We start from the raw sequence: 135,837 nt of genomic DNA, 5'->3' as shown, positions 1-135,837 counted from the left end.
GGCCAAGTCTCTATCTGTTACCCGGGTCCCGATTTGAGCTGGGCATGGGAAGTTAAGTAGCCATGGGGGCAGGAGACTTACCTCAGAAGGGGTGAGGGTTCAGGCCCCTGCAAAGTTGGGGGGGGGGTGAGGGTCTGTGCCCCATCTCTGTTGACCCGCAAGTTCTCTCCTGATGGCCCCTCTGCGACTATGCCTGTCTTAGGTTGTTCCTTCCCTGAGGAATCTTACCCATCTCTGGCTAACCAGCCATCCTCCGGGGCCAAGCAGGGTGATGTGAGGTTCAGTTCTGTCTCCTTTGTACCCTATGTCCCCATGGCCTCCATGCCCAGCACCTGCCTTGGGATCCCCTCACCTGCTGGCGGGGCCCCAGCACTGATCACATATCTTGGGGAGGAAGGCTACTTTCGATAAGAGCTGGGTTTTTTGTATGTTTGCTTGTTTGTTTTGGATACCTTGAAATAAATAAAAGCAAATAATAAGTCTATCCCCCACACAAGACATTAATCTTCTTCTGAATTTCATAGGTGAATAAGGCACAGTACCCAATCAGAAAACTCACAACCTAGGGAGAGAAGAAGGTAATTATAATAGAATATGGTATTTACAGAGACAAGGAGTAAAAGGTATTGGAGCAAAGATAAATATGTTTATGTTAAGAAACTTTTATTTTTTTCTTATAATGAGGTAATCATTATTGTCTGATCCACCTTGATTCTAGGCTCTCTTTCCATGAGCTGAGGCAAAAAACTACAATCTGTCCATAAATTGAGAGTATATTTTTGGTTGTTCTCTGTCATTATTACCCTTAAGGACCACCTTGGGACAGAGAGAAAAGATGACTGTGACCAAGATTTCTACCTGTTATTAGAGCATGGTATTATTTCTGCAGGGGGAAGCTCTCCATAAGCAGGTATATTTGTGCTTGCCTCTTTATGGCCCTTTCTGTTGACGTATTGATTGCCTTAGGCCATTTATTCTGCCACTTACTTTCCTCTGCCACTGCTCCTTTCTTACGGACACCTAACTCTGAACAAAGTCCCTACATGGCCTGTCTGGGCAGAACTTGCACTACATCAGGATTTAGAATTTGGCTCTCTAAGTCCTGCTTCTATGTAGTGTTTGCATAATTTTGTAATTGTTTTACTCTGCCTTGTACATTTTGAATAAACTTAGCAAAATACTGTTTGACAAACTTTAATCACTTAAGTCCTCTGAACTAACCAGAAAAAAAAATATGGCAACATCTGGCTCCAGAAGTTGAGGAGATGCTGGGGTCCGAGAGGCTGGAGGTGGGGGTCGGTGTGAATTGAAAAAGTTAGAGCCTGAAAATCAGAAAGAGGCTAGCAATAGCTAGACCTTGAGGCTAAGAGCAGCATGGGTTGTACCTCTGATGCCTCCATGAACATGATTACTCTTTCTGTGGAGTTAATCCATTCCTGGCTCTCACTTGGGAATGAGGGCCTCTGGAATACACAAACTACCAAATCCTGAAGAGGCTACATACCATTCACTCTCTCTCTTCAGGTTCTTCAGGACTGGCAAAGTCTGGAATATTCTTGGAATCACTAAAGTCAACCAACCTTATCATCTGGGAGCTCAGGACAACCTCCAGGGCCAATATTATACATAATTGTAATCGTATCTTGTGTGTGTGTTTGGGGAAGGAGGGAATAGCAAAGAGATAATTCTGGGCACCCTGGGAGCCCTTACTTAGGTTACTTAAAGGGCCACTCCATGGATTCTGGGTACCTAAAACCAAGGAAAAGAGAGATGCCAGGCCACTAGTGTGCTCTCCAAGAGCCACATGAATATTTGCTAAGATATACCTACACACATGTGGACACACCTACACACCCACTTTTGAATGTGTCTGATACCAGTTTCCCTCTCTCACATCACCTCACTCACATTCAGGTAAGTGGTTCTAGGTCGGGGTGGGCTTTGTATTCACATTCTGATAGCATATTCTCTGAGGTTCAGGAGCTCAAAATCCCACCACCTGCTTAATTTCAGTCATCATTGCACAGTTCACAATAAAAAGGTCTTCACAAGTCCCCTATCTTCTCTGAATGTATATTATTTAATTTGTGGATGAACAATTTTATTATAAACATTTTAGGTTTTCTTATTTTATGAAAACTCTTGAGCTTTTAGATCTTTGGCTGCTGAGAGGCATATGTAATATTTTGTCAATTTCTCTGTATTTTTATCTGTTTTTGTTTTATATACTTTGTTATATTCTTTAAGAGGATACACTTTCATTTATTAATATATACTTATATATGTAATGTTTATATTGTTCATGAATAATGAATCTGTTTGTCTTCAATAAAACAATATCAAAATACATTGTCTCAGATATTAATGTTGTAATAGCATGTTTTACTACTATGATACTGCAGTATAATGCTATCATGATTTCAGAATTATTTTTATGTACGTTAATATTCCAATTCTTGTTTTCCACTTTGAAAATCTTCATTTTTGCTTAAACTGATACTTATGCAGTTTCTTCATTGTCCCTCTCAGGTTCTTCACCAGGGTTCTACCATGACTATTTGCAATGCCTCCCAGGGCCATCCTTCTTTCTTCATTCTGCAAGGTATTCCTGGGATGGAGGACAAACACAGATGGATATCTATCCCCTTCTCATCCATGTACTTTCTCACCATCCTTGGAAACTGCACCATCCTCTTCACCATCTCCACAGAGCGCTCCCTGCACAAGCCCATGTTCCTGCTCCTCTGCATGTTGGCCCTCACAGACCTAGGCATGTCCACAACCACCATTCCCAAGGTGCTCTGCATCTTCTGGTTTGGCCTGAGCAAGATCAGTTATGAGGGCTGTCTGGCCCAGCTGTTTTTCATCCACTCCATCTCTGCTTTGCAGTCTGCCATCCTAATGAGCATGGCCTTTGACCGCTATGTGGCCATCTGTGAGCCCCTGCGCTATGCCACCATCCTGTCCAATAGTCGCATTGGGCTCATTGGCCTAGTAAGTTTAGTCAGAGCCATCCTGTTCATTATGCCAATGCCCATCCTCCTTCAGAAAATGCCCTTTCATGTCAATCGTGTCATCCCCACCACCTACTGTGAGCACATGGCTGTAGTGAAGATGGTGTGTGTGGACACAACAGTCAACAGGATATATGGTCTAGTGGTGGCCTTGTTGGTTGCTGGGCTAGACATCTCGGCTATTGCCTCATCTTACGTGCTAATCATCCGGGCTGTACTGCGGCTGTCTTCTAAGGAAGCCCACCACAAAGCAGTAAACACCTGCACCACACACATCTGTGTCATGCTTATTTCTTACACTCCCTCGCTTTTCTCTTTTCTCACTCACCGCTTTGGTCGGGGCATTCCACCCCACATCCACACCATTCTAGGCAACCTCTACTTCCTCGTACCTCCAATGCTCAATCCTATTATTTATGGAGTGAAAACCAAGGAGTTTCAGGAAAAAGTGATCAAACACATATGCCGGAGGAAGGAGCCTATAACCATTACCCATGGTCAGAATCCTGACTGATCATCGAGCATGGTAGGTATGAGAGAAACAGGTTAAGTAGATGCAATTCCTGGGATACTTTGCTAGTAGTAGAAATTGTCATATTGACAGATTAGCTGTCTGAATCATTTAAATATAAAGCTAAGACACAAAAGACTACTTGCTCTCACTGATTCCAATGCCAGGCAATTATGAAAGGAAAATAATAACATCTGTTCTCCATACCTGACACAGTAGTTGGAAAAATTGTCTATGTGAAAATGTATGTGAAAGCACTTTAAACAACACACACCAAAAACATGTAAAATGTTGTCTTACAGACAATTCATAAGAACAAACAATAACTTGCCCACTACTTAGCACAGGCAAGTCCAGTTGTGTGTCTGTTTGGGTGTGTATTTGTATTTGTGGGCTTAAGAGGAGGTGGGAAGTGAAGATTATTTATGGGGAGTGAGAAGGTACATGGAAAGTACAAAACTGTATCTAAACTCTTTTTTTTTTTTATTATCCCTGCTGTCAGAGTCTTGAATTTGGGCAACACATCTTGTTGCTTCCTTGTAAACTAGAATATAGACAAGAAACATAATCTCTAATTTCCAGAAGAAAAATAAAAATGGAAAGCTCCTAAGCTTGTAAGATTAATATGCATTTTAAACTAATTTCCCACTTGTAAAAACTCCTAGGGTCAACTGTCCTGCTTGTCTTGACTAATTCCAGTGTTTGAGAGAATCTCTTACAGAGACAATTCTGAGAATGTTCTGTTAGTGGTTATACTTATAAAAGTCATATTTATACTGAAAATCTTTGGCTACAGACCTCTGCAAGGCAATTTTTCTGGGAGTCCAGAAAGAAGTAAAAGTACTTGGAACAGCTTGTGCAACTCAGATCCTGTGCCCTATATGGGATTTCATTAAATTCAGAAGATATTGTTTATCACTTCTTGACACTGATTAGAGATTTAGTGGCCAATATTTTAAGATGCATGAAGTTTGAAAACAGAAAGAGTCTCAGGTTATTCATCATATTGTAGAACTAATGTATGAAGGTAGAATTTAGTGAAAAAGATACCTCTACTTAAGGCTACATAACCACTATTTTAAAAAGACTTAAAAATTTAAACTACAGTAAATAAACAAAACTTCTCTAAGGTGTGGTGCCTGATATGATATATAATAAGAAAGGCTCACGTTCATGGAATAATTCAATAACAAGGGCAGAGAAAGCTGGGATATTTCATGTGCTGCCTATCTGAAATGAATACCAAGAATAGATACTTAACCCACCATAAACATGTAATAACAAAAAACTCACTCAGCTAAATGTTTTATGATGAACCATTTAATTGACCAATAAGTATCAGATTGTGAAAGAGATTGTGCTGAGATCTTAAAATGATTTTTAAAGATTTGATTCAAATGGGATTGATGTAGAGAAGCAGAGTTCATATGCCAGAAAATATTATCCACCTTTCATAATTATTGAATTTTCCTTTTTTTTTGGTTAGATAGTTTTAAAAATGATCTATTTGCACATAAACACAATATGTGTTGTTGGAATTGTGCCGGGAAAACCGGAAGGAGCAATGAATTCTGGGAAAATTGAGGGAACTAAAGAAAATCAAAGAAAAATGCAAGAAGAAAGATTAACTGTGCCTGTCCTTTCTGACTTGGACTTTTTTTCCTTCTTCAAAGGTGTTATTAATCTATGGTTGATTGTTTCTTTTGAGGGATGAGCTTGATTCCTCTCTTGTGGGCTTGCTGGAAATGTGACAGATGACACTAATATTAAGTATTTTTCTTTCCATGTCTATAGAGTTGTTCCTAGCCATGCAAAAGCTAGAAAAATGTTCACATGTTTCATATTTTGGTCAAGTTTAATCACTTGCACTTGTCTGTTGGGTATTTCAAAGTTGAATTATGACAGAGTCTACTTCACTGTTATTATCTCCATTATCTATGTATAATTTTAAATGGTCTCAAGCACCCCAAATGGAGTATAAATAATTATATAATGCTAGTTATATAAATATCTTCTAATAAATGATCAGGGAGGTGACAGCTCTGACCAGAGTATAGGGTTTGGGGCAGGTTTTTCAGCCTTGGAGGCTCAAAAACAGAGTTTCCCCCAATACAGGGCTGAAGACAAAAACTTGCTTATTGGCAGTTTATTTAAAAATGTGATCACAGAGAGTGGTAGTGAAAAATAGGCAGAGTGAAGCTGTGAAGGAAGAAAAGTCAATGCAAGGAATTGTAATCCAGTTTTACGCTATTAGTGGAGACTGGTGTCCAACCCTGCCAGGACCCTCAGAGAAACCTTATGAAATATTTCACAATTGTCCTTCCCAGGGGATGAAAGGATCATACTCAATTTATTATGTGGGGCTCATGGACTGCCTACCAAGTGTTGACTTCCCCATACTTCTGGGTTGTGTATGCATGAGAGCAGAGCTGGTTGCTAGGGGTGTCCTGTGCCATGGAGTTAGGGCAGCTCCATGGGAAGAAGCTCTAGGTTCTATACATGACCTGATTGCACCTTCATGGAACTGGTCACTGTAACAGTGGCTGAATAAGGTGTGACCAAGCAAGAGGATTTTGAAGTGGTGTGCCAGGATTGTCTAATGTAACAAGCTACAGCTTGGGGACCACTATAAATTTGGTGGCAGAATATTTTAATTTTTAGCTAATTACTAAGCGAACATAAGAAAAATTCAACCTTAAGATAAGATAGGTGCTTTACATGTCTTTTATGGAAAAAGGTACAAGGTGAGAATTAAACAAGAAACAACTTCTCTGGGCAAAATTAAATGATACTTTGTTAATTTTACAAAGAAGAGCAAATTATTATAATTTTGTGTTTTGTTAATTTATTTAGTAACATCTCTTAGCAACTGTTCCACATGAGCATAAACAGACCTATTTTATTATTTTTCATGCCTCCTTAGCATTTCTTTGTATGTTTGTTAAATTTATTTCAGCTGTCACCTATTAATGGACAGGTGGTTGTTCCATGCTTTTGTTGTTTAAAAAGGTCATTTGAACATCTTGTTACATTGACCCTTTTTTCTGCAGATGGCAAGTATTATTGAAGTGTAAATATGTAAATATGGAATTATAGGGAAGGAAATATATTGTCCTTTTACTTTCTTATTGTTGTTCTTTTTGCCTGATCACCAAAATACACCTCGTGAAATGTAAGCATTAAAATGTAAAGGGTATAGCCCTAGCCAGTTTTGCTCAGTGGATAGAGCATTGGTCTGTGGACTGAAGGGTCGCAGATTAAATTCTGGTCAAAGGCATGTGCCTTCGTTGCAGGTTCCCCGGCCCTGGTCGGGGTGCGTGAAGGAGGCAACCAATCGATGTGTTTCTCTCACATCAATGTTTCTCTGTCTCTCCCTCTCCCTTTCACTATCTCTAAAAATCAATGGAAAAATATCCTCAGGTGAGGATTAATAAAAAAATAGAAATAAAATAAAATAAAATATGAAGGGTATAAAATAAATATTCCACTCAGCTAATGACGGGTAATAGTTGACATTGTATTAAGTTTCTTAGAGTTAATGTAAGAAACTATCACAAACTAGGTAGCTTAAAACATTTTTTTTTCTCTCATGGTTCTGGACGCTGCAAGTTGTCAAGTTGTCAGCAGGATCACACTCCCTCGGAAAGTTTTGGGGAAGGGGAAAACTTTCTTTGCCTCTCTCCTGGCTTCTGATGGTTGATGACAATTCTTCCTGTTCCTCAGCCTGAAGACACAATTCTCCAACCTCTGTCTCTGTCATTATGTGGCATGTTCTGTGTATATCTCTTCACATCATTCTTCCTGCACAAATTTTCTTCTTCTTATAAAGACTCCAGGCACTGTGTTAGATTCCAACCTAATTCTGGAAAACCTTATCTGAACTCAGGAATTAAGCAAAGGGAAAACAAAACAAAACACAACCTCATAGACACAGACAACAGTATGGTGTTTACCAGAGGAAAAGGGGGGTTGGGGGAGGTAGAAGAGGGGGTAAAGGAGGATAAATGATGATAAAAAGAGACTTGACTTAGGGTGGTGAACACACAATATAATATACAGATGATGTATTATAGAATTGTATATCTGAAACCTATATAATTTTATTACCAATGTCACCTCAATAAATTCAATAAAAGATAGAAAAAACCCTCCATTATACATGAAAATATATTATTTCCAAATAAGTTCACATTCTGAAATTCTGGACATGTATTCAGAGTTATTCCTTATGCAAACAAATTCTGTTAGTATTATTACTACAAAATAAAATCATGTTCATTGTACTGTTTTGTAATTTATTATTTAACCTAATATTATTAACTGCCACCCATGATACTACATATAGATTCATCCCTCTCCCCCTTTTTAAAAACTGTTTTATAGTTCTGTATTGGTAGACATTTGGATTTATTTTTATTTTAAAAAATTCTGTGGGTGGCCTTAGAGCAGGGGTTGGAAACTACGGTAAATGGGCTAAATTCAACTTATTGCTTGTTTTGGTAAATAGAATTTTATTGGAACACAGCCACCATTTCTTTATCTATTATCTATGGCTGCTACTAACACCACAGTGATAGTGTTGATTAGTTGAGGCAAAGACCAGGTTACCCACAAAGCCAAAAATGTTTACTATCTGACACTTTACAGAAAGAGTTTTCTGACCCTGCCTCAAAAGAGTCCAAGGGTCAGAGAGAGAAAGTATGTTACTTGGAATTTCCTTTCAGATTGCCCTCCAAATTCTATTGGTGTTCTATGATGACCATATGAATGTGCCTTATACACCTCCTACTATAGGGAGTCAATTGACTGAAGGACCAAAACCACTGCAATTTGAAATTCATCATTGCATTTGCATCAAAGTGATGTCTCACATAGAATTCTCCTAACCAATGACTGTGTGTGGCAAGGATGCTAAGGAAGACCACTTCCTGGGGTCATGGGACATCTTGGTAGGCTCCTTGGTCAGCTGATTTGTCTTTGTATGGCAATATAAGATACTTTCACTCAGCCTTTTCTCTCTTTTTAACTTGGAGTTAGACTTGTATTGTGGTCTGACTGTTCTCTCAATCCATACTGATAGTCTTCTTTATTTTCTTTCACACGGATATTACTTCAAATAATATTCTTACCTGTTAAATTCCATCTTGGCATCTGCTTTGCAGAGAACCGAGGCTATTACAAATTGACACTGAGAGTGGTACAAGTGGTAAGATAGAAAATTGGGACTAGTTTACTTCCTGCCTGGTAGGCAGAGAATGCTCTTCTGATTGGTAGGTGGGGCAGGATAGTACCTGGGGAAAGGTAAATATTTTCATTGCTAAATATTTTACCAATGGTGGGAAATTTTGTATTAAGTACAATTTGAAAAATATTGAGGAAGTAGTGCCAACAATGACAGGAATGTACTAGTTACTGGGAACTTGTCTTTATGTTCTATACTAGTAGAAGGATGACAGAGTCAGTAACAAGTATTTAGTAGCTAAAAGGGAGAACCAGATAGCCTTAGTGGTAGTAGTATATAAAGAGACCTTCCTCACTAATAATGAAAGGAAAGATATAATTGAATGGCAGGCTGGAGTCTCAGAGCTCCAAGGATGTTTTAATATTCAGCTAAGACAGGTCTGTTATGTATAGATCAGGATCTTTGTAGAGAAAACATGGAAACTTGAAAACTGAAACAGAGCATTAACATCCAGATAAATGTTATTGAAGGTGACTCAGTAATCTTTTTTTGACCTTCTGGACAGGCAGAGATCCATGCAAAGTTCCAAGACTACTTCTGTGACAAAAGATGCTATAGAAGCATCTGCCCCCAATGACAACAGATGTCCCCATCCCATGACATACCTCCTCTCCTCTTCCTTTTTCTCAGGCTAATACATAGGGCTAAATCACTGCATAACACAGCTAGGTACATTCTAGAATTCCTACAAGAAGAAAAAATACATAACCCTGAATAATTACAGGACGTAGCTGGTATGTATTGGTGGGAGACAGGGATAATCTCTGAAATTAAATTTTGAGTATGCTTGATCAAAGGTGTTAGAATATAAGGCTAGATGATCAGGAATTAATTCACTTTTTTTTAGGAATGGAACTGAATACACATATTAGTTTTCTATTGCTCAATAATGAACTACCGCAAATCGAGCAAGCAAACTCTAGCTGGAGTTCACTGAAGTAGGTTTTATGTCCTAGAAATATTCCTTCATGGCTCCTGACTCTACTCTGTGGGCTCTTGGTTCTAGCTTCTGGGTTCATGGTTACACCTTCTTAGCCATCCTTACTTTTTCAGGAATAGCAGCATGTGCTTGTAGTTGAGTAGTTTATCAGTCTGTTTGTTGCCAATATAATTTTGGAGGCATGTGACCCTAATCAACAGAAGGATGTAGGGAGGCTTTCAAAGTGTCAGTAAGAGGGAATCATGTAAAACTAGGTGACTTACTTGGGTACTTACTGGTATTTCTTTGCCCACTATAAATAAAGATGTAGAGTAATTCCGAACTGAGAATATGACTATCAAGAGTTTAGACATTTCAGGAATGAAGTTTGGGGTTATACAACCAGGTAAACCATGGTACCTGCCTTGGTGATAGTGAATGGTGAGGGAAATTTAGAGTGGATAGTGGAGGAGGACAAAATGAATATTGGTTGCAGTCCTGTGATCAACTGCACATGCAATGACTAGAGTTCATCCCACTAACCCCTTTCTTCTGAGTTTTCCAACTGGGAAAAAGGCCTTTAAAAATCATATGCAAGTCAAATTCTGAACCCAGGTAGAGAAATAGATTTGTGCTGTACAAAGGGTGGATTGCAGACTTTGTACTAGAGACTTAGTACAAAGTAGCTCACAGACTTTGTACTAGACGGGAGTGTAACTGTAATTGCCTGAGGGTTCCCACTGCTTGCCAGGGTCATGCCCAGCAGGGGCTACTTCCAGGCAGTAACTGACAATATCCCTACAGTTACTAGGAGTTAGACCCACACTTGAGAGATTTTTTTTTTAAGTCTGCTTATTTTAGTTCAAAGACTCTCCAATGATTTTGCTCCAAGAAATCTAGATCACCTCCACCCAACTTTCTCTTTCTTATTCACTCAGGGTCAAACTTGGACTGTAGTCTGATGGTTTTCCTAGCCTACCCTGACAGTCTCCCTAGTTTCTTTCACATAGGTATTTCCACTAGTAAAATTATTTTATCTTTAATTATTCTTCGCATTACTTGCTTTGAGGACCCAGACTGACATAGCTCCCTTGGGCAAACCAAATACTGGAGATTGGGCAATGTATCCTATCAAAGCCAACTCCTAGAGGCCAACATGTGTCTCAGAAGAGTGGAGATTAGATGGGAGTGGAGTGGGTCATTGAAAACAGAATAACTAGAAAAGGTAGATATTTTCAGTTCTCCAAATAGTAGTAACTTTTTAGGTATAAACCTAGAGACACCTTTAATTAATTATTGGTATTAAGAATGAGGTAAGCACAAAATAGCTGCCATGGTTTTATGATTAAAGCCATTTCTGTTAAATGTTCTTCCTAGTCTTGATGTACAACTTCTTCATTCTTGGTTGTCTTTAGAGAGGCAATATGTAGAGTGGAAAGGTATTTTATAATCAGAAAGATTATTATTTAAATTCAGGCTTAACCAATTACTAACTGTGTGACTATGGGAAAGGTACAAAGAAATTGAGCTTTTGTAACTTGAATTGCAAAATGAATGTTATTACATAAATTGAGTTAAAATTGAAATGATTCTATGGTCTATTATATATAAAAACTAGAGGCCCAGTGCACAGATTCATGCACATTGAAAGAAATATTTTAGAGGTTGGGGAGGGACCATGGGAGATTGGCTCCAGGGCATGTCCAGCCCATCTCGCCCAGTCCCAATTGGCTGGACCCCAGCAGCAAGCTAACCTACAGTCAGAGTGTCTGCCCCCTGGTGGTCAGTATGCATCACAGTGACTGGTTGAATGGTCAAAAGAATGGTTGGAGGGACAATTAGCATATTAGGCTTTTATATATAGATAGATACCTAGAATAACTAGATACCTAGCACAGAGCCACCTCAACAGATGGTATTTCTTCTGAACCTAATAAAATGGGAAGAATATAAGATAGAAGTCTTACATTCCCTCCTCCCCCAGGACAGAGCTACCCCAACCTTAGTTATTGCCCTGAACTTTTCTAATGGTTTTTATTATCCAGTGTCATCATTTGCTTATCCAAGGTTTGAATGCTATATCTTCTCTGTAATTGAGATTATAGATTGATGAAAATAGGATATTCAGTATTTTTTAAATTAGTTGTTCTCTAAACTCTGACATGCTGATCATGAATGTTAGGCATAAAGTCTCTCTGCATATTCTCACCTTCAATGTGAAATATGGCAAAGGCATCACCAGCTGCCCTCACTGTTTGTTGTGTGGACCCACAGACGATGCAAGTTCTCTGCACAGGCATTTGACCATTTTGTCTCGTATTTCCTTCATATTTATACCGTAGATGATGGGATTGAGCATTGAGGGTAGAAGAAGGTAAAGATTTGCAAGGAGAATGTGGGCTTGAGGTGGGATATTGAGACCAATGAGGTGAATAAGGGAGGAAAAGAGTGCAGGCACATAAGTGACAATGATGACAAAGAAGTGGGCCGAGCAGGTGTTGAGAGCTTTGAAGATAGCACTTCGAGACTTGAGGCGTACCACAGCCTGCAAGATGAGACCATAAGAGAAGCCAATAAGCAGCAAATCAAGTCCCACCACAAGCAGTATCACAAAGAGCCCGTAGATACGATTAGGTCTGGTGTGGTCACAGGCCATTTTTACCACAGCCATGTGGTCACAGTAGGTGTGAGGAATGATCACATGGCAGAAGGTCAACCTTTGAAGTAGAAGAGGCATGGGAAAGACAATAATCACACCCTTCACTAGAGCTATGAGTCCCAGGCGTACAACTAAGGTATGGCTCAGAATTGTGTTGTAGTGCAATGGATCACACACAGCCACGAAGCGGTCAAAGGCCATTGCAACAAGTAGGGCTGATCGTACCACCGATGCTCCATGAATGAAAAACATCTGGGTGAAACAGGCATTGGAAGTTATGTCATGATCATTGAACCAGAAGAGGCAGAGGAGCTTGGGCATCAGAGCCAGAGTAGATATGAGGTCAGCTACCATCAGCAGGGTCAGGAGCAGGTACATTGGTGTATGAAGTGTGGATTCTGTGGCCACCAGGAAGAGGATTGCACCATTGCCAAGGAGGATAGCCAAAAACATGGAGGAGAATGGAAGAGCTAGCCACAAGTGCTGTGACTCTAAGCCAGGGATGCCCATCAAAGTAAAGGTCAGGTAGCTGGAATGGTTGAAGAATAGCATAGTGGAAACTGTTGCTAGTTGTTAAATTTAGACACCTGCCAATGAGACATAGGTATTGGGTTGTTTTTATCAGTTTGGCATTTAATGAGTTGCTAAGATGGGGCTCAGAGAAAGATGGAAGAATACCTCTCTGATGTCATAGAGTGTGCAATTGGGCTTTAGGTCTATATCAAAACACTATATTATTTTCACCGTCACTTTTGAATGATGTTCAGGCTTTTCCCTCTGTATGTGGGATGTTTACTCTTTCCTCTCCCAGTTCAGCAATTCTACACTTAAAATTTTTTTTCTAGAGTTCTGAGTAAGAATAGGACAAAATATTTTTTTTTTATTATTGGTTAAAGAATAGAAGAACCCCATAGAAAAACCAGTATTTTTTCACTGGGAAGCTTCCTAGATAAAGAGGAAATATGATTCCTCATCCCTGTTGCATTTGTGCTGAGCTATTAGGGAAAATCTTTGAGTTTCTTCCTTTTTATGGGTTGTCCCTATTTCATGAATCCACTCTCTGGTCATAATTCTATTTCTCCCTGGGGCTCTCTCTTTTTGGACAAAGTATAAAAGATGTATTGCCCAAATAAAAATATCACTACCTATCAAGCTAAGCATCTATGCACTTGGCCAGTTCTCTGAAGTTTTATACATGACACGTGCACCTTTCTATTACAACTGGCCCTAATGTGTAAATTAATTCCCTTAGTCATGAAGGGTTTACCTCAAATCAGTCCACTGGGCTACCTAAGAGTAGTCATCATGAATTAAAGAGATTTTTTTTCTCTTTCATATATATCCTATATAATAAAAGCTAATATGCAAATTGTCCCCTCGACCAGGAGTTCGACCGGGAGTTTGAGTTTGACCAAGGGGTGGGGCTGGCCAGCCAACCACCCATGGCCCCTCCCCTCGGCTGACCCCACCTGATTGACCCCAATAGAGGCAGGCCAGCTGGACCCGACCCGTGCACGAATTTGTGCACTGGGCTTCTAGTATGTGTGTGTGTGTGTATATATATATATATATATATATATATATATATATATATATAATCTTTCCTGTCTGTTACCATCTTAGCTCCTTACCAGGAAAGAAAGCATCTATAATAATAAAAGGGTAATATGCTAATTAGACCAGAAGACCTTCCAGACGACGCTGGGGCTGCAGCTCTGGGATTAAGGAAGCCGCTGTGGCTGCGAAGGCCTACCCTTGCACAAATTTCATGCATCGGGCCTCTAGTGTTTTATCATTACAATCACTTTCTTGTGTTTTTTCTCCACTTCTTTGTTCTCTTTCCCTTAATTGTATTACTATAGTAAAGGAACAAATCCTGTTTAACCTAAATCTGTCTACTTTATATCTAGACAGGAGCAGCTGAACATGACTTCCAAGAAACACGCAACATAATCATTGATTCTAGTTTTACCACAGTCCCTAAGTGAGTTCTCATCATAGCCAGGCAAACATAAGATAACATTTTTATTCACACACTAGTAGACATGCTACTATCTTTCTTCTTCATCTCCTAGCATGCCCATCTCTCTCCTCAAATCAGAAGGTGATCTTCCTTTCTTTTTCATTTAAAACACACACACACAGAAGAAACTAAAAGATACGTTTCTTACTTCTCCATCATCAAAATAGCACTGATTGCATTAGTACCCATAAACTATACCTTCCTATTAAAAAGAATATCCTGCCTCATTTTTATTTAAAGTTTACTGATCTGCTTCTGAACCGAATCATATTTCCTTTCCCTACACAAAACTTTTTTCAGCAATTATACTACTGTCCCCTGCCTTATTGCCTTTTCCTTTTCTTGTGGTACTTTCAACTCTTCTCATTTACACCTCCAATTCTATCCAGGGCACCTTTAGTTTTCACTTGGAATACTGAAATAACCTCCTGACTGCTCTTTCTGCTTTTCCTTTGCCTACACATGGCTTATTGTCTACGGAGTGTCCCTATTATCTTAAAAAATAAAAGCAATGGCATACAATTCTTAATAGTTTCCTATTATATTCTCTGTAAACTTGTTCAACTTTCAGAAGTGAGGTAGTACTTTTAGGTATCTGGGGTAGAGGTGGCAGGGTGGCTAGCAAATAAATACCAGTTAAACAGAATTTGTGGGGGCTACAGACAGACTTCATTTAGAGAACAATCTTATTAAAAGAATGGGAGGTGTGGGTATTTTAAATTATTTATATTGGAACTTACCTGGAAATGTTCTATTATGTTCTTCCTACCAGCCTCCCTTCTGCTGATAATCAGAACCTTGTTCAGAAGTTACAACTTGAATCTACCTATCGCATGTTTCACGGAACACTGTTTATTTTGATTGTTGTTGTCATTGTTGAGCTGATGTTAGTTCCTGGGAAGGGGCTTACTGCCCACTCTGGCTTCTCCTCCTGTATTTTGTCTTGAGACACAACATATAAGGCTTCTTGTTAGAGTGGACCAAGGCTCTCCCACTATATAAGGGAAAATTTAAACTCTGTTTTTATTACCCAAGAACTCTGAGCACAACCATGACTCTCCAGAGGGCAAGGAAAGAGGGTGGTGAAAAAAATAGCTCATTAGGGGATCCCGTTGGGCTTTGTATTCAAAGAGAATGAGACCTGAAAAGCCGTTCTCAGAGGAAAAGGGATAATTTTGGCCATTTCCAGTTTTCATGTAATGACGGTGTTACGTGATTTCCCTCCATTCAGTGATGCCTGTATAGATATAGCTTTAATCCTTTAACAGAGACTTTTGAATAAGGTCATTTTCAAATAAATAATAGTCTATAGTCTTTTTGCAAAACAATTAATGTTACTTGTGAGGAAACTCAGGCACCTCTGTGCCATTATAATAAGAGAAGGACTGATTCAACAAATGATAACTTCCTATCAAATAAGAATAGAATTCTCTAAATGGACACTAATTTTAAAAGACAAAAAGACAATACTTTTGCATCCTAATGCCCCCATAATGGATTTATTTATACAACCACTGTTCAAAAAAATGAAGTGGCTATTATCAAACTTTAGGGGGCTTTTAAAAGCACAGATTGCTACATAAAAAACCCGAAAGACTCCATCAAAACACTAATAGACTTAATAAATGAATTCGGCAATGTAGCAGGATACAAAATTAACACCAAGAAATCTAGGGCCTTTATATACACCAACAGTGAACTTACAGAAAGAGAGACTAAAAAAGCAATCCCATTTACCATCACACCAAAAAAATTAAGATATCTAGGAATAAACTTAACTAAGGAGGTAAAAGACATATATGCGGAAAACTACACAACACTGAAAAAAGAGATAGAGGAAGATGTAAACAGATGGAAGAACATACCATGTTCATGGATTGGTAGAATCAACATTATTAAGATGTCCATACTACCCAAAGCAATCTATAGATTCAATGCACTCCTCATTAAAATACCAATGGCATACTTCACAGACCTAGAAAGAACTCTCCAAAAATTCATCTGGAATAAAAAAAGACCACGAATAGCCACAGAAATCCTGAGAAAGAAGAATAAAGTAGGAGGGATCTCAATACCAGATTTCAAGCTGTATCACAAAGCCACTGTTCTCAAAACAGCATGGTATTGGCACAAGAACAGGCATACAGACCAATGGAATAGAATAGAGAACACAGATATCGACCCAAACCACTATGCTCAATTAATATTTGACAAAGGAGGCATGAACATACAATGGAGTCAAGACAGTCTCTTCAATAAATGGTGTTGGGAAAATTGGACAGATACATGCAAAAAAATGAAACTAGATCACCAACTCACACCATACACAAAAATAAACTCAAAATGGATACAGGACTTAAACATAAGATGGGAAACCATAAAAATACTAGAGGAACCCAGAGGCAGCAAAATCTCAGACATATGCAGAAAGAACTTCTTCACTGATACTGCCCCTAGGGCAATGGAAACTAAAGAGAAAATAACAAATGGGACTACACCAAAATAAAAATCTTTTGCACAGCAAAAGAAACGATCAACAAAACAATAAGAAAACCCACTGTATGGGAGAACATATTTGCAAATGTTATCACTGATAAAGGTTTAATCTCCAACATCTACAGGCAGCTTATACAACTTAATCAAAAGAAGATAAATGACCCAATAAAAAAAATAGGCAACGGACCTAAATAGAATCTTCAAAAGAAGACAGAAGGAAGGCCAAGAGACACATGAAAACATGCTCAACGTCACTAATTATCCGAGAGATGCAAATCCAAATGACAATGCAGTACCATCTCACACCTGTCAGAATGGCTATCATCAACAAATCAACAAACGACAAGTGTTGGCGAGGATGCGGAGAAAAAGGAACCCTCGTGCACTGCTGGTGGGAATGCAGACTGGTGCAGCCACTGTGGATAACAGTATGGAGTTTCCTCAAAAAACTGAAAATGGAACTCCCATTTGACCCAGTAATCCCACTCCTAAGAATATATCCTAAGAAACTAGAAACACCAATCAGAAAGGATATATGCACCCCTATGTTCATAGCAGCACAATTTACAATAGCTAAGATTTGGAAACAGCCTAGGTGCCCATCAGCAGATGACTGGATCAGAAAACTATGGTACATCTACACAATGGAATAGTATACTGCCATAAAAAAGAAGGAATTCTTACCATTTGCAGCAACCTGGATGGAATTGGAGAACATTATGCTAAGTGAAATAAGCCAGTCAATGAAAGAAAAATTCCACACGATCTCACTCATTTATGGATAATAAAGAACATTATAAACTGATGAACAAAAAGATACCATAGATACAGAGACAGTAAAGCATCAAACAGACTGTCAAATTACCGCAGGAAGGTTAGGGAGAGGTGGGGGAGATAAGTGATCAACCGAAGGACTTGTATGCATGCTTATAAGCATAACCAATGGATGCAAAACTCTGGGGGGTGAGGGCATTTTTGGGATTGGGGTCGGGGGGCAATAGTAAGATAAGTACACATATAATACCTTAATAAAAAAAATGAAAAAAAAAATAAAAGCACAGATTGCTGATTTCCATCACCAATATTTCTGATTCAGTGGGTTTGGGGTGGGACCCAATAATTTGTTGTTTCACAAATCCTCAGGCGATGATACTGCTATTCTGAGACACCCCCACCCACCCTTGAGAAGCATGGGCAGTTGTATTTTGGGCACTGCAGGTAGGGACTATTTATAAGTTTTAACTGATAACATGTTCATGTTTAGTTGCAGCTGATCAGAGATGCTGATGCAAACTCTCAAGAATCCATATTTAAAGGATGTAAATCTTTTAACCTTTGTGCAGTTTTTTTCTTCTTCTCATTTCTGTCAAAATAGGGACAGCTTTTTGGTGATGCCTTTACCCTATAAAGACATAGAATTCTCTAGAGAATTCTAAATTTGGCCTTAAACTCTTTCTCTTTGATAAAGATTCTAATTAATATTATTCTTATTCATTTTGAGATGGTGGGGGCATGGTTTTAATTTTTGGTGAATATCTGATAGTATGGAGAAAATTTTGCTCTTTAGTGTTAATGTATGCTAAACAGAGAGTCTATCCCTCCCAAGCCCAAATTATTCTTACATAATTCTTAATTATGAAATTCCATGCCTAATTTACTTTATAAACAAAAATCTATATAATATTCTAGTTGTAGTATAGAAAATAATCAAAATAATTTGCAATAGATGTAATAATTTATATTTAACATGTGATACATGCATATATTATAAGTGTATATGTAATATACACATACATGTTTAATTAGACCAGACTATAATAAAGACAAGTAGTATGATTTCCAATATTCAATAAATCTAGTGAAGTTGGGAGTTAGTCTCTGTAAACAGGACAGTTGCAAATGCAGAGGAATAGAGATGAGTGGTATAGGGAACTCAAACAAAACATGCTACATTGCCATTAGAGATTTCACATCCCGCCCCCCCCCCCCCCCGCCAAGAATGTTTCAATTGATTTCAGAGAGAGAGAAGGAGGAGGGAGGGAGGGAGGGAGGGAGAGAGAGAGAGAGGGAAGGGGGGCATCGACATGATAGAGAAACATTGATCAGTTGCTTTCTATAGGTTCCCTGATGGGAGATTGAACCCACAACCTGGGTATGTGTCCTAACTGAGAATACAACCCACAGCCTTTTGGTGTACAGGATGATGCTCCAACCAACTGAGCCATCTAGCCAAGGCTGACTTAACATTTCTTGGTAAAGTTCTAAATAAATTAAGTTAGGACCAGTCTTTAATTCTTTATTAGGGAAACTCAGTGAATATTAAAAGCACGTATGGCAGTGTGAGTTATTTCCCAACAAATATGACTCCCCTGTCCCTCTGGGCATAATGTTCTTTCCCACTCCATCGGTGTGGAACTTGACCATAGTTTGCTTGAACATTGGGAGGCTGCAGACGTGACACAAGGAGAGGCCCTAAATGTGTTTGTACTTTTGGGCTTGGCCCTCTATGCCAGGGATCTATTCTGAGAGCATGCCCCTGGTGGCCTCTCTCGCCTTAGCCTGCACTCTAGGGTGAAAACTCTTGAAGATGACATGTGGTAAAATTCATGTAACATGACAGTTACCATTTTCATATATATTTGGAGTATGGGTGATGTAATTCATCTATGCTTAGGTTTGTATATATGAATATGCATTTTATCATTTTTAAAATTTGTTTAAAGATTTATTTGTTAACACTATTTTAGATGACCTCATTCCCCCTCCCCTTTGCCCACCTTCATCCAATCCCAGCCTCTCCTCCCCTTGGCCCTCACACACTATTGTCTGTGTCTATGGGTTATGCATATATGCTCCTTTGTGGTGTTCTTTAATCACATATGTTATGTTTATAAAATCTCTTATATTGCTCATATTTTTCATAAATTTTGTCCACCTATTTATGTTGATTTTATATCTGTCAATCTTGTTGAACTCCTGTAATAATCTAATCAATTCTCTGTAGATTCTCTACAAAAATATTAATATCATGCCCTGGCACATGTGACTTTAGTGGTTAGAGTGTCAGCCTGTGGATGGAAGGGTCATGGATTTAATTCCTGATCAGGGCATATACCTGGGTTGCAGGCTCAATTCCCTGCCCTAGTCTGGGACATGCAGGAGACATCCAATTGATGTGTCTTCCATTGATGTTTCTCTCTCTCTCTCTCTCTCTCTCTCTCTCTCTCTCTCTCTCTCTCTCTCTCCTTCTCTCTCTCTCTCTCTCTCTCCCCCTCTCTCTCTCCTTCTCTCCCTCTCTCCCTTCCGGTCTCTGAAAAATCAACAGAAAAATATCCTCAGGTGATGATAAAAAAACAAAAACTAATCAAACAAACAAAATTGCTAATATCATTCACAATTATTTCTTTATTATTTTTTTCTTAATGCATGAATTTGTCATATAGTACACTGCTCAAATATAAAAGGAGTGAAGGTGATTGTGAATTTGCTTGCCTTTTTGCTCTAAAAGCATTTAGAAAGGTTTTCAAATATTTATTATTTACTACACATTTCTAATTTTTTTCTTTATCTTTTTTTATTGTTTAAAGTATTACATATAGTAGTATATATATCTCCTTTTACACCCCCCCCCATTGACCTTCCCTCAGCCTCCCCTACCCCCTGTTGCATGCCCTCATCCCCCCTCACCAGTGTCTTGTGTCCATTGGTTGTGCTTATATGCATGCATACAAGTCCTTTGGTTGATCTCTTTTCCCCCTTCCCCAACACTCCCCAGCCTTCCCGCTGTAATTTGACAGTCTGTTCTGTGCTTTACTGTCTCTGTATCTATCTTTTTGTTCATCAGGTTATAATGTTCTTTATTTCCCATAAATGAGTGAGATCATGTGATATTTTTCTTTCATTGCCTGGCTTATTTCACTTAGCATAATGCTCTCCAGGTCCATCCATGCTGCTGCAAAAAGGTAACAATTCCTTCTTTTTTATAGCAGCACTAGAGGCCCGGTGCACAAAAATTCATGCACGGGGGCGGGGGAGGGTGTCCCTCAGCCCAGCTTGCACCCTCTCTAATCTCGAACCCCTCGAGGGATGTCCAACTGCCCATTTAGGCCCGATCCCACCAGACATCCCTCTCAAAATCCAGGACTGCTGGCTCCCAACTGCTTGCCTGCCGGCCTTCCTGATTTCCTCTAACCACTTCTGCTTGCCAGCCTGATCACCCTAACCACTCCCATGCCAGCCTGATTGATGTCTAACTGCTCCCCCGCCACCCTGTTTGCCCCCAACTTCCCTCCTCTGCCGGCATGGTCACCCCTAACTGCCCTCCTCTGCAGGATTGATCGCCTCCAACTGCCCTCCCTTGCAGGCCTGGTCCCTTTCAACTGCCTTCCCTTGCAGGCCTGGTCCCTCCCAACTGCCCTCCCCTGCTGGCCATCTTGCATGAGAGTTCCTTTTTCTCCACATCCTCACCAGCAATTGTTTGTTGATTTATTGATGATTGCCATTCTGACAGGTGTGAGATGGTACTGCATTGTCATTTTGATTTGCATCTCTCAGATAATTAGTGACTTTGAGCATGTTTTTATATGTCTCTTGGCGTTCCTTCTGTCTTCTTTAGAAAAGATTCTATTTATATCTGTTGCCTATTTTTTATTGGATCATTTATCTTCCTTTTATTAAGTTGTATTAGTTCCCTGAAGATGTTGGAGATTAAACCTTTATCAGTGATAACATTTGCAAATATGTTCTCCCATACAGTGGGTTTTCTTATTGTTTTGTTGATAGTTTCTTTTGCTGTGCAAAAGATTTTATTTCGATGTAGTCCCATTTGTTTATTTTCTCTTTAGTTTCCATTGCCCTAGGAGCAGTATCAGTGAAGAAGTTCTTTCGGCATATGTCTGAGATTTCTCTGCCTGTGGATTCCTCTAATTTTTTTATGGTTTCCTGTTTTATGTTTAAGTCCTATATCTATTTTGAGTTTTTTTTGTGTGTATGGTGTAAGTTGGTGATCTAGTTTCATTTTTTTTTTGCATATATCTGTCCAATTTTCCCAACACCATTTATTGAAGAGACTGTCTTGACTCCATTGTATGTTCATGCCTCCTTTGTCAAATATTAATTGAGCATAGTGGTTTGGGTCGATATCTGTGTTCTCTATTCTATTCCATTGGTCTGTATGCCTGTTCTTGTGCCAGTACCAGGCTGTTTTGAGAACAGTGGCCTTGTAATACAACTTGAAATCTGGTATTGAAATCCCACCTAGTTTGTTCTTCTTTCTCAGGATTGCTGTGGCTATTTGTGGTATTTTTTTATTCCAGATGAATTTTTGGAGAGTTCTTTCTAGTTCTGTGAAGTATGCCATTGATATTTTAATGGGGAGTACATTGAATCTATAGATTGCTTTGGGTAGTATGGACATCTTAATAATGTTGATTCTACCAATCCATGAACATGGTATGTTCTTCCATCTGTTTACATCTTCCTCTATCTCTTTTTCAGTGTCCTGTAGTTTTCGCGTATAGGTCTTTTACCTCTTTAGTTAAGTTTATTCCTAGGTATCTTAATGTGTAGTAAATAATAAAAATTTGAAAACCTTTCTAAATGATTTTAGAGCAAAAAGTTAAGCAAATTCACAATCATCTTTACTCCTTTTTTACCGAGCAGTGTACTATATCTGTTTTTATTGTTTCTTTTAGTTGTCCCTTTTCTTCTCTCAAACATGCCATTTTTTTCTGGTAGATATACATTAATGATACAATGAAATAAATTAAGATAATACATTAGCTTCTGTATCATTAAAGTTTCCAGCAGAAAAACATAACCAATAGGAGGCATGTGTGTGTGTGTGTGTGTGTGTGTGTGTGTGTGTGTGTGTGTGTGTGTGTTGTATCTGACATGTGAAGATTTAAAACACAAACAAAAGAAAAATAGAGATTGTTCCAAGGGAGTAGGTTACAAATATACTTTTCCTAACTTTTTAACAAAAGCCTCTACTTTCATCTTGTATTCTGGTCTGGACAAATAGAAGAGAAGAGCTTGAATGAGTGATTTCCTAGGGAACACAGAAGCTCCCTTGATGGCTCTAGCTATAAGCCCAGAGCCACCCACCAAACTCCCATGTGGGCCTGTGAGATAGGTTTCATTAGTATAATAACTCTAGTCCCAGCATTCAGATAGTTGAACATGGGAGACTAGTAGTGCTCTTTTTATCCTCTGGGTGAGATGATAAGCATACACAGATCCATAAAGAAGTTGGTGTGTATAAAGATTGGGATTCCTTATAAATTACAGGAACTGTAAGTAATGTTCACTTACATTAATCAATGTAAGTAAGTCCAGTGATTTGTAGTAATTTATGCTCAGTTCAGTTTCAAAAAAAAAAAAAAAAGCATAGAATCCAAAACCTAAATAGCAGGAAGGAACCTCAGTGAAGAATCAAGTTAAGCCTCCTGACTTTGGGTGAGTGAATTTGCGAGATGACTGAAAATTGTAGGAATGTCTGGCGTAAACAAAGTGATTGGGGTGATGTAGTGAGCATGGCTTTTCTGGTTCTTCCTCTGACTAGCTCCATTCTCTCTTGAGCTACCCAGTTGAGCATAAATAGGGCAACATTAGCTCAGAAAGCAAACCTATGTCATAAAAATCAGAACTAAGTGCATCTAGTTTGGCTGAGAGCAGACAGGGAAGCTATTTTCCTATCTCCATTAATGATTGTTAGGTGACCCTAGAGGGCATATAGGAAAAATAAAATAAAAAGAACATTGATTTTATCAGCAAGTATGCCCTACAATGGAACAATTTCATTATATACATGTTCAAGCTAAGAATAGACTCTAGTTGGCTAAGGAAACTGTGTGAGGATTCTGTATGAGATATGAAGTCACTTTCCTATGAAGGCAATGACATTTATTGAGCACCTTCAAAGGTTCTCAATGAAATAAAAGGTTATTTTCATTTCAACAACCTTACCGAGTATTATTATTACCATATTACCATATAGGTCAGAAAACTATAGGATCTTACAGTAAAATTAACTTGTCCAAGGTATCACTGTCACCAAGAGATAAACACAAACATTTGTTTCCAGTTTTATAGATTCCAATGGCTACAGTCTTTTTTTACCACCACACATTCCTGCTTTAAAAATTCCAAGATCGTATGCCTCCAAAATGTTTTGCCTCTTCAAAGAATATGTTTAAAGCAAGCATGAAATCTGTAGTATATTTTTATATGAATATTAGGTGGTCTCAAGAGCTTAAATCACATCAATAATAGTCACATTTTTGGACAAGTTAAAACTTTAACCTTGATGTGTTTCTCCTTAGGGATGGTAGGACCCTGGGTCAAATTGATCAGAACCTTAGATCTTTGCTGCATCTGCCTTCACAGATACACACTCACAGAGTAGTATGTCCAACAAGACTCTTCATACACACCTACTGGTACATACACAACTTGAGCTGTGATTAGAATAACATTTGTCACCAATCTCCTCTCCTTCTGTTAGTCCCTATGTCTATGAAGACAAAACAATAATTAATTTTGTTTACCTGCATGTTTGGGCTATCAAGTGTTGTTTGGTCTTTTAAACCCACCTACACAATAATGAACAATCTGCTGTTAAGTCCAAAAATAAAGGAACTTCTCTGGGATTTTTTCCAGTGACTATCATACACACTACCTGGACTATTGAGGGATAGGAGAGTCTCTTCTCACCTGACATATATGTACCTGGTATAAGAAAGAACTGTGGCAGAGTTGATTCCCCTTTGATAACTATTTCTCACTCCTCAAATTTCCTAGAACCTGTGGCTTTTTTTTTGTAGTGATTATTGCAGGACTGGTTACACAGCTTTGAGAATAAAGAGATTTATTGAGGAGGTTCACATTAAATATTTGTGGTTGAATAAGTGGATATGAATTTCTAGGATATGAATTTCTAGTTCATTCCCATTTTGAAAACTTCCAGTTAAAGTAATTTATCAGATATTAACTTAATGAATAGACCTTTGTTTCTATCCTATTACCATCATGGTTTCACATGTTCTGCAGAATTAATTTGGGTTTAAGTACTCCTTGCTCTGAACTGTGTCCTCCTGGAGTGGAGGCAAGTGAAAGGTGGGATAAATGAGGTAGTGGCATAAGATTTTTCCACAAGGAGAGATGAGTCATCAGTGTCCAGCCATGAGTTAAGGTAGAATTAGCAACTCACTGCCAAAACTGGTTTGGCTCAGTGGATAGAGCATTGGCCTGCAGACTCAAGGGTCCCAGGTTCGATTCCGGTCAAGGGCATGTACCTTGGTTGCGGGCACATCCCCAGTGGGGGGTGTGCAGGAGGCGGCTGATCGATGTTTCTCTCTCATCAATGTTTCTGGCTCTCTATCCCTCTCTCTTCCTCTCTGTGAAAAATCAATAAAATATATTTTAAAAAAAAGGAATTAGCAACTCACTTCCTGACATTGTGAAAGGACCAGATTGAAAAGGATTTGGCTAAATCTTATCTTTGAAATCACCAAGAACCACAGAGAGAATGTGAATAAAGGTGTAATGCAGAAGTAGACTGTAAAAGACTGGAAGTGTCTGTTTCAGAAGTAGAACCCTGTTTCAGGATTCACTCCAAATCTTAGGAAGTGGAAACTGGACATGTGAGGGTACATAAAGCATGTTCTGGAATTTCAAATGGAAGTTCATGGGAGATATTGGGATTATCTCTTGGTTAGTGAAAGCAGTGGAAACAACTATGTTAATCTTATTATCAGAAATAATTACCAAGCACTAGGTTCCAAACCAGAACTCACTGTAAGTTCAAAAACTAAACAAAATGATGTTCACCTTCATTCAGGGAACTGTTGGTAGTTTGGGTTCTGCCTAATCTCTCCCCATACTCCAGAAAAGAAAGGCAAGAAAGGGGGGTGGTGGGGGTGGGGAGAAAGAGAGTGAGAAAAAGAGAGAGGTCTAGTACTTTTGAGGACAATAGGTCTTAGAAAACAATTCTAATTAATTTTAATGCTTATTTGAGCCCTGTCTCACATTCACTAATTTTATTTAACAAATATGATATATCAGGCATGATTCAAAGCTCTTTACAAATATTAACCCATATAATTATCTTAACAATCCTATATTAATCCCATTTGATAGATGATAAAGCTTGCCTAACACTGTATAGCTAATAAGTGTTACTCTAGTCTCACTGATACCCCTGTTCTGTGTTGTCTCTTCAGGTAATGTGATACAGTGTGTGAGTTCCTGACCAGATAAGATGCTCAGAACTCTTGGCCAGACCATGGAGTTTCCTAATCACACTAATCTGGACACCTCTCTTTTTTTTCTCCTGGGCATCCCAGGTATGGAACAGTTCCACCTGTGGCTCTCACTCCCTGTGTGCTGCCTGGGCACTGCTACAATTGTGGGCAACATAACCATCCTGGTTGTTGTTGCCACCGAACCAGCCCTGCACAAGCCTGTTTACCTGTTCCTATGCATGCTCTCCACCATTGACTTGGCTGCCTCCTTTTCCACAGTTCCCAAGCTCCTGGCCATCCTCTGGTGTGGAGCTGGACATATCTCTGCCTCTGCCTGCCTGGCACAGATGTTCTTCATTCATGCCTTCTGCATGATGGAGTCCACCGTGCTGCTGGCCATGGCCTTTGATCGCTATGTGGCCATTTGCTACCCACTACGCTATGCCACTATCCTTACTGATACCATCATAGTCCGCATTGGAATGGTAGCTATGGTGCGGGGCTCCATGCTCATGCTCCCATGTCCCTTCCTCATTGGGCGTTTAAGCTTCTGTCAAAGCCATGTAATCCCACACACATACTGTGAGCACATGGCTGTAGTGAAGCTAGCCTGTGGAGATACTAGGCCTAACCGTGTGTATGGACTGACAGCAGCACTGTTGGTCATTGGGGTTGATCTGTTCTGCATTGCTCTCTCCTATGCCTTTATTGCACGAGCTGTCTTTCGCCTCTCATCTCAAGAAGCTCGGTCTAAGGCCCTAGGGACCTGTGGTTCCCATGTCTGTGTCATCCTAATCTCTTATACACCAGCCCTCTTCTCCTTTTTTACTCATCGCTTTGGCCACCATGTTCCACTCCATATTCACATTCTTTTGGCCAATGTCTACCTGCTCTTCCCACCTGCTCTTAATCCTATGGTATATGGAGTTAAGACCAAAGAGATTCGGGAAAAGGTTGTCAAGGTGTTCCAAAAGGAGCAGGGAACTGGGGTCAAGGCATCTGAGTGACCCAGGAATATAGAAGAGACTTAGTCCAAAAGAAAAGAAGCTTTTCAAGATTAAATAATCCTCAGTATTTGAAATTGGAAAGAAGTTTTAATAGGGTGATGAGGCCCTCCACAGTACCTTCTAGATCATTTTCAAGGTTGAAAAATCACAGAGGAGATCAAGTTGGTTCAGCATTTTTAACTTCCATCTAACAAAGCATAACATTGGGAGAGTCTTCCAACCTAGGTTACAAGAGTCTCTGCATAGTCAAAGAAACTTTCCTCAGAAACTTTCCTCAGTTCTTGGCCCTCTCCCAATACAGAGGCATAGATTTCTAACCTCATATTTTAGGCTATAGCTGCTATTTTTCCATCTACAAGGATCAGAAGATGGGACCATACAGCAAGAGTGAAAGAGATTAGAGCTACAAGAGACCATAAAAAGCCTGAAACAGCAATCAGAAATAATATATGCATCCCTTTGTTCATAGCAGCATTATTTACAATAGCTAAGAATTGGAAACAGCCCAAGTACCCATCAATAGATGAGTGGATGAAAAGCTGTGGTACATTTACACAATGGAATACTATACATCTGTAAAAAAGAAGGATCTCTTAACCTTTGACACAGAATGGAGGGACCTAGAGAGTTATTATGCTAAGCAAAATAAGCCAGTCTTTTGTATTATTTGATATGATGGCATTTTACTTCCCAGCTTAACACACATTCAAGAGAAATAAATTAAAAGTAAGAGTGGGAGACCACAGTACAGTATTCTTTTGTCCAAGACTAATGAAGAGTATACAGAATAAATAAACCTAATAAATGAGATATTTCCTGTAAACATATACTGAGCTTATACCCCAGTAAGAGACAAGATTCATTCTTCTCAGGCAAATATAACACTTTAACCAAAACATCATGTTCCTATTAATGAGATCACATCATACCATCAACAATCCTTATCAAGAGAAATAATATAAGCAAACTCATTAGGTAACCAACACCTTGGTTAAAGGACAAGGAGCCAACAAGTCTCAGCAAATTGTCATGCAACTATAGGAATGAAAGAAGGAGAGCTTAAAAAAATTCTATTTTATCTAATAGGATTTCATTTTGAGAAGATAATCTGATAAAATGTCATATGAAAGTTTTACATACATGTTTATTTATTATGTTTCTTTTAGAGAGATATATAAGTATAAGATTATGTTTAAATGAATTAAATGCATCTATAATATACTTTTATTTAATTCTAGTAACGCTGTTTTGGAATTATATAAGTTTAAATGAAAATACCAGTCCATGTTATAATGCATTATGATGACTTTTTATTAATACTTGTATAATAAATATATATCAATACATTTACATATATGTATTTTTAATCAAGCTAAAGATATACCAGAAGTTTCCTCTAAGTTGTAGAATTATGAATATTTTTTAGTAACCTTTAAAAAGGTTAGCCAAGCCCTAGCTAGTTTGGCTCACTGGATAGAGCGTTGGCCTGCGTACTGAAGGATCCTGGGTTCGATTCCAGTCAAGGGCACATGCCTGGGTTGTGGGCTTGATCCCCAGTAGGGAGCAAGCAGGAGGCAGCCAATCAATGATTCTCTTTCATCATTGATGTTTCTATCTCTCTCTCCCTCTCCCTTCCTCTCTGAAATCAATAAAACTATATTTAAAAATAAATAAATAAATAAAAGGATTAGCCAAAAAACATAAATACGGAACACATAGACACAGACAACAGTGTGGTGATAGCTAGAGGGAAAGAGGGATGGGGCCCATGTGGAAGTGGGCAGAGCAGGGTAAAATAGGGGTGGCAAAAGACTTTATTTGGGGTGATGGGCACAAGATGCACTGTGCAGATGATGTTTTATTAAGTTGTACACTTGAAACCTGTATGGTTTTGCAAACCAATATCATTCCAATAAATTCAATAAAATAAAATACCTATCATTCCAAATTATTTAATATATGTTGGTATTACTTTTATCTATTTTAAATAGGTAAAAAATTAGAATCAGTTACTTTCTAAAATTATTGTTGTCATCCTGATTATTATTTTAAATTTTAAATATTCATCTATTTTTTAACAATGTGGAAATGCAATAAGCCTAAGCTTTTGATGTCTTTCTTTTCTAGCCTAAACTTTTGGTGTCTTTCATAACATTCATCATATTCCTTCCTTGAAAGTAAGCCTTTTAAATCAAGGGCCATATTTATGTATTTCTTAGACTATCTTGGAGAGTGGAAAATCTCAATAAACATTCATTAAATGGAGAAATGAAACATTACATTTATTTTTAAAATAAAAAATGAATCAATGTGTGAATTTAAAATATTTCCTATTTAAATGCTTTTGATCTATTTTTTTCACAGAGCAGTGAGAAAATATAAACTTCTGATAAATATTAAATCCTAGTTTTAATAAAAATAACTGGTCATTTTCATTCTTTACCTTTCCATATATGCATGCTAACACACAAACACACACAAGCGTTTATTCTCTTATATGTGTATCATTATTTGGACATTAATAGTGGAAAGTTCTCTTTTTCTTCTTCCCACAGAGATTAGCTTAATCCCCACATGTATCTATGATATTTTGATATATCCCCTTGGGACACATAACACACATTTTCATTTAAAAGCTCAGTTCAATAGTACAGAAAATAAGGAAGTTAGAGGTTGGCAGCTACACATGCACATTTATTCTACAATTGTGATTATTTTGACCATGATCCTGAACACCTGGACCAGATAACATTCAGCTCACTGTTTTGCTATCCAGAAACTAAGGTATTTAAAGGCATACAAAAGAGCGGTTAGTTGCCACATTTTTTTTTTTCAGCAGTAAGATAAAATGGAGAGAGGATTTGAATATACATCAATTGCTTATTATTTTTTCAGAAATAAATATTTTATTTCATTCACACAATTTGAAGGCAGATGTGTAAAATTGAGTGTTCCTGGAAAAACATGTGCTTTCCAAAATACTAGTATGGCAATAAACGCAGTCTAATATACTGATCATGACTGTCTGTATTATTTCTCTATCCAAATAGAAATCTTTATTTCAGTAGTGGTAGAAATCATGACAAGGAAAAATATGAGAATAGAAAATAGTTCTTGACTATTAGAGCAATCTTCAGATTATTTTTGCTTCTTACATGTCCCTACCTTATTCCTCAAAATTATAGTGCAGTCTCCCTTGATTATTTTCTGGAGACACTGAGCTGTAACTCTAAGGTTGTAAGGCATGAAGAAAGGTCTTTGGAGAGCATGCTTACTAACATGTTCAACCTGTGTTTACTTTCTATTTCCAACTCAAATTACCTTTGGAAAATCTGAGCTGTGTTCTCTTGGTGTCACTTTATGCTGTAGAATTTTCCTTATACACTATCAGATGATGATTTTAAAATAGCCAGTTTTATTAATGAAGGGTAGAATGACCATTTCTACTGATGAAACACAGAATTCATTTAGTGACATTCAATTGCCTTCTATGATGTTAATTTTTGTAAGCAAGCCAAAATCACTGTTGGTCTGAGAGTACACAAAATTTTAATTTTAACTTAATTCAATATGTCACTTTTATGGTAGCATTTTTGTGTCCTGTTTTCAAATATTTGCCTACTCCAAATATCAAAGAGAATGTGTGTTTTGCATTTTACTTTTAACTCAATATTTTTCTAAAATTGTTTTTGTGTATGATATGATTTAGAGAACAAAATATGTTTCTTTTTCTTTCACATATATTCATTGACTCAGTAATACTTATTAAAAATAACATTTTTTCTCCACAATCTGCAGTGTTCCCTTTGTCATAAATTAAATGGTTTAATGTGTGTATCAATATTTGGTTTCTGGATCCTATATTTCTTGCAAAAGCATTTTCATCCATATTTAAAAGGATGGGCAATCTGTTTTTTAAGGAAGTCACATACATTTTCCATATGCTTATTTTAGGAATTGGAAAAATGAGGTTAAGATCCATATAGTTCATTAAAATATTACTTTTTTTTGAATTCCTGATCTTAGATCATTTGAGAGACCAAAAAACCCTCAAAGGTGTTAAGTGAATTAAAAAATCAGTTATCAAATTTAGGTGTTCTAACAAATTGATGGCATTTCCACCACATTATTTGAAAATGCTTTTATGGAAAATCAGATACACCATTTTCTGTTTCTGGAGGAGTATTGGGAAGGTGTTCAATGGAAGCCAATTGGGTTGTTTGGGAAATTTGGTCAGAGAGTTCCTTTCATGCTAATGGGCAGAAAACTTACATAAAATTTCTTGTTGCTGTGCTTTCTGAAGGATTATCTGCCATTCTAATCTGCATGAATTTCCCATGAATTCTTATTTTGCTACCTTTTGGGCAGAGACTACAATATCTCAATGTTTCTCCCTTCCCTTTTTTACCCTCACTGATGGGGGTGGGGGTGGAGGTGGAGGATATTTTCCTTGAGGGTAGAAAGAGGATTTTGACTTCACTGCTTAACACACTTGTTAAGCACCATAAAGTTAATTTATGACCCTATGGACTCTTGTGAATTATTTATTCTCTATTACCAAGAAATTTTTCATTATTTAATAATTACAAGATTATTTATGATTTAGCTCCTGACCAAATGTTTAGCTTATGACTTTCTCCCACCATACCAGTGAATTCTCACAGACTTGATTGTTTTGATTTTCATATTTTTACATGTTGGTTCTTCTCCCTGGAAATCCTTTTACAAATGAGTATCCTTATAATTTGTCTTTTTTCAAAATAGATATCAAACACTTTTTCTTTAACATAGTCAATAGTCTGGTGCTCACTTAGGGTCTTGTACAGACTTCTGCTTTAGTTCTTGTAAAATTTACTGTAATTATTTGTATGTATCTTGATCTCTACACTAAATTCTGAGCTCCTTAAAAGATGAAAATGTGTCCCCATATTGTCACATTGTAGGTGTTCAATAAATATTTCTGAGAAATAAAGAGATTAATAAAAGAATGAGATGCCATTTCTTCACCCCAAATATTTAGTTAACTTCAAAATAAGATTTTGGTGTAAGTGCAGAATTTTGGATTAATTAATTTTTCTTTTGAATGAGAAATAAATTTACTGTGTGGTTAGAAGTAAAAATATAAAATTATATTTCTATTGACTCCCACTAGAACCCAATTAAAATAGTTTCCATTGTTAAAAAGTTATAAAAATGCAAACCCAAATGGTCAGAGAGAACAAGTGAGAAAATAATAGAAATTGAAGATAACATATTATTAAATGATAACTATTACTGGAGAAACTAGCCTAATTGAGGTAAAGTATGCTGGTTTTGTTAGTAAGATATAATAATACCATGCAACTTTTTGTTTGTATGTTTTTGTATTTGCCACAGACACCAGATGATCTCAGGGAGCAATTCCTGAAGATAAAATAGAAAGATTGCTTACAAGACAGAAGGAAAGAAATAAGTTGTTACTATTGATAGATTTATTCTCTGAAGCAATGTTAGCTGCTTTCAGTTATAACTATACATTTTTTCTGAATAAAAACATAAAAAGCATTTCTATAAATCCATCGAGATAAGATATAATGAAAAAAGGAGGTCTTAAAAGTGAGAAGACTGCCCTAGGTGATTTGGTTCAGTGGATAGAGCATCAGCCTGATGACTGAAGGGTCTCAGGTTTGATTCTGGTCAAAGGCACATTTGGCAGGTTGGCAGGCTCAATCCCCAGTGTGGGGTGCACAGGAGGCAGCCGATCAATGATTCTCTCTTACCATTGATGTTTCTATTTCTCTCTCTTCCTCTCTGAAATCAAGAAAAACATATATTAAAAATAGATAAAGACTTTTTAAACAATAACAATAGTATTTTAAAAAGTGAGAAGACTGAATAAAAAATTTTACCGAATTGTGAAACACTAATCCCAATAGAAGAATAAATAATTCAATATTTTCAAATACTTAGAACAGTACCTTAGTAATCAAAAATAATTATCAACCGTTAATTATCAATAAGAATAAAATTGAAATTATCTGTTGGGTCATTGATAAGATCAAAAAATCTTTTCAAGGACATATCAATAGGAAGGTGCATATAGTTATTAATAGTTAAGTAAGGTATCTTAACAAAGATTCCTTTGTAGAAGTCATACAGAATTATACTTTGTTGTTGTTGTTAATTCTCACTGGAAGATATTTTTTACCGTTCATTTTTTTAGAAACTGGACGGGAGGGAGGAAGGGGGAGAGAAAGAGAAAAACATCGATGTTGACCTGATTAATTGCTTGGTTGCCTCCCACTAGCGCCCAGACCTGGGCAAGGGATCAAATCTGCAACCACATACATTCCCTTGACTGGAAATAGAACCCATAAGACTTTGGTGCACAGGTCACATTATAACCACTGAGATACACTGGCCTAGGCCAGAGATACACTTTAATATAACTATCTGAGAATGAGAAACTCTTTATTTATTTATTTTATTTTTTTTAATTCTTTTTTTTTCATTTTTTTAATTAAGGTATTATATGTGTACATATCTTACCATTGCTTCCTCTCACCCAACTCCCATACATGTCCTCACCCCACAGAGTTTTGCATCCATTGGTTATGCTTATATGCATGCATACAAGTCCTTCAGTTGATCTCTTATCTCCCCCACTTCTCCCTAACCTTCCTGCTGTAATTTGATAGTCTGTTTGATGCTTTACTGTTTCTGTATCTACGGTGTCTTTTTGTTCATCAGTTTATAATGTTCTTTATTATCCATAAATGAGTGAGATCATGTGGAATTTTTCCTTCATTGACTGGCTTATTTCACTTAGCATAATGTTCTCCAATTCCATCCAGGTTGCTGCAAATGGTAAGAATTCCTTATTTTTTATGGCAGCATAGTATCCCATAGTGTAGATGTACCATAGTTTTCTGATCCAGTCATCTTCTGACAGGCACCTAGGCTGTTTCCAAATCTTAGCTATTGTAAATTGTGCTGCTATGAACATAGGGGTGCATATATCTTTTCTGATTGGTGTTTCTAGTTTCTTAGGATATATTCTTAGGAGAGGGATTACTGGGTCAAATGGGAGTTCCATTTTCAGTTTTTTGAGGAAACTCCATACTGTTCTCCACAGTGGCTGCACCAGTCTGCATTCCCACCAGCAGTGCACGAGGGTTCCTTTTTCTCTGCATCCTCGCCAACACTTGTTGTTTGTTGATTTGTTGATGATAGCCATTCTGACAGGTGTGAGATGGTACCGCATTGTCATTTTGATTTGCATCTCTTGGATAATTAGTGACTTTGAGCATGTTTCCATGTGTCTCTTGGCCTTCCTTCTGTCTTCTTTTGAAAAGATTCTATTTAAGTCATTGCCCATTTTTTATTGGATCATTTATCTTCCTTTTATTAAGTTGTATAAACTGCCTGTAGATGTTGGAGATTAAACCTTTATCAGGGATAACATTTGCAAATATGTTCTCCCATACAGTGGGCTTTCTTGTTGTTTTGTTGATGGTTTCTTTTGATGTAAAAAAGCTCTTTATTTTGATGTAGTCTCATTTGTTTATTTTCTCTTTAGCTTCTATTGCCCTAGGGGCAGTATCAGTGAAGAAGTTCTTTCAGCATATGTCTGAGATTTTGCTGCCTGTGGATTGCTCTAGTATTTTTATGGTTTCCCATCTTATGCTTAAGTCCTGTATCCATTTTGAGTTTATTTTTGTGTATGGTGTAAGTTGGTGATCTAGTTTCATTTTTTTTGCATGTATCTGTCCAATTTTCCCAACACCATTTATTGAAGAGACTGTCTTGACTCCATTGTATGTTCATGCCTCCTTTGTCAAAATTAATTGAGCATAGTGGTTTAGGTCAATAACTGGATTCTCTATTCTATTCGATTGATCTATAGTTCTGTTCTTGTGTCAGTACCATGCTGTTTTGAGAACAGTGGCTTTGTAATACAGCTTGAAATCTGGTAGTGAGATCCCTTCTACTTAATTCTTCTTTCTCAGGATTGCTGCGGCTATTTGGGGTCTTTTTTTATTCCAGATGAATTTTTGGAGAGTTCTTTCTAGGTCTGTGAAATATGCCGTTGGTATTTTAATGGGGAGAGCATTGAATCTATAGATTGCTTTGGGTAGTATGGACATTTTAATGATGTTGATTCTACCAATTCATGAACATGGTATGTTCTTCCATCTGTTTACGTCTTCCTCTATCTCTTTTTTCAGTGTCCTATAGTTTTCCGCGTATAGGTCTTTTACCTCCTTAGTTAAGTTTATTCCTAGATATCTTAATTTTTTTGGTGCGATGGTAAATAGGATTGCTTTTTTAGTCTCTCTTTCTGTAAGTTCACTATTGGTGTATAGAAATGCCATAGATTTCTCGCGTTAATTTTGTATCCTGCCACATTGCTGAATTCATTTATTAAGTCTATTAGTTTTTTGATGGAGTCTTTCGGGTTTTTAATGTACAATATCATGTCATCTGCAAATAAGGACAGCTTTACTTCTTCTTTTTTAATTTGGATGCCTTTTATTTCTTCTTCTTGTCTAATTGCAATGTCTAATACTTCCAGTACTATGTCAAACAGGAGTGGTGAGAGTGGTCATGCCTGTCTTGATCCTGTTCTTAGGGGAAATGGTTTTAGTTTTTGCCCATTGAGTATGATGTTCGCTGTGGGTTTATCATATATAGCTTTTATTATGTTGAGATATGATCCTTCTATTCCCACCTTGTTGAGAATTATTATCAAGAAAGGGTGTTGGATTTTGTCAAATGCTTTTTCTGCATCAATTGATATGACTGTGTGATTTTTATCTCTCCATTTGTTTAGGTGATATATCACATTTATTGATTTGCGTATATTGTACCATCCTTACATTCCTGGGATAAATCCTACTTGGTCATGGTGTATGATCTTTCTGATGTACTGCTGGATCTGATTTGCTAGAATTTTGTTGAGGATTTTGGCATCTATGTTCATGAGGGATATTGGCCTGTAATTCTCTTTCATTATGTTGTCTTTATCTGGTTTGGTATTAGGGTGATGCTGGCTTCATAGAAGGAGCTTGGAAGTGTTCCTTTATCTTGAATTTTTTGGAATAGTCTGAGGAGGATAGGTCTTATTTTTTTATTTACTATTTATTTTTAATTTCTTTATTGATTAAGGTATCACATATTTGTCCTCATCCCCCAGTCCCAACCCACACTCCTCCCCACACATGCCCCCACCACCCTGTTGTCCTTTACTGCTGGTTAGGCTCATATGCTTGCACACAAGTCCTTTGGTTGATCTCTCACCTTTACCCCCACCCTCCGCTACCTTCCCTCTGAGGCCCAACAGTCTGATCCATGCCTGAGGAGGATAGGTTTTAGTTCTTCCTTGAATGTTTGGTAAAACTCTCCTGTGAAGCCATCTGGCCTCGGGCTTTTGTTTGCTGGAAGCTTTTTGATGACTCCTTCAATTTCTTCCATAGTTACTGGCCTATTGAGCTGTTTATATTCTTCCTGATTGAGTTTTGGAAGGTTATATTTTTCTAGGAATATGTCCATTTCCTCCAGGTTGTCCAGTTTGTTGGAATAGAGTTGTTCATAGTATTTTGTAACAATCCTTTGTATTTCGGTTAGGACTACTGTTATTTCACCTCTTTCATTTCTGATTTTGTTTATTTGGGTACTCTCTCTTTGCTTCTTGGTGAGCCTGGTTAGAGGTTCATCAATGTTGTTTATCCTTTCAAAGAATCAGCTCTTGGTTTTGTTGATCTTTTGTATTGTTTCTTTGGTCTCTATGTCATTTATATCCACTCTGATCTTTAGTATTTCCTTCCTCCTGCTTACACTGGGCTTTTCTTGTTGCTCTTTTTCTAACTTTTTGAGTTGTAGGGTTAGGTAATTTATTACCATTGTTTCTTGTTTTTTGCAATAGGCTTGTAGAGCTCTGAACTTCCCTCTCAAGACTGCTTTCACTGTGTCCTATAGATTTTTGATTGTTGTGTTTTCATGATATTTTTTATTTATTCCTTGATCTCTCTGGTAACCCAGTCATTGTTTAATGGCATGCTGTTTAGTCTCCATGTGTTTGATTTCTTTGGATTGTTTTTATTATAATTGATTTCCAGTTTTATGCCATTGTGGTCTGAGAAGATGCTTGATATGATTTCTATCTTCTTGATTTTGAAGAGACTTTGTCTATGTCCCAATATATGGTCTATCTTTGAAAATGACCCATGTGTACTTGAGAAGAACGTATATTCTGTGGCTCTGGGGTGAAATGTTCTGAAGATGTCAATTAATTCCATTTGGTCTAGTGAGTTATTTAGGATTGATGTTTCTTTGCTGATTTTTTGCTTAGAGGATTTGTCCAATGATGATAGTGGGGTATTAAAGTCTCCTACTATGATTGTATTGCTCTTAATCTCTCCTTGATGTCCTCCAGGAGTTTTTTATGTATTTGGGTGCTCCTGTATTGGGTGCGTATATGTTTACCAGAGTTATTTCTTCTTGTTGGATTACTCCCTTTAGTATTATGAAGTGGCCTTCCTTATCTCTTGAGATGTCCTTCACTTTGAGATCTAATTTGTCAGATATAAGTATTGCTACCCCAGCTTTTTTTTTTCATTTCCATTCACTTGAAAAGCCTTTTTCCATCCCTTTACCCTCAGTCTGTGTGTGTCTTTTTTTCTGAGGTGGGTTTCTTGTAGACAGCAGATATATGGGTCTTGTTTTCTTATCCAATCCATTACCCTATGTCTTTTGATTGGGGCATTTAATCCATTTACATTTAAAGTTACTATTGATAGGTACTTATTTGTCACCATTTTTATTCTATGCCCCTGTGTTCCTTCTTTGCTTCCTATTTCTTTCCTTTTTTTTTTTTTTTTTTTCACAGCAGACCCTTTAGCATTTCTTGCATTGCTGGTTTAGTGGTGATAAATTCCCTTAGTCCTTTTTTGTCTGTGAAGCTCCTGATTTCACCTTCAATTTTGATTGATAGCCTTGCTGGGTACAGTATTCTTGGATTCAGATCCTTCCTTTGCATGACTTTGTATATTTCATTCCATTCCCTTCTGGCCTGGTGAGTTTCTGTTGAGAAATCAGTTGTTAGTCTGATGGGGATTCCTTTGTATGTAACTTTCTGTCTCTCTCTGGCCACTTTTAAGACTCTTATTTTGTCATTGGTATTTGCCAATTTAATTATAATGTGCCTTGGCATCGGTCTTTTGGGGTTCATTTTGCTTGGGACTCTGTGAGCTTCTTGGATTTGTGTGTGTGTGTTTTTTTTTCCCTATATCAAGAAAGTTTTCTGTCATTATTTCTTCAAACAGGTTTTCTATTCCTTGCTCGGTTTCCTTTCCTTCTGGAACCCCTATTATGCGGATGTTGTTTTGTTTTATGTTGTCCCAAAGTTCCCTTAGGCTCTCGTCCTGCTTTTTAATTTTTTTTTTTTCTAGAAGCTGCTCTACTTGGGTATTTTTTCCCTTCTTGTCTTCTAGCTCACTGATGTGGTCCTCTGCTTCTTCTAGTCTACTCTTGATGCTTTCTATTGAGTTCTTTATAGCAGCAATGTCATTTTTCATTTCTTCTTGGTTCTTCATTTCCTCTTGGTTCTTACTCATATTGTCAAATTTGTCTTCCGTTCTTTTCAGCCACCTTATGACCATTTCTCTGAATTCTTTCTCTGATAGGTTGCTTGCCTCTAATTTGTTTACTTCCTTTTCTGGTGATGCCTGCTTTTCTTTCATATGCAGGCTGTTTCTTTGTCTCCCCATGGTCTCTCTTCTCCGGATGTCTGGTTATGTAGTTCTCTCTCTCCTGCATTGATTTTAAGGCACAAAATACAATACAACCAGGTACAACACACAAGGCACTGAACAGAAATGTATTCACGATATTAATAACCTCCAATAAAGGTGAACACCCGAGAAAGGCAAATTAGGGGATAGGAGAAAAAGAAGAAGAGTAAAAAGAAAGAAAAAGAAGAAAAAAGAGTTTCAAAATGAAATTGGGAAAAGGGAAAAAAAAGTAAGAGAGCCAAGAATGAGACTAAGAGAGAAAAGGGGAACAAACTATATATATGGGGAGAAAACTCCAAATAGAACAACCACTAATCCCAGCAAATGCCAGCAACAAATACCTGGAGATTAATACAAACTACAAGAACAACTAATATCAAGCAAGGCAAGGGAAAACAGAAGTAAAAAAAAAAACAACACAAACACAAAGCAAACAAAAAAAACGAACAAAAAAAAATAATAAGCAAAACAATCTCACAAAAAAGCATAAAAATTCGATATAATCAACATTCAAGCAAACAACAACAAAAAGACAGAGAGAAAAAGAATTTTTTTGATAGTTAAGACAGTGAAGAGAGAAGTGTGTAGGGACTTGGGGCAGGGGATTGGAAATTAGATATATAAGTAGTGTGAAATTTTAGCAAGGGGTAAACAGAAAGAATATGGAAAATCTAAAGCAGGAAAGGGTTAAGATAAACAGGACACCAAAAGGGGAAAGGTTAGGAAGAGAGTGATGGCATAAAGGTAGAGTTGAGATAGGGTAAAACAATGCTAAAGGAAAGATGAAAATATAATTTAGAACACTAATCTCAAAGTAAAATAAAGAGAAAATAAAATGACACTTAAAAAAAAAGAAGGTAAAATAGTAGTAGTAATAATGCTGATTGAAAATAAAAATGTAATAATTAAAAAGGTAAAATCAATTGAGGAAAAAAGAAAAAATTTAGTTTCTTAAGTAAAAGATGCAAAAAAATGAAAATAAAAAAATAAAAATAAAAATAATAAAAAAAATAAAATGTGCAGTAGTGAAGGTCATTCACTTCCTCTATTGTTCTGTTTGGCAAGCCTGTTTCCCAGTCCAGACAGTATTGCAGTTCCCTGCGTTCCACTGCTCCTCAGTGTTGTAAGCCAGTCCTGATTTTTAAGTAGGCTGTGTCTTAATGTTTTGTATTCTTTTATTTTTGATTCCACAAGAGTCAATTTGTGATTCAGCCTCTGGGTGGCAGTGTTTCTGGGTTGACTTCTGGGTTCTATGGCCTCTCTAACCTTCTTTCCCTGTGGCACTCAATACCGGTTTGTGGATGTGGGCTGCTCAGAGCTTGCTCTCCGATGGTCACTCCCCACTCCGATCCCCAGGTTCCAGAAAAACAACTTCCCCCTGCAGTCTCCCAGGGTGTCCCCAACTGGGTAATCCTTGCTGAGTAATCAGAAGAAAGAAAATGAAGAGGAAAAAGCCCAAGTGTGGGAACAATGGGTCTGTGCGCACGTCTAAGCAGCCTGCACACCTTTGAAATTCTTAAGCTGTCGCTCCGCGTCAGATCAAAATGGGTTGCTTTTTAGAGATCCCTTCTGTTAGCAGCTCTGAGGACCCCCTTCCACATTCATGGATCACGCCAGCCCCAACAGCCATGGACTTTTCTAGGCACAGACTTCCCCAGTTCTCCAGCTCCCGCAGCACGCACGTTTCACTCTCCTGCCGGGACCAGAGACCTCACCTTATCCCCAGGGAAATCTGACCTTTCTGTGGTGGAGTGAAGAGCTCCTTTGAATTCATGTGTTTGCGCCAAATGGGGACAGGTGTTCTGGGACTCCCAGCTGTTCGGTGTTTGCTGCAGTTGTGGATTTTCAGGCTTCCAATAAGATCCACTTTCCCTTTCAAGATGGCGCGGTTTCCACATCTGAGACCGTAGCTCCGGGAAGGGATCCAGCCACAGGGGGGGCTGCCCGGTCAGGGGAACCCCGTCCAGCAGTCCCCTACCTTCTCCTGGAATTTAGTTGTCCCTTAGGTTGCCAACAAACACTCCCCGTGCTACCCTCAGCTGCTCCTTCTTTCTGCTCCAGGACAAGGCTCAGAACACATCTGTCTACTCTGCTGCCATTTTCTCGCTCCCTCAACTCTTATTTTTTTTTTTTTTTAGAGATTAAAGAAAAAGTATTGCCTGTAATGAGAACTTGGATTACCTGATAAAAATTGGTTGAATGAACAGAAGAACTGATCAACAAATGAGCAACAAATAAACAACAACAACAAAAAAAGCTACTCTCTGGCACTTAGAAAATATGGTTGTTTGATCATTAAAATGCACTAGAAAATTTTAAAACATGTGGTGAAACTTACACAGTAACCATAAATTATATTTTCTCTTTTCTTTTTCTTACTCTAGAAAAAACCCCACATAAATTTTAAGCCTAATTGATCATGCTAATGCTGAATAAAACAGACCTACACCCAGCCTCATTTATTCTTAATGGAATCCCAGGACTTGAAGACATACAAATATGGATTTCCTTCCCATTTTTCTCAATGTATGTCGTGGCTATGATGGGGAATTTTGGGCTCCTCTACCTCATCCACTATGAAGACTCACTGCACAAGCCCATGTACTATTTCTTGGCCATGCTTTCCCTTACTGACCTTGTCATGTGCTCTAGTACAATCCCTAAAGCCCTCTGCATCTTTTGGTTTCATCTTAAGAAAATTGGCTTTGATGAATGCCTGGTCCAGATGTTCTTTACCCACACCTTCACAGGAATGGAGTCTGGGGTGCTTATGCTTATGGCCTTGGACCGCTATGTAGCCATCTGTTACCCTCTGCGCTACTCAACTATCTTCACCAACAATGTTATTGCAAAGGTTGGGCTTGTTACTTTCCTGAGAGGGGTATTGCTTATTATTCCTTTTACTTTCCTCACCAAGCGCCTTCCCTACTGCAGAGGCAATATAATATACCACACTTTCTGTGACCACATGTCTGTTGCCAAGTTATCCTGTGGCAATGTCAAGATCAATGCCATCTATGGTCTGATGGTTGCCCTTCTGATTGGAGGTTTTGACATCCTGTGCATTACAATTTCCTACACCATGATTCTCCGGGCCGTGGTCAGCCTCTCCTCAGCAGATGCTCAACAGAAGGCCTTCAGTACCTGCACGGCCCACATTTGTGCCATTGTTTTCTCCTACAGTCCAGCTTTCTTTTCCTTCTTTTCCCACCGCTTTGGGGGTCATATAATACCTCCATCTTGCCACATCATTATGTCCAATATTTATGTGCTCCTACCTCCCACTATGAATCCTGTTGTCTATGGGGTAAAAACCAAGCAGATACGAGACTGTATCATTAGGATCCTTTCAGGTTCTAAAAATATCAAATCCCATAGCATATGAAAGAGATAATTTCCAGGAGAGAGAAGGGCTCCTATTTAGACAGGAGCCAATAAAATATTTTGAGAAGTACTACTTTGACCACAGAAATGAAGCATTTTGAATGGTGCATTTCTAAGTATGTCTTGAGAATTTCAACATCACTGGACAGCCTACCAATCTTTCTGTGAATTATTTTTGTTTCTCACTCCATTGAAATATTAGTCTAATAATTAACTCACATTCCTTGGATAAACTTAATTTATTCATTAATTCTTAAAAACTAGAGGCCCGGTTCATGAAATTCATACATGGGTAGGGTCCCTAGGTCTGGCCAGCAATCAGGGTTGATCAGGGCCTTCCAGTTTCTGGCTGGGGCCTTCATTCTGGCTGCCAACCAAGGTCTCCCTTTGTTCCATGTTGCCCTCTGGTGGTCAGTGCACGTCATAACAAGCAATAGAACTTCTGGTCTCCAGATTGATCTACTGAGGAGATGCTTTGCATATTAGCCATATATATATACACACACACAATTTTGTTCTTCTTTTTTAAGTTTGTGTTGACAATTAAGAGTTCCTTGCAATTTCAGATAAATTTGTGAATCAGGATTTTCAGTTATGCAAAAACACTATCAGAATTTTGGTAGGAATGTCATTGAATCTATGGATAATTTTTAATAATATTGCCATTCATGAACATTGGAAGGCTTTCCATTTTCTTATTTTTATTTTTTAAATCTTTATTGTTGAAAGTATTATATATGTCCTCTTTGTTCCCCTCCCCCCAATTAACCCCTTCTAGTTCCCCTGCACTGCCTATTTTTAATTGGATTGTTTGTCTTCCTTAAGTTGTATGAGTTCCTTATATATTTTGGATATTAACCCTTTGTCAGATGTATCATAGGAAAAATGTTCTCCCATACAGTGGGCTCCCTTTTCATTTTGTTGATGGTTTCTTTTGTTGTGCAGTAGCTTTTTAGTTTGATGTAGTCCGATTTGTTTATTTTTCTCTTGTTTTCCTTGCCCTAAGGCCTAGAAGATATATCAGCAAACATTTGTATAAGAGATGTCTGAGATTTTTCAACAGGAAGTCTTTCCATTTAGATAGGTGTTCTTTTATATATTTATAATATTTTTTAATTATTAGTGAACAACTCCTGTATTTTCTTAGTAGAATTTATTCTTAACTATTTTCTTATTTTGATATTATTGTAAAAATAATTTTTTTCTGATATTCTTTGGGGGTTTTTCCATTGCTGGTGTATAGAAATACACTGATTTTTATGTATTGATCTAGTATCCAAAATTTTTTCTAAATTAGTGTATTAGCTCTCATGATATTTTTGTGGATTCTTTAAGATTTTCTCAATATAAATTATACCTCTGCATATGGACACATTTTTACTTCATCCTTTTTTGATTTAAATATATTTGTTACCTAATTTCCCTGGCTAGAACCAACTTTCTACCAATCTCTGCCTTTTATTTGGAGACCTAAGTCCACTTACAATTAATATAGTTACTCAATGAAAGGAATGATTTCTACCATTTTGCTATTGTTTTTCCTAATATGACATATCAATTTTAATTGGCAAATATTTGAATAGACATTTTCCAAAGAAGATGTACAAAAAATAACAAGCATAGGAGAAGTTCCTCAACATCATTAGGCAAATTCAAATCAATACCATAAGAGACCAATTCACACACCCGAATGGATATAATGATTTTTCAAATGGAAAATAACAAGTGTTAGTGAGGTTAGTAGAAGCCTGGAATATAAAATGGTACAGCCACTGTGGAAAAAGAATGGCAATTTCTCAAAGTTATGCATAAGCCCAGCCAGTATTACTCAGTGGTTGAGTGTCAACCTGTGAAACAGGAAGTCACAATTTGATTCCTGCTCAGGGCACATGCCTGGGGTTGCAGGCTAAATCCCCACTAAGGGGCATGCAGGAGTCAACCAATCAAGGATTCTTTCCCATCACTAATGTTTCTATCTCTCTCTTCCTCTCCCTTCCTCTCTGAAATTAATAAAAATATATTTTAAAAAATCAATAGAAAAGATATTTTTAAAAAGTTATGCCTATAATTCCCATATGGTCCAGGAGTTCAACTTTTAAGTATATATCCAACAAAATTTAAAAGAACTGTTAAAATAAAAACTTCTACACAAATATTACAGTAATAATGTTAGCCAAAAAGTAAAAACAACCTACATGTCCATCAATCACTGAATGAATTAACAAAATGAAGTTTATCCATAAATAGATTATTATCGATCAGCTGTCTCCTGCATGATCCCTACTGGCGATCCAGCTCCCAACTTGGGCATGTGACCTGATTGTGATTCAAACTTATGATCCTCTGCTGCATGGGATGATGCTTAACCAACTGAGCCACACCAGCCAGGCCTAATTTCAATTTTTAAAAACTCAATGAAGTTAAAAATTGTGATAAAAGTATTCTCTACATACATATATATGGTATTGTGTTATGTAAATTTAAAAAATCCTACATGTGTAAGAATAAAAAAACAATTAAATTAATTATATACATACATATGAAGAACTTTTATTCAATCATAATACTTAACAATCCTTACTAGAATGAGCTAATTATGTAATGCCAATTGAAAATAGCCAAATTTGTGCTTTAATATGGTTTGATTAAGGCTTTTGTTAAAACCATATATTGCTACTGTATGTGTATAAACACTAGCTAGATACATCTTACCTAATAATAGACAAACATGTAAATTGACCATACCGCCGCTATACCACCAGCCAATCAGGAGTGATATGCAAATTAACCCAACAAAGATGGCGGTTAATTTGCATACACAGGCAGTGGGGGGCGCTTGCATTGTCCATGGTGACAACGCAGGCATTCTGTCCCACCCCCGGTCTCTCAGGGCCTCTGGGCAGTGTGGGAAGGTGAGGCTGGGGCTGAAAGAGGCAGATTGGGGGCCTGAGTGGAAAGGGGCTGTGCCGGAATGGAAAGTCGATGCCGGCAGCCAGGGAAAGGAAAGCCTATTCTAGCACGAATCTTTGTGCATCGGGCTTCTAGTATGTATATATTTTTTAAATGTATCATAAGTTACCTCTATATCATACAATTTAAGAATGCTATTATTCTCCTTCCAAACATTTCTATTTTTTTCATTTTATTTCCAGTAATGTACAAAGGTGTTATTGAAACATTATTTATAAGAATGTATAATTGGAAACAAATGTCCAACAGCAAAAAAAAAAAGTTAAATGGGGGAACACTGGTAATAGCAGATTGTCTAAAGCAGTGCTATTTAAAGTGTGGCCCCTGGATCAGCAGTATCAGCATCACCTGGGATTCATTAGAAAGGCAGAATATCTGATTGAGACCCACTGACAAAATACACAGGCATAGTTATTATTTAATTAATGAACTTTAAAAGTTAAAATTAGAATCAGTTATTCTGTTTTATTATTGACACTATCATCATCATCATTATATGAAGGTTTAGGCATTCAAACTTAATGTGTATGCATAACAAGCCTGAACTTTTGATGACTTTCTAGAATGCCATAATATTCATCATTTACTTCAGTTGAAAATAGATTTCTTAGAAACAGGCCCATAATATATCATTCTTTTTTCATAGATCCTAGCCTATCTTGGGGAGTACTAATACTCAATTATGTATAAACAGTGTATTTAAGAGAGAAAGGGAGAGAGAGAGAGAGGGATAGAAACATCAATGGTGAGAGAAAATCATTGATTGGCTGCCTCCTGCACGCCCACACTGGGGACCCAGCCTGCAACCCGGGCATGTGCCCTGACTGGGAATCAAACCAGTAACCTGCTAGTACATAGGTTGATGATTAAGCATTAATCAATGCCAGCAGGATATGTTTTTAAATTAGGAACATGAGAATATCCTATCTAATAAAGAGGGAATATGCTAATTGACCATCACATCATCGCAAAGATGGCGGCACCCACAGCCAATAAGGGGTATATGCTAATTGCCTGCCCTACCTCAAAGATGGTGGTGCCCACAGCCAATGAGGAGGGAATATGCTAATTGACTGCCACGCCCTCAAAAATGGCGGTGCCAACATCCAGAAGATGGTGGCACCCAGTCCCCTCAGCCTCACCAGGGCAGCTGGCATGGAGTCCCCCAGTTCACTCAGCCCCCAGCAGCCCAGGGCCAGCCTGAGGTGCAGGCAAGCCTCAGTTGGCAGCTGCCCAGCTGGCCAGGGCCGGCCGAGGCTCAGGTAACCAGGGCTGGCCAAGGCTTGCACTGCTGGCAGTGGCAGCAGCAGAGGTGTGATGGGGCATCACCTTCCCCTGATCACCAGGTCACCTCCTGCCCCTGAGGGCTACCAGTCTGTGAGAGGGGGCAGGCTGGGCTGAGGGACCCCCCTCAAGTACATGACTTTTCATCCACCAGGCCTCTAGTCCTATATAATAAAAGAGTAATATGCAAATTGACCATCACTCCAACACACAAGATGGCTGCCCCCATGTGGTCAAAGATGGCTGCCCCCATGTGGAAACAAGATGGCCACCACAAGATGGCCAGCAGGGGAGGGCAGTTGAGAGGGACCAGGCCTGCAAGGGAGGGCAGTTGTGGGCGATCAGGCCAGCAGGGGAGGGCAGTTGGGAGGGACCAGGCCTGCAAGGGAGGGCAATTGGGGGCGATCAAACCTGCAGGGGAAGGCAATTAGGGGTGACCAGGTCGGTAGAGGAGGGAAGTTGGGGGTGACCAGGCCTGCAGGAAAGGGCAGTTGGGGAGGACCAGGCCTGCAGGGGAGGGCAGTTAGGGACAAACAGGCTGGCAGGGGAGCAGTTAGGCATCAATCAAGCTGTCAGGGTAGTGGTTAGGGGGTGATCAGGCTGGCAGGCAGAAGCAGTTAGGGGCAATCAGGAAGGCAGGCAGGCAAGCAGTTGGGAACCAACAGTCCTGGATTGTGAGAGGGCAGTTGGACATCCCTCGAGGGGTCCCAGATTGGAGAGGGTGCAGGCTGGTCTGAGGGATACCCCCACCCCCCATGCACGAATTTCGTGCACCAGGCCTCTAGTAAATAAATAAAAGAGGAAATGGATAGATTTGTGAAGAAATATATTGATTCTATATGTACATGTTTTCAACATGTGCCCCACAAAGCCTTACATAAAAATAAACAACTTTGCAATAAATGTTACAATCTCTAATATTTATTTTTAAAAGTTTGCTTTCATTCTTTTTAAAATTTTTATTTATTGATTTGAGAGACAAAGACAGAGGGAAATAAACATCAATTTGTTGTTCCATCTATTTATGCATTCATTGGTTGATTGTTGTTACATGTCCTGATTAGGTATAGGACCCTTAACCTTGGCGTATGAAACCAATGCTCTAAGGAAGTAAGTTATGGGGCCAGGGCATCTCCCTCATAAATGCATGCTCACACTCAAACACAAAACATTAAAATTATTTACTTATTTATTTAGTAGAGCATAGGAGTAAGACAGGGAAGTTTTCATTCTCTTAGGGTAGGAGTTAGCTTGATTCCCACAACCGTGCCTGTGTCTCTAATGTGCTGAAATATTCCCTTGAGATATATAACACACATTTTTTTATTTAAATGCTTAGTTTAATAGTACAAATATCAAGGGATTTAGAGGTTGAGGGCTGTATGTGTACATAAAAATAAACAACTCATGTAGAATCATGATGGGTTTTTTTACCAAGATCCTGAGCACCTGGAACAGAGGACCTTCTACTTATTATTTTGATAACTGGAAACCAAGGTATTAAAGGACAGAAAAGTGGAACTAGAAACAAGGTTTTTATTATTTTATAGGCAGGGCAATCAAGAGAAGAGAGTGTTTGGATGAATACTAATTGATTATTATATTCTTAGAAATACAGGTTTGATTCCATCCACCAATTTGAGGACAGTAGTGTTGTGATAGCTTGTTGTTGTTTTTTTTGGGGGGGAGGTGTTCATTTCCATGTTCAGTGTAACTTTTGATTATGATTATAAATAAGTTACTTTCCTAACCAAACTGAATCACTGGTTCTGTTGTAGTGGAAGTCAGATACAAATCACCCCCATCATTCTCCATCATGGTCAGAACACTCTTGCTGTTTACCTACTCTCCCATTGTTCTCCAAATAAGATTCTAATTTACTTGCTTCATGTCTGGAGAGACTTATCTGTGACTGTGTTTCCTCCACTTTAGAAGCAAAACTTACTTGGAGGAACTCAATGTCATATTGAGAGAAAAACATGGATAATAAAATTGAGGACTATCCAGTGAGAAAGCAAACTTATTGTCTATGGGTTTGGGGAAAGAGAATAGACAAAAGATGACAGAAATTTATATTTATGGGGACTTATGAAGTAGGTAAGTTTTTCTTCTAAAGTGGAGTTCTGTTTCATCTGGTGGTTCAAGTGTGAAATTTTATTAATTTACTCATTAATTTCTTTATTCATTCAAAAATATTTATCAGCATATACTAGTAAAATGTGTCTGGTGGCTTGCTAGATACTGGATATAACTATAAATACCATCTAAAAAATTAAGAGTTTTTTATATTAAGGGTGATTCAAGAATATCTATAATAATTAAAGCATATATGCTCATTAGACTGGACGTCCTTCAGGATGTTCTTCCAGACAAAGCCGGGGCTGCAAGGGAAGCCTGGGTCCCCTGTGCCAGAGGGAAGCCGGTGCCAGCAGCTGGGGAAAGGAAGGCCTACTCTTGCACAAATTTTGTGCACGGGGCCACTAGTGAATAAATATTTATAATCCATGATATTAAATGACAAAAGAGATTGATTATGTCAGCACTTCCCAGAAAGAGACAAATGGTGTGGGAAGGACTAGTATTGATAGATTGTATTTAACTGTCAAGAAATAATAGTAAAACATTTTACAATTGTGAAAATCAGTTAAAATTTTTTGACATCGCTACATCAGATACTAAACAAAATAAATGAAATTATTATCAAAAGGAAAAATATTAATAGGGAAGAAAATATACATGTCATTTCATGTGACTTAGCAGAGATAATACCAATATATAATAAAAATAAAACACTAGGTAATAATTTAATAAAAACAATTTAAAAGGAAAAAGGAAGTAAAAGTCTAGACAAATTATTTTAAAATAAAAAAGTCAACGCTAAGTAACTACCTGTGGGAAGGTGGAATTTGACAGTCGAATGATGGAGTTGGATTATATTTTATTTTCATTATTATCCTATAGTACTATTTCTTTCTAACACATTTCTATGACAAAATTGAAAATAAATAATTAAAATGAGGTGGTCAGAGAAGGGCTTAGTGTTGGTATTAAATGTACAACAATTCAGACATAAAGCAGCCTTATCTCCTTAGGGCCTCCATATAAGGTGCAAAACTTCCTCAAAGAGTATTTAGTATATGAATATGAATCATTAAGAGTAATAAATTAGTGATGATTGTATTTATGTCCTTTTAGTTTCAAAATAATGCAGACAATATATGTGATTGAGCCTGGGACATAGTGGATGGTAAATATGTATTTGTTTAATGAATTAGTAAATTAATGAATTAACAATAAAAACTTACTTGGTTTTAACTTGTTGAAGTAAATATTTTCTCTCATTTAAACTATTTGTTTGATATTAAAATGCAGATTTGACAGAGAGAAAAAGAGAGAGTGAGAGAAAGAACAGGACTAAAATTGTGTTTTGTTTGTTTTTTTTCTAATCCTGGAGGATCAGAAAACAAAATATAAACTAAGAAACATACAAAAACTATAAGCTGCTTAATGTTTCTAACAATCTAATCATGCTAATGCTGAATCAAACAGACATGACTCCAGCCTCATTCATTCTTAATGGAATCCCAGGACTAGAGGACATGCACCTCTGGATTTCCTTCCCATTCTGCACGATGTATGTTGTAGCTGTGGTAGGCAATTGTGGACTTCTCTGCCTCATCCGCTATGAGGACTCCCTGCACAGGACCATGTACTATTTCTTGGCCATGCTTTCCTTTACTGACCTTGTCATGTGCACTACTACAGTCCCTAAAGCCCTCTGCATCTTCTGGTTCCATCTTAAGGAAATCAGCTTTGATGAATGCTTGGTTCAGATGTTCTTTATCTACACCTCAACAGGGATGGAATCTGGGGTGCTCATGCTTATGGCCCTGGACCGCTATGTGGCCATCTGTTACCCTCTGCGCTACTCAGCTATCCTCACTAATCCTATCATTGCAAAGGCTGGCTTAGCCACTTTTCTGAGAGTGGCATTGCTTTTCATTCCTTTGATGTTCATCACCAAGAAATTACCCTACTGCAGAGGCAATATAATATACCATACCTACTGTGACCACATGTCTGTGGCCAAGTTATCTTGTGGAAATATCAAGGTCAATGTTATCTATGGTCTAATGGTTGCTCTCCTGATTGGGGGCTTTGATATCCTATGTATCACAATCTCCTACACCATGATCCTACGGACGGTGGTCAGCCTCTCCTCAGCGGATGCTCGGCAGAAGGCCTTCAGCACCTGTACTGCCCACATCTGTGCCATTGTTTTTTCCTACAGTCCAGCCTTCTTTTGTTTCTTTTCCCATCGATTTGGAGGTCACATAATTCCTGCCTCTTGCCACATCATTGTGGCTAATATTTACCTGCTCTTGCCTCCCACTATGAACCCTGTTGTCTATGGTGTGAAAACCAAACAGATACGAGACTGTGTCATACGGATCCTTTCAGGTTCTAAGATTACCAAATCCCCATAACATATGAAAGGGACATTTGTCATGGAAGGGAAGAGAAGCAAAGTGGAAGACGAGTGAAGAGGAAAAAAGAAGGAAATAGAACAAAAGGAATACTTCCTTTGGTCGTTTAGTCAGGTCTAATAATGCCTTCTTGAGAGTACTGTTTGGGCTGTGACAAGGGAGGGTTTGATTCATGCATTCCCATTGTCTTCAGAATCTCATCACTGGCATGCCCAGAGCCATTCCTGTGAGTTTTACATCTTCTCATCCTGTGAAGGACTGATCTCATCACTAACCAGTTCCCAGAAACACAAGCCTAATGGGATGCTGAGCCAATGGAGGGAAATGAAATCGACTTTGATGAATGCCTGATTGAAGGAGATTATCTACAATCAGATGCAACCTTGTCCTATTTTCAAATAGTGATTGGACTTTCCAGTTTGAAAGATACTGTTACTTTCCTTTGGAAAAAAAAAAAAAGCTAAATTTTTCTCATCAGTACCAAAATTCCTGTTTTCTCACTGTTGTCTTCCTGATGAAAACGTTATGAAATATCCATGAGGTCATTAGTTTAATGAGGTTTCAGGCTCTGGTTTTTAGAGGGTCCAAATTTGGTCTTTGTTCATTTTACTTATAATTTTTCCCATAATCAGATTTATGAAAAGTCTATCTATCTTAATATTTTCAGAGTCCATTTTTGTTTTTATTAATCTTCTTTAATTTTCATAGGTGTTTTTCTGTTTTTATTGCTTTAATTTTTACTCTTGTCAATTATTTGAATTAATTCACTTGTTCTTTACCTGGACTTCTGTATAAAATATCTGCTTTACTATTGTTAATTTGTCTTTTTCTTTTGATAGAGGTTATAAAAGCTTAAAAGAAAGGAAAACTTCTTTGGATATGTGTTTCAATTATGTCATCTTCATTTTATCATGAAGTTCTTTAAATATAATTTATTTTTATGAATTTCCCTTTTCCTCCCCAATAAGTTATTTAGTAGCATATATTTAATTTTAATTTTTAAATATTTATTGTTGAAACTATTACATATATCCCCCTTTTTCTCCAATTGACTCCTTCTAGCTCTCCTTTGTGCTCCCACCTCCCACCCGAGGCCTTCACTACCCTATTGTCAGTGTGCATGGGTTATGCATATATGCATACAAGTTCTTTGGTGGATCTCTTCCCTTCCACTCACCCTCCCCCACCTTCCCTCTGAGATTCCACAGTCTGTTTCATGTTTCTATGTCTCTGGATCTATTTTGTTCATCAGTTAATTTTGTTCATTAGATTCCACATATAAGTGAGATCCTGTAAAACTTGTTTTTCTCTGATCGGTTTATTTCACTTAGCATAATACTCTCCAGGTTCCATATATTTTAGATTCTTGCTGAATGGTTCTTTTGTTATTACGTTCTAATTTTATCCTGTTATAGTCAGATATTATACTTTATTGATGTGGATTTGGGTGATTGAGATTTTCTTTGGAACCCAATGTATGTTGATTTATGTGCACACATTTTGCGGTCTTGTTAATTGATGAGTTTTCTCATTGCTTGTGGTGAAGACAAAACAATAATTAATTTTGTTTATCTGCATGTTTGGGCTATCAAGTGTTGTTTTATCTTTTAAACCCACCTACATAGTAATGAATAATCTGCTTTAAGTACAAAAATAAAGGAACTTCTTTGATTTTTTTTTCCAGTGGCTATGCATACACAGTACCTGGACTATTGAGGAATAGGGGAGTTTACGTCTCTTCTCACCAGACATATATGTATCTGGTATAAGAAAGAGTTGTGGCAAAGTTGACTCCCCTTTGATAACTATTTCTCACTCCTCAAATTTCCTACAATCTATGGCTTTTTTTTTTTTTTTTTGTAGAGATCATTCCAGGACTGATTACCCAGCTTTGAGAATAAAGAGACTTATAGAGGAGGTTTACATTAAATATTTGTGGTTGAATAAGTGGATATGAATTTCTAGGCAGTAAAGTGCATTCCCATTTTGAAAACTTCCAGTTAAAGTGATTTATCAGATAGTATCTTAATAAATAGACCTTTGTTTCTATCCTATTACCATCATGGTTTCCCATGTTCTGCAGAATAACTTTGGGTTTAAGTACTCCTTGCTCTGAACTGTGTCCTCCTAGAGAGTGGAGGTAAGGGAAAGGTGAGATAAATGAGATAGTTGTGTAAGATTTTTCCACAAGGAGAGATGAGTCATCACTGTCCAGCCATGAGTTAAGGTAGAATTAGCAACTCACTTCCTGACATGGTGAAAAGACCAGATTGAAAAGGATTTGGCTATATCTTATCTTTGAAATCACCAAGAACCACAGATAGAATGTGAATAAAGGTATATTACAGAAGTAGACTGTAAAAGACTGGAAGTGTCTGTTTCAGAAGTAGAACCCTGTTTCAGGATTCACTCCAAATCTTAGGAAGTGGAAACTGGACACGTGAGGGTACATAAAGCATGTTCTGGAATTTCAAATGAAAGCTCATAGGGGATATTGGGATTATCTCTTGGTTAGTGAAAGCAGTGGAAACAACTATGTTAATCTTATGATCAGAAATAATTACCAAGCACTAGGTCCCAAACCAGAACCCATTCTAAGTTCAAAAACTAAACAAAATGATGTCCACCTTCATTCAGGGAACTGTTGGTAGTTTGGGTTCTGCCTAATCTCTCCCCATACTCCAGAAAAGAAAGATGAGAAAGGGGTAGGGGGAGAGAAAGAGAGTGAGAAAAAGAGAGAGGTCTAGTACTTTTTTTTTTTTTATGATCTATTCCTTTCAAGTTCTTTTTTTATTCATCTCATTTTGTTTTTGTTTTGTTTTTTCCTTTTTTATTAAGGTATTATATGTGTACATATCTTACCATTGCCCCCCCCACCCCACTCCCATACATGCTGTCACCCCCCCAGCATTTTGTGTCGATTGGTTATGCTTATATGCATGCATTCAAGTCCTTCAGTTGATCTCTTATCTCCCCCACCTCTCCCTAACCTTACTGCTGTACTTTGGCAGTCTGTTTGATGCTTTATTGCCTCTGTATTTATCTTTTTGTTCATCGGTTTATAATGTTCTTTATTATCCACAAATGAGTGAGATCATGTGGTATTTTTCTTTCATTGACTGGCTTATTTTGATTAGCATAATGTTCTCCAGTTCCATCCAGGTTGCTGCAAATGGTAAGAGTTCCTTCTTTTTTATGGCAGCATAGTATTCCATTGTGTAGATGTACCATAGTTTTCTGATCCAGTCATCTGCTGATGGGCACCTAGGCTGTTTCCAAATAACAGCTATTGTAAATTGTGCTGCTATGAACATAGGGGTGCATATATCCTTTCTCATTGGTGTTTCTAGTTTCTTAGAATATATTCCTAGGAGTGAGATTGCTAGATCAAATGGGAGTTCCATTTGAGCTCTAGTACTTGTGAGGACAATAAGTCTTAGCTAGAAAACAATTCTAATTAATTTAAATGCTTATTTGAGCCCTGTCTCACATTCATTAATTTTATTTAACTAGTATGATATATCAGGCACGATTCAAAGCTCTTTACAAATATTAACCCATATAATTCTTTTAACAATCCTAGGGGATTGTACTATATTAATCCCATTTGATAGATGATAAAGCTTGCCTAACACTGTATAGCTAATAAGTGTTACTCTAGTCTCACTGATACCCCTGTTCTGTGTTGTCTCTTCAGGTAATGTGATACAGTGTGTGTTTCTGACTAGATAAGATGCTCAGAACTCTTGGCCACACCATGGAGTTTCCTAATCACACTAATCTGGACACTTCTCTTTTTATCCTCCTGGGCATCCCAGGTATGGAACAGTTCCACCTGTGGCTCTCACTCCCTGTGTGCTGCCTGGGCACTGCTACATTTGTGGGCAACATAACCATCCTGGTTGTTGTTGCCACCGAACCAGCCCTGCACAAGCCTGTTTACCTGTTCCTATGCATGCTCTCCACCATTGACTTGGCTGCCTCCTTTTCCACAGTTCCCAAGCTCCTGGCCATCCTCTGGTGTGGAGCTGGACATATCTCTGCCTCTGCCTGCCTGGCACAGATGTTCTTCATTCATGCCTTCTGCATGATGGAGTCCACCGTGCTGCTGGCCATGGCCTTTGATCGCTATATGGCCATTTACTACCCACTCTGCCATGCCACTATCCTTACTGACAGCATCATTGTCCACATTGGAGTGGTAGCTATGGTGTGGGGCTCCATGCTCATGCCCCCATATCGCTTCCTCATTGGGAGTTTAAGCTTCTGTCAAAGCCAGGTAATCCCACACACATACTGTGAGCACATGGCTGTAGTGAAGCTAGCCTGTGGAGATACTAGGCCTAACCGTGTGTATGGACTGACAGCAGCACTGTTGGTCATTGGGGTTGATCTGTTCTGCATTGCTCTCTCCTATGCCTTTATTGCACGAGCTATCTTTCGCCTCTCATCTCAAGAAGCTCGGTCCAAGGCCCTAGGGACCTGTGGTTCCCATGTCTGTGTCATCCTAATCTCTTATACACCAGCCCTCTTCTCCTTTTTTACTCATCGCTTTGGCCACCATGTTCCACTCCATATTCACATTCTTTTGGCCGATGACTACCTGCTCTTCCCTGCCCCGGCCAGCGGGGTCTTCTAACGGGGGTACCAAGGCGGCGCACCTAAGAGAATGAGAAACAGACAAGGGACGCGAAGAATGGAGGCAAGACAAATGGGTTTCTGATCAAGCCTCCAGATTTTATTCTTACAGTGTTCCTTATATGTGGTTTCTAGAAGGGGAGATGCCTAGGAGGGGTGGGGGCTGAGTGGGTCATATGGACTTAGATAATTTGGCTAAGGTCGTAAAGGGTGTTGACTATAGATAAAGGATGGGGCAAAGGGTGCTGACTATAGATAAAGGACAGCTATGTGAAGAATGCTTTGTCCTCAGGCCTGAGGAAGTAGGCCTATGGTGAGGACCAAGTTTCCGTGAGATTCTGCTTCATTAGCTCACTGAAACAATGTTAGAATTAATTTGTGATTGACTCTTGGCTCCTGACACTTCCCACCTGCTCTTAATCCTATGGTATATGGAGTTAAGACCAAAGAGATTCGGGAAAAGGTTGTCAAGGTGTTCCAAAAGGGGCAGGGAACTGGGGTCAAGGCATGTGAGTGACCCAGGAATATAGAAGAGACTTAGTCCAAAAGAAAAGAAGCTTTTCAAGATTAAATGATCCTCAGTTTTTGAAATTGGAAAGAAGTTTTAATAGGGTGATGATGCCTTCCACAGTACCTTCTAGATCATTTCCAAGGTGAAAAATCATAGAGGAGATCAAGTTGGTTCAGCATTTTTAACTTCCATCTAACAAAGCATAACATTGGGAGAGTCTTCCAACCTAGGTTACAAGAGCCTCTGCATAGTCAAAGAAACTTTCCTCAGTTCTTGGCCCTCTCCCAATACAGAGGCATAGATTTCTAACCTCATATTTTAGGCTTTAGCTGCTATTTTTCCATCTACAAGGATCAGAAGATGGGTCCATACAGCAAGAGTGAAAGAGATTAGAGCTACAAGAGACCATAAGAAGCCTGAAACAGCAATCAGAAAGAATATATGCATCCCTTTGTTCATAGCAGCATTATTTATAATAGCTAAAAACTGGAAACAGTCCAAGTACCTATCAATAGATGAGTGGATGAAAAGCTGTGGTACATTTACACAATGGAATACTATGCATCTATAAAAATGAAGGATCTCTTAACCTTTGTCACAGGATGGAGGGACCTAGAGAGTATTATGCTAAGCAAAATAAGCCAGTCTTTTGTATTATTTTACATGATGGCATTTTACTTCCCAGCTTAACACACATGCAAGAGAAATAAATTAAAACTAAGAGTGGGAGACCAGAGTACACTATTGTTTTTTCCAAGACTAATGAAGAGTATACAGAATAAATAAGCCTAATAAATGAGATATTTCCTGTAAACATATACTGAGCTTATACCCCAGTTAGAGACAAGATTCATTCTTCTCAGGCAAATATAACACTTTAACCGAAACATCATGTTTGTATTAATGAGATCACATCATACTATCAACAAGCCTTATAAAGAGAAATAATATAAGCAAACTCATCAGGTAACCAACACCTTGGTTAAAGGACAAGGAGCCAACAAGTCTCAGCAAATTGTCATGCAACTGTTGGAATGAAAGAAGGAGAGCTTAAAAAAAATTCTATTTTATCTAATAGGATTTCATTTTGAGAAGATAATCTGATAAAAAATGTCATATAAGATTTTTTTTAATATACTTTTATTGATTTCAGAGAGGAGGGGACAGGGAGAGAGAGATAGAAACATCAATGATGAGAGAGAATCACTGATGGGCTTGCCTCCTGCACATACCCTAATGGGGATCGAGCCCACAACCTGGGCATGTGCCCTTGACCGGAATCGAACTTAGGACCCTTCAGTCCACAAGCTGATGCTCTATCCACTGAGCCAAACTGGCTAGGGCATGTCATATAAGTTTTACATACAAGTTTATTTATTATGTTTTTAAAGAGGGATATGTAAGTATAAGATTATGTTTAAATGAATTAAATGCATCTATAATATACTTTTATTTAATTCTAGTAATGCTGTTTTGGAATTATATAAGTTTAAATGAAAATACCAGTCCATGTTATAATGCATTATGATCATTTTTTGTAAATACATGTATAATAAAAACATATCAATAATTTACATATATGTATTTTTAATCAAGCTAAAGATATACCAGAAGTTTCCTCTAAGTTGTAGAATTATGAATATTTTTTAGTAAACTTTAAAAGGATTAGCCAAAAAACATATATACGGAACACATAGACACAGACAACAGTGTGGTGATAGCCAGAGGGTAAGAGGGATGGGGCCCATGTGCAGGTGGGCAGAGCAGGCTAAAATAGGGGTGGCAAAAGACTTTATTTGGGGTGATGGGCACAAGATGCACTCTGCAGATGATGTTTTATTAAGTTGTACACTTGAAACCTGTATGGTTTTGCAAACCAATATCATTCCAATAAATTCAATAAAATAAAATACCTATCATTCCAAATTATTTAATATATGTTGGTATTACTTTAATCTATTTTAAATAGGTAAAAAATTAGAATCAGTTACTTTCTAAAATTATTGTTGTCATCCTGATTATTATTTTAAGTTTTACATATTCATCTATTTTTTTAACAATGTGGAAATGCAATAAGCCTAAGCTTTTGATGTCTTTCTTTTCTAGCCTAAACTTTTGATGTCTTTCATAACATTCATCATATTCCTTCCTTGAAAGTAAGCCTTTTAAATCAGGGGCCATATTTATGTATTTCCTAGACTATCTTAGAGAGTAGAAAATCTCAATAAACATTTATTAAATGGAGAAATGAAACATTACATTTATTTTTAAAATAAAAAATGAATCAATGTGTGAATTTAAAATATTTCCTATTTAAATGCTTTTGATCTATTTTTTTTCACAGAGCAGTGGGAAAAATATAAATTTGTGATAAATATTAAATCTTAGTTTTAATAAAAATAACTGTGGTCATTTTCATTCTTTACCTTTCCATATATGCATGCTAACACACAAACACAGACTCACAAGCGTTAATTCACTTAAATATGTATCATTATTCAGATATTAATAGTGGAAAGTTCTCTTTTTCTTCTCCCCATAGAGATTAGCTTGATCCCCACATGTATCTATGATATTTTGAAATATACCCTTGGGACACATAACACACATTTTCATTTAAAGGCTCAGTTCAATAGTACAGAAAATAAGGAAGTTAGAGGTTGGCAGCTAGCTACACATGCACATTTATTCTACAATTGTGATTATTTTCACCAAGATCCTGAACACCTGGACCAGATTGCATTCAGCTCACTGTTTTGCTATCCAGAAACTAAGGTATTTAAGGCATACAAGAGAGGTTAGTTGCCACATTTTTTTCAGCAGTAAGATAAAATGGAGAGAGGATTTGAATATACATCAATTGCTTATTATTTTTTCAGAAATAAATATTTTATTTCATTCACACAATTTGAAGGCAGATGTATTGTGTAAAATTGAGTGTTCCTGGAAGACATGTGCTTTCCCAAATACTAGTATGGCAATAAATGCAATCTAATATACTGATCATGACTGTCTGTGTTATTTCTCTATCCACATAGAAATCTTTATTTCAGTAGTGGTAGAAATCATGACAAGGAGAAATATGAGAATAGAAAATAGTTCTTGACTATTAGAGCAATCTTCAGATTATTTTTGCTTCTTACCTGTCCCTACCGTATTCCTCGAAATTATAGTGCAGTCTCCCTTGATTATTTTCTGGAGAGACTGAGCTGTAACTCTAAGGTTGTAAGGCATGAAGAGAGGTCCTTGAAGAGCATGCTTACTAACATGTTCAACCCGTGTTTACTTTCTATTTCCAACCCAAATTACCTTTGGAAAATCTGAGCTGTGTTCTCTTGGTGTCACTTTAGGCTGTAGAATTTTCCTTATACACTATCAGATGATGATTTTAAAATAGTCAGTTTTATTAATGAAGGGTAGAATGACCATTTCTATTGATGGAACACAGAATTCATTTAGTGGCATTTAATTGCCTTCTATGATGTTAATTTTTGTAAGCAAGCCAAAATCACTGTTGGTCTGAGAGTACATAAAATTTTAATTTTAACTTAATTCAATATGTCACTTTTATGATAGCATTTTTGTGTCCTGTTTTCAAGTATTTGCCTATTCCAAATATCAAAGAGAATGTGTGTTTTGCATTTTACTTTTAACTCAATATTTTTCTAAAATTGTTTTTGTGTATGATATGATTTAGAGAACAAAATATGTTTCTTTTTCTTTCACATATATTCATTGACTCAGTAATACTTATTGAAAATAACATTTTTTTCTCCACAATCTGCAGTGTTCCCTTTGTCATAAATTAAATGGTTTAATGTGTGTATCAATATTTGGTTTCTGGATCCTATATTTCTTGCAAAAGCATTTTCATCCACATTTAAAAGGATGGGCAATCTGTTTTTTAAGGAAGTCACATACATTTTCCATATGCTTATTTTAGGAATTGGAAAAATGAGGTTAAGATCCATATAGTTCATTAAGATACTACTTTTTTTGAATTCCTGATCTTAGATCATTTGAGAGGCCAAAAAACCCTCAAAGGTGTTAAGTGAATTAAAAAATTAGTTATCAAATTTAGGTGTACTAACAAATTGGTGGCATTTCCACCACATTATTTGAAAATGCTTTTATGGAAAATCAGATACACCATTTTCTGTTTCTGGTAACTAACTGTAGGAGTATTGGGAAGGTGTTTAATGGAAGCCAATTGGGTTGTTTGGGAAATTTGGTCAGAGAGTTCCTTTCATGCTAGTGGGCAGAAAACTTACATAAAATTTCTTGTTGCTGTGCTTTCTAAAGGATTATCTGCCATTCTAATCTGCATGAATTTCCCATGAATTCTTATTTTGCTACCTTTTGGGCAGAGACTACAATATCTCAATGTTTCTCCCTTCCCTTTTTTACCCTCACTGATGGGGGTGGAGGTGGAGGTTGAGGATATTTTCCTTGAGGGTAGAAAGAGGATTCTGACTTCACTGTTAAGCACCATAAAGTTAATTTATGACCCTCTGGACTCTTGTGAATTATTTATTCTCTATTACCAATAAATTTTCTATTATTTGATAATTACAAGATTCTTTATGATTTAGCTCCTGGCCAAATGTTTAGCTTATGACTTTGTCCCACCACACCAGTGAATTCTCACACACTTGATTGTTTTGATTTTCATATTTTTACATGTTGATTCTTCTCCCTGGAAATCCTTTTACAAATAAGTATCCTTATAATTTGTCTTTCTTCAAAATAGGTATCAAACCCTTTTTCTTTAACATAGTCAATAGTCTGGTGCTCACTTAGGGTCTTGTACAGACTTCTGTTTTAGTTCTTGTTACATTTACTGTGATTATTTGTATGTATCTTGATTTCTACACTAAATTCTGAGCTCCTTAAAAGATGAAAATGTGTCTAGTCTTAAAAGATGAAAATGTGTCCTGATATTGTCACATTGTAGGTATTCAATAAATATTTCTGAGAAATAAAGAGATTAATAAAAGAATGAGATGCGATTTCTTCACCCCAAATATTTAGTTAACTTGAAAATAAGATTTTGGTGTAAGTGCAGAATTTTGGATTAATTGATTTTTCTTTTGGATGAGAAATAAATTTACTGTGTGGTCAGAAGTAAAATTATAAAATTACATTTCTATTGATTCCCACTAGAACCCAATTAAAATAGTTTCCATTGTTAAGAAGTTATAAAAATGTAAACCCAAAAGGTCAGAGAGAACAAGTGATAAAATAATAAAAATTGAAGATAACATATTTTTGAATGACAAATATTACTGGAGAAACTAGCCTAATTGAGGCAAAAATTGATTGAATGAACAGAAGAACTGATCAACAAATGAGCAACAAATAAACAAACAAAAAAAAGCTACTCCATGGAACTTAAAAAATATGATTGTGTGATCATTAAAATGCACTAGAAAATTTTTAAACATACGGTGAAAGTTACATAGTAACCATAAATTATATTTTCTCTTTTCTTTTTCTTACTCTAGAAAAAATCCCACATAAATTTTAAGCCTAATTGATCATGCTACAGCTGAATAAAACATACCTGCACCCAGCCTCATTTATTCTTAATGGAATCCCAGGACTTGAAGACATACAAATATGGATTTCCTTCCCATTCTGCTCAATGTATGTTGTAGCTATGTTTGGGAATTGTGGGCTCCTCTACCTCATCCGCTATGAAGACTCACTGCACAAGCCCATGTACTATTTCTTGGCCATGCTTTCCCTTACTGACCTTGTCATATGCTCTAGTACAATCCCTAAAGCCCTCTGCATCTTTTGGTTTCATCTTAAGAAAATTGGCTTTGATGAATGCCTGGTCCAGATGTTCTTTACCCACACCTTCACAGGAATGGAGTCTGGGGTGCTTATGCTTATGGCCTTGGACCGCTATGTAGCCATCTGTTACCCTCTGCGCTACTCAACTATCTTCACCAACAATGTTATTGCAAAGGTTGGGCTTGTTACTTTCCTGAGAGGGGTATTGCTTATTATTCCTTTTTCTTTCCTCACCAAGCGCCTTCCCTACTGCAGAGGCAATATAATATACCACACTTTCTGTGACCACATGTCTGTAGCCAAGTTATCCTGTGGCAATGTCAAGATCAATGCCATCTATGGTCTGATGGTTGCCCTTCTGATTGGAGGTTTTGACATCCTGTGCATTACAATTTCCTACACCATGATTCTCCGGGCCGTGGTCAGCCTCTCCTCAGCAGATGCTCAACAGAAGGCCTTCAGTACCTGCACGGCCCACATCTGTGCCATTGTTTTCTCCTACAGTCCAGCTTTCTTTTCCTTCTTTTCCCACCGCTTTGGGGGTCATACAATACCTCCATCTTGCCACATCATTATAGCCAATATTTATGTGCTCCTACCTCCCACTATGAATCCTGTTGTCTATGGGGTAAAAACCAAGCAGATACGAGACTGTATCATTAGGATCCTTTCAGGTTCTAAAAATATCAAATCCCATAGCATATTAAAGAGGTAATTTCCAGGAGAGAGAAGGGCTTCTATTTAGACAGGAGCCAATAAAATATTTTGAGAAGTACTACTTTGACCATAGAAATGAAGCATGTTGAATGGTGCTTTTCTAAATATGTCTTGAGAATTTCAACATCACTGGACAGCCTACCAACCTTTCTGTGAATTATTTTTGTTTCTCACTCCATTGAAATATTAGTCTAATAATTAACTCACATTCCTTGAACAAACTTAATTATTCATTAATTATTAAAAACTAGAGGCCCAGTTCATGAAATCCGTACACAGGTAGGATCCCTAGGCCTGGCCAGCAATCAGGGTTGATCAGGGCCTTCCAGTTTCTGGCTGGGGCCTTCATTCTGGCTGCCAACCAGGGCCTCCCTTTGTTCTGTGTCGCCCCTGGTGGTCAGTGCACATCATAGAAAGCAATAGAACTTCCAATCTACAGGTTGAGCTCCTGAGAGGATGCTTTTCATATTAGCCATATATATATTAGATAGATATACAAAGTGGAAGGAGATGATTTCATTTCCAAATAGTGATTATAATTTACAGACTGAGAGACAGTTGTTACTTTCCTCTGGAAAATATTGGCTATATATTTTTAATCAGTATCAAAATACCTTTCTTCAATGACTTCTTTCTGAAAGAGAAACAAGCAAGACTCCTACAAAGTCATTAAGTTAATCTGTTTGAAATCTCTGGGCATCTTATTATTATTATTATGCTAAATACATCTCCCCTTTCCAGATCAGGTATGTTATTTTCCTGCAAACTAATTTGATATTCAATTTCCTTCAAGAGGGTCTTTGAAAGCATATAATCTGGAGGGTGAGGTTAATAGAGGTTACATCTTCACCAAATGTAAAAACTATCTATACTAATAAAAGCATAATATGCTAATTAGATTGGAAAGCCAAATGACCTTCCAGATGTCCTTCTGGACAAACTTGCAGTGGCGGAGGCCAAGGCAGAGGCAGTTAGGGGCCATCAGGCAGGCAGTGGAGCAGTTGTGGGTGATCAGTCTGGCCAGGGAGCAAGCAGTTGTGGGCAATCAGGTCAGCAGGGAAGCAGTTAGTGGCTATCAGGCAGGCAGAAAGAGGCGTTTAAGGGTGATCAGGCCAGCAGGGGAGCAGTTAGGGTCGATCAGGTCAGCACATGGAGCAGTTAGGGGCAATCAGGCAGGCAGAGGTGGTTAGGGGCTATCAGGCAGGCAGGCAGACAGGCGAGCAGTTTGGAGCCAGCAGTCCCGGATTGCAAGAGGGATGTCCGACTGCTTGTTTAGGCCCTGGCCTCTAGCTGTATATATAAAACACATGAGTGGGGACAAATTAACAAACAAATAAAAAAAAGAACACATAATGGAGCAAAGATAGTCTATTCAATAAATTGTGCTGTAAAATTGGACAAATACATGCAAAAAAATAAACTAGACCACCTCTTACACCATACACAAGAATAAACTCAAAACGGATTAAAGACATAAATGTTAGACTCAATACCATAAAAATTCTGGAAGAAAACATAGGCAATAAAATCTCAGACATTTCTCATAGCAACATTTTTTCTGATATATCTCCTCAGGCAAGGGAAACAAAAGAAAAAATATATAAGCAAGACTACATCAAACTAAAAAGCTTTTGCACAGCCAAAATGAAAAGAGAACCCACTGAATGAGAGAACATATTCACCAATGATACATCTGATAAGGGATTAATACCCACAACTTATAGAGAACTTATAAAAGTCAACTCCAAAAAAAAAAAAATCAACAACCCAAACAATATAATTAAAAAATGGGCAAAGGGCCTAAATAGATACTTCTCCAAAGAAGATATTCAGATGGCCAATAGACACATGAAAAAATGCTCAACATCACTATTCATCAGAGAAATGCAAATTGAAACCACAATGAAATATCAACTCACACATATCAGAATGGTTATCATCAATAAATCAACAAACAGAAAGTGTTGACAAGGGTGTGAAGAAAAGGGAACCCTAGTGCACTGTTGGTGGGAACACAGATTGGTGCAGCCACTGTGAAAAGCAGTATGTAGTTACCTTAAATATTAAAAATGGAACTGCCTCATGACCCAGTGACTCCACTTCTGGGAATATATCCAAAGAAACCTGAAACACAAATTTGAAAGAATATATGCACCCCTATGTTCATTGCAGTGTTATTAGCAATAGCCAAGATTGGGAAGCAGCCCAAATGTCTATCAGTAGATGAGTGAATCAACAAGTTGTGGTATATTTACATAGTGGAATACTACTTGGTTGAAAAAAAAAAAGAAAAGAAGGAAAACTTAAATTTTGTGACAGCATGGATAACCTGGACAGCATTATGCTAAGTGAAATAAGCCAGTCAGAGAAAGACAAGTACCATATGATTTAATTTATTATTTCAAAATAAACTAACAAACAAAATAGAAACAGACTCAGACATAGAGACAAGACTGACAGCTGTCAGAAGTGGAAAGGTGCCAGGCTGGTGAAAAAAGTGAAGGGATTAAGCATAAAAACAACAACTCATAACACAGATAGCAATATGGTGATTACCAGAATGCAAGGGAGTTGTGTGTGTGGGGAGAGTAAGGGGGGTGATAGAAGAGGGTATCAAGGGGAATAAATGGTGATGGAAGGAGACTTGACTTGGGAGAGTGAACACAAAGTACAATATACAGATGATGTATTATAGAATTGTACAACTTGAAGCCTATATATTCCTAGAAGTGGCTCAAATGGAAGTTCCATTTTTAGTTTTTTGAGAAAACTCCATACTGTTCTCCACAGTGGCTGTACCAGTCTACATTCCCACCACTAGAAATAGCAATTAGAAAGGATATATGCACCCTTAAGTTCATAGCAGCACAATTCACCATAGCTAAGATTTGGAAACAGCCTAAGTGCCCATCAGCAGATGAGTGGATTAAAAAATTGTGGTACATCTACACAATGGAATACTATGCTGCAATGTAAAAGGAATTCTTACCATTTGCAACAGCATGGATGGAACTAGAGAGCATTATGCTAAGTGAACTAAGCCAGTCAGAGAAAGATAAATATCACATGATCTCACTCATTTATGGAATATAATGAACAGCATAAACTGATGAACAAAAAACAGATCCAGAGACAGAGAAACATTGATCAGACTGTCAAACCTCAGAGGGAAGGTAGGGGAGAATGGAGGTAAGGGGTAGAGATCAACCAAAGGACTTATAATAAAACAAAATAAAAAACATATATAGCCGAAACCGGTTTGGCTCAGTGGATAAAGCGTCAGCCTGCGGACTGAAAGGTCCCAGGTTCGATTCTGGTCAAGGGCATGTACCTTGGTTGCGGGCACATCCCCAGTAGGGGGTGTGCAAGAGGCAGCTGATTGATGTTTCTCTATCATCAATGTTTCTAACTCTCTATCCCTCTCTCTTCCTCTCTGTAAAAAATCAATAAAATATATTTTAAAAAAACCTATATAATTTTATTAACTAATGTCACCCTAATACATGAATACACTCAATAAAAATAAAATAAAATAATTTCATTTAAAGAAGCAGATAAATGTTTATTACTTTTGTAAAAAAATGTATTTTATTGATTTTTTTACTAGAGGAAGGGAGAGATATAGAGAGTTAGAACCATTGATGAGAGAGAAACATCAATCAGCTGCCTCCTACACATCTCCTACCGGGGATGTGCCTGCAACCAAAGTACATGCCCTTGACTGGAATCGAACCTGGGACCTTTCAGTCTGCAGGCCCAGGCTCTATCCACTGAGCCAAACCGGTTAGGACATGTTTATTACTTTTAAACAAGATGAAATGAATAAAGTTGGATGAATACCAAACTGTTTCAAAGTATCAATTCAAGTAGAACTTCAATTTTTTAAAAGAAGTGTTCATCACTGAAAAACAAATACATTTTGCCAGGAGCTGTAGCTGAAGGGCATTAAGGAATGACTGATGAATGGCTATGGGGTTTCCTTTGGAGGTAATGGAATTGTGCTAAAACTACATAGCAATGATTGTTGTACAGCATTGCAAAAATACTGAAAGACAATTGTACACTTTCAAATGGTTTAAATGGGCAATTTTTTGATGTGCATTTCACCCCCCCCAAAAAAAAAGATAAAGTAGAAAAAACACTGCTAAAGTATTTTCTACATATATATTTGTTGTATAATTTTCTGTAAAATAAAAGAATACATATGTCTAAGAATATTAAAATGTTTAAAGAAATTGTGTAGACACCCATGATGTACTTTTAATCATAGTATTATCGGACCATCTTGTTTTGAATGTGATTATGGTATAACATTAATTGAAAATGGCAGAAATTTTGTTCTAGTATGGTATTACCCAATCTTTCTAAAAAACATACTGTATAACAAAGGCATATAAAGAAGTGTACCAGCCGAAACCGGTTTGGCTCAATGGATAGAGCGTCGGTCTGCGGACTGAAAGGTCCCAGGTTCGATTCCGGTCAAGGGCATGTACATTGGCTGCGGGCACATCCCTGGTAGGGGGTGTGCAGGAGGCAGCTGGTCGATGATTCTCTCTCATCGATGTTTCTAGCTCTCTATCCCTCTCCCTTCCTCTCTGTAAAAAAAAAAATCAATAAAATATATTTAAAAAAAAAAAAAAAGAAGTGTACCAGAAGATACCTCTTCATATAGATTATGAATTCTATTTATCTCTTTCTTAATCATTTAAAATTTTCCAATTAATAAAATTATGCAGGAACTAGAGGCCCGGTGCATGAAATCATGCATGGGTAGGGTCCCTAGGCCTAGCCTGCAATCAGGGCCATCTTGTTCCCATTTGCCAGTCCCCAGTCCCTTCCCACTGCCACTCACCCCAGTTCCTCATGGTTCCCCATTCACCATCCAGTGATCGGAGCCTGCAGGCTGGGGTGGGGGAGGAACCAAGAGATGGTCAATGCACCTCATAGTGACTGGTCAATCAGTTGCTCTGGCCATTATGGTTGCTGGCTTTTTATTATATAGGATGACTCTTAGTATTTAATTAAAGTCTTATAAAATAGTATCTTATAATTATTGCAAAAATCACTATCCATTATAATCTCAAAATTGGAGCATCAAGATAATCCTGACATATATGTATGCATAATAATTTGAAGTTTTGAAAGAAAAATAAATAGGAGAACATATATGTGTGACAGTGATGGAAACTTTCTGAAACATTGTAAGTTCTTTCCACTTGTGTCCTAAACATTCTTTCAGAAGGAAACAAACTCTTTCATAAAGATTAAAATCACCAACTTTCATTATAATTTCTTGTTCATTCTTTTTCCCCACCCCCAGATATAATTCTTCACACACAAGCACACTGATATGGATGCATGCATGAAATTATTCTCTTATTTGTGGATCATAAAGTATTCAGTAAGAATTTAAAACTTCCACTCTTTTCCTCATCCCATAGTGTTTAGCTTGATTTCTAAACCAGCACCCATGTCTCTAATATTCCATAACATTCCCTGGATATCTACAACACATTTTTCTTTAAAAACTCAGCTCAATAATATGTTGTCAAGGGAGTTAGAGGTTAATGGCCGTGCAAGTATATATATGGCAGTCATGATGTTTTTTAAACAAAACCCTGAGCACCTGACCTAATTGCATTCATCCCGCTGTTTCTCTACCAAGAATCTCAGGTATTAAAGGGCACACAAAAGTGGGACTACTTAAGATTTTTGTTGTAGTTAGTACTAAGATTAATTGTAGAGTTTTTATGAATTGATTATAGTCTTAGAAATCCATGGATTTAATTACATACACACATTTGAAGGCATAAGTGTTGTAAAAGATAGGTGAGGGGGGCTCGAGAATGTTAATTCCCCAATTTTCAGAATAAAATTCAGTGTCTCTTTCCATTATGAATATAAACATTGTTGTTATTTTGCCAAACCAGCAGGGATTATTGGCTCTGTCAAAGTGGAAGTCAGGTATGATTCACCACCATGATTCACAAGAAATGGAACAGCTAGAGAACGATTCTCAATTTTGGTCAGAACACTCATGCTTTTTAGCTGCCCTCCCATTGATCTCTGAATAAGAATCTAATTTATTTGCTTTTATTCTAGACAGAATTATTTGTGCGTGTTTCATCCATGTTATAGGGCAAAACCCATCTGGAGGAACCCACTATCCTATTGACAAAAGACCTTGAATGGTAAAATTGAAGATCATCTAGTGAGAAGCCATGAGGCGTGGAAATGAGAATAGAGAACAGACAATGTTAAACTGTACAAGGACATTGAAGGTTAGCTAATAAGTTGCTATTGATTTACGTGTACAATTTTTAAAATTTCCACCATGAACTAATGGAGTGAAAAAAATAATTTCAGTATTTCTATTATTTTGCTGATGGAAAACCTTAGCAACCCTGGAGATGAAACAATTTAATGCAATCAGCATAAACTCCACTGTTAATTCAATCATATCATTTACAGTTTCTCAAAGTGATCTTGATCCAATCATTACTTATTTAACTTCCATTTTGTCTGACATTAATAATTCCCAACTGATTTGGAGCCAATTGTTTTTTTCTTAGTATAATTCTCTTTCACCAAAAAATCTTTATGCATACTTTGTGTATGGTTTGCTTTGCACATTTTTAATTATTTAAAATATATTTTTAATTTTTACATGTATGTACTGATAGCATAAATTTGAATTTAAAATCTCTGTGAAATATGACCAATTTGCAGTATATTTTAATTAATTTATCCTTATTGTCCAAACCAAAACATATTCATTGTGAGCTGACTTATTCAATTTCCTCTCTTTTGAAAATTCCTTTTGATTTATCTATTTTAAGAGAGAGAAAGTTATTTACTTTAGAAATTTAGGTTTTATGTTGATTCATGAAATAGACATCATCACTTCATTTCTTCAGGTGATTCCCCTTATTCTTTCCAGAACACATATTGCTTACACTACAATATAATAATTCTTAAAAGTTTATTATGAAAATAGAATTAGTTCTACATTAATTTGTACATTCATTCAAAAACATCTGTTGAGATCTAATATGTGCAAAATGTCTTGGTAAAAACTTCAAATAGAAATGTAAGTACAATATGTTGCAATATTAGAGGTTTGGATAAACTGTGGTTGGTTTAAGAATATAAATAGGTTTTATAATACCATCATGTTACACTTTTAAAAAAGGGATTGACTGCTGTTGTAAAAAGGAAGGAACTCCTACCAATTGCAACAGCATGGATGGAGCTGGAGAGCATTATGCTAAGTGAAATAAGTCAGTCAGAGAAAGATAAATATCACATGCTCTCACTTATTTCTGGATTATAACGAACAACATAAACTGGTGAACAAAAATAGATCTAGAGATAGAGAAGCATGGATCAGATGCTCAAACATCAGAGGGAAGTCAGGGGAGGGTGGACTAAGGGAGAGAGATCAACCAAAGGTCTTGTATGTATGCATATAAGCATAAACAATGGATACAGACACCTGGGAAGGTGAGGGCATGAGTGGAGGGATGGCGGTACAATGGGGAGATAAGGACACATTTGTAATACCTTAATCAATAAAGAAATAAAGGGATTGATCCATCAACAAATATATTCCTTTCCTATGAAACCTGCCACTTTTCCAATTACTTCTTATTAACAAGATTTAAAGGATGACTTTCTACCCTCCTTGAAGGAGAATTGAGACTTCCTAACAAAGATAATGATTTTACCTAGATTCAGTGATGGGAGTGCACAAAAGAAAATAGAGGGTTGCTAAATCACCAAGCTAAGAACAAGCAGTGTAGTGTGAGAATGAATAGCAAATAGCAACAGTAGAGAACTCTAATCTGGCAGAATGCTAATCATGCTTCAGGTCTAAGAGCCTTTGCCTTTTCCTCATTGAAAAACTTCCTGAGCTCCTACACATTTTTGCTTCGTTACTATTCTGTCCACTACTGCTTGACTCAGTTTGTGATGATACTACATCAGTCTTAGAGGAGCATTATAATTATGTCTTCCTTGGGTCACTTTGCTGTTTCCAAAATAGTTGCTTGTTGAAATATATAATCTTTCAACCTTCATTGTGAATAGAGATAAAACAGGGCTAACAGCTGAGTCAATAAACACTTCATATCTCTGATTCAACCACTGTTGTAACATTAATATTTTTGATGTATTCTTCAAAACTGTTGATGTTCTTAAAATAAGTTCTTTTCAATAGTCTTGATCTGATCTGTTATCTAAGTGTTTCCATGCATAAATTTCTTTACTCTCAATTCTATACATTAAGGCCCTAAATAAAGTCATCCTTTAGCAAACTAAAGGTAAGAGGCAAGGTCACACATCAGGTCACTTTCGTGTTGTCCAGTTTTCATGACTTACAATATGGAAGGGAATGAACAAGGCCCTGATATCTCTGATATTCTAACCCATAATTATAAGAGGATGAAGATAATGTGACCTGCCTTATAGAGTTTTTGTGATGATTGTGTTAACAAAAATGCACTATTACAGTTTCTGCCTCATTATAAATATCCAATAAAGATAGTGCAGAATGAGAATAATCAAGATTAATAATAAAGAATCCTCATCTCAATGAAGTGTTTACCAGAGGGAAAGGAGATTTGGAGGTGGTAAAAGTTAAAAAGGGTCAAATACATGATAACGGAAAGAGATTTTGAGTGGTGGGAACACATGCCAATATCCAGATAATGTATCCTAGAGGTGTACACTTGAAACTCATATAATCTTATCAACCATTGTCATTTCAATAAATTTAACTAAAAAATAAAAAGAATTACCATGAAAATAAACAAAGAAAATAATAATTTTTAAAAATCTTAATCCTCGAATACTCTTGTTTAAATATGGTCATAGATATTCAGAATGGTAACCTTGAATATTTTTTTCTCTTACTAAAGAATGTTCCAAAATCTCAAAGCCTCCAACATCTCTGAGATCCAGGTCTCTGAATTTATTCTGATGGGATTACCAGGCATTCACAGCTGGCAACACTGGCTCTCCCTGCCATTGGCTCTGCTCTACCTCCTAGCTCTCAGTGCCAACATCCTTATCCTGATCATCATCTATCAAGAGACAACACTGCACCAGCCTATGTACCATTTCCTGGGCATCCTGGCTGTGGTAGACATGGGGCTGGCTACCACTATCATGCCCAAGATATTGGCCATCTTATCGTTCAATGCTAAAGCCATCAGTCTTCCTGAGTGCTTCCTGCAGATGTATGCCATACATTGTTTTGTGGGCATGGAGTCCGGTATCTTTGTATGCATGGCTATAGATAGATATGTAGCTATTTGTCGACCACTACGCTACTCATCAATAATTACTGAATCTTTTGTGGTCAAAGCAACTGTGTTCATGGCACTCAGAAACACCATAAGTACCATTCCAGTGCCTGTATTGGCTGCTCAGAGACACTACTGCTCCAAGAACCAAATAGAACACTGTCTGTGTTCTAATCTCAGTGTCACTAGTCTATCCTGTGATGATAGAACCATCAACAGCATTTACCAGCTTCTTCTGGCCTGGACGCTCATGGGAAGTGACCTGGGTTTGATTATTTTATCATATGCTTTGATACTTCACTCTGTGCTGAAGCTGAATTCAGCAGAAGCTGCATCCAAGGCCTTAAGTACCTGCACATCCCACCTCATTCTGATCCTATTCTTCTATACAGTTGTCATTGTTATTTCCATCACCCATAGTGCAAAAAAAGCAGTTCCCACCATTCCAGTGCTACTCAATGTACTGCACAGTATCATTCCTCCTGCCCTCAATCCCATGGTGTATGCTCTCAAGAACAAGGAGCTAAGGCAGGGTTTATATAAGGGTCTTAAAGTACACATCAAGAACAACTAATGCATAGAGGATGCTTATTTTTCTCATTTCTCCAGATATATACTCAATGTAATATCTAGGAAGTTCTTAATGGCAGAAGAACTTAAGAAAAGTGGCACTGTTTCAGCTTTCAGTTATTATAACGTATCAGTGGCAACAACTAAAACATAAAGTTGGTCAAATACTAGTATATGTTGACAGAAGAATATTGGACTTTGAGTGGTGGGTACACAATGCAATACACAGCTGATGTATCATAGAATTGTACTCTTGAAATCTATAAAATTTTATTAACCAATGTCCCCCTAATAAATCTAAAAACAAAGAAAGAAAAAATGGTGACACATTTGAAGTTTTGGGTTTTCAACAAAATCTTAATCAAAGTCAGTAACATTATGTTGCCTGTACTGTCAAGGAATATAAAGGAAATGCAATGAAATACTATTTTGTTTTATATATCTTGTCTTTCTATGCCTCTTCTGCCCCCCCCCCATTTTTTTGTTTTGTAATGTCTTTCTCTATTTCTTAGTTCACAAGAATGAAAATACTTATTGCCATAATTGATTATTCATTAGTTCAAAACATTTTATAATCAATTGGAATAATTATTTTTCTTATTACAAATGGCAGTGAAGCATTTTTATTACTAAGATTTGTTTGGGAAATGCTTTCTGAAATAATTAACCATTGTCCAAGAGCCATATCCTTCATATGTTACTTCCATAAGGGGAATAAGTATGCATTTGAATTCCAGTAAAAAAGTATTTAAAATCATGAGAATAGTACACTTTTATTGTACAATTAAATATTGCAATGCAAATGTCTAGAAAAGAATCTTTGTGAACATCAACATAAATAGATATCTTTACAATTTAATAAACTTTAAAAGAGTTTATATTTTCATATTTTTGACTTACATTTAGAATTATTCAGTGCTTTAGGAATTGTGTAATTGTAAGGTGACTGTCTTTGGTACCATGTTGATAAACAGGGAAGCACTGAAAGGGCAGTTCCCAGAAAGATCAGAAATGTTACTGAGGAATGTGGGAAATAAGAAAGCAAAATGAATAAAGCATTTAATGTAATTTATGTTTAGAGGGGATGCACTCTTATAATTTCACTGTTTCTAACATATACTAGTATAGCAAACATTATGAATGAAGAATTGTCAGGACTCTTTTTCATATAGCCAATGCCATGATTGTGCTATTCTTTAGAAATTCTTAATGATTACAACCAAAATGTGTTGGTCATGCTCAGGAATAAATTTCTTGTCATTTCTAATGGCTTTTATTCTTCTATCCCAGAGTTCTCACTTTTTCATGGAGGCTTCATCTACTTGAAGCCATCCTCTCAATTTAATCCAATATTGTATGGTGGCTTCTGTAAGTCATTTTAGAGCCAACTGAAATCTGTTTTTTATTTTCTGTCTTTTGTTAATTTACCCTGACACAATTTTAACAGTTGAATTGACATAGATTGTAAACATGCTGCTGATAAATTGGAAAAGATAGAAATTGGCGGAAATAGAGTCTAAATGAAATATGAGCAATGAAATATAAATTGTAAAAACTCACAAAGATGCTGAGGGAAGGCGGGGGTGTCGGGGTAAGAGATCAACCAAAGGACTTGTATGCATGCATATGAGCATAACCAATGGACACAGACAGGGGGGCTGGGGTGAGGGAATGTGCTGGGGTTGGGGGTGGCCAGGGAGAGGTCAATGTGGAAAATAGGAGACATATAATACATTAAACAATAAAGAACTTAAAAAAAACTCACAAAGAAATTAATACCATTTTTCTTTAAAATTGCTACAATTTACCATATTAAGCTTTACTGACAACTCAAAGAGAATTTATTTTTGTGGTTTATATCTATAAATATGAACTGTGTTCAAAATTAAAACAGAAAATTTTTAAGTGTTTATTTTAAAAATATTTTTATTACAATTATTATTGTAATTAAATACTGACATACAATATTATATTAGCTGCAGGAGTACAATATAGTGATTAGACATTTATATAACTTATGAAGTGATCACCTCAATAGATCTCAAACACATCTGACACCATATGTAGCTATTATATTATTGACTATAGTCCCTATGATGTAAATATCCATGATTATTTTCTAATTAACAATCTGTATCCCTTCCTCTTTTTCACCCATTCCTGAAACCCCCTCCCATCTGGCAACCATCAAAATGTTCTCTGTGTCTATGAGTTTGTTCCTGTCTCATTTGTTCACTTATTTTGTTTTTTAGATTCCACATAATATGTGTTAGTCTTTCTCCATCTGACTTACTTCACTTAGTATAATACTCTCAATGGCCATCCATGTTGTCCCAAATGGCAAGATTTCACTCTTTTATGGCTGAATAATACTCCATTTTGTATTTGTACCACTTCTTTATCTATTCATTATTGATGGATGCTTTGGTTACTTCCAGATCTTGGCTGTTGCAAATAATGCTACAATGTACATATGTCTTTTCAAATTAGTGTTTTAGGTTTCTTTGAATAAATGCCCAGAAGTGAAATTGCTGGGTCCTTCTTTGTCTCTTATTATAGTCATTGTTTTAGATTCTATTTTATCTAGTATAAGTATTGCTACCCACCTTTTTCTTTCTTTCTTTCTTTCTTTTTTTTTTTTGGTTCTATTTTCATGAAATTCTTTTTCCACCCCTTTATTTTGTCTGTCTATGTGTTTTGATCTGAAGTGAGTCTCTTATAGACAACATATATAAGGGTCTTATTTTCTTATCTATTTAGCCACTCTATATTTTTATTGGAATATTTAAACCATTAATGTTTAAAGTAAATGATTAATAGATATGTGGTTTTTGTCATTTTATTATTCCTTTAACATTTCTTGTAATATTGGCTTGGTGGGGAAGCAATTTATTTGTCCTTCAATTTTAAATGATAGCCTTGCTGGGTAGAGTAATCTTGCTTTTCATCACTTTGACTATCCAGCGCCGATCCCAGAAGACCAGCAAAGTTTCTATTGAGAAATAAGCCTACAGTTTTCTGGGAGCTCCCTTGTGAGGTAACTAACTACTTTTCTCTTGCTGCTTTTAAAATTCTCTGTTTGTCTTTAACCTTTGGCATTTTAATTACAGTGTGTCTTGGTGTGGGCCTTTTGGGGTTCATCTTGTTTGAAACTCTCTGCATTTCCTGAGCCTGTATGTCTATTTCCTTCACCAGGTTAGGAAAGTTTGACGTCATTATTTCTTCAAACAGGTTTTCAACTCCTTACACTTCTCTTCGCCTTCTGGTGTGCCTATAATGTGAATGTAGGTACGGTTGATATTGTCTCAGTGGCCCTTTAATCTATCCTAATTTTTTATTAATTCTTTTTTTATTTTATCTGTTCTGATTGGGTGCTTTCTGCTATCCTACTTCCAAATCATTGATTTGGTCCTCTGATTCATCTAATCAACTGCTGATTCCCTTTAATTTATTCTTCATTTCAGTTATTGTATTCTTCATTTCTGATTGGTTGTTTTTTATGTTTTCTTTCTCCATTTTTAAGTTTCCTATCTCTTTGTTGAAGTTCTTACTGAGATCATTAAGCATAATAGTATAAGTAACTCTACATCGGTTAGAGTTAGATTGCTTGTCTTCCTTTATGTACCTAGTTCTTTTCCTGGAGTTTTGTTCGGTTCTTTCATTTGAGGTATATTTCTTTGTCTCCTCCATTTGGCTACCTCCATTTTTTGTTTCTACATATTATGTAGAGCTGCTATATCTCCTAGTTTTGGTATAATATCCTTAGGTAGTAGATGTCCTATGGGTCCAGTGGTGTAGTCTCTGTGGTCATTTGAGCCAGGTGCTCCAGGTGCCTTCCTGGTGTAGTTGAGCTTTGATTTTTGTTGGTACATCAGTGGAAGGGATTGACCCTCATGTTAGTTGGTTATGAGGCTTGGCCATGAATACAATGGAGGAGTGTTGAGGAAGATTTGCTTTATGGGTCTCAGGCACCTGTCCAGTCCCCACTTTTGATGGTGTTGTTTGTGAAGGTTTTTGGACGGTGCTCTTGTGTGATCTAAAGCTGGATGCCATGTGTGTTGGTTCTGATACCTCTTGAGAGGAGCTCTGGTGCAGGCCAAGGTCAGCTGCTGCCTGTGCCCTGCTCAGGGCCACTGGGTATGCATTACAAAGGAGAAGGTTTCTAAATGTACTGGAGTTGAAGGTGCCTGGGAGAGGCTAAGCACTGAACTGAGGTCTGCTGCCACTTGTGTCCAGCTTGGGTCTGCTTAGCAAGAGGTACATGTAACGCTAAGGCCAGATACTGCTTATTCAGGATTTGTGAACCTCCAGCCCTCACTCTGAACACAGACAATTAAGTTCCTCCCTGTATGTGCCTGGCACCTTTTAAGCTGCTGCCCCAGAACTGGAGCTCAGGGAAAGTGAGTCTGAATAAGGTTGAGCATAGATCCTTTAAGAAAAATGCATAGGTCTCAGCAGCCCTCCATCTCACTCAGCCACAATCTATTCTGGTTTTCACAGCCAGAAGTTATGGGGTCTCCTCTTCCTGGCACTAGAATCCTGGGCTTAGGCCTGGTATGAGACTGGAACCCCTCATTCCTCAGGGTGGGACCACTGCAGCTGAGATATTCCTCCTGATTTTTAATTGCCACATATAGGTGTGAGACCATAACTTTTCTCATCTCCATCCCTACCAGTCTTGTCATGCCTTCTTCTGTTTATTCTTGTTAATAGGACTTCTGTTCAACTAGACTTTAGATGGTTCTCAATGATGATTGTTCTATAGTTTAGTTGTAACTTTGATATGGTTGTGGCAGGAGATGAGCATAGAATTTACCTACTCTGCCATTTTGACCAGAAGCCTTCCTGTTCAAATTCTGTTTTAAAAAATATTGCCTGGGGTGTGAAATTTTATTTATTTTTCATTTTTATTTCAGAGAGGGAGGGAGAGGGAGGGAGGAAGAGAGATAGAAACATCAATGATGAGAGAGAATCATTGATCGGCTGCCTTCTCCTGCATGCCTCACACTGAGAATCAAGCCCACAATCTAGGCATGTGCCCCAACCAGGAATCGAACCATGACCTCCTGATATATAGGTCAATACTTAACCACTGAGCCACGCTGGCCAAACCCTATTCAAATTCTTGATCAGACTCTTAAGTATTTATTAATTGATTTAAAAGTAGCTATAACAAATCTAATATATTACCATAAAACATATTTTTGTGACTTTATAGATTCCCAAAATGGTCTTGAGGCCCCCATGTATCCATTAACAATACCTCAAGTGCTACATAAGATGTTCCAGAGGTAAAAGTGGAGGGAACTGGACACAGATCACTGATGATCAGTGAGCAAGTAAAGAGATGTTATTGAACTGAGAGATTATAGTGGAGAGGCTATGTCCAAGATGTTTTCACACAACCAGTGGTTGTGAGAACTATTTATGTAAGTGTCCATGGTATTCTTAATAAGTGATTTTATATAATAGAGAAAAACTCTTATATCAGTAAATAACTGATGAAAAATAAATTATTTTTGAGGACTAACGTATATATTAGACATGTTCTCTATTTATTGAGTAAATTCATCTGCACAGCTTTTTACAACATGATTTCTACTAAATGTCATCCTCTTAAAACCCATGATTGCCATTTTTACTTATATATTGAGCATACTTTATAAGCTGAATTTGGCTTGAGGGACTGCCCAGGCTGGAATTTCCTGCATGAGAAGCCATTTCACTTTATATCTATTTATAAGGAGAATTACAAACATAGATGAGACACTTGGGAACTCTCTCAAAAGGTTAGTAAAATATCTTATATGAATATATTTGTAGAAAATTGTAGTGGCCCCATATCAATGACCTGATTAACTGGTGATGGAGAAAAAAATAAGAGAAAGGCACCAGGATATAAATCCAGAAATAACTATAAATTTCTCCACGATCATTGCAGAAAACATACATCTGAGATAGGTCAGGGGAAATAAATGATAGCACATATGAGTATGAGTAAACACAGGATGTCATTCATGGGTTTCTTTTTGTTGTTTTTCATTAATTTTTCTTCTATCTAATTTCAGTTGTCCTGAATACTTGTTCCTTTCTCACCCCGGAAGAGCTTTATGACACTGTCACGGATCTGCTTTGTCTTTACCCCATAAACAATAGGGTTCAGAGTTGGAGGAAGAAGAAGATAAAGATTAGCCACAATAATGTGAAGAGAAGGGGGAATAGTGTGTCCTCCAAAACGGTGGGTAAAGAAAGTGAAGAATGCTGGAACATAGGTGATGATAATGGCAGATATATGGGCAGTGCAGGTGCTGAAGGCCTTCTGCTGAGCATCTGCTGATGAAAGGTTGACCACTGCACGGAGGATCATAGTGTAAGATGCAGATATACAGCAAATGTCAAACACTCCAATCAGGAGGGCAATCATCAGACCATAAATGACATTGACCTTGATGCTAGCACAGGATAACTTCACCACTGACATGTGGTCACAATATGTGTGAGAGATAATATTGCTTTGGCAGAAGGGCAAACGCTTTACCAAGAATGGAAAGGGAATCATTAGCAACACACCCCTCAAGAAGGTGGCAAGCCCAGCTTTGGCAATGATAGAGTTAGTGAGTATGGTAGCATAACGCAATGGGTAGCAAATAGCCACATAGCGGTCCAGAGCCATGAGCATGAGTACACCAGACTCCACACCTGTGAACCCATGGACAAAGAACATCTGAACTAAGCAGGCACTGAAGTTAATTTCTTTGAGATTAAACCAGAAGATGCAGAGTGCATTGGGTAGAGTGGTGGTGCAGGAAAAGAGGTCAATGAGGGAGAGCATGGCCAGAAAGAAATACATTGGACGATGTAAGGACTCTTCATGATAAATGAGGTACACAAGGCCAAGGTTTCCCACAAGAGGATGATATACATTGTGCAGAATGGGAGGGAGATCCATACATGTACTCTCTCCAGACCAGGAATTCCATCAAGAATAAAAGATTTTGGAGCCACATATGAATTGTTGGAAGCCAGCATAACTAATTCAGTAGACGAATGCTAGTTTTCCAGAAGTATTTATTCTGAGAAGAAATTAAGAAGAAATTTAATTCAGATCATCCTTGAGAAGGCAAAATTAAGTTTGGAATAAAATTGTATTTATAATGACATTAATAATTTTTTTAAAATGTATTTCATTTATTTATTTATTTTTTACAGAGAGGAAGGGAGAGGGATAGAGAGTTAGAAATATCGATGAGAGAGAAACATCGATCAGTTGCCTCCTGCACACCCCCTACTGGGGATGTACCCGCAACCAAGGTACATGCCCTTGACTGGAATCGAACCTGGGACCCTTCAGTCCACAGTCCGATGCTCTATCCACTGAGCCAAACCGGTCAGGGCACATTAATAATTTTTAATAATAGAGACTGAAAACACACCATTTATTGAATAACTAGAGGCCCAGTGCATGATTGAATCATGCACATGTAGGGTCCCCTACACACTTTCGCTTTTTGCGGTGGAGCTGGGTGCCTGGTGCCAGAGCAGACAGGCACCCAGCTCCCCCACTTTTGATGGTCCACGGCCGCTGAGGGGGGCTACCCTGCTGTTGAGAGGCGCAGGGGGCGGGAGTGGACACCTGGCTACCCTGCCCTTGAGAGGCGCAGCTGGGTGTCCGCGGCAGGCCCCCTCAGCAGCCGCGGATCTGGCCATTGAGAGGCACAAGGGGCGGGAGGCCCGCCCCCTGTACCTCTCAACAGCAGGGTAGCCCCCCTCAGTGGCAGCAGATCCATGCCTCTCAATGGCCGGATAGGCCACCCCGAGTCCCTCCCCCCAGCCTCCCACCGCCCAATCGTGGGCATAGCGGAGTGATGGTAATTTACATGTTACTCTATTATTAGATAAGATGTTCTATTACAGGTAATATTTTAAAAGTTTTATAAACAGCCTAAATGTAATTTTTAAAGTCATAATTACAAAGTTGTAATTGTCTTTTATCACCAAATAGAAGAAGAAACTGAGGCACAGAGAGATCCAATAGTGTTGGACATTACAAAATTAGATTCAGGGGCAGAAATGATATTCATATATGACTCTAACATCCATGTAATGTCTTTACATCCTGGTTTGACAGAGTATATGGCTTATAAATAACAAGTTATAATTGCCTGAAATTTGTTTATTGCATTTTGTGAAGATTATGATTATTTAAACCAAATGTGATCTTATTCAAAGTTCAGGTCTTTCCATACCAATTGTAGGACTTCATATTTGAAGCATCAGTCACTCATATATAATGTGAGGTTAATGATAGCTACCTGAAAGAGTTATGAAAAATAATCAAAAGTTATTTTACACCTAGGTTAGTATCCTCTGGAATTGGATATACTAACTCAAAATGCAAATGTAGATGCTATATGAATATGAGATGCACAAACAGTGGTCAAGAAGTTCAATCTAGCTCAATTGTCCCATCAAAGAGAAAAAATAAAAACCCTGTAATCCCTCAAAGTCATTGAGGTCATCTATTTTCTTTTCATGTATTTTGTCTTAACACAATTTGGAAAAAGCATATTTTCTGGACTCCCTCTTTATTCTCTTTCTTAGAATAATGTCCACTCTCAAGACTTCAAATATAGCCAACAAGAAAATAATTTTCAGAGAACCAAGATGGTGGCATAGGTAAATGCCTATACTTGCTGCCTCCCACAACCACATCAAAATTACAACTAAAATACAGAACAACTGTCATCCAGAACTGCCAGAAAGCTGGCTGAGTGGAAATATTACAAGTAGAGAGGTAAAGAAGAAAGCACATTGAGACTGGTAGGAGTTGCAGAGGCACGGACAGGCTGGTCCAGCACCTAGGTGTGCCACTTTTAAATTGGGAGGGATATTGTTTCTGCAGAGGCCACCCAGGAAAGCAAGAGGTCCCAGTCCCACACCAGACCCTAAGCCCAAGGTTCCAGAGCTAGAGAAATAAGTTCCTACAGGCAGTAAGATCTATGGACTGTAAAACCAGTGCAGATAGAGGCTGAGTGACACACAGGTTGCTGGAGACCAAGCTGCTCCTCTTGAAAGGCTGGCACCACAAACAGAATTTACAAGCTCCCACTTCCTCTGAGCTTCAGCAATGAGGCAAGGCTCTGGGGGACTCAGACATATACAGGGAGAAACTGGACTGTCAGGGGCTTTCTTCCAGATGGAGGTGCTTGCAGTAGTCATTGTTCCTGTGTTGGGACCTCCCCAGTACAGGGCTGACTGGCAGCCATTTCTGTTTGTTCTGCCTTGGTGACTCCTGAGACCCCGCCCCACCCAATTTACAACCCCACCCAAGCTGTGTGCAGTGGCTTTTGCATATGAACAGTCTGTCCTTTCTCAAGCTAAAACTCTGTCAAACAAGCTGCAGCTTTGTTAAGAAGCCCCAAACCTATCAATAAAAGGCCCAAGGCCAGGCACCAGCACCAGCCTGCCTCCCTTCACAGCTGAGCCTTGTCTGGGCACTTCCAAACCTGATACAAGAGGAGGAATCTACAGATCTCTCTGTAGCTCCTGCTGGGTGGCCCCAGGCAGTGGTTGACTTTGCACCTCCCTGGAGACTCAAGAGCCAGTGTACCCAGTGGTCAGTGTGAGACCATACCAGATTACAACTCTTCACATCCATAAGTAACACACTCAAGGGGCAGACTCAGTGAGCACCAAAGCCCCACTGAAGCAAGTCCTGCTCCATAAGGGTGTCTCCACAGCACCTCTCCCACTGTAGTTGCAGCTGGTCCCTACAACCAATTGGCCTGGAGGTCAATTCTTCCCAGTGACACCAAAAGCAATCAAGGCTCAACTACAACAAAACTGTTCACACAGCCCACAAAGGGGTGCACCAAGAGTGTCCACCTCAGGTGATTGTGGAGGTTGAGCCACTGGGCCTACAGAATACCTACTACACAAAGCCACTCTAGCAACTCAAGGAGACTTAGTAGCTACCCAAAACATAGAAACAAACACAGGGAAGCAGCCAAAATGTGGAGACAAAGAAACATGTCACAAATGAAAGAAATGGAAGAAAGCAAACAACTGGATATAGAGTTCAAAACCACAGTTATAAGGTTACTCAAGAATCTTTTAGAAACCTCTGAGGAACTTAGTGAAACTTTCAAAGATCTTACTGAGAATGCAAAAAAAAAAAGAAAAAAAAAGTTCCAGTCAGAAATTAAGCATACACTGACTGAAATAAAGAATAATATACAGGGATTCAATAGTAGACCAGAGGATCCTGAGAATCAAATCAATGATTAGAAATATGAGGAAGCAAAAACACCCAACCAGAAGAGCAAAAAGAATACAAAAATGTGAAGATAGTGTAAGGAGCCTTTGGGACAACTTCAATTGTACCAACATCCAAATTATGGAGGTGCCAGAAGAAGAGAGAGAGCAAGATACTGAAACCCTATTTGAAGAAATAATGACTGTAAACTTCCCCTACCTGGTGAAAAAAAAATAGATTTATAAGTCCAGGAAGCACAGAGGACTCTAAACAAGAGGAATCCAAAGAGGACAACACCAAGACACATCATAATTAAAATGCCAATGGCTAAAGACAAAGAGATAATCTTAAAAGCAGCAAGAGAAAAACAGTTAGTTACCTACAAGGGAGCACCCATATGACTATCAGCTGATTTCTCAACAGAAACTATGCAAGCCAGAAGGGAGTGGCAAGAAATATTCAATGTGAGGAATAGCAAGAATCTACAACCAAGATTACTCTACCCAGCAAAGCCATCATTTAGAATTGAAGGTCAGATAAAGAGCTTCAGAGACAAGAAAAAGCTAAAGGAGTTCATTACCACCAAACAAGAATCATCTGAAATGCTAAAGGGTATTCTTTAGGAAGAGAAAGAAGAAAAAGGTAAAGATAGAAAATATGAACAACAAAGTGACAACAAATACATATCTATCAACAAGTGAATCTAAAAATCAAATGAATAAAAAAATCTGACAAACAGAATAAACTGGTGAATGGAATTAAATCAGGGGCATGGAAATGGAACAGACTGACGATTATCAGAGGGAAGGAGGTGTGGGGGCATGAGGGAAGAGATTAGTCAAAGATCTTATATGCATGTATGCATTACCTATAGACAGACAATAGGTTGATGAGGGCTTGGGATGGGGTGGGAACTGGGTAGAGGGGAGCTATGGGCAGGGGTGGGGGGAGGGACATTTTTAATCACCTCAACAAGTGGTGCAGGCTGGGCTGAGGGAACCCACCCTCCATGCATGAATTTTTATAGATAAACAGATTTTTCCCTGACTGTTTTGGCTCAGTGGATAGAGTGTCGTCCTGCAGACTGAAGGGTCCCAGGTTGGATTCCGGTCAAGGGCATGTACCATGGTTGCGGACACATCCCCAGTAAGGGGTGTGCAGGAGGCAGCTGATCAAAGTTTCTTTCTCATCGATGTTTCTAACTCTCTATCCCTCTCCCTTCCTCTCTGTAAAATATCAATAAAATATATTAAAAAAAAGAAAATCAAATAAGATAATGCCAGTGTTTTTTTAAAAAATAGATAAACAGATTTCATTTCACCTTTCATACCTATGAGTTCTTACATCATAATATTTATAAGCATGTATACATGTTTACTATAGTTTCTAATTAGAAAATCAGATAAAAATATTTTAAGCAAGTATATTTCAAAGTTTTTCTACCTTAAGAAACTTGGAGCATGTTTGCCATCTGCTAGTTTATTGTTTAGGTCATTTAATTAATGTTTTACCCAATGCTAGTAATCTTGAAATGAAGCATACTTCAAGAGGAAGGCTTGCCTAGGCTTTTCACTTATTGCAACTCTGATTTGGAACGAAGCTGTACTTCCTGTACTTTTATTAACTGAAAATTTACTATGGGTAGAAGCTCCGTGGTATAGAGCTAGTTTTGTTTTATCTTTTGTGCTTTAGTGAATGATTCCATTCACTGCAAAATAAAAATCTAGATCTGCTGGGTTTCTTCCCATTTTAGCTGCCTGTTCTAGAAGAAAGATGTACCATTTCACCAGATTCCTTCTCACTGTTGTCACCTTCCAATATATCCTTCACTCACTTCGACAAACCCAAGGGATATTAAATTGTCATGTTGTTCTCTGCTTCCTTCCCCCAAATCCCTTCACTATTGAAAACATTCAGTCCAGTCTTCTATATTTCCTTAGACTTGATCAAGATCCACTAAAAATATTTACAACTTTAAGTAAAACTGTATTTATATTGAGGTAGAGGGAAAACATTGCATTTAACAGTGCAATGTTTCAAATGAACATAGTATACAAATGTATTAAATAAACTATATTTTAGTAAGTTTCTAGTACAGCTGATCCTGAAATTATTTATTAAACATTTTGAGAAAGCTTTGAGACCTATACATGCTACATAGGTAAAATTATAGCAAAAGTTATAAAACTGAAATTGAAGTGTTCTGGGAAATTAGATACAATTCCAGGTTTATATTTCAATAGATATCAGACACAGTTCATATATTTATCTAAAAGAGGTTGTTAAAATTTGAGGATAATAATTAAGGTCACTTTCCCCCTGCTCAAATACCAGTATATTTTAATATACAGGTGTAGTTTCAACAAAGCTAAATTTACCTCCTCTCCTATCAGAGACCTATGGGACATTTATCTGGGAGCCATAAATAAATATTAATTCCCCTTTTGCTTGAAAAATCCCCAGAGATACCACTAAGTGTTGTTAAATAAGGTTCCCAACCAGTACTGTGCAATTTTTCTGAGCAATATCATCATGAGTGGAAATTTTAAAATATCTGGCATCAGGGTGAGATTGGGTAACAAAAGAAAAAATATACAAGATGCACAGAAAATGTGCAACTAAATAGAAGAAATTTGAGTCAGAGGGTAGTTGATCAAGGAAAACTTGTATTATATCACTCTTTAGACTTCTGAAAACAAAGAGCATGGCAAACTGCTTTAAAAAGGGAGAAAAAGAAGGGGGAAGTGTTAAATGCAGTTTAGGTAGTGGAGGAAGGAGACTCCATGATGCTGATATGACCAGGAGAAGAGGATAATGTTACAGGCAAGCACATTTCCATACCATAATAGAAACACTTCTCTGCTCTTGATAGATAGAGGAGTCTTTCTTTGGAAGAGACAATGACAATGAATTAGTGTAAGAGTTTGGAGGAATCCCAGTGACCATGTAGTCCAACTTCTTATATCATGCGTGACACATGTTATCTTCCTTTGCTGCATACATCTGATGATATTTTTATATTACTGGACACTTCTATCTGCATGAATCAACAACATTCCTTGAACCCAAATCTACATTTCTATAACTTTTTCTATTCACCAGATGTATTCCCTTAGCATGTAAAAAAATAATAGAAAAGGCAGTTATTTGCATCTAATCTGTGTACTCATCCCAATTATAAATATCGCCAATTTCATTTTTTTAATCTTTAAGATTTCAGATATCTTGTAACTGTGTTTGCCTTCCTCTGATACACTCTTATTTTTCAATATGCACACTAATTTCTTAAGGTATTTATACATAAGTAAGAAGAACAACCAAATAGAAGGTTTTGAAGTTCATTTATTCATTACACAACATTTTTCTTGTAACAGTCACTATTTTAAGTGCAAAAGATATAACAGTGAACAAAATAACAGAAATTCCTGGAGGGACCAGAGGCAATACTAATTGCAGTGGAGTAAGGAAAATATGGAAAGGGAGATTTTATACCAAGATTGGCAGGGGTCTGAGGTTGCAATTTTAAACGGGAGGTAAGCCTTACTTTGGGGTTGGCACTGAGTCAAGACTGGGAACTGTTGAAGGTATGTGCCATGGTATTATCTTGGATAGGACAATACATGCATTGGAAATAGCAAGTGGAAATGCCAGGAATTGCACACATGTTTACTGAGATTGAGAAACCTCCAGTGTGTATGAATAGACTGAGAAGGTCAGAGTTTGAATAGGGGGAGATTCATTCAGAGATTTAAAATGGTCTTAATAGTGTAGGATGTTGTGGCTTTTGCTCTGAGAGAGATGTAAGACTACTGGAGGTTTAAGTAGTGCATAGACATGGTTTTACTTACATTTACTTTGCAAAGCACAATCAGGGTAATAATATTAACAATACTGTGACTGTACTATATAATTCGTTTGTTATGTTCAAAGCTGCGGTGAAAATCTGCATGGTTTACTCCACTTAGTTTTACAGCATTTTACAGTTGAATAAATTGCTTTATAAAGTCAGTGCTAATATTTTCCTGTTTTCTAGAAAAAATTTGCTTGTATCTCTTTTGTATGTTGATATTATTTGTATAGCATCATTTAAAAAGTTTTCTACTGTTTAAAACTAATGGTTTAAAAAACCACTTATATAGAAAACCTAGGCTAAATCAGCCCCCCGCCCCAAATAAAATAGAGAAAGAAAGAAAAGAGAAACTATCAGAATTAAAATGTTGGAAAAGTCTATTCTATAGAAAAGAATAATATATTATATTAAAATATAATATAAATTATAAAATAATTGTTGAAAAGGCTATAAAATATATAATATTATGCTGTGGTAAGATGATTGATCATGAATGATCCAAGTTCATGATCTCGAATAAACAATATCCAAGGAAAAACTTTTAGAAACATAGGATAAAGAAGATTTAAAAAAAAAAAAGTTCCTGGAGTCTTATTATTTTCATAAAAAAACTTTCAGGCTAGATCCTTGTCCTGAAATATGAAAAGCTAAGTGTTATCAAAATAATTAAATAATGAAGATTCCATCTTATCCAACATAAATTTTCATAGTCATTTGAGGGCTAAAAGTAATACACAAAAAGAAGACACAAAAATTATAAATATTTAGAGATATAGGCCATGCTTATCTACATAGTAATTTGAGAAAATTAATAGAAACTATGAGAATTAATTAGAGCTCAATAATGTCATTGGTAAAATGTAAATACTAAAATCTATCATGTTTAGCAGCAAGAAAAAATAAAAGATATAATGCAAAATGCACATAGCCATGTGTTTTTTTTTTATTTATCTTTATTGTTGAAAGATTTACAGATGTTCCCCTTTTTTCCCCATTGACACCTTCTAGACTGCACCCACCCCCTGTCCCAGCATAGCCATGTTTTTTTTAAGTTTTACTCAGTATAAATTTTTTTTTTTTAATTCTCACTCGTAGATATGTTTAGAGAGAGGAAGGGAGAGAAAGGAAAACATCCATGTGAGAGAGAACATTGTTCGGTTACTTCTGTACATGCCCCGAATGGAGATCAAAACCAAAACCCGGGTAATTACCCTGATGGGGAACCGAATCAGCAACCTTTCACTGCATAGGATGATGCTCAACTAACTGGATGATGCTCAACCAACTAAGCCACTCTGGCTGGGCAGTATATACATTTTTGACCTACCAAATCTTCTGTCCTTGATTATTCTGACTTGGAAAATCCAGACTTGCCAGATTAAGACTTGTAGATAGACCTTTCTCAGCCACATAATATCTGTGTGCAATCAGTAGGTGCTCACAAAATTTGATTGGCTATAATCCAGTGTACATATCTGAAAGGATTTATTGGAAGAAGGACAATTATGTGAGAAATGAATGGAACCAGTGTTATTTAAACAAGGTTCATAATTTGGAAATTGGTCAAGAGGGCAAAAACAAGTATCAGTGACTGGACTTGGAAATTAATCATGTACATACAGACATAGTTTATAATACAGTATATAAGTAACTAAGACTATGGCTTTGTTACTATGTTTGCACATGTTTAGATTCTTTTGATTCAGTCACACACTCAAGACCTCTAAGTAGGATCAAAGAACACAGTGTGGGTACAAAAAGATCATTTCTCTCCTGAAATTATTATTTCTAGTATGCAAAAATACTTATTCATCTTTTGTCTCCAGCTAAAAATAAAATCACTGCTATCTTCTTGTATAGGACATCTTTCTTAATCGGAAAGGTAACATGTTTTGCAATTGACCATTATGCATGGAGCCAACAGTACCAGCCTGACACCAAGATACTTCATCCTCAATGGGATTCCTGGGCTGGAAGCCTCACACATCTGGATCTCCCTGCCATTCTGCTTCATGTACATCATTGCACTTGTGGGGAATTGTGGTCTCATCTACGTCATCATCCATGAGGAGGCGCTACACCGACCCATGTATTCCTTCCTAGCCTTGCTGTCACTTACAGATGTTAGTGGGTGTACTTCATTTGTCCCCAATATGTTAGGTATCTTTTGGTTTAGTCTCAAAGAGATTGACTTTAATGCCTGCCTTGTGCAGATGTTTTTCATCCACATGCTGACAGGCATGGAGTCTGGGGTTCTCATGCTTATGGCCCTGGATCGCTATGTGGCCATTTGCTACCCTCTACGTTATTCCACCATCCTCACCAACACCACAATTACCAAGGTTGGGCTTGCCACCTTCTCTCGAAATGTGTTAGTCATGATCCCATTTACATTCTTGATCAAGCATCTTCCTTTCTGCAGGGGCAACCTCATCCACCATACTTACTGTGACCATATGTCTGTGGCCAAATTATCCTGTGGCAACATCAAGATTAATGCTATTTATGGTCTCATAGCTGCCACATTGATTGGGGGGGTTTGATATGTTCTGTATCTCCATGTCTTACACTATGATTATTCGTGCTGTAGTCAATCTGTCATCTGCAGATGCTCGACACAAAGCCTTCAGCACGTGTACATCGCACATATGTGCTATTGTCATCACCTATGTCCCAGCCTTCTTCAACTTCTTCACTCACCGCTTCGGGGTACACACCATACCACACCATGTCCACATTTTTATAGCCAATCTCTACCTGTTATTGCCTCCCACCTTGAACCCAATTGTCTATGGAGTGAAGACCAAGCAGATCTGTGAAGGAGTTATCAAATTGTTTTTTAGAGAGAAAGATATATTGAGTATGAGATAAATCTATGAGGGCAGAATTCTAACTTCAGCATGAAGATAAAGAAAAAAGTTATAGTAAAAGAAGAGTATGTGCAAAATTAGACCATCACGAGATCAGGAGAAAATACATCAATATTCTGTTATTAAATTTATTTAGCAGTCACACAATTTTTAACCTAAGACCTCTAATTAGATAGAAAAGTAAAATAAAATAGACAGAAAATAATTATATTTTTTGCACAGTTTGACTTTAGTTTCCATTCTGTGAAACGGACACAGAATGGAATAGTTAGCATATTCAACTTCAAGTAAACTCTTAATGATTGATGCACTGTTTGGTCTAGGCAGTGTAGGGGAGTATATCAGAAAGAATAAAGAAGGTCAGATAGGAGTCATCGGGAGATTGGGAAAGGCACATAAACAAACTGCTTCTATGTGTTACAGGGAAGCAAGAAACACTTCCCCAGAATGTCTGTGCTGGACTCCAGAGGTCCTTTTAATGTCATATTGATGTGAAACTTGTATAACTTTAGAAACAAATCCTTGTCTGCTCATTTTATCTATGTTACCTAGGTAATTATTTTGATTCCTATGCATATACTACTGAACATAGAAATTAAGCTGGAGGAAATAAGATCACTGGAGTTTATTGTAATCTGGGAGGCACTCCATGGAGTTAATATGAAGCAGAATTTTGGAAGACATTGTGGATATTATTTGGCAGCTGTTTGTGGGAAGGATCTATAAGTAGTGGAAAGGAGACTTGAAGAAAATTTAATGTAATTCACCAATCAAGGATGCCTGAGTTTCAGTGCTTTACTTGACTTTAATACAGAGGGAGAAACAGTTGAGTGCTCAGGAACAATGGGGAAAGAAACATTTTATTTACATTTCTGGATATAACAAAGGAACAATGGAATGGTAAATGTGGTATGCAAAATAGCAAGACTGAATGAAAAGTGAGAAAAAATAAAAGCAGGAAATTGGAGTAACACAATGTGATCAGGTTTGGATACAAATGCATATGTAGATAGAAATATTAAGTAATATTGACTGAGTATATTCTTATCCGCTATTATGAAAATATATTTTAATATCATGTTACATAGTCAAATGATTATAAAATATATTAATTGTGCCATGTATTTTTATAATATAATTTTCACATATTTTAAAGCAAAACATGTGTTTAAAAAATATTTAGCCCAACTGGCATGGCTCAGTGGTTGAACATCAACCTATGAACCAGGAGGTCAGGATTCAATTCCCAGTCAGGGCACATGTTCAGGTTGTGGGCTCAATCCCCACTGATGGCCATGCAGGAGGTAGCCAATCAATGATTCTCTCTCATCATTGGTGTTTCTATTTCTCTCTCTCTCTCTCTCACCCTTCCTCTCTGAAATCACTAAAAAATATATATTTAAAAAATATTTAGATGAGTGGATAAAAAAGCTGTGGTAAATTTACACAATAGACTACTACTCAGCCCTAAAAAAGAAAAAAAATCCTGCCTTTTATGACAGCACTAGAGGCCCGGTGCATGAAATTCATGCACAGAGGGGAGATTCCCTCAACTCAGCCTGCTCCCTCTCCAATTGGGGACCCCTTGCGGGATGTCCGACTGCCACTTGAGGCCCGATCCCAGGGATCAGGCCTAAACTGGCGGTCAGACATCCCTCTCACACTCTGGGACCACTGGCTCGTAACTGCCCTCTTCTGCAGGCCTGATGTCACCCCCAACTGCCCTCCTCTGCTGGCCAACTTGGTTCTGATTGCTCGGTTCCTATGCCAGTATCAAAAGCTTCACTTTCTAGGCAGCCATTGGCTCCCCACAGCACCCAGATTTGGTTCTCATTGTTGGTTTCAATGCCAGTCAGTGTCAAAAGCACCACCTCCTAGACAGCTATTGGCTCCCCATAGCACCCAACTTTGGTTCTGATTGGTTGGTTCCTATGCCAGTCAGCATCAAAAGCTCCACCTCCTAGGCAGCCATTGGCTCCCCACAGCACCCACTTTTGTTTCTCATTGGTCAGTTCCTATGCCAGTCAGCATCAAAAGCTCCACCTCCTAGGCAGCCATTGGCTCACCACATCACCCACTTTTGGTTCTTATTGGTCAGTTCCTATGCTGGTCAATGTCAGAAGCTCCGCCTCCCAGGCAGCCATTGGTTCCCCACAGCACCCATCTTTGTTTCTGATTGGTTGGTTCCTATGCCAGTCAGCATCTCCAGGCCTATCTCTGGGCCTGATCAAAGAGGAGGGGCTTAACAGCAGCCCCCACTGCAGCTGGGAGAGAAAGAAAAGCCTGGCTATTGGCAAAGATCAGAAAGAAAGAGGGAGAGAAAGAAAGAGGTAAGTACACTGATCAAGAGCTTCCACTGAGGCTGCAGATCAGACCCTGACTCACTTTCTGGGTCTCAGCCACCTGAGCAGTCAGTGTTGGTTCACCAGGCTGCAGCTGGGCAACCCAGCACTGACTTCCGGATGGTCTGCGTTTGGTCGCAGGCTCAGCCCCTTCCCAAGCCTAAAGCCTCTGCCCTAGGCTTTAGGCTTGGGAAGCATGCCCCCACCCCGCCCCGCCCCTCCAATCACAGGCTCGGGCCCTCCGATGGCCGGCTGGGAGTGACCTGGGTGACGAGGAGGTTCCTGGGACCCAGGTATGTATGCAAATTAACCTCCATCTTTGTTGGGTTAATTTGCATACTCACTCTGATTGGCTGTGGGCGTAGCGGAGGACGGTCAATTTACATGTTTCTCTATTATTAGGTAAGATGGATAAACCTGGAGAGTATTATGCTAAGTGAAATAAGTCAGTTACAGAAATACAAATACCATATGATTTCACTTATATATGAAATCTAAGGAACAAAATAAACAAAATAGAATCAGACTCATAGATACAGAAAACAGACTGATAGCTGTCAGAGGGAAGGGGTGTTTGGGGGCTGGCTGAAAAAGGTGAAGGGATGAAGAAAAAAACCTCATAGACACAGATAGCACTATGGTGATCACAAGAAGGAAAGGAGGTTGAGGGGAGATAGAATGGCGGGTGGTAAATGGTTATAAAAGAAACCTTGACTTGTGGTTCTCAACACACAATACAATATACAGATGATGTATTATAAAACTGTACACCTGGAGCCTATATAATTTTATTAATCAATGTCACCCTAGTAAATTCATTAACAATTAAAAAGTAAAATAAAAAATATTTAGATTATAAAATGCCTCTCTATGGGCTAAATTATAAATGTATAATCAGTACATTTGTTATCACTTGGAATTGTGTTTTGGATTTGGTAGATTTTGTTCATCAGCTATTCTCACTTATATCACACCAAGGCAGTAGCAAACAAATTAAGAAATTATTTTTCCTAAACTGCTTCATATATCATGTCATTAAACTTTTACTTCCAAACTATGGGGTTACTGTAATGATCTTTATTTCATAGATGCAGAATATTAGCTACAAAAATAGGAATATTGCATGAATATCAGAACATTGAGATTATAATTTAAATATCATATGTTAAGGCTTATGCTGTGTGGAAGGGATGTTGGGAGAAACAATAACAGCATAAGCAACAAAGTAAAACTGGAACATAAACTTAAAAATATGAAGAAATAAAATGTAATAAATAAAATTGGAGTAACAATATTCAATTAATTTTGTCATCTTTCTCATTGCAAACTGAAAAATGGATTTCATGAGGTGGAAAACACACAACTTTAAAAACAAAGACTCAAAACTGAATTAGAGCAAGCAAGCCAAAATAATTGAGAAATTTAAAAATAATTATACGGTAGATGATGAGGGAAGAAAATTCTACTCATTATTCACGGGAAAAGAGAGAATGAAGGGAAGAGAAAAGAAAAGAATAGGAGAGGTAAGGACTGGGAAAATGGTGTAAGACACTCCAAGGTCTCTCCTAACAGTTGTGTTTTATGCTTTACTAAATGGCAATATTAAGTCAAAATATATAATTGGAACCTCATCTCACTCTTTCCCTGAGTTCTGTCTCAGCACTGAATAGCAAATGTACTTTTCCTTAAAATTAAAAATACCATAGACATAGCTTGTCTTTCAAAAACAAAAACAAAACCTAAAACCATTTCCAAAGCAGTTTTATAGAAAAACTAACAAGATTGCACAAGAATGGCTTTTGTTGGATGAGAATCAGAGGTGAGAATTTTGAATTTAACATTTTTATATTAGAGATCAGAAATCAAAGTACTTTAATCAATAGAAAACAGGTTTGATATTGGTCTGAGATTCTCCCTTGATTCCTTTGAAGTGATTAACATCTGTAGAAATTGTGCATACCTATCTATATTTTGGGTGATTTTATGTTAGATTGTCACAGCACAGATTTGTTTTTCCAACTAATGCTATGTTTATGCACTCAAATACACCCTATACCTTTACATAACAGTAGGGAATAAAGAGTTTGTAGGCAAATGTATATGGGTTTGAGGGTACAAAGTGTTGCCAGGAGATGGAGAGGTGCTATGCAGGAAGAGTTGTGTGTGAAGTAGGGCATTTTCCTAAGTATATTAAACATTAATACTTTTATTGTTTTGCATTTTTACTCCTGCTTAAAAAGCTGATAAATATAGAAATAATCTCAAGGGATCTTTACTATCACCAGAGCCCCCTGAGGGCATCTACTATGGAGATCCAATCAGGTATAGACACTCACATCTGAAAAAATCCTCAAAGGGTACAGAAATGCTATGCAGAGTGGGACCTGGTTGTTGTAGAACTCTTTGATGCTCTGGAGTCTCAGCCATGCCCATGAGTCTGGTCTTTGCCAACACTGAGGTGAGTTTAGATGATTCCCCAAAACTTGTGTTTCCTCCAAATGTAAATAAAGCTTGTAGTACAAGAAATATCAGTGTTGGAGATGTGGTTGATTGGCAGCTCAGTAATTCTTCTTAACTCCAAACAGAATAGATGACCATTTGTGGGACTAAGAAGAAAAGCAGAGTTCCCTTCATTGTGAAATAAAATTTAAATTACCTCATAATTTAATGAACATAAAAATGTCTAGACAATAATAGACACCAACAACTTGGAAAAAAGAGTTTTTTTTCTAAATTGATGAATATTGATAGTCATCTGAATAGCTTCTAGTGGAAATGTTCTTTGTGAATAAATAATAGAAGATTAGACTTGAATCCCAGAGGCACTGAGGCAGATTTCTGAAAGGGCTTCCCTATAAAAATCTTTCCATAGAACTCTGTGTATGTGGACAAGTCCAGGATTAGGACGGCAACTATCTCATAGATAGGTTCTCTCTCACAGACAGGTTCTCTCTCACAGACAAGTTCTCTCTCACAGATAGGCGTTCTCTGTATAGAGAGCTCCCTTAGCTAAAGACTAACTTTCTGCAACTTTATACATTTGTTCTATCTACTCCATAAGATATTATTAAAAAGAAGCTTTCTCCTATGCCATCATGATTTGTTTAAGCTACTTATGTTCAGTTTATGCAGTTATATCTCAAAATTAGAATCTGTAAGTTAGGACAACATGTATAAATTGATCAAACCAATGGCTTCAGTCAAAATCATCTGGATTTGAACCATGGCTCTTAGTATTTGTGGACTTAGACATTTTATTGATTCACCCTGGACTTACATTTCCTCATGTATAAAATGAGGATAAAAACATACGTCCATGGCATTTTTGTAAGTTTGAATACAGGATTAAGTATTAGCTCCATAAATGTAGAAGGTTTTGTCTGTTTGGTTCACTAATGTATTCCTAGAAACTAGAAGGATACCTGGCATGTGAAAGACAATCAATAAAGATCTGTTAAGTATGTTTTAGCTCATAACATGGCAATTATTATTTATTATTATAATAGATAATATACATTGATTACCTACTAGATTCCAGGTACCACTTGGAGGATTAACTCTCACTGAATCATTCTAACACATCTATAATAGGTATTTTTATCATCCCTCCCCCTTTAAAAGTCACAAAATTATAAAAAGGAAGGCTGAGCTTGTTCAAGTCCATCCAGCTAGCTAGTATTAGAAACTCCTGGAGTCTGCATGTCTATGTCTGTATAAACAAGCATGCAGTAAAACTCTGCTCTCATATTTTCAGAGAGCAGGCACTCATCTATTTTGTTTTCCTTCTTTGGAGTATGCTCTAATAGCAGAATTCATGTACCTCTTTGAGAAAGTGCTGGCAGGGAAGGTGTACAGAGAGATCATTTACTGAGGAGGCGGGGAGGAAACTGGCCCAGAGTTTATCTGCTTGTTTGTTTGGTTATGAGTTGAGTGTAGATCAATTGTTTAATTAAATGGTGTTGATGCTTGGAAGAGGCTGAGGATTTTCCATGATGGATGATCAGTTTGAGTTTACAAGCCAGACATGCAAAGACAAAAATTCTTCCTCCTCTGATATCTGAATATCCTGGTCTTTTCTTTTCAGTCTTGTGGCTCCAGTGCCCTCTGGCTGTGTTAGAAGGAAGTAGACATCAGAGGTGTCAGCTCCTGCACACCGGTTCTCATTGCAGAAGTTCCGATGTCCACAGGCTTAGTTACCTAGATCAGCAGGAGCCTTTCAAGGCTTTAGCTGGACAATATGTCCCTGGGTTTCATTCCAGGGTTGAGATATTTATAATGTTTGCTGTCTAAAATGTGAGAATATATTTTAGTCTCTTGGAGTCCTTAGTAACCAGCATTTGCTTTCTAAAGTTCACATCTCAATCACCCCATGTAACTGCAATTTTCAAAATCTCATACTACCTTTCCCACCGTAAAGTACACAATAGCACTTGAGTTACAGCAGGGTTGAGCAGCTTCATTTGAATGTTCTTGATATATTAATAAAGGTAAGTTTGATCACATGGGGTGCTTTGTACTGTGGTAGAAAATAATAATAGTAGTAGTAATAACAGTAGTATTACAGCTAATGGTTATTGAGTATTCATCATGTACTCTGCACAATTTTAACACATTACATAAATGGTTTTATTGAATAATCTGAAAATTTTCTGAGTTTGGCACAATTATTAGCCCCATTTTAGATTGAGAAAACTGAGCCACAAAATGGCTAAAAAATTGTCAACATCACACACAAGGTAAGAAGATGGAATGTACAGTTTGACAATGTGACTCCAGGCAACTAGATCACTTCACATTCAAAACGTTATTAGTGGGGTTTTCCGTTGTTGTTGTTCATTTGTTTTGCATTTAGTTTCTAAGTCCTCTACTCACTTTTGAATCACTTCTTTGTCCAGCAAACTTCCACTTTTAAAGGAAGTAAAATGCCCATCTCCTGTCAGCCATTATGTGGGGAGCCAACAGCTCCAGCCTGACTCCCGAATTCTTTATCTTGAATGGTGTTCCTGGGCTGGAAGCTGCACACATCTGGATCTCCCTACCCTTCTGCTTCATGTACATCATTGCTGTCTTGGGGAACTGTGGGCTCATCTACCTCATCAGCCATGAGGAGGCCCTGCACCGGCCCATGTACTACTTCCTGGCCCTGCTCTCCTTCACAGATGTCACTCTGTGCACCACCACTGTCCCCAATATGCTGTGCATATTCTGGTTCAACCTCAAGGAGATTGACTTTAATGCCTGCCTGGCTCAGATGTTTTTTGTCCACATGCTGACGGGGATGGAGTCTGGGGTGCTTATGCTCATGGCTCTGGACCGTTATGTGGCCATCTGCTACCCTTTACGTTATTCCACCATCCTCACCAACCCTGTCATTGCTAAGGCTGGTCTTGCCACCTTTCTGAGGGGTGTGATGCTGGTCATGCCATTCACATTCCTCACCAAGCACCTGCCCTATTGCCGGGGCAACTTCATTCCCCATACCTACTGTGACCACATGTCTGTGGCCAAGGTGTCCTGTGGCAATTTCAAGATCAATGCTATTTATGGTCTGATGGTTGCTCTCCTTATTGGTATGTTTGACATCTGCTGTATTTCCCTGTCTTACACTATGATACCGCGAGCTGTCGTGAGCCTGTCATCAGCAGATGCTCGTCACAAATCCTTCAGCACCTGTACATCGCATATCTGTGCTATTGTGATCACCTATGTCCCAGCATTTTTCACTTTCTTCACTCACCGTTTTGGGGGACACAGTATCCCGCACCACATACACATCATTGTGGCCAACCTTTATCTGCTACTGCCCCCGACAATGAACCCAATTGTTTATGGAGTCAAAACCAAACAGATTCGGGAAGGTGTCATCAAATTTTTACTTGGAGACAAGGTTGTCTTTACCCAAGACAACTAAATCATAAAACAGACATATTGCTGGGGTGTTGGAGATTAAAAAAAAATGAGTGGAGGAGAAATTTGTAATAGAAGTGAGAAAAATGGTATTAAAAGCATGAGTCCTCATGTATAGAGTCTCTGGAGCATTTGTGAGTATATATTATGAAATGTTTCTTTTGTGCAAAAATCTGCCAAAGAAGAGAATGCAGAAGAAAGAGATAACATATCTATTCCTTGTAAATTTTATGTTTTACATAGGGATGTATAGACTCTTATGTGTAGTGAGAACAGAGAGGCAACAAAATGAGGGTTGCAGGCCTGGTGGTAATATATGCATTGCCTATAAGAAGAGGAAGTTGTGGTGATGTGGAGCAAGCATGTCCTCTACACAAAGGACAAATTCTATTCCATTCAAGCATTCAAGCACATTGTTGCCATGGGATACCATAGGCCCAGTGTTGCAAAATTTTTCAATGTTTTTAAGAAAAGCTAAACTTAGATGTTTTGTGAAATCTTCTAATTTCTGTTTTCCCCATTTCATCAGGTTGGGACCTCCATGATTTTACACCTAAAAAATAAAATTGTAATTTTACCAATCAAGCAGCTAAAATTATTGATTAAATTGTTAGTATGTGCTACAATGTATCCACTTCTTCATTCATTTTCTGATATATTTATGTAGGTGATATTATTGGTCATACCTTGGGTTTAATGAGAGAGAGAGAGAGAGAGAGAGAGAGAGAGAGAGAGAGAGAGAGAGAGAAGCATTGCTAAGAGAGACATTTAAAATAGAGTCAGGAGGCTACTAAGGAAGTGAGGCCTGTGCACATCCTGTGCCTCGGTTTTCAGGGCGTCTATTAAGTTCCTAAACTTGTTGCAAAACTCAGCTCAAGGACAACCCTGAAACATCCTGGAGCCATAAATATGCTGGAGCCACATGGACACACACTTCCTTGTAGTTTTCATCTCCCCACCTTTCCTTTTTCTCTCTAGAGCACACTTTGGGTTACTACCTGAATCTCCATCTCTTGGATTTGACCCCAAATAAACTTTTAATTTTTTCTACAGCCTCAGATTTTTATTGGTTAACATACAAAAACATTTTTCGTGCCAATAAGCATACTTCCAACTTATAATTTTGGCTTTAGATAGTGATCATCTATTTTGTTTTGTAAGGGAAGGAAAAGTTTTTCTCAGTGCTTTTAGAGTCCCTGGCTGGATCTGAACGTTAAACTGACAAAAACAGATTAACAGGAGAAAAGCATACAAATGTTATTGAATTTTTACATGTACACAGGAGTCTTCACAAGAAAATGAAGACCTGAAGAAGTGACTAGAGAAGAAATCTTTTACACTTGTTAGACAAAGAAATAATCCATTTGTAAAACAAACAAACAAACAAAAAACAATTGGAAAAAAACCTTGACAAACCTTTGAACTGGGGAAGTAAATAGTGAAGAAGTAACTAGGAAGATAACAGTTTAACAAGGTTTTGTTTGCAGATTCCTTTGGTGCCTTTGTTGGGTAATAAGAGTTTGTCTCCAGGAAAAGAAGTTATTTCCTGCCTCTAGGCAAAAAGAGGGAGCGCTTTTTCTATTTTTGTACTTACTGCTCCATCTACACACACACACACACACACACACACACACACACACACAAGTGGTGACCCAGTGCATGAAATTCATTCACTGGGGGGTGGGGGGGGGTGGGGGGTGTCCCACAGCCTGGCCTGTGCCCTCTCGATTGATCACCCCAAAGAGGTAGGCCCCACCCACCCATCCAGGCTCCTGGATGGATTACCCCAAAGAGGTAGGCCGGAGCCAGGGGTCCCACCTCCACAGCCTGTGCAGGGCAGCGAGAACCCTGGCAGAAGCCACACAGAGCAGCTGCTGGGACCCTCCTCTGTGGCACGAGGTGGTGGGGACTCTCCATGGAGACCGGCCTCCTCCCCACCGTGTGGAGCTGTGGGACCCTCAGGCCTTGCCGAGCAGAGCAGCCGCCTGGCCCCACCTCCTCTGCGCACGCAGCCATCTTGTGACAGCGTGAGGGCATCACATCATCAGGGAATGACAACCACCTAGGCCATATATATATATATTAGAGGCCTGGTGCATGAATTCATGCATGGCTGGGGTCCGGCCAGCCTGGCCATGGGGAGACATGGGCGGTTGTCTGGCCTGTCTGCTGGTCGAACTCCTGGTTGAGGGGACAATTTGCATATTAGCCTTTTATTATATAGAATATACACTGAGTGGCCAGATTATTATGCATTCAGAGATCATAATAATCTGACCATTCGGTATATATATATATATATATATATATATATATATATATATATCACTTTCTTTAATTTTTTTGTACTTATTGCTTCTTTGTTGTCTTCAGCACAAAATAATTTTTAAGTCAAAGAAGCATATTTCATAGTAACAATCCTGGTTTCCTTCAGCTTTATATATATATATATATATATTGGTCACATATGTATAAAATTTAATATTTAAAATTATCAAATTCTATGTAGTAAGTAAAATAAAATTTCCCACAACACACTATTCCTCTCTGGAGGCAACCACCATCAACAAATCTTGTATGTTCTTCCAGATTCTCCCACAAGATAGGCGTTTAAAATCCAAATGATAGCATACTCAATACTCTTTTTTATTCAACAATATATTGTGATATTCCTTTATCCCATATCTATTTATAGAACATCTTTTATCTTTGTATAATCTTTTTTTCTTTACATTTGGAGTGTGTCTAAGCAATGTTGGAGTGCATAAACTTTACCAAGCTCCTTTTGTCCATTTGGAAGCTTCAAAACTATTTCTAGAAGGAATTATTAGATCACAGCACATTATTCCTTTATTTAGAGAGGTGGTATTACCAATTTGTACCCCAAATTTGTAAAGTAGAAGACCAACTTTTCCCCAACACCCATTAAATAATGTTTTAATAAGTTTCAAATATTTTGCCATTTCAAGATGTAAAACAATATAACTGTTATTTACATCCTATCCAATTTTGAACTAACCAGATTTCTATATGCTTATAATTTATTTAGTTTTATGTGAATACCTATTTATAACCTTGACTGGTGTTTTACTAGGCATTTAACAATTGTTTGCTAGATCTCTTTATTTATTTAGCTGTTTATTCCTTTGCCCATGAGTCACATAGTTCCCTGCCCTCATATCTCTTTTGATCTTGGTTATGGCTATTTTTATCATAGGAATTTTTTAAAGAGTCAAATGTATTAATATTTTCTTTAATGACTACTAAGTTTTATCTCAGGTTTATAATGGTTTTTGCTCATCTGAGATTATTGTAATAAAAATATTCTCCCATATATTCCTCTATATTATTTCTTTCATTTTAATCTTTACTTTTTGAATAAGTGAAATATAACACATTTGCAAAACAATGCACAAAGCTCAGTAAATTGTCAACATTCATGTAACCTTTTTCATCTCATGACACACATAAACTAGTTACTAAAATTCTGCAGCACACCAAAAATATATCCTATTTCTGCCAATCTGACAAAAAAATAAGTATAATATTAATTTACAAAGGGTGGCTATTGTGTTGGCTGTGGTCAATTTTTTATTTGACAATCTAAGGGGGAAAAAGGTCAGTGATCCTGATTAAATAGTCAGGTATTGCATGTTTTAAACATTCTTGTGGCACATTGCTCTATGTCATACCAAAGTGAAACAAACAAGTGAATTCCCTGACTCTTATCCTCAAACTGAGAGGCTCACTCTTAGTGATAGGGGCAGAAATAGAATATTGGGGGCCAACTATAATGGTAAGAAATATTAATCATGCTCTGTTAACCGTGATTATTTTGTTCTGGTTAAAGAAGGCACATTCTAACCTGGCTGGGTGTGGTATGGGACCTGGGAGCTCACCTGAAAATGCAGCCCATCCTCCCCATCAAGGAGCTGCCTATTATGGAAATATTAACAACCTTGTTGCAGAAACCAGAACCGCCAGCCCTTTGAAGACTCCCAGCCTTTGCACATCTTCAGGCCTTTGCAAATCTCCAACCTGAATTACCTATAAACTGCTCATTTGGCATACCTTTTTGCCTACTTCCCTGTGTAATCTTTGTCCTTCTACCTAATATAAGCAGCTGTTGCAGAGCAGATTTTTGTGGATGACCTGCTGCTCTCCCATACTGCCAGGAGTATTCGAATAAATGCTCATATGTGATTCAACCCTGTTTCTGCTAATTGGCTCAAGTAGTGACAGGCAGCACGGACCCATTGATTGTTCAATTATATTAGCACACAATCAGTGCAATGATATTCAACCTCTTTAAATGGGAACTAGGAGAGAGGCTCACAGTGTCTGGTACATGTGACCACTTGATTGTGATCTTCCATCTTCTTCCCCCATCAGGAAGTTAATGATTGCAAGGGAAACCACGTGAATTCACTGAACTTACAGCTGAGCTTCCCTGGTTAAGGGGACAAATGTAGTGAGATTTACTGTATTCCCAACCCTGTTTTATGATGAAAACACTGGGATGCAGATTCTCTTCCCATGATTGTTAAAGGGTTGGCTGCTCATGCACCAATCACTTAGTTCATAGCATACAGAGGATATTAAGGAAGACTGTGAACCATCTAGAAGATGAAGACAATGAATATTACAAAATTTTACTCTATTCATATGAGGTTAGAATTGTTAAGTTATTCCTCAGATGTGACCCTGGATAAATCCCATGTCAAAGGTCTCCCTGGGAGAGTGATCTGATGACTTGAATCAGAGTTACTGACTTCCAACTGTAGACACCACTGCATACCAATTCAAGGACTGTAAAGATAAATAATTACCACTAGGATATCCAAACCTTTTGTAGTTGTCATTTCATGCCTTATATCTCCCATGGGTCTTGGGGTAAGAGAACATTGACACAAAGACTGACGCAAAGACTGCCTGCTTCCCCTGAAGAATTAAATGAACCATTTGCCCAGTGATACAAACACCCTGAATAAAGTCATTCTTTGGCAGTGTTTATGAGTACATTCTTCACCATTGACTAGTATCATCTTCAAAATTGTCACATCTCAGCCTTCTATATTTCAATAACCTGGGTTTCTGATGGAACTGAGTATGACAAATAGAGACCATTTCTTGGGAATAAGTGGTCCAACTGTTAAGTAAGGGTTAATCTTTCAGATTTCCTGCAGGTTGGTCACTCAGAGAAGCAGCTGGTCTCCTATAGAATACCATGAAAACTGGAGACAAATGAGTAATAAATTAAATGATGGAAGAATGTTGAGCAACTGGATCATTTCAATGGTTGACCATGTCACATAGGGCAGTAAATTATTTACTTCTCTGCTATTTCTTCCCCTTGTTTTATTCTCCCATTTCTCACTGACTTCTCAGATTTTCATGTTGCATTTATTTAACCTTTATCCACTTATATATTGTAGGATTTCTATCCTCCAATTATTTTGTTGTCCTGCTTTGGTAAACCTGTCCATCCACAGTGCAGTCTCAACCCTGGGGACCTAATATATGTTGGTCTGAACAAAAAGAACATTGAACTTTGAGAGCACGAAAAGAATGCCTGAGCTCTGAATTCTGACATGGCTAAATAGGACTGATACTTCCAATCACAATAGTGTTGGGTCCCAGGAAAAGGGATTCTGGATCTCTGTGTATGAGTCGAAATGTAATTTGTAATGACCTAAAAACCTGCTACTGCTCCAATCTCCATGAAATTCCACTAATGAGCACAATTCTAGAAGGTTTGACATTGTGCATTGTCTGGCCATTTCCCCTTATTTAACCCAGAGTAGGAATATTTCAGGAGTCTTTAGAGCCTATCTGCTCACTGCTATTCCAGACCATTTTTTCATGCCATGGCATTCGCATTATTTTTATACTTATTGTTTCTCCAGTATATATTATACCTTTCCAATTATATTATCATGCTTTTGTTATTGAAAGTGAAAGCCAACATATTTTAAGAGTTTAATGCTGCTAAGCCAAAGGTGAAACTCAGGGGTGGAGTCTGTGGGGTTGGTCCAAAGTGGAGACTAATAATGGAAGACATTAGCCGTAGATCCCATGGTTCAGAAATATAGTCACAGGAGAATAAACTATTTCTTTCAGAAAGAGGAACCTTCCAGACCCTAGGGCAGTGATGGCGAACCTATGACACGCGTGTCAGCACTGACACGCATAGCCATTTCTGATGACACGCGGCCGCATGCCGAGGATGAAACATTTGCTGCTCCTGAGGATGAAACATTTGCGACTAGAGTCTTGGAGTTAGTTTTTTCCTCAAAGTGACACATTACCTGAGTTAAGCTCAGTTTTTTGGCGAAGTTTGACACACCAAGCTCAAAAGGTTGCCCATCACTGCCCTAGGGATTAATGGTCCTGTGGGAGATGAGCTGGGGGTTGGAAGCCTATCAGAGCATAAACATTGATGTTCCTTTGTAGGCGTCACAAATAAAGTCAGGAGAGATACTGCTCTAATCTGATCCTAAAGGGATCATGGCCATGGCTAAAACAGGTGATGCTACTCAAGGCTGAGCTCTGGGAGTGAGGCACCAGAAATGAGGTTTGAGAAATAAGTGACAAACTAGAAACCTCTGAAACTGAAGCTGTGAAACAGGACTATAAGGTAGGTGTTGTTTTAATATTCTTGGTAGGGTACAGTGTCCTACTTTATTTCTTCTTCATTTCAGTTTTTTTAAAGTGTAGGTCAAAGAGAATGTGTTTTTTTAAAATTTATCTTTATTGTTGAAAGTATTACAGTTGTCCCATCCCCCCACCCCACTTCTGACCCCTTCCCAGGCCTTCACCACACTACAGTCTGTGTCCATAGGTTATGGATATATGCATATAAGTTCTTTGGTTAATCTTTTTTAACGTATGTTTTCTTTCTACCCAGAATTTGTAGAATAAATTTCTATAGAAATTTCAATAGAAAACTTGAGCAAACCCTTGGAAGTAAGTTCTTTCTTTGTCTTACCTGACTCTCACTTAGCTAAGGGAACCTTTCAAGCAAAAGTACCCCCAACTCCGACTTACCACACCAGCCATGTATCACAGAAGAAAAAAATAAGGAAGAAGAGGAAGAGTTTGATTTTTTCTTTACTCCTCCTCACAAACCTGCTTCCTGTTTCCTCAGAAAGTTATTGACTTTTATAAAGCCCTTGCTTCACACCTTATTAAAGCTTTTCACATACCAGAGGGCTAAAAGAATATTCCTTCTGGAATTTAAATTGAAGTGTCATCTCATGTCTTAAAGATACTTAATGCTCGTTATTAACTTTACCTTAAAATCATCCCCATATTGCGCTTTTATATCTGCTTAGATGTCACTTTGTTAGGACTTCCCGCATAATTTAAAATGACACCAGTTTCATCATTACTCAATTGCCATTGTTGTTTTCCTTTAAGGTACTTATATCTCCTACATCTACATCTATATTTATCTCTCTATCTATACACATTTACATAATGATACATATTTTAATAATATTTAATATTATAAAGTGAGAGATTTTGTCTGATTTCTTTGCTATACTTAACAGAATTGTTAGTATTTTTTCATATCTTAATGAGTCCATACTTTCAAAGATGGTATATAATCTTCACAATTTCCTGCTCATTGCTGCTTCAAATTTATTATATTATTTTATTTGATGTGGTTTGACTTTAAATGTTTTGATAATGTGTTTGTTTTTCCATTTGATTGCAAAGAAAAAACAGAGAGGGAATGTCTCCCTCCAATGACACCAACTTCCACCCTTCCTCTTTCTTCCTGCTGGGAGTTCCAGGCCTTGAAGAGATGCACTTTTGGATCGGTTTTCCTTTTTGTTCTGTATATTTGATTGCCCTTTTGGGGAACATCACTATCCTGTTTGTGATCAAGAATGAGCACAGTCTTCATGAACCCATGTTTTATTTCCTGGCTATGTTAGCCTCCGTTGATCTGGGCCTGTCCACATCTACTATCCCAAAGATGTTGGGCATATTCTGGTTTTCTTTAAACGAGATTAGCTTTGGGGGCTGTGTCACCCAGATGTTCTTCATTCATATATTCACTGCTATGGAGACTGTCGTGTTGGTTGCCATGGCCTTTGATCGCTATGTTGCCATCTGCAACCCTCTGCGGTACAGCCTGATTCTCACTAACAAAACTATTGGCCTCATCCTTGTGGTGGGGTTTGGTGTCAATTTCATTTTGGTTATTCCTCTGGTGTTTCTCATCTTGAGGCTTCCCTTCTGTGGACACCGTAGAATCCCCCACACATATTGTGAGCACATGGGGATTGCTCGGCTGGCCTGTGCCAATATAAAGGTAAACATGATATTTGGATTAATTCTCATATCAATGGTATTTGTTGATGTGGTTCTGATTATCATCTCCTATGTGAGAATACTCCAAGCTGTCTTTCGCCTTCCCTCTTGGGATGCCAGGCTCAAAGCTCTTAATACGTGTGGCTCCCATATCTGTGTTATCCTAGCCTTCTTCACTCCAGCTTTCTTCTCCTACATGACCCATCGGTTTGGCAGTAATGTTCCCACATACATTCACATTCTCCTGGCCAATTTATATGTTGTTGTTCCCCCGGCCCTAAATCCTGTCATCTATGGAGTGAGGACTAAGCAGATTCGGGAGTGGGTTTCAACCTTTTTTTTGAAAAAAAGGCCAACATAAACTCTCTCATAGATACTCATTTTAAAATAGGGAAAAGCAATGTGTTTCTCAATTACAGACGCTTGCAACAACAAAAAAAAGACTTTGAACTTACTATTATTTTATTTATAATTTCTTTAGATATCCCAACTAGAATATATAATGTGATGACTGTCAAAGCAATCATGAACATTTATGGAATACCTATAAATTTCGGATAATTTAGTTACAAGATTTTATTAGAATTAGGTCTTTAAATAGGATTGTGTGGAATAAAATGCTTCTTTTTATTTTCAAGAAGTCAATTGTTCTGGCCACATTGTCCAATTTATACACATGCCTACATCAAGCACTAGAGGTTTTTAATACTTGTAATAGATTCATTCATTCCTTTCTTACTTGCTTAATTATTTTTATCCACAATCTTATTGATACTTTATTATGTACCAGAATCTGATGTCATATAAATATAAATATAGAAATGTACATGACATTTTAAGGGTCTTATAAGAAGAAGCATTTGGAGAAATTTTGCATGAAGTTTTCTCAGAGTCATCATGTAGATGCAGATCTCTCATTAAGTAACTTATTGTTCAAAGTGAACTGGTCTGTCTGTAGATGTGTATACATGCAATACTGGAAAACATATATAAATGTAAATATACTTATATCTTAATCAATCTATCTCCATCTCTATTAAGAGAAACAGAAAGAGGGAGAGAGTGAGAGATAGAGAACTTCATAGAAACATCAATATGGCAGGGAATATAGGTTACTCAAGAATGAACATGCCTAAATGGGTGAAATCCTATACATGTCAATTATGTTTTCAAAGGTCAAATCGAATGCTAAAGAGAGTAATTATTTTTAGATTCATACATTTTATTCATTCATGCATTCATTAATTATTAAGCACTGTGTAATGTTGAGCCCTTTCAACTTGTACTTCTTTGTGGCTTTTCAGATTAGCCTCAGTATCTTACCCATGTTTTATAGTTTTTGACCAATGATATGCATTTAGTTAATGTTTACCTAATGGGATGTTGCTACTCACAGTGTAATTGCTTAATAATTGAATTTTCATTTAAAATATTATCTTTCAAAGAGGATAAACAGCTGGTCAACACGCACATCAAAAAGTGCTCAAAATCACTAATCATCAGGGAAATACAAAACTACATATGACATCACCTTGCTTTTGTTAGAAAGGCTATTATCAAAAATAATAAGGGTGAGTGAGAATGTGGAGAAAGGGGGATACTTCTGTACTTCAGATAGGAATACAAATTGGTGCAGCCATTATGGAAAACAGTATTAATGTTCTTCAAAAAGCTAAAACTAGAACTACCATATAATCCAGAAATTCCACTTCTAGACATTTCTCCAAAGGAAATAAAAATACTAACTTGAAAATATATATGCACCCCCATGTTTATTGCATCATTACTTACAATAGATAAGATATTGAAGCCACCTAAGTGTCCAATGGTGGGTAAATGGATACATAAAATATGGTATATATACAATAGAATATTACTCAGCCATAAAAAGGAAGTTCTGCCATTTGCCACAACACTGATGGACCTTAAGGGCACTATGCTAAATGAAATAAGTTAGACAGAGAAATACAAGTACTGTATGATTTTATTTATATATAGAATCTAAAAAAAATTGAGCTCAAAATAGATACAGGAAACAGATTGGTGGTTGCTAAAAGTGTGGGTTGGTGCTAAATGAGTAGAGGTGGTCAAAAAGTGCAAACTTTCAGGCATAAAAATAAATAACTCATAACTACTAGTATTCAATGTACAGTATAGTAACTATAGTAAAAAATATATTGTAGTGTACATTTGAAAGTCGCTGAAAAAGTAGTTCTTAAAAGTTCTCATCACAAGAAAACATTGTAATTATGTGGGTGATGGATGTTAACTAGACTTATTTAATGATCTTTTCACAATATTTACAAATATCAAATCATTATTTTGCACCCCTGAACTTAATATAATGTTATATGTCAATTATAACTCAATAAAAAATACAAATACCCTTTTATTGAATGCAGAATAATTGTTTTCTATGGCTATTATAACAAACTAGAGGCCTGGTGCATGAAATTCGTGCACAGAGGGGGGTTCTTCAGCCCGGCCTGCACCCTCTCCAATCTGGGTCCCCTCAGGGGATGTCTGACTGCCCTATGGGATCGGGCCTAAATCAGCAGTCAGACATCCCTCTAGCAATCCAGGGTGACTGGCTCCTAAACACTCACCTGCCTGCCTGCCTGATCACCCCTAACCCCTCTGCCTACCTGCCTGATTGCCCCTAACTGCCTTCCCCTGCTGGCCTGATTGCCCCTAACTGCCTGCCTGCCTGATCACCCCTAACTTCCCTCCCCTGCAGGCCTGATTGCCCCTAACTACCTCTGCCTTGGCCCCCACCACCATGGTTTTGTCCGGAAGGAATTTCGACATCTGGAAGATGGCTGGTTGACCCGGTCTAATTAGCATATTACCATGTTATTAGTATAGATAGATTATATAGGATAGGATTGCTTAAATTGGGGGGGGGGGCCTTTTTCAGCAGGAGGAGATGCTCTTGGCAGACAAAAATACATAATCCCTATATTTGGACTGATAGCCAGCCATTTGTACTATACTGCCAAACCGGTCATTGAAAAATTGAATCACTTTCTTACACCTTACACCAAACAACTGTTGCCCTTTGAAACCCTTTCTTAGCCCCCATCTTGGGTTCTGCATTCACAGTTCACTCAGATTCGGTTCTGATTGGTTGGTTTCTATGCCAGTCAGCATCTCCGGGCCTATGTATCCCAAGCTGCTGGCAAGTGGGCTGAACTGCTGACCTCTGGGAGAGAGAGAGAGGCTTGGCTGCTGGCGAAGCCCAGAGAGAGAAGCAGGGTCTCATCACCCTGCTGCTGCTGCTGATCAGCCCCGCCTCTCTCTCTCCAAGAGGTCAGCAGTTCAGCCCACTCATCTGCTGCACACACAGCCTGGCATTCGGTTGAGCCTCTGGTCGTTGTGGATGTTATGACCCTGGCTCTTTTTATATACAGTATAAATTACTACAAACTCCATAACTTAAAACCAAAAATTTATTATCTTATAGTTTTTATAATTCAGGAGTCCAGCACAGTTCTCACTGGGCTCAAATCAAGGCGTTGAGAAGGCTGCTTTCAATTCTGGAAGCTCTGGAAGAGAACATCTTTTCCTGTGTTTTCTAGCATCTAGAAACCCATTTTTCTCCATCTTCATAGCCAACAGTGTTACTTCTGCCCTTCTTCCATACTCACATTTCCATCTGACTCTCCTCTTCTGCCTTCCTCTTCTACTTTTAAGAATCCCTGTGGTTACATTGGAGCCAATGAGTCATCCAAGATAATTCCCTATTTTCAGGTCTACAGATTATCTGACAGTCATCTAAAACTATTCCCCCTTGCTGTGTACCCTAACACAATCACAAGGCTTTGGGATGAGGAGGTCGTTTGGGTGCCATTATTTTGCAAGCTTTACAATTTGTAAATTATGTTTGTTAAACTCACTATTCTTTATTCATTTTAATCTCTAGATTTGTTAATGATAATAGATGTATTTAAATGTCTCATTTTGTTTTGTTAATGTTTCCTTGCTTCTTAGTTAATATTTTATATATTGAGGCTATGTTGATATATACATATACATTGCCTGCTTCCACATATCCTGGTGGTTTTCAGTATCATCTGAGTGTGGGATCCCCTCTGACAGCTCTTTTTCTTTTGAACTGCTTTTTGTGCTTCTCCAGCTAGTTACCTAAATTTATTCTCTCAGTCACTCTTTCCTGGATGATCTTGTAGGTTGAAAGATTCTTAAGCCCTGAGATTCTCTTGAGCCCATCCAAGCTTCCCACAGGGCTCACCCACCTCACTCATTAATGGCCCAGCAGTACAAGGTGCTGTGATTGCCATTCAGAAGTCCAGAGATAATGCAAAGGAGAAAGCTCTAGACCTGATACCTGGATTGTGAGAATGTCAGAGATGGAGATGGCTAATTTTGCACCACCTTGAGTTCTTACCTTTAGCTCATTTCTTGATTAACTGAAATATGTTTGACTAGTTATTTTAGGATACATATATAGTATAATGTGCGGAGTGTTGTATATCAAAAAGTTTTTTCCCCTTGTGTAATTATGTTGAAAAATCATGTATGTTTATCAGTGTGTGTGTGTTTTTCCATTTTGAAACTATTACAAATAAAGCTGCTATGAACATCCAGGTACAAGTATTTGTGTGAACAATTGTGTGTGTGTGGTTTTTTTTTGGGGGGGTACATACCAAGGAGTACTTTAGTTGGGTCATATGACAGATATTTGTTAAACAATATTTTTAAAACTACAAAATTGTCCTCGAAAATATTTTTTCATTTTGCATCTAATTAGCAATGAATGAGAGTTCTGATTGCTCATATCCTTGCTAACATTTGGTAGTGCCAGTCTTTTTAATTTTAGCCATTTTAATTGTATTGCTATCTACTGTGGTTTCAATTTATATTTCCCTAATGACCAATAATGGTGAGCATCTTTTCATATGCTTAGTGACTATTTGTGTACTGCTTGTGAAATATATATTAAAATTTTACCTTATTTTAATAAGGTTTTGTCTTTTTAAGATTGACTTGTAAATTTTTTTCATATTCTGCATAAAAATTCATTATCTTATCTATGTGTTGCATGTAACTCCTCTCAGTCCAGAGCTTTCATTTTCTATCATTTTCTCAATAGTGTGTTCTGGGAAATATATATATCTATATATATAAAAGCCTAAGTGACCATCGCAACTGAACAGACAACAGAACAGACTGTGTGGGGTGACCAGGCCGGCAGGGGAGTTAGTGAGGCACAACCAAACAACTGAACAGCAGGCTGTGTAGGGCGACCAGGCCGGAAGGGGAGGGGGGGAGTAAGGGGCAACCAGGCCGGTGGAGGGGGCAGTTAGGGTTGACCAGGCAAGCAAGGGGGGAGAGTTGGGGGCAACCAGGCTGGCAGAGGGGGCAGTTAGGAATGACCAGGTCAGCGGGGGGCGGGCAGTTATGGGCGAGCAGGCAGGCAGGCAGGCAGGTGAGCTGTTAGGAGCTAGTGGTCCTAGATTGTGAGAGGGATGTTCGACTGCCGGTTTAGACCCAGACTGGGCCTAAACCGGCAGTCGGACATTCCCCAAGGGGTCCTGGATTGGAGAGGGTGCTGGCTGGGCTGAGGGGACCCCCCCCATTCATGAATTTTGTGCACCAGGCTTCTAGTATATATATATAAAGTCTGTACATGCAGAGTAGAGACTTCTGAAGGTCAGTTGATCAATGGAGTTTTAGGGCAGGTCCATCTCACAGGGAGCTAATGTGTCCCCAGAACCATCCTGTGGTTATTTACCCATTTTCAGACAGCATAATTGAAAGACATATACTCAGCAGCTAGCAGAATTATCTCTTTCTTGGGGAAGGTCAGTATTTTGTTCTATCCAGGCACTCAACTGATTGAATGAGGCCCACACATAGTTTTGACTATGCCACCAGTAAGGTTTAAAAGACCCTGAGTAAACTGTGCCTTGGCTTGCACAATTTAGGGTGGTTCACATCCTATCTAATAAAAGGGTAATATGCAAATTGACCATCACTCCAACACACAAGATGGCCACTCCCATGTGGACACAAGATGGCCACCACAAGATGGCTGGCAGGGGAGGGCAGTTGTGGGCAATCAGGTCAGCAGGGGAGTGCAGTTAGGGGTGACCAGGCCTGCAGGTGAGGGCAGTTGGGGGGGACCAGGCCTGCAGGGGAGGACAGTTGGGGGGGACCAGGCCTGCAGGGGAGGGCAGTTGGGGGGGACCAGGCCTGCAGGGGAGAGCAGTTAGGGGGGACCAGGCCTGCAGGGGAGGGCAGTTGGGGGGGGCAGGCCTGCAGTGGAGAACAGTTGGGGGGGGACCAGGCCTGCAGGGGAGGGCCATTGGGGGTGACCAGACCAGGAGGGGAGGGCAGTTAGGGGTAATAGGGCCAGCAGGGGAGTAGTTAGGCATTGATCAGGCTGGCAGGGGAGTGGTTAGGGGTGATCAGGCTGGCAGGCAGAAGCAGTTAGGGGCAATCAGGCAGGCAGGCAGGCAAGTGGTTGGGAGCCAGCAGTCCTGGATTGTGAGAGGGATATCTGACTGCCCACCAGGATTGGGCCTAAACAGGCAATAAGGCATCCCTCGAGGGGTTCCCAGATTGGAGACAGTGCAGGCTTTGCTGAGGGACACACAAACCCCATGCACGAATTTCATGCACTGGGCCTCTAGTTAAAGATAAAGCACATCCTGTGCAACTGAGAAAGGGTCTCAGAAGTTGTGTTTACCTGTCATATCTGTTTCTTTCTCCTGCTGTGCTTTACCTTGACCTGAAAGCCTAAAATGAGTATACCCTGTGAAGTCTCACAGGTCCTTTCAGATATTTGACTCTATGAAATAGCAGTTGCTATTTCAAAATTTATAAAAATGAAGTACAAAATGCCTATATGGCTTACTGATTATTTCTTCCATCTGGTTACATAATTAAAAGACCCAGCTATGCCATGGAAGAAACAAGATCTTTGTTTAACTTCTTTGACTAGTGCTCCTGGAACACACACCAAGCATTGTGTAGTCAGTCCCATTACAATTGTGATAGTTCTTGACAACATAGCACTCCTCTACCATAATCAATGAATTCTAAATAAAGAGACTGTTTAAAAAATAAATAAATAGACTGTTTACTAGTACTGTACATGAGTTTCAATAAGTCTTTATCTTCAAACCCTGATTTTAATAACCATTACAGAAATAAATGGTACCTATTTATTTTAAAAATAATATTTATATTTAGTCTAGGAACAAATATTTGCTATGTAATTTATCTCCAATTTGATGCTGCCCATAACTGAGAGAACATTGTGTTTCACATCATATTCTGTAAAGCATTTAGTCTATAATAGCTTAAGGATACTTCCCCTTTTTAAGGATGAGAAGGATGGAAAGATTTAAGGAATATTTCCAAATCAAGTGCTCAGAGTCAAACATCCTTAAAAAGGAAGATTGTTACCACCCGGTCTCGAATCTGCTTGGTTCTCACGCCATAAATAATGGGGTTGAGAGCAGGAGGAATTATCACATAAAAATTAGCCAGGAGGATGTGGATATAACGTGGAATATTGTGGCCAAATCGGTGAGTCAGAAAGGAGAAAAAGGCTGGAGTGAAGAAAGCTAAGATGACACAGACATGGGAACCACAGGTATTGAGAGCTTTGAGCCTGGCCTCCCAGGATGGGAGTCTGAAGACAGCATGTAGAATCGTCACATATGAGATAGCAATCAAAATAACATCCAGAAGTATCATGGAGATAAGGGTTAATCCAAATATTATATTGACCTTTATGCTGACACAAGCCAGACGGGCAATGCCCATGTGCTCGCAGTAGGTATGGGGTATAATATTATGCCCACAGAATGAAAGCCTTAAAAGGAGAAATACAAGTGGAAAAACAAGCACAAAATTTTTCAACATGCCTCCAACAGCAATAATACAAATAGTTCTGTTGGTGAGAATTGTGTTGTAATGAAGTGGGTGGCAAATGGCAACATAGCGATCAAAAGCCATGGCTACAAGCATGAATGTTTCAAGGCCCGTAAACAGGTGTATGAAGAACATTTGAGCTAAGCATCCCCCAAAGGCAATCTCACTGAGGCCAAACCAGAAGATGCTCAGCATTTTGGGAATGGTGGCAGTGGACAGGCCGAGGTCAGTGAGAGCCAGCATGGCCAACAAGTAGAACATAGGCTGGTGAAGGCTGTGCTCAGTGTGGATCACAAAGAGGATGATGACATTTCCCCAGAGGGCTATTAGATACACTATACCGAATGGGAAGCCAAGCCAGAGCTGCATATTTTCCAATCCTGGGATTCCCAGCAGCAGGAAGGATGAGGGGTGAATACATGATGTATTGGCTGGAGACATACTGGCAAGGGCTTCTGATGGTCACATCCACTCATTTGAAGGAATCTTTTGTTCTGTATAAAGGTTCCCAGTGCCTCATCAATACTGCTAATAGTGAATAAGAACAACAACAACAAAAAAAGATGTAATTGGTACATTTTATCTAGGAACACAGAAGTAAGATCATGTTTTCTCTTAGACTTCTCTTTCTCTCATTTACTTTCATTAATATCCTATATAATAAAAGCCTAATATGCTAAGTGTCTGGTCGTCCGGTCTTCCGTTCAACCAATCAAAGTGTAATATGCTAATGATATGCTAAGGCCACTCAACCACTCACTATGATGTGTACTGACCACTAGGGGGCAGACACTCTGATCAGTAGGTTAGCTTGCTGCTGGGGTCTGACCAATTGGGACTGAGCGAGACTGGCCAGACATGCCCTGGAGCCCTCCCACGGCCGCTCCCTGGCTGGCCAACCTCCCACGTCCCCCCCAGCCCCAACTGTGCACCAGTTGGGTCCCTTGGCCTGACCTGTGCCCTCTTGCAATCCGAGACCCCTCGGGGGATGTCGGAGAGCCAGTTTCAGCTCGATATCACAGGCCAGGCCAAGGGCCCCCACTGGTACACAAATTTGTGCACTGGGCCTCTAGTATATGATAAGTGAAGGAGAAGATTCCTTAAAAAAGTAAATGGATATTTGGACATTGCACAAGATGATCTAAATTAATTTAGGTGTGAATGTATACCAACTCAGTTGATATAAGATTCTTATTAGGTTCTAACTTTTTGAAATATTTAATTATAAATTTGGATATTAAATTTATATCATACGAATAAGTGATTACAATCCATGAGCACTGCCAATATTGTAGATCTCAGAAGCATCCTTTAATATCATTTGAATGTTTATTTAGAAATATGAGTCCAATATATGCCGCTGAGCATTTCCATTTATAATGTCCTACTTAAGAGGGCCTCTCTTTCTTTCTCAACATGCTTATAAATAACTTTCATTAAAATCTAAGCATATTATTTTGCTTCTTCTTAGTATGTGTTGTTACTTTTTATTTTTGTCATCAGTGGATGAAGATATTTTCTTTGTTCTTTGAAACAAGAATCTTGCCTTACATGGCCACTGATTTCACAAAATTCAATGCAGCATAATTAATCTTAAATATGAAACCACCATTTTTTAGAGAGATTGACTCAGGCTTAAGGCAGTGACCGAAAATTTCAGGCTCCCCATCTATTTCCCCTATTCCTCATAACAGACAACTTGAACTAATTTCATTTCTAAATAATCTGCAATATTTCCAACTTTGTTTCTAAGTGGGGTATCATGGATAGTGTTGTTGTTGTTATCATTGCTATTAGAAGGAAAGGAACAGTTATAAAAATATAGTGTTATATCAGAATTTAACATTACTCCAGTTTCACAAGAAAATTTTAGACAAATCATACCACTTGCTACTCACATCAGCCTCAAGAGGGAAACAGGACAGATTCTGGTTCCTGAATAAGTGTATTTCTTGTCCTAGATTTCTTCCCAGTTTATTTTTCCTCATTCTCTACAATCTTTTGAGAATTTTACTAATATAATTGCTCTAAATACACATTTTTAAAGAAGAGGGAACCAAAAGTAATTATACTTCATAATTAATTATAATTCATAAAAAATAGCCATTAAAGAAGATGAAACAATGACCTTTTCCTAGAAGCCAGTGAAGTGCTGACATCGCACATTACACAATGCATTTGAGGTTTTAGAAAATCAAAGTACATATTAATAATGCAAGAGGCATGACCCTGTGAAAGACATTAAGAAAGACAAAATCACGAAAAATGGAAATGTACCTGTTCAAAGGATCCCCAAAGCAGATGTGAGTAAAAGACAAGAGGAACCAGCATCATCCTGCTGTTACTAGTAATCATCCAGGTCTGTACGTTAGACACCCATTCTCAGAGAGACATTCACTGAAATCAGTGTATCACTGCTAATATTCTCTCTCAGAACCCTCTTATTCTACCACAGAGCTCTTTGGATGGGTATATAATCAATGCCCAAGTTCCCAGAGCTTTTTGCAGTTACAGAGGGGTTTTGTTTGTCATTATTTCTCTAGCACAACAGCTATCACTGTTGTGCTAGAGAAATAAGGCCAGGAAGTGGTTTTGTTTGTCATTATTTCTCTAGCACAACAGCTATCACTCGAAACATCTATACTAATAAAAGGGTACTATGCTAATTAGACCAAATGTCTTCCGGACGACCTTCCGAACATCCTTCCTGACAAATCCAGGCACAGGAAAAGCCACCCAGGGTCCCAGGTGCCTATGGCCGACCTGGGCAAAGCTGCCCAGTCCTGGGCATTTGCAGCTGTGGCCATCCCAGGTGAAGCTGCCATGGTCCTGGGTGCCTGTGGCCGGCCCAGGTGAAGCTGGCCCAGGTCCTAGGTCCCTTAGGTGCAGGGGCCGAGGTAAAGGTGATTAGGGGTGATCAGGCCAGCAGGGGAGCAGTTATGATGATCAGGCAGGGAGGCAGAAGGGTTAGGAGCCAGCAGTCCCAGATTGTAAGAGGGATGTCCAGCCAAGCTGAGGGATCCCCCTCCCCCATGCATGTATTTCATGCACTGGGCCTCTAGTTTGCTAATAAAAGACTAAGTAAGTAATTATTAATTTTAACTCCTGATCAAAAGTCCTCATGTTAGAAGAATGGTGGGCATAATATGCAATAGAATTGTATACTTAAAACCTTAGACTTGTAGTGAATTCAGGAGGCTTCCATGTAGGAGAGCATAAACTAAGACAGAAAGTAGGAAAAGAATTACTGCAAAATCTATCAAGCCCTTCATCCTACTTAGAATGAACTACAAAAGCTCAAGAACCACACTAAAACCAGAAATATGTTCCTTGAGGTGTTCTATAGTACTGAGGAAAGGGGTACTTCTCTCTGAGATTAGAATTGTTCCTCATGACTGAGCAGGCCTAGTGCAGAAGCAGCTTCCATATACCAGATATATGGCAACTAAAATAAGATTCATCCTCCTAATCCATACCAAATAGATTGAAGATGGATGGCTAAATAAATAAATTACATGATCTAGGGGACAGAAAGAAAATTGTCTTTCTTTTTCCAAGATAGACCCTAGTAATAGTAGAATAGTAACAGTCAGATAGACTGAAAGAGTCAATAAGTAGCAATTTCCTCCAATAGCAATTTTTATAGGAAAGAAAAAGTGATATCATTTTAAACACTCACTATTTTTCAGTTGTTGTGTGTCTTACCTACAGCTTATATATTTAATGCTAAAATTGTTTGCCAATATGGAAAACTAAAACAAAAGAGAATATGTACATGAACATGTTCTGATAAATCAGGATGGAAAAATTCATTATGGTTTTGAAAAGCTATATACTATTTGGAATCTGAAGGTATTAAACTATTGAAGCTCTACACCATAAGTGACAATGAAATAGAAACGAAATTTTTAATTTGGAAAAATGTTGAGAATGCTATTTTTATATTAAATACAAAAAAATATGAAATAACCAGCAGCATGCATGATTAAGTTCAGTAGAATTAGGCTAAAAATGAGAATTAGAAATGGGAGGGAAGGATTGGTTAGGGGAGTGAATGGGGAAAGGGAAGGAAAGAGGGAAGGAGGGCTGAAACCGGTTTGGCTCAGTGGATAGAGCGTTGGCCTGCGGACTGAAGGGTCCCAGGTTTGATTCCGGTCCAGGGCATGTACCTTGGTTGCGGGCACATCCCCAGTAGGGCGTGTGCAAGAGGCAGCTGAATCGATGTTTCTCTCTCATCGATGTTTCTGACTCTCTGTCCCTCTCCCTTCCTCTCTGTAAAATATCAATAAAATGTATTTTTTTTTTAAAAGAAAAAGAAAGAGGGAAGGAGGGAGAGGAAAGGAGAGGAGAGAAGTAGGAAGTCAGAAGGAAGAGAGGGAGAGAAAAAGAAGAGGAGATAAATTCAACAATAACTCAACAAAACAATTTGCTTGTTTAACTGTTTAGTTTTTCCTTTTTCTTTTCCTTATCATTAAAAGTAGACATACTTGTAAAAAAATGATAAAACACTAAAATATGTAGAATTACTTGAAATGAACATGCAATTATTTTGATTTATCACCTTCAAATTAATATTTATATTATACATAAAGTGAATGAGAGTATTAAATCAATATATCCAAGTCCAAACCTTCCCAAACTATATGTTCAAATACCTATAGGAGCTAAGCCTATTGACAACTCACCAAGTATAACCAATATTGAAAGAATTCTGCAAATCTGACTAATCACTTCTCCAAGCATGTCTCAGCATCATTACTGTGGTTCAAGGAGAAAAGTTTACACTGGGATTGAAAGTCCTCTCCCTGACCAGGAGCAGCTGCTCTTCTTGGGCTCCATGGGATGAGACCATGGAAAACAATGAATTCACAAGTTCTCACCACAGGTTTATGAACATATAAAAAGCACACGGGCAAAGGAAACCTTTGGGACTTTCAAGTCTTTCCCCTTAGGTTCTCACCTTGCAAAAACTTCTCATTTTCTAACAACCCACAATTGCTCTCTTGTCATCAGTCCCATAAGGGTAGTGTCTGAGTCAACCTATAATTTTCCATCTTGTCACCAGGGTTGTTATAGTCTCTAATGTTTGTGTCACTTTTTTTCCAGAAAATTTTATTTACTTGATCTAGAAGTCACATTAGCAAGTGTGCACTTGTTTATTTAAGATTAAGTATTGCTCAAATGTGTTTTGTATCTATAGACCTTTCTCCCACTCCAAAGCTTATATTCTGAATGCATAGATAATACTAAACACTAATACAGAAATATGCAAAAATTAAGTTTTAAGTTATATGGTGCTAACTATAGAGATACAGAAATGCAGATAACCAGTACATCTTCCAAGCTTTCTAACTCACTTTCTTTTAGAAAGGAGTTGAAAGGTGGCACAATAGAAACTGCAAAGTAAGATAAAAACATATATTAATTGAGAACATTTCAGAAAGATTGGATGCTGTGTGTAGCCTGGATAAGTATAGAATCACAGGAGAATGAATGACTTTTTTTGAGAAAGGATAAAAGGCAGCTCTAAAAGCTGTCAGCTGAAAGCTGGCATGGCATTAACACCCTGACCATGGTGATGCCCACTGAAAACATACAACTTCACAAAATATGAACATCAGACAAGGTCACTCTGTGCTCACGATGATGTAGTTAAGTGAAAACAAGTCCTTTCCATAATCATGCCTGAGCAAAGAAAATATATATACTGCGCCCCCACCAAGAACTGTCCTCCCAGGAAATATGAGTGACTGGTTATTTTTATCAAACATACCTTTAGTCTCCACTCCATTCCTCTGACTTTTTACATATAAACTAGAGGCCCATTGCACAAAAATTCATGCAAAACTAGGCCTTCCTTTCCCTGGCTTTGCTCCCGGCCGCCCGGGACCCTGCAGTCTTCACTCCCAGCTGGAGCACCTCTCCTGTAGCTCCCTCTGCCCCCACCCTTCCTGTCATAGCAGGCATCCTGCCCCACCTGGCCATTCTGAGCCTGTGTGTGCAAATTAACTCGCCATCTTTGTTGGGTTAATTTGCATGCTCACTTCTGATTGGCTGATGGGTGTCACAGAGGTATGGTCAATTTGCATATTTCTCTTTTATTAGTGTATGCTAGAAACCCTATGCATGAAATTCGTGAAAGAGGAGGTCTTCCTTCCCCCAGCTGCCGGCACTGGCTTCCCTCTGGTACCTGGGACTCGAGCTTCCCTCACAGCCCTGGCTTCATCTGGAAGGTTGTCTGGAAAGACATCCAGAAGGACATCTGGTCTAATTAGCATATTACACTTTTATTATTATAGATATTATGAAGATACCCAATATATGAATTAGCCTTTTTTTTAAAACCACCTGCTTCTGAGAAAACATCCCCAAAACAAGTCCAAATTCATCCTCAAACCCTTTCTTGAACACTCTGAGTCCCCTAACATTTTCCTCACTGCATGCGGTGTCACCTGTTCTACCAAGTAACAAACGCTGCTTTTTCTTTACCACAAATGTACTCCTGGTGGTTGTTGGCTAGAGGGCACAGATATTTCCTATGTATAGAGTATCAGTGGATCTACATGCCCACCAGAAAATGGCATTCTTGGCATTGTTTATAAACCATTCTGAAAGTTTGTAGTTTGCATTTCCCTGATGTCATTTGATGCTGAGCAATTTTTTATCCATTTATTTGCCATCTACATAAATTCCTTTGGTGACATGCCTGTTCAAATCATTTGCCCATTTTTAAAATTGTCTTATTATTGAGTTTGAGAATTTGTTATATATTCTGGATACAAGTTTTTTACCACATATGTGTTTTGCAAATATTTTCACCCAGTTTGTGATTTGTCTTTTTCTTCCCTTAATAGTGCACTTTAAGAAAGTCCAACTCACCTTCTTTTTTTTTTCTTTTAAGAATAGTGCCTTGGTTTGGTTTGGTTTTGATATTTAAATAATGTATTAGTTTAATTTCTAATTTATGAAGAAAAAAAGAACAGTGCCTTTGGTGTTATAATTAAGAATACTTAGCATTAACCAGATTTTCTTTCATGTGGTCTTCTAAAAGTTTTAAGTATTGCCTTTACAATGTTTGTCATTTCTTGAGATATATGTTTAAATACTATTATTGAAGTGTACAACTTCTAGGAAAAAGCATTTCACTAAGTACCAACACCAAACAGATTAAAACAACAACAACAGAATATTGCTTGTAATTCAGAAGCCACTTCATATCAGCACCCAATTACTACTACCTGACATTTAACACCATATCAGGTGTACCAGTTAATAATGCAGATTTTGTGATCAAAGAAAACATGATAACTTCAAGAGAAACATCAAAAGTGCTTTATTCAAAGTAAAATCCATCACTAGCTACACATTTCCTCCATCTTTCAGGTAATTTGTGGATACTGTCCCAATAGAACTTTTCTTGTTTTGAGGGAAACCATTCAGATACCCAATTTTCCACTTCTTTGTACGTTTTGAAGTGCTGCTCAGAAAGTGCGTGTGCCATCGATTGGAACCGATGATTATCTGAAGGAGCAAGGTCTGGTGAATACGGCAGATGGGTTAATACTTCCCAGGCAAGATCTTTTAACGTGTCTTCAACTGGTTTTGAAGTGTGTGATGGTGCATTATCATGAAGCAAAATTACTTTGCCGTGTCTTCTGACCCATTCTGGTGGCTTTATGATCAAAAGCGTGGTTCAAATTAATTATTTGTTGTTGGTAGCGATCAGTACCAGGTGTACTGGTTACTAATGCGGATTTTTTTCAATAGCTGGAGTTACACTGATATATATTCGATTTGATATGTACCTGTACATGTCAAATCGCAAATATCTCAACATATGTGTAACTCCACAGCTGTTTTCAATCTACTAAAACAACATCACTGAATAAGAAGTTGGGAAGAGATATACACACGGGTCTCTCTTGAGCCAAAATGAGCTGGGTCCAACATGTGTATCACTTTCTATAATTCTTAGCAAATAGTTTGAAGAAATTGGGATTATATGGCTTTTGAAACATGTCTTAAATTATTTTCTCTGAGCCATCAGATTGAGAAAGACATTAAAAACTGTAATGGGCCATAGACACTTTTCAAAAAAGGACATTCAGAAAGCCAAGAGACACATAAAAACATGCTCAAAGTCACTAATCATCCAAGAGATGCAAATCAAAACAACAATGAGGTACTACCTCACACCTGTCAGAATGGCTATCATCAACAAATCAACAAATGACAAGTGCTGGAGAGGATGTGGAGAAAAAGGAACCCTTGTGCACTGCTGGTGGGAATGCAGACTGGTGCAGCCACTGTGGAGAACAGTATGGTGTTTCCTCAGAAATTTAAAAATGGAACTGCTATTTGACCCAGTAATATCACTTCTAGGAATATATCCCAAGAAAACAGAAACACCAATCAGAAAGGATATATGCACCCACCCCTATGTTCATAACAGCATAATTCACCATAGCTAAGATTTGGAAACAGCCTAAATGTCCTTTAGCAGATGAGTGGATTAGAAAACTATGGTACATCTACACAATGGAATACTACGCTGCTATGAAAAAGAATGAATTCTTACAATTTGCAGCAGCATGGATGGAACTGGATAGCATTATGCTAAGTGAAATAAGCCAGGCAGGGAAAGAAAAATACCACATGATTTCACTCATTTATGGATAATAAAGAACATTATAACCTGATGAACAAAAAGATAGATACAGAGGCAGAGAAGCATCGAACAGACTCAAATTACAGCAGAAAGGCTGGGGAGTGTAGGGGGGGAGTAAGAAATCAACTGAAGGACTTGTATGCATGCATATAAGTATAACCAATGGGCACAAGACACTGTGGGAGTGGGGTAAGGGCATGTGCCATGTGCCGGGGGTAGGGGAGGCCGGGGGAAGGTCAATGGGGGTGGGGGGGAGAGAGACATATGTACTACTATTTGTAATACTTTAAATAATAAAAAAAAACTTATTTCAGAAATGGATAAGGCCCATTTCAAGGACCAGATCAGCCAACCACTCAATTTTATCTTATCTAAAAGACAAATTACACTTATAGTTGCAAAGATACCTCTCGATTTAAAAGCTCTGGCATCAGCATTGTGAAACCATGCATTTCTCTATGAAGTTATTCTTGTTTCTCTATACCAAGTGTACCAGTTAATAATGTGGATTTTTTTCAATAGATGGAGTTTCACATATATATGCGATTTGATATGTATACTGTTTTGTTGTATTGTTTTCTCTGATTACAAAATCCACATTAACCGGTACACCTAGTAGACTATGGTTCCTTACAAGGAAGCAAAGCAGACCTGAAACCATTTTTTCTTTCTTCCCTGGATGGCCCACAGAAAACAATGACTCTAAGGATAAACAATAAGGATAAATCCTTGGTATTCATTTATGTGAATCTGATTTGACAATTCAGCTCTTGTGTTACCACTCCTTTTTTTTTAAAATGTCAGAATAGATATAATATTTTTCTATCTGGCTTATTTGCTGTTTATACTTATAATTTGTTCATTCTAATTGCTGCACAGTGTTTTACTATTTAAATATATCACACTTGCTTTACAAATTCTACTACTAATGTACATTTGAGCTGTATCAATTATTGATTATTGCATGTAGTGCTTCTGTGATCATTGATGTATCTGCAGATGGCTTTATGTAATGCTTTTGTTGGGATATTCCTAGGAGCAGAATTTTGGTCATAGAATATACACACGATTATTTTCTGAGATATTGCTAAACAATTTTCTAAAATAATTTTAGCAATTTACCTTTCACTGGAAATATATGAAGATTCTAGTTGCTCCAACATATTGGCTACTACTTAACATTTTTCATTTTATTCATTCTGATCAGTACATAGTAGAACTGCTTAGTGATTTTAAATGTATTTCTCTTCTGGCTAAGAAAATAGAGCAGCTTTTCATGTTCATTAGAAATTTGGATATCCTCCTTTGTGAAATCTCCATACAAGTCCTTTGCTAATTTTTCTATGTATGGTGTTCCTTTTTCTTATAGAATTATAGGAGTTTCTAAATATTCTGTAATACAAGTCATTTGGCTTGCCTATTCTCTCCATTAATGGTAGATTTGACTAAATATGATGAGCACACAATACAACATACAGATGATATATTATAGAATTGTATACTTGAAACCTATATAATTTTTTATTATGAAGATATCTTTATTGATTTTAGAGAGAGAGGAAGGGGAAGAAAGAGTGAGAGAGAGAGAAGCATTGATGTGAGAGAGAAACATGGGTGGGTTGCCTACTGTATGTACTCTTTCTGACCAGGGATTAAACCTGCAACCTAGGTATGTGCCCCAATTGGGACTCGAACCCACCACCTTTTGGTGTATGGGACAATGCTCCAACTAAATGAGCCACCTCAGGGTACACAAGAACAGAGGAAAGAAAATGAAGAAGCACATCATCACTCAAATATTTCCTCTCAGAATTGACATTAGTCAGGTTACTTCTACAAATACTTTATTTATAACAAGTCCCATGGCCAACTCTAACTGCAAGAGGCTGGACACATAAATCTCTCATGTTCCTCAAAAAAAGAGAAAACTGAAAATGCCAGTAAGCACAAGTAATGTCCAACTTAAGTATGCCAAACAAACAATTTTTATTTTCATCCTTTGATTATTAAAGTTGTATATTCTTCCTCAAAAGTCCTCAGACAATTTTTTTCTTACTGTGATTATTTCATCCAAAGTCTCAAGTTGCTGTAAAATGTCATTAATTTTCACATCTACTTATATCTGAATATTATATTATTTTTGCTTGTAAAGGGACCAATAGCTAAGCTCCTTTGTTGCCTATTTTGATGATTAAAGCTTTCTTACCTTATCTAGAGCCAAGAGTCTTTGATTATACTGGCTAGCTTGACTTAATTAATTTGTCTGATGTCTGTTTATTAGATTTTGGTCTATTAGATTTTCTAAATACAAAAAGTAATAACTAAAGTTTGTGGACATTTTAAGCAAATATGATATATAAATATCTATGCTGTCTTATTTACAATATTTTGCTAGATGTAACTACAAGATTTAGAAGGCAATTGCTAATTTTTTAGAAGGCAGTATCTATATTTTCTTGTCAGGAAGTAGAAATTCTATGCTCATAAATGGAAAAAATAAGAAGATTTAGGTTAAGTAAAAGAGATAACATAACTTTGGCAAACTATTTTGTATGTAGTTTCAAATAACAATTCCTTAATGGACTAGGTAAATAATTTCCATATGATTATTTTAGAAAGTGAAAACAAGTCAAATATATTTCTAGTTTTATGTGGATATCTTCAATATATTGGCCCAGTATTTGGAATACTTATTGAATATCATTACAAAGTTTCTAAAATGTTCCTCCCAAATATAAATTAATATACAATTCTAGGCATAAGTTTCTTATGACATGGGATTCTGTATTTTCATCTGCCTATCATTAATATTCATTTAATGAATATATATTTTATAATTATGCACAATTATTCCCTGCTCTATTTATTTTGTTTCTAAATGTATGCCTTCTTATCTTTCCGTAGGTGCCAGGAGCCAAAATCTGGATCACAATTTGTTATGAATAATCTTCTGATCCACACTTTACTAGTATTAAATACAAATATTAAGAGTAACCACATCATAGAATTCACATATGAAATAGATGTGCTAAAATCAGCAAATTATTTAGAACAGTATATGCTATTGAGTTAAATAATGTCATTGTTATTAGTTTGGTAATTCTGGCACCAAAATTACCTACAACCCTGAGAAAATTTCATTCTGCAACTTTCATATTTCCTTTGGTGAATCAGAAAGTGGACCAATTTAAAAATGAACCTATTTAATAATCTACCTCCCACTAACCGCTGGATTTTCAGATGTATTATATAACAATTATATAATTACATATATATATATATATATATATATATATATATATATATATATAACAACTAAATATCAAGTTTTCATTTGAAAAGCTGTGACTATAATAACTACATTATAAGGTAATCTTGATTATCAATATAAACATAAACCTTTCTAAAAGATGCAAACCTTAAAATTATGAAATTATCATCAATAAATTCATTATTATCCTTAAACTCAAAGGGTTATTTGCCTTTGCTCCCTCCCTCCCTTTAAACCCCTTATAATGAGCATATAGAGAAAATATGAACAATAAAACATTCTAAGACTACCAATATTTAACCATCTTTTTAAAAAATCCTCAAAACTCGCTCCCTAATCTGCTTGGTCCGGACCCCGTAGATTACAGGATTGAGAGCTGGTGGAACAATCACGTATAGATTGGCTAAGAGAATATGGACATATCGGGGAATATTATAGCCAAAACGATGTGTCAAGAAGGAGAAAAAGGCAGGTATGAAAAAGACTAAGATAACACCAATATGGGATCCACAGGTGTTGAGGGCTTTGAGTCGAGCCTCCCAGGAAGGCAGACAAAAGACTGCATAGAGGATCCTGGCATAGGAGAGAATAATTAGGAGCACATCCAATATTAAGAGAGAAATGTTGCCAAGGCCAAACATTATATTCAGTTTGATGCTGGCACAGGCCAGACGGGCAATGCCCATGTGCTCACAGTAGGTATGAGGGATGATATGATGCCCACAGAAGGGCAGCCTCAGGAGGAGAAACACCAGCGGGGCCACCATGTACAGGCTCCGCAGAATGGAAATACCTGCAATAATGCTGATGACTTTGCTGGTGAGGATCATGGTATATCGAAGGGGTTTACAAATGGCAATGTAGCGGTCAAAGGCCATGGCCACCAACACAATGCTCTCCATGGCAGTGAAGAAGTGGATGAAGAACATCTGGGAAAGGCAGCTTTCAAAAGATATGTTCCTGAGGTTGAACCAGAAAATTCCCAGCATTTTGGGGATGGTGGCTGTGGACAGGCCCAGGTCGATGGTGTCCAACATGGCCAGGAAGTAGTACATGGGTTCATGGAGATTATGCTCAGTCTGGATCACGATCAGGACAGTAGCATTCCCCAGGAGGGCAACAAGATACACAAAGAGAAAGGGGAATCCAATCCAGACATGCATGTCCTCTAGCCCTGGGATGCCCATCAAAAGGAATGAGGAAGGATGGAACTGGGTTTCATTAGGCATAGACATCCTTCCTGCCACTGTTGTTGATTCTGCATATTGGTGTTAGATAACATCTTCCCATGAATGATGCTTGCTCCACTTCTTCTTTTCTAGTCTCCTGGTAAAATTCAAAATAACTGTAATATTCATTTTCTCTCATTCAATGTTATTAAAACTATTCTGCCATCCTTACCTGGACATCAGATGGCTCCGGGAATTAAGCCAGTCCCACTCTTCCTCAGATCATTCCCATTCATAAAAGGTTGAACAAGAAGAGAGAGGAGAATACCAATGAAGTTGATATTCAAGGTACAGAGTAGAAATAATAAAAGTCTTTGTTTTTTGTATTTTCTGGTGTTACATACATTGTATTTAATGTATATGAAATATACTTTAGCATATGAAATCCAACACATTATTTTATTGAGGAACTTGAAGACCATTTATATATGTATTTGAAGACCATTTATCTATGTATTAGATATACATATACTAGAGGCCCAGTGCACAAATTTTGTGCAATGGGGGAGGGAGGTCCCTCAGCCCAGCCTGCGCCCTATCGCAGTCCGGGACCCCTAGCTCTTTACTGCCTGCCTGCAGAGGAGGCAGGAGAGGATCTCATCGTGGCTGCTGCACTCGCCAACCATGAGCCCAGCTTCTAGCTGAGCTCCTGCATTGAATGTCTGCCCCCTAGTAGTCAGTGTGCATCACAGAAACTGGTCGTTCACCCACCCGGTCATTCAGCTATTTGGTCGATTTGCATATTAGGGTTTTTTATGTAGGATATGCATATTTTTTACTCTGCCTATATCTTTGACTATTTGATCCTGCAATCAGAAGCCACAAATTTACTTTTGTTTATTCATACACCTAAAACTGCATCACACATACAAATTCTCAGAAAACAATGTTTCTTACATGATTGAGTCAGAGAAAAGTCATAAAAACATCTAGCATACATCAAGTGATTAATAACATAGTTTCCTTCTTAATTAGATATTCCAAAAGCCATCGTCATCCAAAATATTTTGGATCATGAATAAAGACAAGAAAATGAAGACATGTTGCACAGGGGCTTTTAAAGTTAGGGCAAACTTTGATTTACCAGTGTAAAATATTCTAAATTGAAATGGTCTCATTTTCCATTGAACAAACAAAAATTTAAATTAATTTAAGAAGCTATCTTGGGAAGTGTAATCAGGGAAACTTAAAGAGTTTTGCATTTTTTTAGCTCCCATATTCAAGTCCATCTAACTCACTTATACATGGATTAGAGTTTAGTAAAGTTGTCCTCTATCTCAGTCTTGATGTTTTCCTGAATGTCTCCTTTAAGTACTAAATGAAAAGGAGTTTGTTAAATGGTTCTTTATATAGTAACTAGCTTGAGTGGCAAAATCCTGGATTTATTTATCCTGAGTTCATATTTTAAGACAATCAAGAAAGAGGAAGTTATTTATTGGCTAACTTTCTAAGTTGAAGCAATTTTGAAAACAGTGTGGAAATGATAGTGTATGGGGCCAGTTGCCTGGAAATTGAGGGAGTTCATATTTGAGTAGTACCCATCAGAGATAGATGCACAGAAAAAAAGCCTCCTTTAATCCAAAATAGGACCAGCCTGTAGCAAAAAAATGTGGCCCATCTGGGGCCTATTAGGAGTAGCAGAAAGAAGGGATAATTTGAGAAATTGGGTAGAAATTTGGATAGAAAATTTGAATAAGACTTGGCCAACACTCTCACAATGTGATGAGGGTGATATAAAGATGAAATTTTAATAAAATGTTGCATGATGGTAAAAAAATACAGAAAATACTGTGAGTATGGATTAACACAAAATAAACTTTATGTAGGATATTAAATCGATAAAAAATCAACTATATTTTACAAAGAAGCATAAAAAGTTTATTGCAGCTAGAAACGCACGTGTGTTTTAAAGAGGAACTAAAATTATCATGGGACCTACCTTGAAGGCTGAGTTCATGGTTTGTCCTCTAAGAGTTGGACTCTGTGACCTGTGCAACCTTCTAGAGATTAATGGCTCTATCATTCGGTGAAAACTGTCTGGGTCACTCAAATAACCTAGAGCAGTGGTCAGCAAACTGCGGCTCGTGAGCCACATGCAGCTCACGAGCCGCGGTTTGCGACTCTGTTGACTAATGAGTTTGCCGACCACTGCTAGGGAAAAAGACTTAAAAACATTTAAGTCTTTAACTAATGTACTAATGTCTTTAACTTGAAGTCAAAACTTCTGGGTAAGGGTAATGCCTTAGAGCATGTGGTGGTAGAATTATTATGGTTTTATCCACAGAAGAAAGCTCTTTCCTATTCTCATCTCTGAATTTCCAGGAGTGTTACACAGAACTGATCAGTTACCAATGAGCAAAACAACCAGTTACTTACTCATTTCATAAGTAAAAACCAATCTATCCCATCAATATAGACGTATACAACCTCAGATCTTTGCCAGGTTCAATGATGAGACTGGGCCCCAGCTTCTCCTCTTTGAGACCATGGTTTCTAATGTTCTGTGATGAACTTATATCAGACAGCCGTTCTCTCAGTTCTGCATCATGTTGGTTCTCCACTATATTCCACACCTCCACTTCACCTACCCCAATGTACATTAGCACCATTTCAAGTCCTCTAACTGATAAAGATAACAAAAAGAGATTCTTTATACCAGCGGTTTGCATCAGGGTTGATTGCTCTCCCCTTGGGTATATTTAGCAATGTCAGGAAACATTTTTTATTATCACAACTTGAAGGAAGTGTTACTGATATCTAGATGCCAGGGATGTTGCCAAACATCCTACAATGTACAGAGCGCGCGCACACACACACACACACACACACACACACACACACACACACACACACAATAATCTGACCCACAATGTAAGTAATACCAAGATTGCAAACTCTGCCCTACACCTCTTCATCTTATCTCTGCTTAATTCACAGTCCCATGGCATACTGGTATGCTACTAGGAAATGACCTGAACTAGTTACAGGTTATCTTATTTCTCAGTTAACTTTTTACCTTGGTCTTGAGTCCTAATAAAATAAAACAAAACAAAATATAAAAAATTTTATTAGTAGTCACAGTTATGCTTCATAATTTATTCAGTCAATTTCTCTTTTACTAGGCCTGAAAATGTGTTAGGTGCCAGAAAAGCATAGTCCTTGGCCTCTTGATGTTGTACCTAGCATAAAGTTGGAAAAAAAAAATAGCTGAACTGATGTAGAATTTTCTTCTGTATCTCACCTGCTGTTGTAAGTGTGGGACTATGGATGTGAATATATGTAGCCATGAAAATTTATGGTATAAAATTTGTAATGCCCAAAGCTTGTCTGTGTATTCTTTTTATCCTTTTTCCAATGCTGTGTTACACACTTACTTTTCTTCCCTCACTCTATTCTAACTTCGCATGAACTCATTCCCAATTTTCCACAACCTTAACTATGAATAACAGTCTTACCTTGCTTTCCAAATGTCTCTGAGAAGACAGAGTTTGAAAGTATAATCTGACCTCTCTCTGGGTCCACTCCTTGCTGGCAAGGAATAGGCATTTATATTGGTGCAGTGGCCCTGCGTCCAGTGGGATGGAGACTGTAGTCTCCCTGGGTTCCTGGAATAGACTAAGTAATATTCACTGGAGAGTTATTCCTCCCTACACTGGCACTATGAGGCAAGAGTCACCGGCTCTTTATTTTTTCCAATGACAATGTAGCTTTTCTGCTTTCCTAATTAAAAACCTAAATTTCTGATTAACATTTAAATTCCTGATTAAAATGATTATCTGCCTTCTTCAATGACATGTCCCATCAGTCTTCCCTCTTTGTTCTACATCATCTCTGTCATAGCCTAAATTTGATATGCCTATTATTCCTTTGCCCCACTCCTCATGAACTATTTAAGTGAAAGACCAGATAAAGCAACAAAAATGTGATGTGATAACCCAAGATTCTAGAGATAGGAAAGCTCAATAAGGTGAGCAAACTTCTTACTCATGATTACCTCACCAGTTGTTTAATGATTATATGAGCAAAGAAAGAGGCTAATCACCAGGACATAGAGAAACCACTCAGATACAAGGAACCTTGCAAAGTTTAGCTCTAGATAAGAGTCTTAGCTGAGCCCAGACATATAAGTAAAGAGACTAGCTTTGGATCATCTACCCCACATGTTGCAGTCTCTAAATTACTTAAATCGGTTTCATCCATTAGAGCTACCCCAACTGAGATGCTGTTTGGTAGAAAAAAAAAAATGAGTCTTCCCTGGTGTGCTTTTTCTGAATTCCTGACTTATAGAATCTGTAAACATAATAAAATACTTGATTTGTTGTTTTATACACTGTTAAGTTTTGGAATTTCTTATACAAAAGAATAGAAAACCAAGAGAAAATTTTCTACCTTAAATTAGGTTCCATTTTAATGAACCCAAAACATGTGCCATTTGTTTGAAAGCCATACATAGAGAGAAAGACTGATGGACCTGGAGGAAAATGAAGGTAAGGGCGGAAAAAAAATGGGAAAGATGGAATTAATAGCTTAAGTAAAGGGGATAGTTTTTTACCTAGAGATAGCAAGTTTGGCCAAACTCTTGCCTTCAATAACATGAAAAATAGAAAACATTTATAATGAACTGGATTTAACTAAAGTGATTTCCATGCAGAATGTTAGAAGTGTCAAATGGTTTCTTTTATTGATGTATAATAAAAATCGGATAGAATGAAAAAATGGGATTATTTCATCTTTAAATGATGTCTATAGGTAATATAAAGTAGCCAGGATTTGCTGATTTGTTGTTGTTTTTTTGTGTGTGTTTTTTTATCGAGTCTATTTTTATTCTCACTATCTCCTCACTGCTAAACATTATCAGAATAAAAAAAATAGCTCCAAGGCAAAGATCAAATTAAGAGTATGTGTAAAATCTTTGTTAAGATCTCAAAGACTTAAATTAGTTTCTCATACATCATTTCTGACAGATTAAAAACACTTTCAAAGTTTTAAAGAAATGCCTCACAGACTTCCTTTATTAAGCTCTAAATCTTCTAAGAACCTTTTTTTTATTGTTGACACCATTACAGATGTCCCCCATTCCCCCTCACCCTTTGTCAACCTCCACCCAGCCCTCATACCTTTCTCTGGCTTTCACCACACTGTTGTCGGTGTTCATGGGCTATACCTACAGGTATATGTTCTTTGGCTAATCTCTTCACCTTCTTTTATCCAGTCCTCTCCACTCCCATCCCCTCTGGCATTTGTCAACCTGTTCCATGTATTCATGTCTCTGGTTCTATTTTGTTTGTCAGTTTATTTAGGTATTACTACTACAGAGGATTGACAAAAGATCTGAGGTAGAGAAGAACTTATCGTGAAGGGAGTTCTAGTTAATGGAATGGATTTATAAATTGATAAATAAGAAACCCACAAAATTTTAAGAGAAATTATATTAGCTTGGGATGAAAGGGACCAAAACAGTACAAAATTCCTTTTGACAGACAGGAAGAAAACTGATAAAAATTATCTAGGTGCCAATAAGAGCTACTTTTTGTTGTTGTTGTTAATCCTCGCCTGAGGATATTTTCCCATTGATTTTTAGGGAGAGTGGAGAGGGAGGGAAAGACAGAGAGAAACATCCATGTGAGAGAAACTCATCTATTGGTTGCCTCCTGCACAAGCCCCGACCAGGGACCAGGCTGGGGAGGAGCCTGCAACCAAGGTACATGCCCTTGACCAGAATACTGATAAAACCAAGGACTGCTCTATCCACGAAGCCAAACTGGCTAGGGCAACAAGAGATACTTTTTATCAAAAAAGAAGTATGACTCGGCCCTAGTTGGTTTGGTTCCATGGATAGAGCATCAGCCTGTGGGCTGAAGGATCCTGGTTTGATTCCAGTCAAGGACACATGCTCGATTCCCAATAGGAGGCTTGCAGGAGGCAGCCTGTCAATGATTCTTTCTCATCATTGATGTTTCTATCTCTCCCTCTCCCTTCATCTCTGAAATCAATTAAAATATTTTTTAAAAAAGAAGTATGACTCAGATGGTGGAATCAAGAGCCCAGAGAGCAGAACCAAGAGCACTAAGTGATCACTTCCAGAGTACTAACCAACAAACTAAAAATATATGGCAATTTCTATGGACCAGTGATTACTGTATCCCTCCCATTTTCCATTTATTGAATTGGAATGTCTAGTGTGCTTATCTTGTGCCTCTTTCATTATTATATGTGGGGGTGTGTGGGGCAGGATAATTTCCACATGAATTCACAGGTCTCTATACAAGGATGAATCACACCCAATGTACCAAACATGAAAAGTGTCATTGCATCAGGAACTTCCATGAGATAGTGTACCTTCAGACTAGGCATGATACCATAATGGGATAGGAAATTCTGTCCAATTGTTTGCTTTGTGTGAGGTAGAAATGTAAATAATTGTGGCCAGAGGTTGTCAGAAAGTAGACTGTGATCTTTTTTTAATATTTTGAATTGTTAGAAAATACATATAACATACCATTTACCATTAGTGACATTTAGAACATACACATGTTGCTGCCATCACTAGTTCCAGAGCATTTTTAACACTTCAGAAGAAAACCCTGTACCCATGAAAGAGCAAGTGCACATTCCTCCCTTTCCCCAGGGCCTAGGAACTGCCACTATGAATTTTTCTATTCTGGGTATCATACTGTGTGTAGCCTTTTATATCTGGATTATTTTACTTTCTATAATGTTTCAAGGTTCACACATGTTTTAGTATGTGACAGTACTTCATTATTTTTTGTAGCTTAACATAATTCAATCATACGGTTACATGACATGTTGTTTAACCGTCTTCAATTTATTTGGGTTGCTTCTATCTTTTACCTATTGTGAGTAGTGCTTTTATAAACATTAGCATAGAAGTTTTTGCTTGGACACCTGTTTTCAATTCTTCTGAGTGTATACACATCTAGGAGCAGAATTGCTGAGTCATATGTAATTCTAAATTTGAGTTTTAGTGGAACCACAAAATTTGTATCCACAGCACCCGAACTATTTTACATTCCAACCAAAAATGTATGCGGAATCCCATTTCTTTACATTCTGATTAACAACTATTTATTTGTCTTTTAAAAATTAGTATTACAGCTATTTGTGTGTGTGTGTACAATGACATACCATGCATTTGGTTTGCATTTCACTAATGACTAAGGATATTAAGCACATTTTCCATGAGCATGTTGGCCATTTATATATCTTCTCTACAGAAATGTCTATTTAAGTTCTTTTCCCATTTTTTTAAATCAAATTGTTTTTCTTACTTATAAGAGTTGGTTATATATTCTGGATAGCCTTATGATTTGCAAAAATTTTTCTCCCATTCTACAGATTTTATTTTCACTCTCTGATAGTGTCATTTGATGCACAAACATTTTTAATTTTGACCAAGTTCAATTTATCCATTTTTCTCTTGTTTCTTGTATTTTGGGTATTATAGCTAAGAAACTATTGCCTACAACTGAAGCTAATATGAGATTGTATGTCAACTATAATTGAAAAAATTTAAAATTATTAAAAATAAAAGAAACCATTGCCAAATTTAAGATCATAAAGATTTACTTCTTTGTATTCTAAGCTTTTCATAGTTGTTCTTATATTTAGGTCTTTAGTTCATTTTGAGTTCAGTTTTTTTAATGTGATGTGAGGTAAAAGTCCAACTCCATTTGTTTTTCATGTGGATATCTGGTTGCCCCAGCACCATTTTTAAAGAGACTATTTTGCCCCATTGAATTATCCTGGTCATAGATATATTTACCCTTAAATACTTGAATTGACTTCTTGCATATCAACTCAATTTCATTTATCTATATATTTATCCTTATGCAGGCACTACATTGTATTAATTACCATAGCTTTGTAAGAAGTGTGAGTCTTTCAACTTTTTTCTTTCTCAAGATTAATTGACTATATGGAATCTCTCACAATATGAATTTTGAGATCTAAGTTTTCACTTTTGCAGAAAACATTGTTGGAATTTTAATAGCAATTGCATTATATTTAGATTGTTTTGAGGAATATTGCCATCTTAATAATATTAAGTTTTTTTAATCTATGGACACGGAATATATTTCAATTTACTTAGTTCTTTAATTTCTTTCAACAATGATTTTCAGTTTTTATTGTGCAAATTTTGAATGTCCTTGTTTAAATGTGTTTCTGAGTATGTTATTCTTTTGATGCTATTGTAGAGTGGATTGTTCTCTTAATTTACCTTTTGTTTTCTCATTGCCAGTGCATAGAAATGCATTGATTTTCATTTGTTTCTTTTCTCTCCTGTAACTTTGCTGAATATTTTATATATGAGTATAAATGAACATGAATAAATTTATGTCATCAGCAAATATAATTAGTTTTACTATTTCCTTTCCTATTTCTTTGTCTTGCTTAATTGTTCTGGCTAAAAAATTCAGCACTATGTTAGACAGGAGAAAGCCATCATGGAATGGAAGTTCCCTACCAATGAGAATGTCGTTGCACATTCAAATGGACAAGCTACCTCTCTGCAGGTTGCAGCCACTTAACTCTGAGCAACAAACTTTTTAAAAACCTCTTTCTACAAATGTCAGTAGAACAAAATATTAAGGGTAAAAAAAAAAGAATAGCAGGCATGAAAGCAGGCATTCTTGTCCTATTCTTAATCTGAG

The 135,837-nt window shown here is 37.7% G+C and overlaps 11 protein-coding genes across 11 annotated transcripts; 8 read left to right on the top strand and 3 right to left on the bottom strand.

Annotated features, from left to right (window-relative positions):
* Window positions 1–2,550: 2,550 nt before the first annotated feature.
* On the top strand, window positions 2,551–27,113 carry LOC307110106 (uncharacterized protein; the record flags this gene model as incomplete). The annotated part of the gene is made up of 2 exons (XM_079789153.1): window positions 2,551–3,511; window positions 26,119–27,113. 2 exons carry the CDS (start codon window positions 2,551–2,553, stop codon window positions 27,111–27,113), a joined length of 1,956 nt encoding a protein of 651 aa, XP_079645279.1.
* Window positions 27,114–41,303: 14,190 nt separating this feature from the next.
* LOC307110105 (uncharacterized protein) lies at window positions 41,304–56,164 on the top strand (the record flags this gene model as incomplete). The annotated part of the gene is made up of 3 exons (XM_079789152.1): window positions 41,304–42,261; window positions 54,738–55,618; window positions 56,051–56,164. The coding sequence occupies 3 exons, from the start codon at window positions 41,304–41,306 to the stop codon at window positions 56,162–56,164; spliced, it is 1,953 nt and encodes a 650-aa protein (XP_079645278.1).
* LOC307109557 (olfactory receptor 52N4-like) lies at window positions 50,050–51,009 on the top strand (the record flags this gene model as incomplete). Its single annotated transcript, XM_079788369.1, has 1 exon — window positions 50,050–51,009. One exon carries the CDS (start codon window positions 50,050–50,052, stop codon window positions 51,007–51,009), a length of 960 nt encoding a protein of 319 aa, XP_079644495.1.
* Window positions 56,165–61,697: 5,533 nt separating the features above from the next.
* Window positions 61,698–62,672, top strand: LOC307110104 (olfactory receptor 52N4; the record flags this gene model as incomplete). Its single annotated transcript, XM_079789151.1, has 1 exon — window positions 61,698–62,672. The coding sequence occupies one exon, from the start codon at window positions 61,698–61,700 to the stop codon at window positions 62,670–62,672; it is 975 nt and encodes a 324-aa protein (XP_079645277.1).
* An 8,921-nt stretch (window positions 62,673–71,593) lies between these two features.
* Window positions 71,594–72,553, top strand: LOC307109558 (olfactory receptor 56B2-like; the record flags this gene model as incomplete). Its single annotated transcript, XM_079788370.1, has 1 exon — window positions 71,594–72,553. The coding sequence occupies one exon, from the start codon at window positions 71,594–71,596 to the stop codon at window positions 72,551–72,553; it is 960 nt and encodes a 319-aa protein (XP_079644496.1).
* A 6,060-nt stretch (window positions 72,554–78,613) lies between these two features.
* Window positions 78,614–79,578, bottom strand: LOC307110103 (olfactory receptor 52N5-like; the record flags this gene model as incomplete). Its single annotated transcript, XM_079789150.1, is given in 2 exon segments — window positions 78,614–79,461; window positions 79,464–79,578. Coding segments are annotated over 2 exon segments (963 nt in total).
* Window positions 79,579–88,561: 8,983 nt separating this feature from the next.
* Window positions 88,562–89,525, top strand: LOC307109552 (olfactory receptor 52N2-like; the record flags this gene model as incomplete). Its single annotated transcript, XM_079788364.1, is given in 2 exon segments — window positions 88,562–89,185; window positions 89,187–89,525. Coding segments are annotated over 2 exon segments (963 nt in total).
* Window positions 89,526–96,811: 7,286 nt separating this feature from the next.
* Window positions 96,812–97,777, top strand: OR52N2 (olfactory receptor family 52 subfamily N member 2; the record flags this gene model as incomplete). The annotated part of the gene is made up of 1 exon (XM_079788363.1): window positions 96,812–97,777. One exon carries the CDS (start codon window positions 96,812–96,814, stop codon window positions 97,775–97,777), a length of 966 nt encoding a protein of 321 aa, XP_079644489.1.
* Window positions 97,778–105,511: 7,734 nt separating this feature from the next.
* On the top strand, window positions 105,512–106,456 carry LOC307110101 (olfactory receptor 52E8-like; the record flags this gene model as incomplete). Its single annotated transcript, XM_079789148.1, has 1 exon — window positions 105,512–106,456. The coding sequence occupies one exon, from the start codon at window positions 105,512–105,514 to the stop codon at window positions 106,454–106,456; it is 945 nt and encodes a 314-aa protein (XP_079645274.1).
* Window positions 106,457–113,496: 7,040 nt separating this feature from the next.
* Window positions 113,497–114,438, bottom strand: LOC307109594 (olfactory receptor 52E8-like; the record flags this gene model as incomplete). Its single annotated transcript, XM_079788407.1, has 1 exon — window positions 113,497–114,438. The coding sequence occupies one exon, from the start codon at window positions 114,436–114,438 to the stop codon at window positions 113,497–113,499; it is 942 nt and encodes a 313-aa protein (XP_079644533.1).
* An 11,806-nt stretch (window positions 114,439–126,244) lies between these two features.
* Window positions 126,245–127,171, bottom strand: LOC307109620 (olfactory receptor 52E8; the record flags this gene model as incomplete). The annotated part of the gene is made up of 1 exon (XM_079788437.1): window positions 126,245–127,171. One exon carries the CDS (start codon window positions 127,169–127,171, stop codon window positions 126,245–126,247), a length of 927 nt encoding a protein of 308 aa, XP_079644563.1.
* Between the last annotated feature and the right edge of the window lie 8,666 nt (window positions 127,172–135,837).

This window comes from Cnephaeus nilssonii, assembly GCF_951640355.1.
Source record: "Cnephaeus nilssonii genome assembly, chromosome: 13".
Classification (NCBI taxonomy): Eukaryota; Metazoa; Chordata; class Mammalia; order Chiroptera; family Vespertilionidae; genus Cnephaeus; species Cnephaeus nilssonii.
The sequence above is the reverse complement of the archived record's forward strand: the minus strand, read 5'-3'. Positions and strand labels throughout refer to the sequence as shown.